General features: G+C 36.1%; 1 protein-coding gene across 2 annotated transcripts; it reads right to left on the bottom strand.

Moving 5' to 3' along the window:
• Positions 1–15,343: 15,343 nt before the first annotated feature.
• Positions 15,344–104,713, bottom strand: PLOD2 (procollagen-lysine,2-oxoglutarate 5-dioxygenase 2). Of its 2 annotated transcripts, XM_002924869.4 has the most exons (20): positions 104,137–104,711; positions 67,049–67,140; positions 63,547–63,683; positions 52,250–52,413; positions 49,571–49,683; positions 47,596–47,659; positions 46,252–46,349; positions 39,453–39,554; positions 36,344–36,469; positions 34,370–34,491; positions 31,062–31,166; positions 27,400–27,525; positions 25,054–25,195; positions 23,830–23,892; positions 22,738–22,851; positions 19,614–19,679; positions 18,447–18,551; positions 17,176–17,322; positions 16,941–17,066; positions 15,344–16,774 (listed from the first exon to the last, which is right to left on the bottom strand). In XM_002924869.4, the coding sequence occupies exons 1-20, from the start codon at positions 104,240–104,242 to the stop codon at positions 16,619–16,621; spliced, it is 2,274 nt and encodes a 757-aa protein (XP_002924915.1). In that variant the 5' UTR covers positions 104,243–104,711; the 3' UTR covers positions 15,344–16,618. The 2 variants fall into 2 exon arrangements, with proteins under 2 accessions (XP_002924915.1, XP_019661105.1); XM_019805546.2 differs by lacking the exon at positions 23,830–23,892 and having other exon boundaries at positions 104,137–104,713.
• Positions 104,714–116,581: the final 11,868 nt, after the last annotated feature.

The raw sequence follows: 116,581 nt of genomic DNA, 5'->3' as shown, positions 1-116,581 counted from the left end.
CTAAACGTATCAATAGCTACTTTAAAGATAAATAGTTTAAACATACTAATTAAAAGACAGAGTTGTCAGATAGAGAAGAGGGAAACAAATACATGTGGTCTATAAGAAACCCACTTTATGGGGCGCCTGGGTGGCACAGCAGTTCAGTGTCTGCCTTTGGCCCAGGGCGTGATCCTGGGGTCCTGGGATCGAGTCCCACATCAGGCTCCTCCACTATGAGCCTGCTTCTTCCTCTCCCACTCCCCCTGCTTGTGTTCTCTCTCTCACTGGCTGTCTCTGATCCTGTCAAAAAAATAAATAAAATCTTTAAAAAAAAAAAAAAAAGAAACCCACTTTAAATATAATGATATAAGACAAAAAAGGATGGCAAAAGCTATAATATACTAATATACTAATCAGAGGAAAACTGGAATGATTATATTATTATCAAAGTAAACTTCGAAGCCAGGAAAATGACCAGAAATAATGAGACATAACATCATGATAAAAGGGTCAGTACATTAGGAAACAACAATACTAAGTGTCTGCAACTAACAATTGAGCTTCAAAATACATGAAGCAACAATGGATATAACTGACAAAAGAAACATGTAAACCCACAATTGTACTTGGAGATTTCAACACTCCTTTCTCAGTAATGAATAGAATTAGTAGATAAAAAATCATAAGGCATAGAACTGAATGACACCATCAAACAATTGGACCAATAGAATACCCACCAATAGCAGAATACTCATTCTTTTCATGTGTACACGGAACATTCACCTTGAGACCACATCATGTGTCATAACACAAACCTTAACAGAGTCAAAAGAATGGTAATCATACAAATCATGTACTCTGACCATAAATGGATTATATACTTCCCACATAATATAGCTATCCCACTCTTAGCTATTACTCTAGAGAAATGTAAACTTGTGGTTATGCAAAACATGTACATAAATATTTATAGTTTTATTCATAGTCACCTAAACTAGAAACAACCCAAATGACCTTCAATAAGTAAATGGGTTAGAAAACTGTAATTCATCCATACAGTAGATTACTACTCAGCAATAAAAAGGAACTATTTATATACACAACACTATTGATGAATCCCAAAGGCATTACACTGAGGGAAAGAAGCCAATTTCCGAAAGTCGCACGCTGAATGATTCCACTTATATGACAATCTAGAAAAGGCAAAAAGTATGTGGAAGGAGGAGAGATTATTTGGTGTCAGTATTTTGAAGCAGGGGGAGNGATTATATACTTCCCACATAATATAGCTATCCCACTCTTAGCTATTACTCTAGAGAAATGTAAGCTTGTGGTTATGCAAAACATGTACATAAATATTTATAGTTTTATTCATAGTCACCTAAACTAGAAACAACCCAAATGACCTTCAATAAGTAAATGGGTTAGAAAACTGTAATTCATCCATACAGTAGATTACTACTCAGCAATAAAAAGGAACTATTTATATACACAACACTATTGATGAATCCCAAAGGCATTACACTGAGGGAAAGAAGCCAATTTCCGAAAGTCGCACGCTGAATGATTCCACTTATATGACAATCTAGAAAAGGCAAAAAGTATGTGGAAGGAGGAGAGATTATTTGGTGTCAGTATTTTGAAGCAGGGGGAGATTTTAAGTACAAAAGTGCAACTAGGGGCGCCTGGGTGGCACAGCGGTTAAGCGTCTGCCTTCGGCTCAGGGCGTGATCCTGGCGTTGTGGGATCGAGCCCCACATCAGGCTCCTCTNCGAAAGTCGCACGCTGAATGATTCCACTTATATGACAATCTAGAAAAGGCAAAAAGTATGTGGAAGGAGGAGAGATTATTTGGTGTCAGTATTTTGAAGCAGGGGGAGATTTTAAGTACAAAAAGTGCAACTAAAAGGAATTGTTTGGTGTGTTGCTGCTATTTTATATTCTGATTATGGTGGTGGTTACAGGAATTTACACATATGTTAAAATGTACAGAACTATACATCAAAACCAGAAAAGGTTAAAACAACAACAAACCTTTAAGTGAGTTGTCTAAGATTATGTGACTTTTATGTGGTGAGTCCGAAGAAAAAGCGAATGCATTTGCACTGGGCCCTCAAATATTTGTTGAAAGAAATGAATTGATAAATGAACCAGCACTCTACTGTCAAAATAGTGATTTGGGAATACAGTAATTCATTGTAAAAATTGAAATCACAATTTTTATTGTATCGAAATAGCGCTTTATACCTTTCAACAATCCTTCCTGCTTCAACAGTCTCTGCCATGTAACTTTGCAGTTTTTCTCCTAAAGGTTCCACGTATATTTCTCCAACCCTCAGTCTGGGTTCAGCTACGTGACTTGCTTTGGCAAAAGTATAAGGTCAAAGTGATGATGTGCCAGCTCAAAACCTAGACCCTGAAAGGCCTTCTGTGGTTTCCTTTTGCCCTCTTATGCTTCTATACATGCCATGAGGAACACATGCTGGGATTAGCCCACTAGGCCTGGGAGGGAAATAAGATATTTGTAGCGAAAATCCCATTAAACTGAGCCCAGGGGACTCACAGATCCATGAGTCTTTTGTGTGGCAAAGGCTAACTGCTATCTTTCTAAAGCACAAATTGGCCCCTAGTCCTGACAGGATGCCAGTCTTAGGGTAATAGCAATGAGAATCAAGATATCTGGGAAGGTATTCAGACAAAAAGAACAAGACAAATCCAGTTCTAGCAAATGGAGTGTATGATTTCTCCACAGGCTCAAAATAAAACTTGGTTAACAGATCTGAATGGAAAAAGTCAAAGGAAAATAAGCATCAATGTTAACTTGTTACTTGATCTATTTGGGGACCCCTGAAGCAGAGACAGGATTAGAATTGAGTTAAAATCAAGCAAGACTGAATCTCTAGGTGAAGGCCTAATAAATACAGGGATAGAAAAAGAAGAAAGAGAGAAAGAGAAAGAAAGAAAGAAAGAAAGAAAGAAAGAAAGAAAGAAAGAAAGAAAGAAAGAAAGAAAGAAAGAAAGAAAGAAAGAAAACAGATACTGGGTAGCTGGGGAGAGAGGAATGCCTTTATGGCCTTATAAAGAGGCCACTACATAGATAAGCACTATGTTTCTTCTTTTGACTTGGCCATCAAGGGCGCTTAATGATAAGTTTTATGTGCAATTACCGTAAACTTCTTACTACTTCCTACAAATGTTTTCTGACCTTTCGTATCTTCAATTTAATGGTATTAACACTATTCCTTTGGATAAAACCAAAACCCAAAACAAAACACTATTCCTTCGGACTATCTGTAATTCATTTTACAGATAGGTATGACAGATACTATAAATATCCACGTAGGATGCCTTAGCCTATGAACTAACGCCTTCAAAATTGTACACGTTGATCATCAATAATGTACTCAACATACCAAGAATAATGGGTGTTACTACCTGAGGGCTGCTCCTGGCCTTTTAAATAAAGGACTGATAACACTGACTTTTGTGAATTTCTCATTCACTACACTGCAATATTCAGGCGATCTTAACAACTTTGAAAAAAAAGATGCCTTTGCCAAATGCCTCAGAGATGCAAATTAAAGTAATTACAGTTGTTCTTCTTAACTCTTACTCAATACTGTGATTAATTTCAGATGTGCCAGACTGAAAGCTTTCTGCTGCCAAACTTTCTGAAAGAACGCTCCTTTTAACGGCTGAAAGATATCAAAAGTCAAAGGACTAAAAAGTAGTTTAATTTGGATATGCCTTACAACCCAGTGTTTTAAATAAAAAGAGAGCCAACTAGCATAGCATTAATGCTTGTTTTATTTGGAAAGACCTTGAATTTGGAAAACCATTCTTTTATCCCATGCTTACTGGGCCATGTCACTTGCTATTGATAATCACCCAAGTTTATTCATACTATGATGGCAGGATGCTTTTATATACAGTATAAATTATGTTGTGCAGAAATTCAATAGAATAAGAAATATTAAATTGAAATGAATTAATCTTTATGCTTTTTCCAAAATCCTTTCCAAATTTTTCTAAACACTTTATGGACATCAATAGCAATTTTAAATGTTGTAATTTAGTTGAAAATTGACCTTATAAAATTACATTTGGATATTCTGGGAATCCTATTATTAGAGGTAATTACACTGGAACAGAACAAAATCTGATATTTACATACAAATTAAAAAATCGCATTTACATACAAGTTGAGAGAAACCTCATTTAAGAGCAAAACACATTTTGTTACTTATTAGAATCACTGAAGCACTTTAAAAAAAATACCTGTATGTGGGCCTTCCCTCCAGAGATTCTGGTTTATTTCATTAGGGCCAGGACATTAGGCATCAGTATTTTTTATTTTATTTTTTAAAATTTATTTATTTATTATTTTTAAAGATTTTATTTATTAATTTGACGGAGAGAAACAGCCAGCAAGAGAGGGAACACAAGCAGGAGGAGTGGGAAAGGAAGAAGCAGGTACCTAGCAGAGGAACCTTATGTGGGGCTCGATCCCAGAACGCTGGGATCACGCCCTGAGCCGAAGGCAGACGCTTAACGACTGCGCCACCCAGGCGCCCCTAAATTTATTTATTTTGGAGAGAGACTGAGAGAGACAGAGAGAGTGGAGGAAAGAGGCAGAGGGAGAGAGAATCTCTTTCAGCAGATTCCCCGCTGAGTGCGGAACTGGATGCCAGGCTTGATCTCAGGGCCCTGAGATCATGCCCTGAGCTGAAATCAAGAGTCGGATACTTGAGCAATTGAGCCACTCAGGTGCCCCATGCCTCAGTATTTTTAAAAAGCTTCACCAGGTGATTTTAATTTGCAGCCTGGTTTGAAAACCACTTATCTGGTATTTTCTTTTAAGTCACTGTGGTATGAGCCCTATAAAAACTAATAACATCTTAGGTGTTCTTTCTAGAAGTACACTGACTAGACCAAAGGAGGGGATCAGGACCACTGCAATAGTCTATGCCCTACTCTGAAGACACACTGGAAGTGTGATGTTGACAAAGGAGAAAAAAGCAGGGAGTCACAGAGGACAGGATGATGAGATGGTTGCAAAAACCTAAAATGTTTACTTTGGAGAGCAGACTTAGGAAAATTACAATCCATTTGCATTGCTAACACATGGAAAAGACATTCAACTTAGTCTATGTTCCCCCAGAAAGCAGAACTAGAGCCAACAGGAAGAAGTTAAGAGGGTAACTTGTATCATCTCGATATATGGAAAATTCTGATAACAAAAGCATTTCAGGGGTTCCTGGGCTGCTCAGTCGTTAGGCAACTGCCTTTGGCTCAGGACGTGATCCCGGAGTCCTGGGATCGAGCCCCACATCAGGCTCCTCTGCTGGGAGNTCCTGGGCTGCTCAGTCGTTAGGCAACTGCCTTTGGCTCAGGACGTGATCCCGGAGTCCTGGGATCGAGCCCCACATCAGGCTCCTCTGCTGGGAGCCTGCTTCTTCCTCTCCCGCTCCCCCTGCCTATGTTCCCTCTCTCACTGGCCTGTCTCTCTGTCAAATAAATAAATAAAATCTTAAAAACAAAACAAAACAAAAAACAAAAGCATTTCATCCACAGATGAGCAACCTACAAAATCCTCAAGTAGAGGCCAAGTGATCTGTCATCAACATGGGAAGGAGGTTAACTAAATGACCTTTTCTTTCTCGTTGTATTAATAACCTGAGAGAACACCTTGAAGTTTCAGGAAATTTCTCAAACTGTGTTCTAGTGTTTTGGAAACAATTGACTGCGGGAACTTGGCTGGAACCAAGGCTGTCTATAATCGTGAACTATTTTTTTGTGCGACCACATGAGGTCCAACATGGCCGCCTTAGCCCTGGGTCAGGTCTCTGGATGTAGTAAGCTAGGGAGAAGTTGGTTATTTTTGTCTTCCAATATAGAAAGCTTGAGATTTCATTAGATTGCCATTTGAAGATTGATTAGACATTTTTCATTCACCACGGTTCCATTAATTAGCTGAAAATCCTCACGCAGTAAGCTAAGCATAGGTTGTAAGCATTGTGTGATGATAGAAATAACATCTTTGTTAAAGACAAATTATTTAATGACACTATCAAAGTACAGTAAGGCAAACTTTATTCAGGACCATTGCAATAGGTATAGGGACCACTGCAGTGGGAGGTTGCAATGAGGGGGAGAGATTGGGCTCAACATGGAACACAGCATGGGCAGTGGGAGTTTATACCTGAGGAGCGGGGTGGAGGTCAGCTGATGGAAAATTCCTAAGAGGCAACATCAGGGAAAGGGGAAATTCTGGCTATACCAACGTAACAGGATTCTTGCTGAAGGCAGGCCAGAGTGATCAAACGTCTGTGGACATATTGACAGATCATTCCAAGTGGAATATTAACACTTTGTAAAATCAGCAAGCCACACTGAGCATGAGGGAAGTCCAAAGCTGGTCATATAAGGACTAGTGGAGAATATGATATTTTAAGTGTGGAAAAGATATTATGGTGAGGCGAAGAGGGTGAAGGTGAGAGAGGGAATGTTGGTGATTACCACTTTAAATATTTGAAAGATAAGCTCATATTAAAAGGCACGTCTATAATTTCAGGTACCATCATGGGCATGTAACAATACCTAACAAACATTCACTAGGTGAAATTTTCAAGTATAGTCTGAATAATTATCAACCAAGGAAGCTTGAAAGGGATTTATTTAGGGTGGGAGGAGGGCAGAGATTGGACTACCTAGCTTTTAAGACTATTTCCAATCCTGAGATTCTATTGTCAGATGAGCAAATTTAAATCACCAAACCCTACAATAACTCTAGGTTTTTATTGTTGTAAAATCAATACATACCTCAATCCATCTTCTCCAAACAAAATATGTATCATTTTCTCAAACATGTGATTGGTTTTATTAGTCCAGTAAAAATAAGCTATCTTGAAAGCCTTGAAACCTTAACATATAAAACTTAATTTCTGTCTCACATGCATCTGTTGTGGGCCTGGCACCTGTTAAGGCAAGCTCCCTACCAAATAGTGACTCAGGACCCAGACATCTCAATATATATGCTTCAAGGGTCACTTCTGTGGGCTCTTAAATGGTTGGCTTTGGGAGTGATCCACATCACTTCTGCTCATAAGCCACTGGCCAAAAGCAGTCACATGGTTCCACCTGTGAGTGGGAAATCTGGGAGCATATGTATACGCTGTATAAAGCACATGAAACTGTCACAAAAGTAAACCATCATTGAAGATTTAGATTCTGGGCTACATGCATGTGAGAGTGGATACCAATTAATCATGTCACATAGACAAGTACATACACTTCTTGTCCTGTACTCATTTAAACCTCAAAAAGATAGTGTAACATTGGACTGAATATTTGCAAGAAAGTCTGTTGAAGTATGAAACTGAAAAACAGTGCACACAACATAGTTTCTAAAAATAATAGAATAATCTGACATCTTAAGGTCAAAACAAATGTCCCAAATTAGTAGATGTGACCTTTCTAATCCATGGCAAATTAGATGTGGGTTTATGTCCTTTGTCACATTCTTGTTTTGAAATATAATTAGATTGATTATAACTCCTAAATCTCATTGCTCTCTCCCAAGTCTCTACACACTTGAATTCACTATTGTTACATTTTAAATGTCTCAGATCTGCCAAATCCTTAACCAATTTTTAAAAATATTTCATTTATTTATTTGTCAGAGAGAGAGAGAGAGACAGAACACAAACAAGCAGGGGAAGTGCAGGTAGACAGAGAAGCAGGCTCCCTGCCGAGCAAGGAGGCTGGTGCTGGACTCAATCCCAGGGCTCTGGGATCATGACCTGAGCCGAAGGCAGAAGCTTAACCCCCTGAGTCACCCAGGCATCCCAATCCTTAACCAATTTTAAATAGTTAAAAATATCTCTTCCATATTTGTATAAAAATACTGCTCCCCAAGTCTGCTTTATTCAAACTATTAGTTATACGCATTCAAGAAGTTTCTAAGTTCTGGATTTTTCTGACATCTCCATCACAACTCTTCTAAACAATTCATTTTTTTGATCGGATTCATACAGGTCCATACTTCTGAAATTATGAAGTTTTAATTCCATTATTCATCACATTTCTAGGAGCACACTGAATAGATGTTAAAAAGGTGCTTGGTCAAAATCAACGAGCCACACCCAACAGCAGTGCAATGTGTAACCATGGTAACAATGGTAGTTCCAACGAAAATGCACATCAAGGCCACACTGTCCTTGAAGTTTCAAAATGCACTGTTTTCCACTTTCCTATTTTATATTTTTCAGTTTAAAGTGGGATGATAAAATACAGAGTTTTTAGTCACTATATAAGCATAATGCTTTTTAAGGCATTTTGCTGAAAACTGTTTTAAGATAGGTAAAACCAAACTCATGCAATTCAAAATACTTATTGAAAGTCTAATACACATATGGCAACTAAAGCAGTTACTCATAAATTGATCACTCCCTGTCTCAGTCCTTCAGCATAAAATGCTGAGAATAACAATATCAGTTTATTTTTACAACATTGTAGTATATATATCATTCTATCCAACTTGAGGCCACCTACATATCACTTTATTCAAGAACAAACTGTACAGTCTTTCTCAAGTCTTTACCTCATACAGCAAAACCAAAGTACACATTATTGGAAACAGATTTATTTTTATTTTTGGTCTATCTGTTAAATTCAAAACTCTTATTCCCTTCGGGGATCATTTTGATTCAAATACAATAAGATCTGACACAAAACCAACTCTCCATTACTTATTCACACATAAGTGCATACTATATGCCAGAATGTATGCTAGGGTCTGAAACAGAAAAGACTAAATAAGGCCCAATCCCTTTCTTCAAATTGCTTATGGCCTTATTGAGGAAAATGAAAGGTAAATAAACAATGCAATATGTTAAGTGCTCAGAAAAGCAGACCCAACTGGAGAGACAGTATAGGCAATTATTCCCTGTTTCAGTTGTCCACAGCTGTGTAACAAGCTAGACAGAACTCAGTGCCTTAAAACAGGGTTATCTATGTTTCTCATGGTTCTGTGGGTTGACCGGGCTTAACGGGTGGATTTTTCTTGGGAACTCACATGTGGTTGCAGCAGGAAGTCAACCCTGTAGACAACAGCCATCTGAAGATTCGACTGCGTTCATTATATCCAAATAATTCACTCACGTGGTGCCAAATCATACAGCAGCCCAGCTGTAGCTCGAGAGTGTTTGTACATGGCCTGTCCACGTGGCCCGGGCATTCCACAGAATGGCGCCTGGATTCTAGAGGGAGTGTCCTAAGAATGAATATTCCAAGACATCAAAGCCAGAAGGTCTCTCATGACTCACCTTGCAACATGCTAAGCTGCTTCACAGAACACCCACCCGGATTCAGCGTGGGAGGGAACAGGACAAAGGTAGGAATTCTGAGGTCATGGCTCATTGATGACCACCTCTGGAGACTTGCTATCACAGGAACCAAATCATGTAGGTTCCAGTAATACATATATGTGTTTTTTAAATTTCCTCTTTTCTTAGCTCACAGAAGATCAACAGGGAAGCTGTCTTGGGACAATGTGAAAATTAATAGAGTCACTCTAGAGTTAGGGGGGGAGCACCTGAATTCAGTCAAGCAGCCAGGGCACAGGGTGACCCAATGGAAGGAAAGGCAATTGAGAGGATGTGTGGTCGACATTTGAATACAGGAAAGCTGGAGTAAATTAGCACTATTTTAGTACACCTCCTGTCAACAACTATAGCAGGAACACATTTCGTTAATCCTCAAAAAGCCAAAACAGATTATTAACTTTCATAGTTTGTCCAAGTCACCTGATTTTTGTACTGTAGGAATCCTGTCCTCGTTGATGTACTTACTACCGCTTGGCTGATTATGAAGGAAAAAATCATTGTGATTTATCTTTGCCTACCATGAAGTTTTAAAAAATATATTTATTTTTACAATTAAACTCTCAGAAACTGTCCTAATGTAAGTTATTTTATCTACTCAAAACCAACTACTGTATCAGTTGTAGTTGAGTCTGACCACTTCTACATTGATTCTATCATTAGTCTAGCCCCATATTCCCTAGTGAACACAGATTAGCAGTTTACAAAGTAGGTTAAAGAATAGAAAACAGGGGCGCCTGGGTGGCACAGCGGTTAAGCGTCTGCCTTCGGCTCAGGGCGTGATCCCGGAGTTACAGGATCGAGCCCCACGTCAGGCTCCTCCGCTATGAGCCTGCTTCTTCCTCTCCCACTCCCCCTGCTTGTGTTCCCTCTCTCACTGGCTGTCTCTATCTCTGTCAAATAAATAAATAAAATCTTAAAAAAAAAAAAAAAAGAATAGAAAACAAATAGGGGCGCCTGGGTTAAGCGTACGCTTTTGGCTCAGGTCATGATTCCAGGGACCTGAGATCTAGCCCTGGCCTGGAGCCCCTGCCTGGAGCCCACCTGGAATCCCCAAGGTAATCTGCATCTCCCTCTGCCCCTCCCCCTCCTTCTCTCCCATCCCTTCCCCTGTTCATGCACACTCTCTCTCACACGTGCACTCACTTTCTGTCAAATAAATAAATAAAATCTTTTAAAAAATAGAAAACATTATTTCCTCAAAACTAACTGAAAATAACATTAGCTATCCCTTATTTCAGAATAAGGTATCTAATTCTTTCTTTTAAAATATTGTATCATGTTACCAAATAAATAAGAAATTCCCCCAAATCATCCAGTGTTATCATTTTTATCCATATTAGCCTTTAAGAAAAAATTTAAAAACATAAATTAAAAAAAAATTAAGGTTTCTGCTTTTTGTTTCAAATTTAGACCCTACTAGTTATCTACATTGACCACAAGATGGGGCTGTGATGTCACAATTTGGCAAGATTTATAAATTAAACTATGTAAACAGATGAAAATAATTTAGTAAAACAAAGTTTAATAAGATAATCTCATGTCTCAAATATGCATATATTTTCAATTACTCAATTATCTAATCACTAATGCTCAGCAAAAAAAAAAAAATCACATTGTAATTTGTCCATTTCTCACTTGGAAGTTATTGAGCTTTTTCAAATGCAAAATTCTCCTGTGTAGATGCAAACTTATATATAGCGATGTGATTTCCTTAAGGATTCTTTCTACCATTTCACACTGCATTTTTAAAAGTTACTGAACTTAAATCAGTGTTAAGAAAGTCTTTTAAAAATACTTCTTAAATTATCGTAAAATTAAGCACAGAGAAGTTCGTTCCTCATCACAAATCTACATGAAATTTTTCTCTCCTTTTTTATCCCTTAATTCCTTTTTTGTAATCTAATATAGTTGACCCTTGAACCACATGGTTTTAACTGCATGTATACACTTTGTGAGGTTTTTTCCCATACAGTACTGTAAATGTATTTTCTTCTCCTTAAGACTCTCTTAGTAACATTTTCTCTAGCTCACCTATTGTAAGGATACAGCACATAATACATATAACAAAAAGGATACGTTAGACTTTATATTATCAGTAAGGCTTCCAATCAACAGTAGGCTATTAATTTGGGGAGAGTCAAAAGTTACACATGTATTTTCCACTGTGTGGGGAATGTGGGTGGGAGGGTGGTCTAGGTGCCCATAACCTCTGCATTGTTCAAGGGCCAACTGTGTTTACTTTGGGGTAAGGATGATTTGAAAGAAACCGTATTTTTTTTGTTATTTATGGCATGCATGATGTTTCCATTTCATCTGTTAAAACTTCTTTAAGTTGATTACTTGTGTGTTTTGTATTGTTAAATAGGCCAAAATTCCTTTCTAATTTTCAAAAGATTACAAAGATTCAGATTTCTTAGTTAACCATTTTTCAGCAGAGACACAACAGCATGCCAAAATCATCAGTTACTTGATTTATTAAAGAAACAAACACCACCACCTCAAAAATCAGCAAAGAAGCTACTTTTCACATGAAGTGTTTTCTTTTCTTTCTTTCTTTCTTTCTTTCTTTCTTTCTTTTTTTTTAAGATTTTATTTATTTGAGAGAGAGAGAGCGTGTGAGCAAGCAAGAGGGCACAAGCAGGGGGAGCCGCAGAGGGAGAGGGAGAAGCAAACTCCCTGCTGAGCAGGGAGCCCTACAGTAAGGTCCCGGGACCCAGAGATCAAGACCAGAGGGGAAGGCAACGGCTTAACTGACTGAGCCACCCAGGTGCTCCCCACATGAATATATTTTAATCTATTTTAATATATTAACAATGATACAAAAATATAATTTAATTCTTAAAAAAAGCTGTCAGGAAAAGTTTAGATTTATAAAGTCCACACATCCCTAGCATGTATACTCATTTTTCCAATTTTTCTAATTCCTTTTATTAGAATAATTAAGCTGTATCGTACCTCGCATTTTAAAGCATGTCTACATGCAGTTTTCTACTCTTTTCACTACTTATTTGTATTTCTCTTCAAATTTCATCCAAATTTATTGCTATCATTAAAGAGTTTTATACATTTTCCTCATTTTTCACCCCAAGGGCTTTTTCTCAATACAGTGTTATTCTAAAAGAAGTCTGTAGCTTGCTATTCTGAAAGACCACAGATAAACAGTGCTGTTTGACAAAGGCTGCTTTCATGAAGTCTTAAAGACTTTAATTTTCCAAAATAGTCAACATCTAGTCAAAGAGGGCTATTTGCTGAGACTGACTCTCAATTGTGACTAAAAATTGTATTCAGCTTTTCCTACAACTTGAAGAGATCTGTTCAATAGACCACTCCATATTCCAGATGAATGACAGGCCCCCAAAATGTCATACAGGATGGACTGTAGGGCTTAACAAGCAGAGAAATTAATAAGTGCAGATGACAGACAAGAAAATAGGAGTGAAGGAATATATAAAGAGATTCTGTCATTAGGATGGACAGAATGGACTCAATTCATATGGTAACAGTTTTCCTTATTTTAATTCTGTAGAGGGGTATTTGATCTCTTCGGTAAGTTACCAAGACAAGTAAATTATTAGTGTTTTCCAAAAATGAAGCAGAATCAAGAAAATTAATATACTGGACTACTACTAAAGTATCTGTATTAAGGAAAAATACTCACAGGGATTCCTATGCGCATTCAGAATTAGGAAAAAAGCCACCAATATGAGCATTTAAAGCTCTCTGGAAATACAAGTACACACACACACACACACACACAAACATGTATCCATAAACACAAATAGTTACTATTGACATCAATATACTTCCATTTATTCAAATTACATTAGTTATGGGAATTCTCCCCTTTTCTTTCTACTCTTTTTTCTTTATATTAAACAATTAATACACAAATATATATATATCCACAGTAAAAGATTTCAGTTCCACAAAACAGTAAAAATAGCAATGATATGATCCAGCAATTCCATTTCTGGGAGTGTATCGAAAGAAAATCATTATCTCAAAAAGCAATCTGCATCCTTATGTTCACTGCAGCAGCATGATTTATAATAGCCAAGACATGGAAACAACCTAAGTGTTCACAGATGAATGAATGGATAAAGAAAATGTGGTATATATACAAGGGAGTATTATTCAATCTTTACAAGGAAGGAAATATTACCATTTGTGGCAGCATGGACAAGCCTTGAGGGCATTATGCTAAGTGAAATAAGTCAGACAAAGACAAAGACAAACACTGCATATCGCTTACATGTGCAATCTAAAAAAAATGAACTCACAGAAACAGGAGAACAGATTGGTAGTTGCCAGAGCTGAGTGTGCTTCAAGTGACAATTATCTCCATTCATCCAATCCTACCTATTTTCCATCTTTCCAATTTACTGATCTTCTTACGGTGATTTTTCACACTTTCCCTCACTAATTATGAATTGTTCTTTTTAAAAGTACATTTCCTGAAACCTGGGACAAGAGGGAAGATAGAAAATACTGTTGACTGCCTTGATCCAGTTTCTGAAAATACAGCATGAGATTAAAATAGTTACTATAGGTTGTCACGCATGTCAACCACAACTGAAAAGAACTAGGATCTAGCAGATGTCTTTCTTCTGAAGTGTATTACAAGGGACATTACACGTCTTGGACTCTGTTTTTATAACCACAGTCTGCTCTGATAGGCTGGCATCCATGACATACCAGTTGTTACATATTTAGAATACCATCTGAAGTATAGTAATGTAATTCAGAAATAATTAGTAACACGTCTCTTCAACAAAATTGATGGGCTATAGGAATTTACTTCGAGTATTAAGTGCCACCGAAGAAGAGAAAAGAGGTAGAACCCAACTTCCTTATTTCCTAAATCCATCTTCCAGTAATTATAATCTTGATCATCACTATCTCCTCAGTGCCTGGAAGAGTGCATGGCCCGCAGTAGGGACTTNAATAAAAAAAAATAAAAAAAAATAAAAAAATAGAATACCATCCCTGAAGTATAGTAATGTAATTCAGAAATAATTAGTAACACGTCTCTTCAACAAAATTGATGGGCTATAGGAATTTACTTCGAGTATTAAGTGCCACCGAAGAAGAGAAAAGAGGTAGAACCCAACTTCCTTATTTCCTAAATCCATCTTCCAGTAATTATAATCTTGATCATCACTATCTCCTCAGTGCCTGGAAGAGTGCATGGCCCGCAGTAGGGACTTGAAAACACCACTGAATACATAAATACAATGGAATATTACTCAGCCATCAGAAAGGCTGAATACCCACCACTTACATCGACATGGATGGAAGTGGAGGGGATTTATGCTAAGTGAAATAAGTCAAGCAGAGAAAGACAATTATCATATGGTTTCACTCATATGTGGAACATAAGAAATAGCACGGGGGACCATAAGGGAAGGGAGGGAAATCTGAAGGGGGGGAAATCAGTCTGTCCATGACAGACTCTGGACTCCAGGAAACAAACTTAGGGTTACAGAAGGGAGGGGGTAGGGGGATGTGGTAACCAGGTGATGGGTATTAAGGAGGGCACGTATTGTGATCAGCACTGGGTGTTATATGCAACTAATGAATCGTTGAACACTACATCAAAAACTAATGATGTACCAAATGCTGGCTAATTGAACACAATAAAAAAAAATCATTCCCCTAATAAATGTGATCTGAAGAGTCAATAAATAAATACACCACTGAATAGATAAATATATATTGAATAAATGTTTTGTCTCTATTTCTTCACTTGTAAAATAAATTAGATCAATCCCTAGTCATTATGAGATTGAAGATATTGCAATTCAATTCATAATTCAATAAGTAGAGATTTCATTAAGTTATAATGTCAGTAAATTCACCAATCAAAATGAAAAAAATCATAGCCTATTACATCCAGACATTCCTTTAGGATACTCCATCCATACATTCTCTTTTAAAGATAAATCACCAGTAATAAAGAGACCACCAGAAACTTATTTTAAATTATTTTATTTTTCATAATTTTCTAACACATGGTGTTAGAAAAATTTATTTTGGCACCATGACTTAGAACTTTTTTTCAAGTTTAACCTTTAAATTAAAAACAGTAGCTACAATGAGTATATTTAAACCTCACTCAGAGAAATGGTGAAAAATCAGGTCACAAATTTTTTTGTGCTGGGGAATTTTTAAAAATGGGACTAAGAAAAGGTAACAAAAAGAGTAGGAAGGATAAAATAGACTATGCTGGAAAGATAAAAAGGTAAATAACCTTCTCTAAAAAAGAATAAGGAGGGAGGCAAAGGGCAAAGAGAAGAAGAAAGGCTCACAAACTTTATTTTCCTGATATAAAATTCAAGTACTTAACAAAGTTTTTTAAAAATCATAAAATGCTACTACTAATCTCATGAAATTTTCTTTTTCCTCATTATTTTCCAGAATTAAAAATCAAAAGCCTGTTTTGACTTAAGGACACTTGCTGATCTTAAGTTGTTGATATTTGATATACTTTACAAAATGGAAAGGCTTGAAAACTTTCCTAAATCTAATACCTATTCAATATAATCCTCCTTGGAAAATTAATCTGAAGGAACATAGGGTTTGATTTCTAATACAAATGTAACAACAACAACAACAACAAAAAAACCCTGTCTAACAACCTAAACAAAAATGTTTACAATTGGCTCTAAACCTCAGTTGTATTCTGTACTAAGTTTCTTGAGGAGAAATATTTACTGTTCTTTGTATTCCTTCAGTAACTACTATAAAAGGCACCTTTATAGGTCATCAAAAAAGTACTTACACAATTAGTTGCATACAAATTCAGTTATAACTCCAGTTTTCCAATGTTTCAAAAATTGCCAATTTTCACTTATATTCATTTTGTTTACATGTTTATAAATAAAATTCTTCTCATGCTTTTTTAATAATAAAACATTATTAGTCTCTTGTCACTTGTACATTTATAGCTGAATATTTTATCAATTGAAACACAAATTCAGAAAATTGTCATTATTCTCAGAGACAATAAGGCATAGAAATAAATATTTGTTTTTACTTTTTCTTTCTTCTTCAATCTGTGTTTTAAGGCTCAGAGCAGACATTAAGAAATATCAAACAATTTTTTACAAAAAAGTTTTTCAAATGTTTGGCCCAAAGTGAAGTTGTTCTGTTGAAGTTATTTAAATATTCCTCTCATCTTCTCAAGCACAACTTCAAAGACATGTTCATCCATTCCAAAAGAAAATTCAATTCAATGAAAAGTAAATAACTTAGGGGTCTATAAATGACACTGCAATGTATCTCGTTCCATTTTTAACGGGAAGTCCTTCATGCAAATGTGTGAGTCTCCCTGGATGCATGAAGCTCCAGCCTTTTCTGGGTGATTCAATAGAGCAATTGTACCTTAGAAATTTGCATCCGCCTCCCTAAAAGAGATGGAACAAATAAGTGTATCAGCTTATATATTTAATTTTTAATCAGCAGGAAAATTCAAGTTATGCCATCTAACCAGAACCTAAAAAAATAAGGCAAAGGCCTTTTCATAAGGACATATTTCTTTTACAAGACGTAAAAAATCAAAGCCGTAATTACCTGAAAATCTTCTCCCACGTTATTGAGTGCAATGTTGATGGTAAATGTAGAAGCGTCGTGATGAGGGCGGAGAGAGCGCTGTCTTTCAGGGGAGTATTTTACTACAAAATTCAATAGTGCAAACCCCTAAAAAAGCAAAGTAAACCAATGGATTTGCTTATCAATAAAAACATAAAATAGCACATTTGTATAAAAACTAGTAGGAGGTAGACAGGGGGAATGGGAGGATAACTACCTTCGTATAATAACCTGCAAAGACCTTCAGCGTAACGGGTGCAATAAACTCCCGGATAAAATGAAGCCATACGTTCTCCAGATCAATTTGCTTCATGTGGATATCATCAGTTGGGACATTTTCATAACCACCAGATATACGGCTATCCTAGAAACAGCATTAATGATGTCATAAAGTGTGGTCCACATGCAATTCACATTTATATTACCTTAGAATTTTTTTCAACCACAAGATCACAATAGACAATAAAAATAACAGTTGTTCAATTATGGTGCACCATCTGCTTTAATTACAAAACTATCAAAATAACTTAGATAACATGGTGTTGCAAATATATCAATGATGAAGCAAAGCATTGCAAAGTCAGTAGACTCCCTTCTTACTTATTTAATATATATGTGAGGTCTGACTATAAAGTAAATAAAACGTATTTCCAAAGCCCTCCCATGCCTCCTAAAAAATTAGTTTTTTACAGTAACCCTTCAGGCAGTCTGAGCTACTTGATGGACAAAGATTCTGCTTGTCTGCCCTTTGTATCCCCTACCACTGAAAACAAGCTTTCCTTGCTATGTTCCCCACTTCAATTTTATGATACCCAAAGTCCTTCCATGATTGCTTTTTATTATTCTACAACCTGCTGACTTCAAGTTCTTCCTCAAACTTTGAACTTCTGTCTCCCTTGTCAGCTAACTAGCTGGGGTATGAAGTTGAGCAGAGACAGTAATATTCCAGAGTATTCCCCTGGAATTCCTTGTTAAAGAGCAGGCGTCTGTGGATTCTCAGAGGAAAAGAAACACATTGAACCACCAACAGCAATACTTCCTGCCAAGTCTTTGACACCGAATATAAATGCAAAACTGAATTACACCAATGGCATTCAAACAGATTCCTTCTTCCAATGTTTACACACACACAAAAAGCTTTGGCAGTCAACCAAATAAACTTTGTCTTGGTACTTTCACTATAGCTCACTGTGAAAATGCAGAGAATAAAAAGTGGCCCTGGAGAACACCAATACCACAGAATAAATAGACAAATATTACCTTACCATTCCAGCCTGGAGACACTGACTTTTAGAAACCATCCAGTGTAATTACATACATAAATGAGAACCTGAGGCCAGATAGATTAAATGCTACCAGAGTTCTCCTGACAGGCTTTTAGGTCTAGGAGTCAGAGATACATGACAAAAGAGATAAATCCCCTCTAAGTGACTAAATAATCTACCCCTGCTTCTAACCCACATTCACTTGTGTGAAGTTACCACTTACATGATGTTTCCCCCCAGACCACTGGCCGTAATGCTCCATTTCTTCCACCAATTCATCACAGGCTTTTTCAGAAAAGATAGGAAACCAAAAGACATCGGGACAAGGCTATAAAACAAGGCATCACCATTAAGAGAATAATAGTTTGTATCTTTTAAATAATAAATGGCATTTCAAAAATAACAGGATGGACTATTGAATATTCATCTCACTTAGATGCCTTTTTAAGAGGTTTGCTCAACATTACTGACATTACTGTTACAAATAATATAGCTTTTCTTTAATGCTAAGACTTTTTTCTTTTTTGCATTTTAACATCTGTAAAATCAAGATATATCTTAGACTCACATTTGACCAAGCAGCCACTGCTATGTAGTTGTAATACTACAGTGTATATATACGGCAAATTTTCATTCTGTCTTACCTGGTGTGTATGTAATATCTGTGTGTGTGCCTGTACATGCACGCATGGAGCTGGTGTTGCCCTTGAGTTGATCTGCTCTTTGAAATGTTTTCTAAATAATTTACGATTTGCCATTGAAATGAAAGTTATTATGTATACAGTATTCTATGACATATGATAACATCTATACCTTGATAAGTCTAAATTAGTTCTTCCAGTATGTATAAAATAAATAGTTTCTAAATGACTAGAAAACATTGTGTCCTAGTTTAATTGGCAGTATTCTTATTCTTTCTCATAGTACACAAAATAACAGAGCATCTCAGAATCAAAGATGCCTTACATTCTCTGAAATAAGCTATTAGCAACAGTTTGGAACACTAATCTAGAGTTCATTTAAAAAAAAAACACCTTTGAGAAGAGACTCTTTAAGTTCAATTTCTTTCAAAGATAAACTTACTGAATGTGCCTACACCAGAGATTTGCCAAAGGTTCCTTATTTTTCGTGGTTTGAAATAGCTACATTTGGAAGCATGCCAAAAAAGGGGCATGATCTTAAAATTATTGTTCAATTCCATGTTCTACATTTTTACAACTATATGACCCTTAAGGCTATAACATTTGTAATTAAGCTACATGATTTTTACCTAAAAGATGGTTTCTGCACTTTCACAACATCCTCTGCTAACGCAATATTGCAGTAATATTATTCCCTTCTGGAATGAGGCATAAGTACTCTACACATCATAGTAATTATTAATACAAACCTGTTCAACTATATTTTCAGTGAAAATCTTTGAATAATCACGGTTTATATACTTCTCTTTCCAGTCCTACCAAAAAAAAAAAAAATCAATTGCACAGATTAAAGCAAATACCTTTTTCCAAGTAATAGAAAATCCAAAGTATACGCATTTTAGAAATTGCTCAAGATATAAATGACTATGTGTACTGGACAAAAAAGGAATTTTCAGAAATCACAGTTTATGTTTTTAAACATAGTCTGATTCTGCATATGCTCACATAATTCTATGAAACATCAAATTTTTATTTATGAAGTTTTATACCTCAAGATTTTAAAATTTGAGTAATCTTACAGCAATTAGATTTATAGGCTGTATTCTATGCATATTCACAGGGATAGGTTAATATATGCCTAAAAGTTAATGATAAAAAACAAAATCCTACCAACAAATATTAGTAAAAATTAGCAAATTAATAAACTAGGGTCTTACCCATATATACTTTAATAGTGAATTACTCTAAAATAATTTTGATTTTTAAAAATTATTTCAAAATTTTCTCTTCACTTCAGTTTTTAATATGTAGCAAATAATGATCATGGGTTACTAACCCTTTCATTTCTTTTAATTACTAAAATTAAGGTATAGAACCAAACATTGAGAAATAGCTTCTCTTCATGCTAATTCAGGAACCTGATTCTTCTCTTTGACTAATCTCTGATACATGAACCACATACTAAGATATCTCAATTTTTGTCAACATAAGCTAAGGAATCCTTTTCCTGGGTCAAGTGTTTTATTTAAAAACCACATATTTAGAAGGTATATATGAAAATATGGAGTGATTTAGTATTAAAAAAGATATCTTCTTAAATGTATTTAGACATGTTTAACAAAAATTTTAATTTTCTCTTTACAAGCTACAAATATAGGGAGCCAGGAGGGAAGAACTGAGATACAGACTCAAAATAATTCCAAACAAAATACATTGCAGAAATATTTGTCTGAAATATATCTTTTGAGGTCAGATTTCAGAGAGGCCCTGATGATTTATATGCCATTCTCAGTTTTGCACATCTTTGCTTATATGTAGCTCAGATATTTTTGATATGGAAGAACCAAAGTTATCTTCAAATTATTCAATCAATTTCATTTATACATAGTATGTAAATGTAAGAATCAAATTACTGTATTATCTAATTAATCCCTTCAATGGTGATTATTCTCTGATTCCAAAATATGGTGGGAAATTAGAAAAAAAATATTCATCACATTTCAGAATCTTTAAGTATTTTTTTCTTATGCATCATTATTGATTTTTCAAAATAAAAGGAAAAAATCCCTGAGATCTTACAGTAAGGCATTAACTTCTCATCTTAGGCTACTCTTCAAATATCATTGAACCAACTGTGACTTTACTCATTTCTTAGAAATACTGGTAATGGGACAATCGTCAAATATTTTGCTATGGGACACTCCTCGGGAGGCATTATCGATCAGGCTAATTTACCAAAAACAAAACAAAGCCATGGAAAGAAAAGCAATTCCTACTTACTTCTGATGTTTTCATTTCATATTCTCCAAAGATATGAATTCTGACACAAATGTCTACAATTCAGGATATAATTTGGGACATCTTTTCAGGAACTAATATTACCCAAGAAATAAAATAATTCTATTCTTCAAAACAACCAAGACACTCAGTGCCAAAGAAAAATACGTAATTCCACCCTCACCAATGTAAAAAACCTCTTTTTAATTACACTTCTGTGAAAGATTAAGATATGCAGCTAAGATGAAATGAAAATACTTTTTTTCTTTTTAAAGATTTTATTTATTTATTTGACACAGAGAGAGAGACAGCCAACGAGAGAGGGAACACAAGCAGGGGGAGTGGGAGAGGAAGAAGCAGGCTCCCACTGGAGGAGCCTGATGTGGGACTCGATCCCAGAACGCTGGGATCATGCCCTGAGCTGAAGGCAGACGCTTAACGACTGAGCCACACAGCGCCCCAAAATGAAAATACTTTTAAAATACAAAAATGTGAAAAGACATTCTTTTTCTATCGAACAGTCTTCAGAGACCACTAAATTTACTATTCCTGGATGTCACCTACTCCTACAAAATAAAAGACAATTCTGATTAGGTGGATTGATTGTCTCTGTAATTTAAAACTTTTACTATTGACAAGGAGAAAACCATGAACAGTAGCATTACAGAGATGATTACTAGAGAGAGTATTTTCCCTTGAATAAATGTTCCAAATTGATTGAAGAAAATAGGCTCTCATAAAACAAACAAGGAATGAATTCCTGTATGATTCAAAAATTTAAGATATGAAATAATTTTAGAGTTATAAGGAAATAATTTCTTCAACTTCAGATTTTCTACATATGTTGAATCCACTTACTCTGAAATCTTCTCTGGCTGTCTTTGGTGTACATTCACAAAATTGTTATAAAAAAATAAATAAAATGAGAAAATAATATGTATTTTCCTAAACCAACTTCTTGAGTTCTCTGCTTGAAAATCAAAACGTAATATTGTCATATGTGAGCTACTTATAAACAGTTTTTCCGAAATTACAATTAAAATTTTTATGATGTTTTTGAATATATAAAATAGAAATATTGAGAAAAATCATAGTAACTGATAATTCCTTTCCCCACACCTAATATATGTCTTAATTTAAAAAAATTTTGGGGCGCCTGGGTGGCATAGCGGTTAAGCGTTTGCCTTTGGCTCAGGGCGTGATCCCGCCGTTATGGGATCGAGCCCCACATCAGGCTCCTCCGCTGTGAGCCTGCTTCTTCCTCTCCCACTCCCCCTGCTTGTGTTCCCTCTCTCGCTGTCTGTCTCTATCTCTGTCGAATAAATAAATAAAATCTTTAAAAAACAAAAAAATTTCTTGGTCAAGAAATATAATTAATTGTGTCTTTTAAAAAATAATATAATTTAAAATATTAAAATACATAATTCAAAATATTTTTAAAAGACACAATTAATTATATTTCTTAAGCTGTTTTTTAAACTTTAAACTTTTTTAAAGCCTCTTACCACATTTTCATATTATTAACCCAACTGATTTACATCCATTTAGAGTTATAGGAAAAGAAGAAATACATGAAGTTGAGTATGAAATACCTACCACAGGATTTTCAAAAATCTGCCAGAGGTCATTGTTATAATGGGAAGTATTGTAATTAGCAGTTGATAAAAGTCTTCCAAATTCATGTCTATTAGAAATGTACATAAACACGCCCTATGTGCCAAAAAATAACAGTATTAATCTTGGAGGAAAATACAAGAAAATAAACTTAACTATAGGAAAAATATATAGGAGATATTAATTTCAACTTTTATATCTCATTCCTGAACATGCATTTTTATTTTTCATATAAAACATGCATGATTTAAAATAAAAGAAATAAAATTTTTATTAATTATGAATTCAGACACCACACAAAACTAATTGATAGCACTGACACTCAACTGAAAAAAAGAAGAGGAAGAATGACTGTTTTTGTCCCTTTCTCAATGATCCTAGATGTAGACATCGGGGGAAAAAATTCCTGTTTGAAAGCAGAAATATTTTTGAGACACCAAAGTGCAATGAATTGTACCTCTTTTGGCTTCTTTCCCTTTCAAAGAAAATGTCACATTTTTAAACAAGAATTCAAATGTTAATATTATTTCATCAGACTATGTCATTCTTTTTATTGTCCTGATGTTTAAAAACTGAACATAGAAATTACTTATTCATTAAAGGCAGCTAAAGAAAACCAAACCAAATAAATGTGGCAAACACCACTATGGTAAGTTTGTTTCTTTTTGAACCTGTTTCAATGGTAAAGGGTTAGTTTTTAATTAATTTAAAAAAATAATGAAGAGTAACCCAATCTCATTTTAGTCAAGACGTACTTTATACTTACTCCTACTTTTTCTCTCCCTTAAAAAAAAAACTAGAAAAACTAGTGAAAGTGATTTGGGTTTAACCCTCTCATTCGTCAACCACAAAATGTAAATTGGCCCAAAGAACTAAGAGTTGAGTATTACATAATGCCCACCCCCAAAACACAAAACATACACACGCATACACAAATTAAGAACCAATGAATACCAACATTTTACCGTGCTAAATGGAAAGAAGATTCTTAAAGAAACTTTACTGGTAGGCAATATACCATATCTAGTATTAATTAAAGAAACAAAAACAAATAAAAATAAATAAAAATAACACCTTTGGGGGGCTGAGCATTTGGAATGTTTCCGGAGTAGGGGAGTCTTTTTCCCTTTGTAAAGTCTAAAATGAAGAGAAGCATTGGGTAAGTTGACCAGCACACCCACACTCTCTCACGTATTCTTAGGTAAATAACATTAGCAGCCCTTGCTTGATCAGAAGCTGACATTCTGAAATGTCCTTCACAGACAACATGCATAACAAGCAAAGCTTATAGCGCACACAAAGAAACAACTCCAGCCCTTTCTTTTTTTTTTTTTTTTGTCAAACATAAATCCAAGCTCATTCCTTAGTAGAATTTTCATTAGACACAAAATTAAGACAAAGGAAAAAAATGTGTAAGAGAGGCCATTCCAGGATGCGCTGTTGAGTCAAATTAGCAGAACATGAGCACAAATTACAATCACAGGTACTGAGATACTCAATGTAACAATGCACAGATGTTTGTGGGAAAACAAATATACTCAAACAACACATGCCTTATTAAACTAGAAAAAAAATACTTGCCAACTTTTCTGATTTTTCCCAAATCACATTTGCTTATATAAATTTGAGTAAAATAATCCAATCATTTCTAAAATAGAAAACTATATAAACATGTTGTAAAACATTTACACATTTTGAAAAACAGACTATTTTCTACAATCATTGAAGTTTTATAAGGAAAGTACACTTGTAGAATAGCAATGTATTATTACTTTTCACACAGATGAGATACACTGCATATCACAATCCCTCTCTCAGTTTAGTGGTAAGGAACTGCTTTGAGAAGAGTGCAGTTTATAATGATAAAGAGAATAACGGGCATTGATTTCAGAACAAAAGTGTGTTCTTCTTAAATGTGTAAATGATTATTCACCCAGGCTTTATCTAATTAATTTTAATTAGGTCAGTTTTCCACTATAAAATTTCAAATGGAAGTGAAGATGAATTCTTAAAAATGCAAAGCTGATTTGTAACAAATCCATGTTTATGATCGAAATTTTTCTGTTGCTTATGAATTAGCCTAAGCATGGAAACTAGCATTTTCCAAACGATTTCTACAGATAAACATTCACAAATTATTCTCCATAACTGCTCCTAATTTTTCAATACAGAACCAAAAAAATTGGCTAGTACTTACAAATTAGAAAGAAAAGTGGCATCAAAACACAACGACACATCAACTGGTAAAGCAAGCCATTTTATAAGAACATCCAAGCAAGCCATCATTGTATACCCTACCATTTCTCTAGCATTTCGGCACAGAGCCATATCAGGATCCAATTTATCACGGACAAAATAGTTCCTTTCATTCATCTCTGATCGAAGTGTCTTTCCCTTAATTAAGTACACATTAGCCATGTATGGAACATTCCATATCCCTCTGAAAGTAAAGACAAGACATTCCAAAATACCACAAATAAAAAATATTCAAAGGTTTATTTTTATATTTTCAAAACAAATACCTTGTATGTTTTTAAATTTTGTATATATAAATTATTGAATCAAATTACATGCAAATGCAAACACATGTAACATATACACACACATCTGACATGACTTGCTACACAGTACATTTTTATGCAATGAATCACTATCTCCCTACATAAACTTCATTTTAGGGTTGATATCTGTTTAACATTTTCGCTGTGATCCTTCACTTCATTATTATAGATAGAGTATAATATTCTATTGTACAGAAAGAGTTTCCATTTAGGATTAAGCAGTTTGATGGCAAAAATAAATCACGTACAACCTGTGGTATACTACAACTAGCTCACACTGCCTCCCCAGAGCACTTAGCTATACTCAGTGACTTCACATTGGAAGCTCGAAATCAGCCATGGCAGAAACATTTACACCACAGAAATTGGCAAACACTACAAATCAGGACATCCCTCAACCCCAAGATCCAGTTGTTAGACCTTTACCAGCACACCACTGAGTATGGCAAAAATTCTCCTAAAATATATTGTCTTGAAATTCACTAAGCCATCTCAAATTTCTTGAGAAAGAGAAGATATGAAAGAAATAGAGCTAGAAGTACATGAGGGTTGGGAGATACTCTATTTTGTCCTTAATTCTTCCCCACATTTGTCTTTTCACTCTGAACATGACTCATTTCCTAAGAATAGCGAGTAAGGTTTCACCTAAAGGCATACGCTTGTTGCTTTTAGAGAACAGAAGGAAAGATTTTGACCAAGGAATTGTAGATATTAAAAGGAATATGATTTCAGTTTGTTTTGCTAGATGAACCTCAAGGGAAATAGCCATAAAGGATATACAATGTATCATCTGAATTCAGAAATTCCTCACTGGCAGAGTATGCAGTTGTCTCAGTTTTGAAGAAACACACACACACACACACATACCCGTGTGCATATATGTCATAAGATGTCATTCCTTCATGTAGCTTTTGGACATGAAGTGCATTTTTGTATTAACTAGATCAAAAACCTCTTCCATACTCTTTTCCTCATACCTTCAACAACAGTGACAGGAGGCTGTACAAAATACCACCATGCCTAAAGCATGAAACATTAATTCTATATCCTACTTCTGTGAACCCTTATTTCTATTATACCCACAGACAATATCAGGCATTTGGTCTATACAAATCATCCCAGAGACAAAAAAAATACTTTGAAACAACAGAATATGATCTGAACAGTGTTCTCAGCTATCGTGCTTCATAACTGCAACTAACAAGAGCTTTTATTGTATTTATCATTCAAATTTTCTATTACTATTTTCACAAATAAAACATCTTTTTAATACTCAACTGTTCAAGAAAAAGTGTGTGGGGTTTTTATTTTGAATTTAAGGGCACATATCTTTAGTCATGAAGGAAGTTTTCCCTTTTTAATGGAGCTGATGTAGCTGAAAAATTAGGCAAAGCTTTTAACATCTCAGTCACTCTAGTTCATCATGTATATGAAGAAAAAGGATAACATTCTATTCTATTACTACCTTAGCAAAAAAACACTATTTGAATTCTGATTTTTTTTTTTTAGTCTAAAAAATATCAACTGTTGTCTCTGAGACAAATATCAATCACGCATATACTTTGTAGCAAGTATATTCTTTTCAAACGCTGGAAACGGAAATCAGATATTGGTGAAGAAATTGATCTTTAAAGCAGAATATTAGCTATTTTACACAGAAAACTCTTCAGCAGGAAATGCTGGAAGGTAAATAATTGCCTTTAATATTGATTTTGTTTGTTCACTTGTAAATTTTAAAAGATATCAAAACAACTTTCATCCTGGCTAAATTAGCTAAACTAAATTCCTTATCTAAACGTTGAACTAAATAATACTAGTCTTCTGACAACCATCTCATGGCTACTCCCACCTACCATGTAGGATCTCTTAGTATTTTCCACAACAGTTAAGTTTGTTCCTGTGAAGATTTAGAACTTCAAAGACAGATTTTTGTAATATTATTGTACACTAGTATTTCAGGATCCCAAGTGGTCTCCAGGTTTTCAGATTTCCACAAATCATGAAGAAAAGAGAAAGAAAAACTCAGGTAATGTTAACTAGACCACATTTTGAGATTGTGGCATTTTACATTAAAAGAACTTACACTCTATTCCCTTGAACAATATCCACATAATCTTCAGATCTAGCATAGTATCCATCAGGACTCAAGGCTCCCCAGAAGTTGGACCACAGCTTTCCATGACGAGTTACGAGAGGAGCAATGATCTTTCTAAAGACAGCATGAGAGAAAAATAAATCCAAGGAATTATTTATTCTTAAATTACCATAGAATTATGCATTTTGGGCTTATCATGACACATACAACACTAATGTTCATTTAACACCCATGTAGTGAGTTCAAAAAACCAAAAGTAAAATAAAAGAGAAACAGGAATTTCTTCCCACTTTTTCTTAAATAAGCATACTGCTGATTTCAATGTTTCTCAAAAAGAGTAACAAAAAAGGCAAAGTAATTGAAAATGCTAATAAAGTATAAAAATGACTTTTAAAAGTACCTTACTTATATCCAAATAAGTCAAGCTCCCTTAATTATTTAATTATTGTATTTCAGAAATTATACAAAATGAAATCAAATATTTCCGTTGTCATTGAGAAGACATAATAAGTATTCAATAAATATTTGTTGAATAAAAATATGAATAAAGATGAGCTGAGATATCTGTAAATAGGCCAGTTTTCCTAAAGTTAAGTCCTGAATTACTTTAAAGTATGTTTCCTTTTTTTTTTTTTTCTTTAACTTTTAAAATGGGTTGTGCTAGTCCTGGCAACACTGGACATTCTTCTGGCCCTTCAACTATTTAAAATACAAAATAGAGGATAATTGCCATAGCACTCTGTCTGACTACCTACCAGGAAAGTAGTCCTTTTGAGACAAGCACAGGTTACAAACTCAAATATGTCAGATTTTTTCTTAGGAAAATCTAATTTATAACATGTCAACACTTTCCAAATGAGGTAATTCTGAAGTTCCTCTAGAATTACTTTAAAAATGAAGTGAATTACAGTGGTGTCAATTTCTAAGAAAAGCTCACCCAACTCTTCCATGAGGAAGTTTATGAACCAGGTATTCACCACAAAAAAACCTATTTCACAACACTCCAGTCCTGTGAAGACCAGGTGTGCCCTTTCCCTTACCTACAGAAAAGTGAAACATAGTCTGTAAATGCACATCATTCAAAATAGTGATTTTGATTTAGTTTTTCTGGTTCCTATTAAATGGAAATGTTAACCAGAAACACTTAAATTTTGTTTTGTTTAGAATATCTACAATATTAGAAATGATAATATAAATTAGAATGTATATATTTTGTTAATTTAAGGAATAATTCAATGGTGATAACTGATAAGATCAAATATATAATAGAAATAAAAATCTTGTAATTTATAATCCCAGCTGCCTTCCAAAGAAGGTTGGGCAAAGAAATGGAAATCAAAATCCATCTTCAGTATGCCTCAATGTTTTTGAGTAGTGAAATACAGTAAGTCCCCTTATCCATGGTTTCTACTTTCCATGGTTTCAATTACCCAGGGTCAACCATGGTCCAGGAGCAGATGATTCTTCCGATGAATAATCAGATCAATAGTAGCCTAAGTCACGCTGCCTGCGTCACTCACCTCACTTCATCTCCTCACATCGGCATTTTATCACCTCACATCATCACAAGAAGGGTGAGTACAAAACAGAAAGATACTTTGAGAGAGAGATTGTATCTACATAAATTTTATTACAGTATATTGTTATAACTGTTCTATTTTATTATTGTTGTTAATCTCTTCCTGTGAGCAATTTATAAATTAAACTCTATCACAGGTCTGTTAAGTATAGGAAAGAAACATAATGTACATAGGGTTTGGAATTATCTGTGGTTTCAGGCCTCCACTGGAGGTCTTGGAATGTATCCCCTGTGGATAAGGGGGAACTACTTTATCAGGATAGCAGCTGGGGGATGATGAATTATACTACATTACTGAAGGAGTAAAATCTGGAGTAAGGCAGTAAATAGCAGAGATGGGAAAAGACAGAAAAGAGAGTTGATGAAATGCTGGAAAGCTATATGCCCTAAGATGTAATCATCCCTTGTCCCTCTAGCCTTCAGTCAAGTCTACTAAATCTCACAAAATTTTTGGTATATGTAAATTCTTTATGAAAACTACATGCTCAGATACAGAAGCAAGAACCATAAGTATCAGATGAACCTAAACCTTTGATCAATAACAGAAATTTATGGAATTGGAGAAATATCCTGAGTTTTACTAGCCCTTGAAGGGCAATGGCCCCAGATGGCAGGTGAGTTAATTATGAGGGAATTTTATTTTTTACAAGGTTTAAAACATTTGATTAACATTAAAGGGGATATGTGTTAAATACATAGTATGAATTCATTAAATAGTTCACTGTAGGAATAAGTACCTGCAAAAAAGTATCATATAATAAAAACATAAATATTATCTAAAAAATGTACATTCCATTATATTGAATTTAAATCAAATTAAGAGTCGATTAACATTGCACATTTAAGAAAATATTACTGAATTCCACTAGGTTATAAGAGTTACAAATTGCAATTCTATCCCATATCTCTAAGGTAGACTGCTTTTCTTTGCCTAATGATCAAAACGTTATTCATATGTTTTGAAAAGTTACTTGCAATTTATAGATAGACAGTGGGGCTGTATATACAGATTAATACTAAGAGGTCTTAGATTTTGAAGTAATAACTGAATTATCAAATTGGCAAATCATATTACATATAGAGGAGGTTAATATAGCATAACAGATTTCTCATATATATTTTACTCAGCAAAATAAAAACAGTAATTCTAACATTTCACTGCTAACCATACTATTTGCTAAGAGAAATAATTGCATTAATATATGTAAACATACTTAAAAACAATACCTGGCACTTAATAAACATTCATTAAAGTTGGGCTATTAGTAGGAGGCTTAATAAACTACTAGTAGCAATAATATAATATAATAAATAATGATTAATATCATTATAAGCTGGTATAGATGATGTCTTTTTCACACTTCAATTCCATTAAATAAAAACAGGTACTACCGAGTAATAATTATTACAAAGTTCAGTACTAAATAAAATCACAGATCTCTGAAATTTTTTTCAAATTCTAAGATCTCTTGTTTGCAATAACTTTTTAGGTCATAAGTTTTATGAAATTCTACTTTAAAAGTATCTACAGAAAATTTAAAAATTCCAAATCTCACAGATATGTCATAATTTCATTTTGCTTTAAACAGAAAAATAGGTCAAATATAATTGATAAACATTGCATTTGTGATTGTAACTAATATTAAATACTTCTAATTTTCATCAGGTTGTTTTCTATTTAACTCCTTTAAAAGAAAACTAATCAGAATTGAAAGTTTATAAGCCTAGAAAATAACTTCATATAAGTTCCCTCAATTCATGAAACAGATTTGAAAGCATAGTGTGTCCACAAGGACATAGAAAATGATTATCATTTTAAAAATAAATTGAGGGGCGCCTGGGTGGCACAGCGGTTAAGCGTCTGCCTTCGGCTCAGGGCGTGATCCTGGCGTTATGGGATCGAGCCCCACATCAGGCTCCTCCACTATGAGCCTGCTTCTTCCTCTCCCACTCCCCCTGCTTGTGTTCCCTCTCTCGCTGGCTGTCTCTATCTCTGTCAAATAAATAAATAAAATCTTTAAAAATAAATAAATAAATAAAAAATAAATTGATAACGAATCTTATGTAGTACCTGTTTTGTTCAATCAAAATTTTTAAGGTCCTTGGATTTGTCAAAACAACATCTGCATCCATACTAAAATAATAATCACAGTTTTCATCCTGACGGCAAAAATCCCTAACATTGAAAAAGAAATAAGAATTAGATAAAATAAATACTTGCTCGTTAAAAATTGTCAACATAAAGCATATATATAGATAAAATAAAGTTTCTCTAACATATTTTTCTAATCCAATAGTAAGACAATATCCAAAGGGATAAATATTGTCTTAAATTTCAAAATGGTCAGTTTATCAACATAGATATTCATATGGAGACCAACACTAAAAATTTTAGGTCAAGTGAAATACGTTTTCAAGCCACTAAAAAGTTTAAGGCATAGAATACCCAGCAAGAATGGCAATTTAGAATGTAGTACTTAGACCTCTCTGAAAGGGAACTATAATTTATCTCAATGTATTTATCAACAACTTTTCTTCACAAATCAAAATGCTTTTTGCACACGTATACACACGCACCATGCAAAATCTTGCTTATCCAACAACTCAGTTCTATGTGAGTCTTGGAGATACAAATGTATAATTCTTTAGGTATTAATACTTTTTAAACCTGATTTGCGTGGAATTCTTTCTAAGAAATGTACCCCCTGTTTCTTATCAGGGGTCATGGACTATGACGTATGTTTCTCTTGGTAGAGTCTGTAGCCTTATCATCAGGAACAACAAGCTATGAACTACTTGTTATACATGAGATGCTTCCAAGTATTATGGTTTCTACATTTGGGGCTCTCTCCTTTTGAGCTCCCCTCCCTCACGGCTTATCCTAATTATCACTCTCCACTATTGTCAGTATGTATCCCATTTGTTTCTAAGCAACTGTCATATAGGACAGCAGACAGGAAACTTTGCTGAAATTGTGCAAAAAATTACAGAAAAGTTTTTAAAAGTTTTGTAATTATATATGATGACAGATGGTAACTAAACTTATTTTGGTGATCCTTTGACCAAAATATACAAATATACAAAGTATACAAATACTGAATCATTATGTTGTACAGCTAAAGCTAATATGTTATATATGAATTATACCTCAATTAAATACATAAGATAAAATAAAATGAAAATAAAATAGCCAAAATTATTTTGGAATAAAAACCAAAGAAATTACACTACTTGATTTCAAGATTAATATAAATCCCTTGTAATAAAATGTGGCATTGATCTAAGACCAACGAAACAGAGTAGAGAGTTCACAATCACTCATAAATATTCAGTCAATTGATTTTTGGCCAAAGCCAAGTCAAGTACATAGGAAAAGAAAAGCCCTAAAATAAAAAGGACTGTTGAAACAACTGGAATTCCATTTGCAAAGAATAAAATTTGACTCCTACTTCACTCCAAACACAAAAATGTATTCAGGATGAATTGTAGATTGAAACAACTTAAACATAAATGCTAGAACAATAAAGCTTATAAAAGAAAAATTCCAAAGGATGTTTTCATGACATTGGAATAAGAAAGATTTCTTAAATAGAAAATAAACTCAAAAAGCACAAAGCATAAAAGAAAAAAAAGAGAAATGGAAATTTATTGAAATTCAAATTTCTTCTCATCAAAAGACAGGATTAAAAAAGTAAAAAACCAAGCCACACAATGGAACAAATATTCACAAAACATCTCACACACACACACACACACACACACACACACACACACACCCTTTGTATACAGATTATATAATGAACTCCTGCAAATAAGCAACAAGAAAGACGACCCAATGTAAACAAAAATGCATGAAAGATTTAAATAGATACTCCACAAATCAATACATACAAATGGCCAATCAACACACAAATAGGAAATTCCTTGTCAGGGAATTAAATTACAATCACAGTAAGATATTTTTGATACCTGATAAAGTAGCTAAAATAAAAAAGATGGGCAATATCAACTGCTGACAAATCTGGAGCTGTGAGAGGTATGAACTACCTTGCTGTCAGGAGTGTACAATGGTATAACAGTTTAGAGGACTATTTAGCAGTTTCTTATAAAGTTAAACATACATTTACTCTAACCCTACACCCTAGTTAGTCTAATCCTGGCTATTTTCCTAAAATACACTGAAGCAAAATATGTACACACACACACACACACACACACACACACACACACACATATACTTCTAATAAGGAATCTTCATCAGCAATCTTATTCAAATGGCTCCAAACTGGACATGATCTATCAATAAGAAATCCATTTGTGGTATATTCATATGATAGAGTATTAGTCAGTGATGAAAGGAATGAATTGCTGATAACTGCACTGACATGAGTGAATGAGAATACGTTGTACTGAGCCAAAGAAGCCAGACACAACAGACTATATTAAAAAAAAAAAAATTTGAGAAAATAAGTTCCAAATGTGGATCCAAGGTATTCTCCAATGAATAAATTAAACTGTTAATTTTGTCTTTCTGAGGCCTGTTTTCCTGCCTATGCCTTTATTCCCACACCAGGCACCACCCAGGAACCCTGAGCTTCCACAACACCAGAGAACACCTCCTGAAGAGAAGTCACATGATTTATTCACCTTTTTTCTTAGCAGCTCTTAACTCACTGCTAGCATATTCAATTAACATTCACTGAAAAATGATTGTTTTTATTATTACCAGGGTTTCACTAGTAATCTGTCTAAAGTATTAAAGGGGCTAAAAAAAGGGCCTAAAACTTTCTTCTGAGGGTTATAGTTTTATCTAGACCAGTAGGTCACTAGAAAGTAGGAATAACCTTTACACCCCACAATCTGAAACATACATTTCACCACACATAATCTTCAGATAGTAAACGTTTAAATCACTGCTACATCAGTCATACTATTCACTTGTCTGAGTATTTTTTTAATTTCTTATTTTAAGTAATCTCTACTCCCAACGTGAGGTTCAAACTCATGAGCCAGAGATCCAAGAGTCATGTGCTCTTCTGACTGAGCCAGCCAGGCATCTCTGAGAATTTTTTAGAATTTTGATCTGCAGTTCAATTAATAGTTTGATTAAATATGTTGACTCTTAGCCATTTCTCTCTCTCTCTATATATATATGTAATTTCCATTGCCCTTTACATGTAAATACATACAAACATAGATATAGTCTAACAGGAGAGGTGTGTGTTCATGTGCACGCACACACACACACACACACACACACACACACACACACACACACAATTGAGACACCCGAGTTTAGGATACTAATTTTGAAGAAAAGTTGTTTTTCTTTAAATTTCTTTAGTAGAAATTACTTAATTTAAATAGATTAAAACATACATTCCCATATTTCTGGCTTCGGCTTGACTTAGATTTTCTTCTGGTCCTACTATTTTTATAGTACTGATTTCACGTTTAGCTTTATCAAAAAATACTTTGATGTCCTTTTCATGATAAACTTCCTGTAACATATTTTAAAAACAGAAAATTAGTGCGAAAATGACAACAGGATGACTGAAGTGTTCATAGGTATTCATATGCAGGGATGGCATCGTATTTGAAGTTGTGAATTCCACAAGTCATGTATTCCCTCAATTACAGATGAAATGATAACCTATATCACACACATTATATATAAATATTACCTGAATATCACACGAAGAATCTAAAATAGATACATATCAATACCTTTTAAATAGAAGATAGTACAAAATTCTTCTAACATCTACTCCTAGACAGGTCCTTGAAGAAATATTTACATCCTGGGTGCTACAAAATGTTTCTGACTTGAAGGAAAAATGGCTTGTGGCCTGAGAATCTCAGACACGTGCTTTAAAATATCCATAAAAATGTCTATTAAACCTAATAGATATTAATCTAAGTTATAAATACAATCATATTTTATAAAATAAGTATTATAATACTCTTTGAAGCCAGAGAGAAAAATGAAGGGTCATATATCAAATTGTACTTTTACAAAAAGAAGTTAAGGTTTAACAAAACTTTATTGATAAGGAAATATAATAGGAAAATCATGAACATAAAAGTCATTACTATGATTAACTGTGCTAAAATTTACATAAGATTATGGGTCTCCAACATTAGAGCATTTCAGAATTTTTGTGTATTGAGATTCTCTAAGCTTTTCACAGCTTGTTAAAACTATTTATAGCATAAAAACTACGTAGAGTTAATTTTATATAAAAAAGAGAAGACAAAATACCCTCTCATCAAGGAAGTCCTATGAAAGGAGGAAGACGTAAATAAACAACACAATATATAAAAACAAAACACTTCATTGTAAATAAATATATTGCAATGCATTTTAGAAAGCAAATGCTCAATGATTCACCCTTTTAAACTTATTTTAGCTGGTTTTCTGCAAATTTAAAATATTCTCTGGGGGGCGCCTGGGTGGCACAGCGGTTAAGCTTCTGCCTTCGGCTCAGGGCGTGATCCCGGCGTTATGGGATCGAGCCCCACATCAGGCTCCTCCGCTATGAGCCTGCTTCTTCCTCTCCCACTCCCCCTGCTTGTGTTCCCTCTCTCGCTGGCTGTCTCTATCTGTCAAATAAATAAATAAATCTTTAAAAAAAAAAAATATTCTCTGGAAAAGGCAAATGATAAGCTGACATGTACATTAGGAAGAAAGAACAATGTTAAACAAAAAGCATTAGGACAAAAGAGAGAAAATGCATACTTCATATCTATTGTGTTTTTCTAAAAGATGTTAAGTGTCAATTGATTTAACAGGAAAGAGACAAGTAAATGGGAAAATACTAAGGAAAAATGTTCTTAAGTCTAGATTATATGTGGGAGGTTCTGCTTATTTTTGGAGGAAATGACGGTATCAAAATCCTTTGCAAAAGAGCATGCCATTTTGTGATTAATCAAAACAATACTATATCTGGAAGCTATTTCAAGTTCTGATGTCACAGTATTAGCTTAAGCTGCAAACAATTTAATGACGAGTTCCATCAAAGAAGGTACTAGAACTAACCCAAAGGCAAAGAATATGAGGACCTTTGACATTTCTTCACTCATATATTAAGTTGAGCCATACGAAAATAGCTGATATTTCACCACTTTGGATCTACAAAGTTAAGTTTCATGTGGCTCATTCCAATATTGTGATATTAGTTTCCAGACTCTAAAACCCTTAGGTTCTAAATAAACAGGGCAGTAATTACCTCCAAAATTCCCCTCTGTATTTAGCTCAATGGATTATTTTAGACATAAACAAGTAATGGCAAATAGTTCCAAAGAAGATCAAAAACAATTTTCACATAAAATATACATTTCTCAAATACTTACTTTGTTATGAATAAAGAGTTTAAGCGCTTCTTTTGGGTAATCCAGTGTCAACAATATATCCAGAAATCGAGGTAAGAAAGGGGTTGGTTGTTCAATAAAGACTCCTATTGTTACATTTGGATGGACCTTTGTTTTATGGCAAACATAAAAGCAAATTATTATTAATGTGGATGTACTCTAAATTCTATTTAAGTCTTAATCAATACAATGTAAAACGTATTAGGAATATCAGTTCAACATAATCTGCTAAATTTCAGTTGCCCCATGGCAATTCTCTAACACTTAAAATACATTCCTATGGCCCCCATCAAAGTGATTTACCCAATCACATCTTGGCATTATGACTTAAGTTTGAGGAGGAAACTTACTATCATATTTATTACATGAATGTAATAAAGGAAATTGCCTACTCTATCATTCAATGCTTCCTTTATGATAGTCTTTAAAGAGATCTCCTTCAGATTTGAATCTACTTTGTCATCTTCATCTAGGAAGTCAGAATGCTAATTGTGTTTCCCTTTTGGTTTCCATGGCTTGGAAGTGCATCGTTTAATTTGTAGCTCAGATAAAGCAATCATGGAGGTCTTGAGCCTTTATTTTTATCCTTGAGTATTTCCTTTAATCTCCTTTTATGGACAGTTACTTTATTTTACTTCCTTATTATATATAAGAAAACTATTTTCTTTCACTAATGAAGTTTAACTTGTTCAATCTATTTCTATGTATTTTTAAAAATCCTTTTCGGGTAGGTTTTAGAGGATCGTTTATCTTTCATTAATTGCATGAGAACTTTTGAAATAGTCATCATATTTGTCAGTCCTTGTGATGAGCAACATTTAGGACAAGGAGTGAAAGGTTTCTGGCTTGAAAAATTTACAAATGGTTGGGGAAGAAAGAAACGTAAGTAAATGACCATGAAATAGAGTTATTACCAAAACTATATGAAAGGTCTTGTTGTAGTGCCTTTTTAAAACATGTCTTAAAGTCTGAATTTAACATTAAAGATTTTTATAAGTATCATAAATGTTAAGTGCTGAATTAGGTACCTCCTCCCCTATCTTTTCACACGTGATGCCTCACACATTTTTTTATCTAGATCATAACTTAATATTTGTTTACATTGACGTATACCTTATATACTGTTGTACTTCCTTATCAATGTATTCACTCACCCAAATATTTATTACTGAATAAGAAAATAAAAACAACCAAAGACAAAATATCCACCCTCTAGGAGTTCTCAATTTAATAAGGGAAATAAGTAAAAAGTTGATCACAACTCTCCCTTATTAAATGAAATAATACATTTCATTTCCATTTCATAATAACTTAGAAGTTACTTTTTATTCCAAATTTACACATGAGGAAAATGGGATTTAGAGAAATTAAGCAACTCAGAACACATAATTAGTAGGTAAAGAACTGGGTTTCAAAGTGCTACCTTTTCATTCTCCATCTAAGTTCATTTTATATACTACTGATAATACAACAGTTAACATAAATTGAAGGCTTAGCACTGCATATATATATAATTCATACATATAAAATATTACATATATATATATACACACACACATATATGTATGAAGTCTCATTTAACCCTCCCTTTCTTTATAAGAAAGAAACTTGCCTATGGACCACAATTAAGAATATGGTAGGCCTGAGATCTTAACTACCCACATCATTTTAATTTTCATATCTCTACTGCATAATAACGAAACAATTTTCAAGTAAATATTTTTCTGTCTTTGCACCAGAAAGTTTACGTAAAAGAAGAGCGAACAGATAAAAAGCATTAACCCCTCCTCCAAAGGACAACACTACTCTCTGCAAAAAAGATCAGGATGAATTTTTAAACATCATGGTGCTGCTTCATTCAAAAATATTCTGGCACTCTTTCTGGATAGGAAATATTCAGTTTCCTATTTGAGAGACCAGCCAAAAAGTCTTATTTTCAAGAAAAGTAAGGCACTATTCAGAAGCTCCTAAATGTGCACAAGTTACTCTTTGTCCTTCTTTCAGACAGTGATAAGCATAGAAACTATTTAATTCAGGAGCTTCGGCTCTTTACAGTGAGAGTGTTTTATATTTGCATGGATCCAGGAGTTACCAAGATATACAACTGGGAATTTTATTTTTGCTTATATTGGTTCTACCTATCTGGCATGCTGTAAATACTCAATAAGCCTATGATGAATGAAGGAAAGAATCAGCCTTAATGACAAAATCATCCCTAGAATCCAACTGTTCATACATATAATAACAGTCTTCCAAGTTACAAGAGCAATTTTTTGGAAGAAAAATGTTACTATAAGATATCCTAAAAATTCTCTGGTTGATGACAGAAGGATGCATCAAAATGTTCTACAGGTAAATATTATTTCTAATTGCTCCTTTATCGTCAAGGTATAAAAGATAAAACTACAGCTACAATTCTCCATGAAATATACATAAAAGTAGCACTGTGCCTGTCATATAATATGTACATGACATCGAAGCAAAACTGCAATGGTGAGAATACAGGGTCTAGAATCAGATTGCCTAAATTCAAATCCTACCTCCAATGCCTAAAAAAATTGGGTGCTCTTAAGCAAAATTACTTAATTTGTATGTACCTCAGTCTTTCATTTATAAAACCAATAGTACTAGCTACTTAAGAGATTTTGTGAAGTTTAATTGAGTTATTTTATGTAAAATACTTAAAATAAGGTCCTTAGTTATATAATCTTATTATTTTTAAAATCATCAAATTTGAAAATCAGGCACAGGTAATACTAGTCAATACAAATGCTAGCTTTTTTTCCTCAATGCTTTGACTAAGTTAGCAGACTAAAATAAAACAAAAGCATCCAGTCATAACAAGCTATTAAGTATTAACAACTAAGTCCCTTTTATTGGGATCAATTACTAGCCAGTTTTACTTTCAAAACGGTTCAGAAACACACAAATCTAGCAATTTTCTGAGACATCACGTTTTAGCTTTATAAATCCATTATCTACCATTATCACCAAAACTATAAAATAACGTGGTTTTTTTTTGAAAAATCACTGCATTTCATGACACTGTGCTTTTTATTTCTACATTTCACACATAGTCAATTCCACTCACATCTACTGTAGATAAGTCAATTGTATCCAAATCACAAAGAGTGCAGCCATTATCCTGCGTCCATGCATTCGGTACATAGTTTCCAAAATAATTCAGGAGAATCTAGTAAATGAAGGAAAACTGTGTTAAGAAAAGTAAGCCTTTCCCACCAATGTGCTTTCATTCTATAAACATCTAGCTTCAAAGCAGGTTTTCTGCATTGGGTATATTCCTTAATAATTCTACTAATATTTAGCACCCAGAGGTATACACTGAACTAAGTTCTCTCCAGACAATGAATCATAAAATCAGGGCAAACTTTGTCTAGAAAGTCCAAAAAATGACTATTAATCACAAAGGTCATTTTATTTCCGTACGTAAGAAATAATATCAGATGAGACAAAATTAAAGAAATATGTCAAATAATAAAACACAGAGTTTTAATTGAGCTAATGAGACTTAGCAAAAACACCACTAATAAGAGCAATCATGTGAATAGTAATTTAGTAATAAGATAAATATGTTCAAAGGCCTGGTACAGACACCCACAGTGAATGGGGCAGTGCCAGGGTAACCTCTTGCCAACCATCGCCACACAAAACAGGTATTATATTTACATACCTTATCACCAAAGAACACTAAACTCTTCCAGGAAACTATGCTACGTACTATAAACTAGGCTTCTGGGCAGTGGTTCAGGGGCACTGACTTCAGGAAAAGAAGATTGCAGATTAAAACATATGTAGAACTAGGTCCTAATTACTGCCACCCTACAAATCCTATTAACAATAAACTGAAGTACAATATTGTTTCCCCATCCACCCCTTTCAGATCACTCAGAGCATCTCCTTTGTAATTTATCTCCCCCTCTCCTCAGGCGTCCATTGGCCATCATTTCTTCTGTAAAATCTGAATCCCTTGTGTGTGTTTTGGGTGGAGAAGAAAATGAGGGAAGGTAGACAGAGGACAGCCATAAACACTAAAATATGAGCCCTCAAACAAATCTTGAGTGTTCCTAGAGTGTAAACATTTTAGGGAAAATTCTGATTTACTTTTTTAAAAAATCAGCATAATTTTCTATGCAGTTTTAATACCTGTAGTGGTATGAACATTTGTAGCTTTTAAATTTTTATGCTTTTATTTCTTTTCAAAAACTATTTCACCTCAAGATAGTGAAGCTGCAGGAAACTAGGTTTAGCTGTGATTTTATATCACTGTGCAAAGGAAAAAACTAAAATACTACTATGCTTGTATAATCATTAATTTTTCATTAGAAAGGTGAGATGAACTCAAAAGAAAAAAGTGTCAATATATTAAATATGATGGTCAAAAATGTATAGAAGTGCCAACTGGATTTTTCTAGCTTCCTAAGACCCTAAAAGATCTTCCAGTACCGAATAGATGAGGTAATTAGTCTAGTACCATTTTACCAGATTCCTCTCAAATATTTGGGATGCCATCCAAATATTTCCATTGTACTAAAACTGAAACAAATGTTGAAACAGTACAGTATTCATTACAATGGGAAAATCTATGTGTAATCTGTGGAGTACGATCACAGGACATGGAAAAGCAACTCATTCACGTCTCTTTTGAACTACATGATAATTCAGGAAACAAATTACAAGGCAGGAAATATGTACTTATGAAATTCATTAATGACAGTTCAAAGGTCAATGTGGTCATTTTAATGTGCCTCTATAGTAAAAACAAAAAAAAAATTGCTATTGTCAAATTACAAATGCAAACATTAATCATTCATATTCTATACAATAATATGGCTTTGAAGGAAGAAAATAGATTCATGTGAAAATGGATCCTGTACTAAGCATTATTTCTAAAAGGAATTTTAAAACATTTTTTTAAAGGCTGGTAGGAAATATAATCTGTTTAAAATATCCTGGGAAAGAGTGTTTTTTTAAAGGAAGAAAAAAAAAAACCTCAAATAGTTGGCCATATCTAAAATTCCCAACAATGTATAAAGACTGGCACTTTCCTCATCTCAGAAATCTCATAAAAATTAAATATTTATCTCATGAATTATTGATCAGTCTATTAGAACCCTTATGTGAATATGAAAATGATCAATATCTTTTAAAAGTTAGAGCATAAAAGGTATTACTTTTAGTTTTCAGAATTAAGACTTTATTTTTAACCTTTCCACTCTCTACTTTTTACCTCAATTTAATTTTCATAGATAATTAAGATATTTTAAAAGCATTACTTTTGACTGGAAATTACTTTTTCTCTTTTGGATCTCTCACTACAGAGGGAGAAGTTATCCATCACCCCCACCCTCCCTTACATCTGTTTTCTTCATTAAAATCTGCAGACATTTATGCTGGCAGCTTTGGAAAGTTCAGGAAACTGTTTATGTAGTTAGGCTGCTCCAGGCAGTCCCCGGCTACTAGGTGGTAGTACTTTCCTGATCCTTCTTGCACAATTATCAAACCCTTTCCAGGAATGATGTCATTTCATTGGCAGAGAAACTTTTCCAACCGATCTCTCCTTTTCCTTTTTCTTTTCTTTTTTCTCTCTTTCTCTCTCTCTCCCTCTCTCTTCCAAATCATCCAATTATTCAAGGTCATAGTGACCAAGTATGTACAAAACTAACATCCTTATTTTTATTACAAATCAAATTAGTTTCAGAAATGCTTGTTTTCATGTGCAAATTAGGTGATTTGACCTTCTGTTCAATTTTAGCCTCTATAAAAACACCACCAATTTCATGATTACCTTAACATGTATATTACCTGATATTTAAAAGAAAAGGTTAGGTATTAAAGTAAGCATCTTATGATGTGTTACTAACAATAAATGAGCTTCAAGCATAAAAAGTAAAGCTTCAGCCAGAAATCACAGTTTCTGTCTAAAAACTTATTTATATCAGATTGTATGTATCTAGCCACGTATGAAAATAATTATGTAGATAACATATTTTAAATAAAATGTCACTTAAAAAACACAAAATTGTTTACACATCATTATGAAAACAAATGAAAAGTATAATGCTCATAGATATAGACTGAAAGGACATAAAAACTGAAAGCAATCATGAACAAAACAACATCAAAGGTTAGTGGGATTATAAGTGATTTTTTAAGTCACTTACAATTTAAAAATTATTAATTTTTAATTATAATTTAAAAGTTATTTTTATTAATAGCATGAAATTTAGAGAAAGTAACTAATTAACTTTAATAACTTTGGTCCATAAACACATTAAAAACAATTTATCATTTACAGATTATGTATAATTTTTAAATGAAAAAATGGCTTAAATATTATCAGTTAGGTCAATATTATGGTTCAAAGCCACTGACATTATAATTGCCCCTTACTAAATAAAATAATAAGGAAAATTAACTTAAAAAATTCATACAGAATATTCTTTTGTCTTTCATGATGGCTAAAAAAAACCAAAGTTTGTATCTAGAGAATAATCTGCTTTCTTTCCCCACTAGCCTGGACACAGGGGAAAATGGGATATATTCATGTGGCTCTAACTTTAACATAATATTATTAAATAAGGAATTAGCATAAATTAAATGCTTATTTACATAATCTTTTCTCAAATGTTTATGTTATAACAAGTATAATTTTTATAATAAAAAAACTTACTTCATTTTGCTGCCCAATAGAATCCCAAGAATAGATAAGACAGGATCATGTCAGAGAAAGTATAATAGGATCATCACACTGCTTGAAATGCCAGAAACTGTGATAGTCCAAACTGAGAATGTTTCCTAGAAGACCTAGATCAGGTCTTTTTAAATGCCCTGAGGATTAGGGCTCCTTTTCTTACAAGAAGTCCTAAATTAGTCACTATGTAAAACTCCAGGCAGCATTATACTGGGAATTGGGAAGGCACTGGCGATGACACTGCAATCACTGAACATCAGGCCTTACCCACAACAGCTGAATTCTCAGGGCTAAGCCTCCTTTTTAAAGACATTTACATTTTTTAAAAATAAAAACAATAATTTTAATGAATGAATTCAGAATATTTTTCTTTGGAAAAAAAATCAATCAATAGGTAAACTTAACTTTAAAATCCAGGAAAAAGCACAAAATTACAAAATTAGCATTGGTAATGAGAATGAACCATAATAAAGAGGAAATTAAGATAATCATTGTTTCAACTTTATGGAAATATATTTTAAAGCGTGAATAAAGTGCATGATTATCTAGGAAAATATAAGATACTAGAAAAAGGGCAAGAATGAGGAGATTAAAACAATGAATTTACATTTGATTTAAAAAATTACCAAGAAGAAACAGCACCCTATTTAGTTATAGGAGATGTCTGGTTGCACAAAAGCCCTTGCCTAACTGGTACTAATGGTCTCAGACAGAGGGCTAAAACAGACACTGTGCGCGTGCATGCTTGTGCACAAACACACGCACACACACACATACTGTAAAGTGCTTCATAGACAAATCTGTCCATCTATCTGCTTATGGATAGCTACAGGATCCACCTCAATTTTATGACTTTTTGTCCTGCCAAAAAATAATCTGTCTTACCACTCCCAAGAATAATGCTAGGTCATCAGATTGTTTCTAAACTCGGACATTTTTTGAAAGGCTAATATATGCCAGACATGTGCTGGACCCTGGGGAAAAAAAAGTAAATGGGACAGATATGATTTCTATAACTCCTAGGCTAAAGGTCCAGTAAGAGAGACCCAAAAAACAAGTAAATTCCATCCCTGTCCAGAGTGTGGCAATACATACTGTGATGGAAGAAGTTCCAAATAATATAAAAGCATGCAGGAAACATGAGGAGTAAAGACCAAGCTAACACCTAAAAGGTGAAGATTTAGTAGGTGAGTAGAGCAAGTGGGAGTTGGGGGCAGAGGATTCCAAAGTGAGTGAAATGGAGGCACAGAAGACTTGTAGAAAGAGGAAAAACGAAATGTGCAAAATTCAAATTAATTCAGCATGGTAGGAGTTGAGGGAGAGGAAGAGGGAGAGAATGAGTGAGTATGAGAAATGTCTGTGTGGATATTGTAGGGTCAGGAGTGGAGGAGTGGATGGGATGGTGGACTGGTGATCATTAAACCAGGAGTGAAATTTTAAAAAGTGCCTTAAAGGCCAGTCGAGAATTTGGATCTTCACCCTGAAGTCCACAGAAGTTGTTATACAGGTGAGTGACATGACCGGGCTTTCTGCTTCAGCAAAATGCCCTAGTTCCAGGCTCCTGGTTGGTGACTGTGAGGGGTGGTAGGGTGCAGGTGGCATGAACTAAGAAATCTGTCATTGGCACTGAGAAAATCAGACAACCCCCCATGGACGGGAGTCAGAAAAAATAGCTTTTGGATTGGGAGTGGGAAAGCAATTAGAGCCAAAACAAAACCTAGTTTCCAATTAACCGAATGGATGAAAGAGGAGACAGAGCTGAAGGTCTTGAGTGACAGGGCTCATATGATACACAATTACATCTACCAATTGGGTATTCAGACCTGGAGGTCAAGGAAGATACAGGAGCAAGGACTTGGAAATCATCAACATTAGGATAGGATTTGCTGACATAGCAATGAAGCAAATTAACCAAGAATTTTTGTAGAAGAGAAAAGAAACTTTGCCGGTTCTTTATCTTTGGGTAAAGTAAAAATCAGGGCTGAAGAGGATGTCACAACAGACGTCAGCAGGAGCATTTCCTGGGGCGGTGGGAAGAGGGACTGAGGAGAAGGTAGTTTGTCTCTACTTTAGAGTGTGGCTGTAAAGGGGGCGGGGGAAACAGGCAGGTTGGAAGGCAAGGGGATTGAGGACGATATTTTAGTTTGTGCTGCCTCAGTTTTGTTTTAAGATGTGAAAGACTAGAGGGTCTTTAAGATGTTTATGAATATGAGAGAATAGAGAGGGAAAACTGATCCAAGATAGAGAAAGGAGTGCACCCAGCAAGCTGGCTTTGTAGGAGGGCTGGAATGGGACAAAAAGCAAGGTGGAAAGATTCATGAGCGGAGAAGAGGAATCTACTTCTTCCAATTTGATGGTGGAAAAGCTGCCGGTATGGGCTTTCATTTGCATTTCTTCCCATCCATACAGCTTTTATTGGAATTCCAGACTACTCAGTCCTCTGAAACAGCAGACGACAACTCCCCACCCTCTCTTCCCACAGTGCAGATCTGTTAATCTCTTTTCCAGGTGCTTAGAGTAAACTAGGCATCCCAGTATCTCAGAACACTGCTTTAAGCAGTTTTCATGAGATAGATAGATGATTGATAGATGATAGATAGATAGATATCAAACTTATCTATGAATTTTTCACTCGATAACATTTTCAGCAAGCTCAATTATATATATTTGAAAAGCATCCGAAATTTCATTAGCCACATTAAGTCTTTGTCAATTATAACCCAGCAAACTTCACGTAAGTGTAAGAATCTTCCAGCCATATAGTTACACCTCAATCTCAACGGTTGTTATGTGAGAAAATGGTGACTTACAGACCTGCACATTTCCTATTCAGAGAGGACATCCTGTATGAGGGAAATATGGCTCATTCTCACGTTCACTGTTCTTATTAAACACAAAGTGAAATGTGTTACAAACAGAATGGAAAGGTATCACTTTGCTTAGGAAACATCACCAGTTTGATGAATCTGAAGGAAACCACATAATCTATGGTATAAAAGATGAAGCCAGTAGATTACTAGCACCAAATAGAGCCTCTTAAAGACACTAAAAAAAAAAAAGGAGGAGGAGAAGGTGAAGGGGGGGTGAAGGAGAAGGAAGAGAAGATGACATTCTATATATTGCTCTCAAGTCTATCTCCAAGAAATAAAGAAACAGGGAAAAAGTCACTGTGACTCACCTTAGTGGGTCCATTTCCATTAACTGCCACTGGTAATGTTTCATAAAATACATTCTTAGCTCTGGCTTTGCCATTTTCAAATTTCAAAACAACTTCATCTGGGTTAAAAAGAAAAAAAAAGATTTTAGTAATTTAAAATGTGTGGGTATTCATATACACATACATATGCATACATTTATCTATATCTTCTGGTTGTTATAAAATTTCCCACAAATGCCATTCCACGTGCCACCACACTTTTACAAATTTTGCCTACACTACATCAGAGAGCACCTCAATCACTCCAACCTGGCACCAGTGAACTGAAGTGCTAAGCCAATGAGGTGTCTGGCAGAAGGAAAGCATCTTTGCAATCTTGCCTCCAAGGACTCTTGATATTAATGGGTTCCAGGATGGACTAAATTATTGTCTGAATTGATTCAACTGTGAAATGAGATCCTTGCCGGCCTTTCAAAGTTATTATGATGATAATAACAATATAACAATATAAATATGGCGAATAGAACACTGCCAGACATAAGCAAGGTCTCCACAATCGGCCATCATTGAGAGCATTGCCGGTTCTTGAAAATCAGGTTTAATGCCAATTCCAGGAATACACAAGTCAGGTGGGAGCAGAAACAGCTGGGTGTTTTTGTTCTTGTTTTCCAGTTCCCTTCCTCACATTTCCTAAGTGCTCCAAACTAAATGCTTTCATCCTGAGAAACTTTTTAGGGTATGAACTGCCTTAAAGAATTGGACTGAATTGCAATGTATTTTTAATGTTTAAAGTATTAATGTGTTAATGAATTAATGTATTTTTATTTTTAATTCATTAATTAATTGATGTATTAGTATATTTTTGCCAAGACATACGTCTATCTAGGAAAACACACACAGGCATACATGCATATGCACACACATACACACACACAAACACACACACACACACACACACACACACACAGAGTATATGTGCTTGGTTACCAGTTACCTTCAGCTAGGTAAAGTACTCTAATACTCATACTCCTGAGTAATTCACAATATAAAGAACTTATACTGAAAAATGTGTAATAATAAGGTATAATTAATTTAAATGTATCTACAGTCTCCAGATGGTGAGACACTAAATTCTAAATTACCTAAAGCTAGCTTATCTTTTTTTGCACTAGTCCTAGGACATGATTTTAAGTAAATGCATTTCACTATATCAAGCTAAGCTCAAGTCCATTATTTTTTGAAAGTTGTGATATCTATACAGTAAACCTTAATCATAGCCCCAAAATAGATATGATAAAGGACAGGCAGTTGAAAACACAGGTGTTCATTTGTATACATGAGCAATTCAGTATTTAGGAAGCATACCTACAGCTCCATTTAAAGTCTGGAAAATTTTGCATTTGTGATCCAATGTGATGTTAATAGCTTCCTAAAAATGAGAATACAGACACCATTGAAAATGACAACAAATATGCAAACAGCACTATCATGTTAATATAGTTTATTCTTTTGTAGAATTTAAAGATCCTATTTGTAAATTATTATAGCAATGTTCTTCAGAAAGACAAAAAGACTGTAATTTTATAGTTGATTGAATTAAAGGATAAAGGGAATGGTAAAGTATTCATGGTATTCTCCAAGTATTTCCACTTCCCTACCTTATGACAAATTCTGACCAGTTCATTTTTAGCAGAGGTGAAATTATTTTGCTTCTAACCTGGAGCATGGAGCTTCCAGTGTGAGACCCCAAGTGTGCTCTCTCTCTGGCACAACTGCTAAGGTCTAAGATGGCTGCTCCATCAGTCAGGGTCCCAAGTGATGACAATAAGCAGAAACCCTCTGCTGACCTACAATGGACACGTAGCAAGAGAAACAGGCCTCTGTTGTGTTACGCTGTTGAGGCTGGGGTTGTTATTGCAGCATAAACCCCAATCCGACTGCTACAATGGGTATGTAATTAATCAACATAATCATAAAGATTAATCTGCTTTACAAACTTTATGATTCTCAATGCATCAGTTTTTCTGCTACATTTCTCTGTCATAATAATATTCCTCAAATTGACTTTGTATATTGTTAGAGATTGAATGTTTGTGTCCCCTCAAAATTCATATGAAGCCCTAGCCCACAATGTGATGGTATTTGGAGACAGGGCCTCTGGGGGGGTAATTAGGGTTAAACTGAAGTCATGAGAGTGGTGTCCAATGCATTTCTATTGTTTAAGCCAACCAGTCTATGGTATTTTGTTATGATAAACCAAACAGACTAGGACACATGCTAACCAGTAAAATCTTATGCTGCCAGAGAATCCTTTTTTTTATTAAGTTCAATTAGCCAACATATAATACATCATTAGTTTCTGACATAGTGTTCGACTCATTAATTGTGTATAACACCCAGTGCTCAACACAACACGTGCCCTCCTTAATACCCATCACCCAGTTAGGCTATCCCATCCCCCTAACCCCTCCCCTCCACAACCCTCAGTTTGTTTCCCAGAGTCCAGAGGCTTGAAAGAATCTTAAAGAGGATTTACACAACTAAAAACATTACGATCTCAGCAGTGAGAAAGCATGATGCTGCATGGGCTAGCACTCATGCCAACAGTAGATTTCTCCTCCTAGATGAAAGAGCAAGTCCTCAGGCTTGCTGTGTTAGGCACATAAGAGCGAAAGCAAAAAATGGAGATGAAGAAAAACGAACATTTTAAGAATAAAGTTTCTTAAGTATTAAATATCTAATGAAAATATTTAGATGACTGAAATATTTATCTAAGGAACAGAAACAGAGTTGCAAACTCACTGTAAAATATACTTTAAAAAACTTGTTTCCAATAACAGCACCCACAAATTATACAATGCAGTACATTTTAGAATATATCAGTTCTAAACTATCTCAGTTAGATAGAGTGAATTTATGAAACATGAACTTACATTACGTAAATATACTAAAAATATTCTCAAATTAGAGAACTTTTGTTTTACTTTTCTCCAAAGTTTCATTTAAATCAATCTCAGGAATGTTCTCTCGAGGGCCAATAACACAGCTATTGTTCCCTACATTCCCCCCTTAATAATAGAACTCAGATTTTCAGTAGGATGCTTCTGCGTGAAATAAAGGCCAACATTTTCTTTGCATATTGTGCATAGCCACATAAATGTGTTTGGGTCAAAGAAAAGTAAGAGAATTTTTTTTTTCTAGAAAGATTACTTAAAGAGAGTTGATACAACTGAGATGGCCCTTTATTTACTATTCTGCCTAGACTATGGGTACAGTGGCTGGAGTTCCTGTAGCTGTCTTAAACAAGGAGGTTATATTGAAAATGGGAGCTATTCCATACCCTCTTCAGTGGATCAATGTAAATTTTGGTGTAAAATAGCTGATCATCATCATTATCCTGGAGATTCCACTGTTGAACTATCTGGTTGATATTTGGAGCATAACCAATAAATCCTGCAATATAATAGAGATTAGAGAATTTAGTAGTCAAAGACCAAAACTTGTATCTATTAATTCCATTGACCAGTTGCACAGAGTTGTAAAGCCAGTAGGCCTAACCCTTAGGTTGGAAATTTTACAGCTCACCATGAAAGAAATGTTATTGACCGTCCTTTGTTTTATATATAAACTATGACAGAGTGAGTTTTTACCACCAACTACAAACCAGAGACTCTTTTCGAATAAACAACATTCGCAAAATTAATTGACACAAGAGAGGGAATAATGTTCTCCAAGTCTCCTAAGGGAAAAATTTATTAGGAAAAGAACAGAATAAGACAGAAGAATTTTCTTCCTGACCTTCTAAAATGCTCTTTCTTGGATCCTTTGGAGAGGATTCACTGTTTCTGGAAAAAAAAAAATCTCTACTACCGTGGTTTTAATGTCAGTGCCAGTGATGCTAACAAAATCAAAGGAATGTTGGAAATGTCACTGACTGCAAACATCTCAAAGAAATTCTATATCTAGGACATTTTGGGAATTTTTCCTTTCCTTGAACTAGTCATTATTGTACCTGCTAAACCATTTTCTGGGCAGATTTTGTGTGTCACAGTTTGGAGAAAGGAAGTCTAAAATTGGATTGTTCCCCTTGGCCTTCAAGCATAAGCATTAAATTTGCCAATAACAGTTGTCTATAAAAGACACGGACAACAAGATCATTTTTCCCCTTTTTGAATCTTCCTCTGCATTTCAGAAATGCAGCCAAGCTGCTATGTTTCATTGACATGCAATACTTTTAAAAAGGGACCAATGTTACTCCTGTGAATTGAAAGTAAACCTAATTTTTTACCCTCAAAATTAAAATTTCCTCATAGGAATAAAAGAATGAAAAGAAATAAGTCCGGGAATATTACTGTTATCTAGAGAAAACAAGACAAAATGAAAACATGCATAAACCAATCACTGGTTGCTCATTTTTGTAATTTTCATCAAATTAAAAAAATCCTAAAACACTGAAAAATAGTGCATTTTTAATTCTTATGACCCATCTACTGTGATGAAAAATACATCCAAGTAGTGACACATGCCATTTTCCAACGGCTTATATTGCTGTTTTTCAAAAATTATCTTTATCCTTTTTAGAAATCTACTTCAAAAATGAAAAGAAATTCCATCTATTTTCAAAGTATGTGAGATATATTTCATATGATTCATATTTTTTATTAAACTGCCATATTATTTCAAACTAATAAAGTTTATAACATTCTGAAATTTTCCTGATTAGGAAACATGCTTTCTTTCCATGATAAATTTTTTAAACTAAATGATCTAACCATAAACAAAACTCTTGTCCCTGAAATAAGTCTCAACATACCATTCATGAAATTACATAAACTTTTATTGAATATATTTAGATTTCCTAGCATCACTTTAATTACTATGACTATAGAAAGCACAAGAATCATGTTTTGATGTCCTTATATGATCTCTTTTCCACTTAAAAGCACCTTTTCCTTACCTAAACTAGCTCACAAAGGCACTCACTTGCTAGTCTGCTGCTGCTTCCACGGCACTGTATCTGTCTGAAATTTAAATTCCTGAATAGATGTATCACCATCTAGATGAATTCATATATGATATTTTACTACATATATCATGTTTAAAAAAATTAATAAATGTAAAATAAAACTTCTCCCAGTGGTCCATAGCTACATGGTTTTTAAACTATCTAGGACTTCAGGTAAGTTAAAAGCTAGCCATGTGTTACTGAGAACCTGGCAGTTTGGAGTAGGAGTGCCACCAATCCATAGCTGAGGGTTCAGACAGAGATGTCAAGAATGGGCAACAATCTTAGGGAGAAGCTTCATCAGTGCATAAACTGTAAATCTAAGAGGAAAAGATGACTAAGGCGATGAGTTTGGAGTGACCAATCTGAGGAAACCTAGGTTCTGACTTGAATATGGAAGTGAAATCTAAAGGCGGTAGATAGACTGGGAGAAGAATAAAATGGTTAAAGCAAATGCAGCACTTTATACCCAGACACGCAATGCTGAAATTTTTGACTAGTGATTTCAAGACAAATCACTCATTTACTCTGATATACTTAACATATAGATAAAATTAAGTAATACCTATTTTTTATAGCCACATGATTATAGCTTGCACTTTTTCCTAAGTAAGGGAACTTACTAAACCCATTATCCTATAGCCAGAAAATTCTCAATGCAACTATAATCAGAAGACCCAAATCCATGTTATTTTTCCTTGAACAACTGAATGTCTTTAGGAGAAGTCACTTGTATTGGGGGAGCAGGGATTTTCCCACTTACAATCTGTAAATAATAAGATTTACACTGCTTAGTTTTGTTAGGAGTACCATATGATATGGAGAAAATCTTTCGTCAACTAAAAAAACACACCATGGATTCTACACTGATATAATTTTTTTCATAGTAATAAGAAGATAATTGTTATTTAAAGCTTCACGTCTACAGTTATGTATACCAGAAAAAGGTTGTTTCATCAATCTTTATAATTTTCCGTGACTAGCATTAAACTTCTCTGCCAGTATCTTACCCACCTCCCGAATTCAGGTAGCGTTTCCCAATGTGCACAATGGGATACTTGTCTGCTAGTCTTTTATCTGGCCACAGAATTCCATCTGCTGCAAACACCACTTTGTGGTTTGACTTTTGGAACTTTTTTAGAACTTCTTCTGGACCACCAGCAAATATGACATTAAAGCTGTTTAATGAGGGGGGGAAAAAGAAGTTTTAAAACACACTTGTCAGAATTTAGGCACATAAACCAAGAAATAGTCACTAATAAAGTTAGAATTTAGAATCCAACCTAAGATTAATACCAACTATTTACAGAATACGCCAAACAATTCTCCCTCAAGTTAAACTATATGGATTGTACTAAATTATTCATGTTTACATTACATTGGCAAATGAAGTCCAAATAAAGACAACTTTTTTAGTACTAGTTTTAGTATCCCCCCCAATCAAAATGCTACACCAGTGATGAAAGGTTAAAAAGTCAATAACTCGCTATATAACTTAATAATATAGACATAGTCATTGAGAGAAGCTGCCATTATAACTGCCCAATGTTTCAATGTAATTTGTACCCATCCATTATAATTTCTGAGGATTTCATTATCTTCGATGAAGTGTGTTCGACTACTAAATGTCACCTATATAAATTTATATTTGAACCACTATTTAGCCTAATACCTTAAAATTAAAGTGCTGAGACAAGTGCATCTTTTTAAAGCTCAATGAATTTGAAAAAAATGTCTGAGAGTTGACACTATAATTTAATGTCTATGGTTTCACTGATTTTTCTAGAGACATTATTGCTCATTGTTCATTCACAGAATGACAATGACTTAACAAAACAGGAAGTGTATAAGCCACTACCTGATATGCTTCCACTCTGCAATAAATTCTTTATTCTCATTACAACTACACATTCTTTTGCATCCTTTTTTTTTTCCATATCAGAGTACCTCAAGACCAAAAGTTTCTAAAGATAATTTAATTCATTGACCTAACATCCAGGTAGCAAACAATAAGAACAAACTAATGTTCACAAACTCAGCACCAAGTCTTCCTAACAGCCGATCGTCCGGAGGCACTGCTGGGATATGCGAGTGGAGGAGTAAGGAGACTGTTCCACGGGACTTTCCCAGCCAGACTTGCTCTCAAAGAGCTTATTACTATGCCAGGATAGTAGTAATGCATCAGGCAAGGTTTAACAACTTTCTATACATGAATTATTTTATCAAAATAAAACACACTATTGCTCATCTCTATAAAAGTAAAATCCCCATGAAGTTTTAAAAATTCCTTGAGCAAGAGTAGTGTAAGTTTATACTTGTGGCAGAGATGCTAACTGACCCCCACATACATTCCCTAGCCTTTATTTAAATAATGGAACCCCCCTGTGTTAACTGGGCACATGGCCGTCCTGCTAAAGACTACTATTCTGAAGCTCCATGTGGCCACATGAGAGGTGTGACCAGTAGAATGTGAGCAGAACTGGTGTCTGTAATCTCCAGGTCCTGTAGTTTAAAAAGGAAGTTGCTCACCCTCTGCTCCTTCCCTGTCTTTCTTTCCCTTTCATGGTGAACTGCACTTTACAAGTAAAAAACACTTGACATATACCCACCCTCACCATATAGTCCACTTCTGAATCTTAAAGCAAAACTAAGAGAGTTAAATATTACTAACGGGCAACTAAATTTAATAATTGCACCCAGCCAATTTTTTTAAAAAGTAAAAATAAGGTTGGGATCAGAAAGATAGACTATTTCTTTTCATTTTTTATTGTTCTAGAGGATTTAAATTTTATGATTTGTGTTTTCTTCAGTTACAGAAAATACTACCTCAAAGTTAAAATATATTTATATATACACGTTGGTACATAGCTTTTTCTTTCTTCCAGAATCAATTGGCAAGCTTCTGTTAATATTATTAAGAACATATTCATAAAGGGACTCGGGCATACAATCTGAAGTCCGCTAGCTGGGTTTCTGTCAACTCTGCCACATGCTGAGTAACCTTAAACCAATTACTAAAACTCTTTATGCTTCTGTTTCTTTATGTAGAAACTGGGGGAGGGAAGCACCTATCTCATCAAGTTATTGAAAAAAATAAAAAATTAAGAACAATACATGGCACATTATAAGCATTCAATGAAGTTAAAAATTAACATTATTGTTAATAGAAGACGCTGCAGTAATGGGAGAGGCAGGAGGAAAGCTCACTTTTAAGTTTATACCAATCTGTAGTTTAAAATAATTTTATTTTTATATACACATATGTGTTAAGATAAATTTCAAATCAGAATAAATGTGTTCTGACTAAAACCCCAAACTAACTTTTCCCTGTTGATTTAAAAAACTGAGTTAATCTGGGGCGCCTGGGTGGCACAGCAGTTAAGCATCTGCCTTTGGCTCAGGGCGTGATCCCGGCGTTGTGGGATCGAGCCCCACATCAGGCTCCTCCGCTATGAGCCTGCTTCTTCCTCTCCCACTCCCCCTGCTTGTGTTCCCTCTCTCGCTGGCTGTCTCTATCTCTGTCGAATAAATAAATAAAATCTTTTTTAAAAAACTGAATTAATCTGACTACACAAAATAATATTTATAAAAATATATCCATTTCCTCTTTTTCTTATAAACAAGTACAACTTAGCTCCTCAGTATGACCACTTTAAATTTCTGCCTCCTAAGATAACCCTGTCTTTTCTAACAGGGGTACTTTCCTGAAGACTACCAGTTGTTGATATATTCTTTTTAATATTAAAGATTAAGAACGGAGACTAGTGTCGTGGGTAATTGAGCCATGAGAGGCAGGGAAATAAATCAAACTTTCTGAGACAGAGACTGCCCTGCAAGTTGCAGAAGAACCCAATATGTTGTCTGGAGATGAAAAAAAGGGCTTATTATGTCAGAGACTGAGGCCAACTAACTCAGAAATTTTGCAGGCAGTGTTGTGTCTTTAAAGGTATAAATGCACATTTGGAAAGTGAGTATTTTCTGTCTTTATAACCCTAGTGAAGGATACAGTATCCACACTGTATGCCTCAAACAATCAGCAAAAGCTAGTAGCTTGAAATGGAGGATTTGTAGCAACTTTTATTTTTGTGATTTAGTAGTTTATAAGCATGCATTACCTTTATAACAAAAAACAATTATTTTAAAGCAAAACGTAAAGGCAAAAATTATGTTCACATAATTCAAGTAAAAATTTGAATAAAAACTTAAGGTTGCTAAAACTTTCCCATTGTATTTTAGTGGCATTGTCATTTCTGTGTTTAAGTACTTTAGAAAAATTCTCGAAATTGATTTAAAACTTTTCAAAGGGAAGAAAGTTTTTCTACTTAAAATTACTTTGGCCACAAAGACCCAAATAATCAAATTTTTTAAAAATGCACAAGGGTCACAAAAATAATTCTCATAGGAATTTGGTCCATTTAAATATGAAGAATAAAACAAAATTTTCCATATTTAACTCTGGTAAATATTCCTGGGTCCTGCAAAAATCATAAGGTCCCACCTTATGTGGTCATATTGAGTTCTCTAACAGACATGTCAGCGTTCTATCTCCAACAGGTCATTCAAACTTTTACAAGCGTTTGTCCTTCTGTGTTCCCTGTTTCTGTGGCACCATCAACCACCCAGTCACCCAAGTTGAAAATCTTTCTTCCAGCCTTGCCTCCTCCGTTTCTACAGTCTCTTTCATCAAATATTTCACCAAATCCTATTGATTCCATCTACTTAATCTATTTAGCATTCAAATCCTCTTCACTCTTTCTAGAAGACACTGGACTAGATTAATTCAAAAACCCTACAAGCCCCCACATTACCTATCTCCACCCCACTTCTGGTAAGGATTGTCTAATAAACTCTCCTAAAAACCATTCCAGTCCCCAGACTGGATCAGTGGTTCTCAACTAGGTCGAAAGCAGGACTCTACAAATATTTACTATTTAGCCTTTAACAGAAAATACTTTTGGCTTTGAGGGCAATATGGTCTTCATTGCAAGGACACAATTCTGCTGTTGTGATGCAAAGGCAGCCAGCAGCAATGAACATAGCTGTGTTCCAATAAAACTATTTATAAAAACAAGAAGTAGGCTAGACCATGGTTTACCAATTCCCAACCTTGGAATAAAGTCTAAATTAATCAGCATCACAATAATAACTTTCCATGAAGTAGCCTGTTCTGAAACCAAACTGAATTATTTGATCTGTCATCTGTGTTTACTCATAATGTTCCATCTGCTTAGCACATCTTTTCCCAATTGGCTCCACACCATTCACTCTCAAGGCCCATTTTAAATCTCACCTCTTCTAAAAACTTCTAGCGGATCAGCCTACATAGAAAAGATCATTTCCTTCCTTTTAACTCCCATAGCTCTTTTCATTTCCCCTTTTAAGAAACACTTTATTTCTTGCTCTTCATGCTAGGAATGCCTATTTTATACTAGACTGCCTGTTCTTCCTTCATCGGCCAGATCCACATCTTTATTCATCTGTGTATTCCCCTCACCTTGTATTTTGAAGATAGTCAATAAATATTTGTTGAACAAATGAATGAATAAATAAATGAATGAATGCGTCATCCCCAGTCTTAACAAGAAGCAAAAGCTACTGGGAAGCCAGAAAAGAAAGCAACAGAAGTGTTCCCTAATTTTAATTGTTCCTCCCCAAACCAACAATTTCTTCATCATCACTGACACAAATTTAAGCCAAAAGTTATAATCATCCCAACTATTAGCAGCTAGTGTTTAAAAGCTTAAAGTCTAATGAAACTGAAGCACACAAGTAGCAATATCACACCTGATATTTCTGTCTTTAATCATGTCCTCATCTTACATACATATCTATATTTCTATAGATAACACCGCAAACCAATTCTATGAAACCACTCTCCCCTCCCCCTGAAGAAAAAGCAGTTAAAACTGTCAACAAGGGGACACCTGGCTGGCTCAGTCAGTAGAGCATGCGACTCTTGATCTCAGGGTTATGATTCGAATCCCACACTGGGTGTGGAGCCTACTTAAAAAGAATAAATAAATATTTTTTAAACAACGTTGACGCAGTCGAACTTGCAAAATAAATTACAATAAAATCATAATATAAAATGATAGATATATTCCTGTAAGAATTTTGAAGGAAGTTGTAGGAATTAGCTCTTCAAAGGTGGGTACTACTTTAAAACTAAATATTACTGGGAGGCTTTTTCCTCCAAACGGTATAGACTTTCATTTCCTGTACAGAATTCTTACTGAGGCTGGGTAGAGATAGGAGTCAATGAGGACACTGCCACGCTGTAGAGTCATTTTCTCCAGACCTTTTCTGAGTGGCTAGTGCTGTAGTAAGACCTAACAAAGAAGGCAGCCAAGGCGGGAATGGTGGCAAGACGTCAAACTGCGCAAGCCGCTAGCTATTGATGAGGCCAAGAGTCACCACCACTGGTTGACTGGTTGTTTCTGGGTCAGTCTCCGTATTGGGAAAATAAATAGTCAAAAGGTGTTTAATTAAATGAAGATTTCCCTCTACTTTGAAATAATAGTTAAGTTTATCTCTGCAACACGAGAACTTTTAAATCTGACCCATATTTAGTATACAGTATTCAGTAAATCAATGAGGGAATCAAAAACAACTTTTAAAAATCCCCCAAATTTATTATTATTCAACTACGACATGCCAGATACAAGATATACAGAGCTATGGCTAGAAAAACATAACCAGGGGGCAAGATTTCTGTCCCACTCAGACCTTTCTCCCGACTCCAGTTCCAACCACAGGGGGCCAGCACCATATTTTACACAACAGATACTTAATACATGTTTACTCAAAAGAACAAACTTCAAGGAGTAGGCAATCTGGTTTGGGAAAAAAATTATATATATATACATATATACGTTATATATTTGTACACACACATGTATTTGTACACACACACACACCCAGAGTCGCGCAAATTAATGCCATACAAGAGTATCATATATCAATCTACAGATAGATAAATAAATAGATAATATATAAACATATATATGTATAAACCCAATGCTTCTTTTGTATACTTCTTTGTATATTACTTCCTCATTCCAACCATACCCACAAATATACTCAGTATTAACAAGAACATTTGAACAATTTGAAAAAAACAAAAGTCACTCATTTCCTACATAATTCCTAAACATATTTCAGACTATTCTGGATGAGCCAGAAAGCAGTGCAATATATTTAAGTGACAGCTAATGACTTCAATCTTTCCTTCAAAAAAGGAAAAAAGTGAAAAGAGCAATACTGAAACTAAGAACTCTGATGTATTTTGGCTTCCTTCATACTAATATAATGAAATGTTGTCCCTTGCTAATGACTAGGTTCTTTGTGTCTGCACACTTAAATTGTCATCACTGCCAGGAAGGAGGAGTCCATCAAATAAATCTGCCATAGTTGGTCAAAATTATACCCATCATTCTTGAAAAGCTTTGCTTTCAGAAAATTTGTATTCTGTCTCCTGTATAAACTATGTAAGACAATATAAAATGCAGGCATACTGGGTACGTAACCTGAACTATGGTATAAAATATTTATTTCATGGAATACAATAGATTGGATCTGGTCATCTATAAAATGAATACATATAATTTATATTTATGACAACAATAAAATCATAAAAATATTTTTATAAGCAATTACCAAAATGATCCAATAAAACATAATCTTTGACAGTTTTCTAAAAGTAAATGATTCTAAAGAGATTATACTAACATGCGAATTTTTTTAACATCCAAGCTTTTTTGAAGACGTGTTATGTCTTTCAAATTAGGTCTGTTCAGTTTTATTTGTAAAATTAGTATAATATGAGAATTCCCTGAATGTGGGATCTATGTTTATCTTTTTTTTGTAGTGTTAAGTTTAATGCCTAGATCACAGTTTGTGCTCAAGACATGTGTACTAAATGTAAAGTGAAAAATCTGTCCACTAATCTCACTTTCTCAGCAAAATAATATTTAGTTAGGAGTCAAAAAAAGAAAAACTGGCCTACATCTGGAAGATCAGAAGCCTCATTTTCATGGCTTCTGATAATCAAAATTCATTTTCCTAATGAATATTTCTTCTATGAAAATATCTACCCAAGAATTTTGGTAGATAGAGACACCTCAGTTCATTTAGAACTTTGAGATTTAGAAAATCTGGATGCTTTCCTGCCTTTATAACTCATTTATTTCTCTAAATGAATGAAGAAAATCAATCTTTAAAAAGTTACAGGGAGCCTGGGTGGTACAGTTGGTTAAGTGCTGACTCTTGCTTTTGGCTCAGGGTTGTGGTATCGAGTCCCACACTGGGCTCCACACTCAGTGGGGATTCTGCTTGGGGCTGTCTCTCCCTCTGTTCCTCCCCTAACCATTCTCTAAAACAAATAAGTAAACCTTTAAAAAAATTAAAAACAGTCTCAAAACATCCACCATATTTCTCCTCTTGTAAGATCTATTTCTTGCTCTTTTAATGCAAGTTTCTGTTACCTAATATTTATTGATAACTTGTGCTATTTACCCAGACAATATTTAAATCAGGTACATCCCCCAGCTTCACTGTCTAGAAATAAGGATAATTAGAATCCAACATTATAAGCAAATGGAAGATAGCAATATATAAGTGGTAAACATATATATTAACAGAAAAGATTTGTATGACTAAGATTATCCCTGTGTTTTTCAACCAGTGTTACTTATCTTTGATCAATGTCCCAGACCAGAGCCAACTAGAAAACTACTTATAATAATGGCTTTACTTTATATTCATTTTAATTCTATATCAACTTTTGTATTGTAACATTGACTACCATTCTAGTTTTTTTAAGTTCAGTCTTCCTTACTGCTCAAATAGCAAGAGCTTATAAACCGCAAAGTCAATTCCTTTATCTTTCCTCAAAGTCATATAGTTAATCATATTTAAACAAATACTTAAATGAACTGAGGAGTCTCTATCTACCAAAATCCTTGGGTAGATATTTTCATAGAAGAAATATTCCCTTTTGGTGAGGCCAATAACCACCACCAAATACGTCTTTTAAATATTTCGCATATCGGGAGTCTTTCAAAATGTAGCACATCTGCATTCTGATTAATGGCTTTATATTCAACATCACCAAAAAAGTGGAAATTTCTGCTCAGTCCAAATTCAATCTCAAATAATTATACCAACTTTATTTCTAATTACTTTTCTCCTAAAGAATTTTCGGAAGTCTCAAAGAAAAAGAATGAAAGAAATAACCAATGTTTTTATTAGACATTAATCTAATACCCAAAAAAAGTATTCCACCACATGCTTATTTTGGGGTCTGGACTCTGCTGGTTTAAAATTTACTGTATCTAGGGGCGCCTGGGTGGCACAGCGGTTGAGCGTCTGCCTTCGGCTCAGGGCGTGATCCTGGCGTTATGGGATCGAGCCCCACATCAGGCTCCTCTGCTGTGAGCCTGCTTCTTCCTCTCCCACTCCCCCTGCTTGTGTTCCCTCTCTCGCTGGCTGTCTCTATCTCTGTCAAATAAATAAATAAAATCTTTAAAAAAATAAATAAATAAAAATAAAATTTACTGTATCTAGTACAGAACAAGCTTGTGGAGATATTCAATTTATATCTAATTTACTCATAATAAAACACTTTGTTACATATTGGCCTATACATTATTCTAAAAAAAGAAAAAGAACACCTTGTTTACTATATACTAATAATTAGATCTGACCATCTGTCTTTAATGTAACTAAAGTAAAAGAAATACGTAATTTACAAGGTAATTCTAAAAGTAATGGCATGTTCCTTGTAATAAAACTCAGAGTGCTCAGTTACCTTGATTAAGGTGAATTATAAAATCATTATGGAATAATTTTTCTCCTTAAGGGATTATGCATCTACCAAGTTATAGTATTTGTCCTCAAAATCTTTATGAGCCAATTCCAAAAGAACTCACACTCCTCCATTACAAGTCATCAAATTCATTATAATTATTGGTAGTTGCTCTAACCAAGGAGAGATGGTCAGCTATACAAAACATCTAAATTATATTCACATACACACACACACATATACACACAACAGTATGAAATAACTTGAAAAAAGTTTGTGGTACTTTCTCACATGAACAGCTTCAGTTTTCATTTTAAGAACCCAAACCCTTGCCAAATATTTGTTTATATCTAAATTAAATATGATAAATCTTACCCTAGAGAGTACATTTACAAACATCTAGTCTCTCATTTTACATGTTCATCCAAAAGACAGTTTAGAATATACATTCCCATTGAAGCAATGTTACAAAATTGCTTCCAAATTAATTCACAAAAACCTACCTAAATGAGTACAAGGAATTATTTGGAGGTATTAGAAATGTTCTAAAGGGCACCTGGGTGGCTCAGTTGGTTAAGCATCAACTCTCGATTTTGGCTCAGGTCATAATCTCAGGGTTGTGAGATCAAGCCCTGCACTGGGCTTTGTGCTGGGTACGGAGCCTGCTTTAGATTCTCTGTCTCAGGGTGCCTGGGTGGCCTGGGTGGCTCAGTTGGTTAAGAGTCTGCCTTCAGCTCAGGTCACAATCTCGGTGTCCTGGAAGTGAGCCCTGCATTAGGCTCGGTGCTCAGTGGGGAGCCTGCTTCTCCCTCTCCCTCTGCTGCTCCCCCTGCTTGTGCTCTTTCACTCACTCTCTCTCTCTCTCTCTCGAATAAATATATAAAATCTTTTAGACTTTTATTTAGAGACACAGCCAGCAAGAGAGGGAACACAAGCAGGGGGAGTGGGAGAGGAAGAAGCAGGCTCCCAGTGGAGGAGCCCGATGTGGGGCTTGATCCCAGAACGCCGGGATCACGCCCTGAGCTAAAGGCAGATGCCTAACGACTGAGCCACCCAGGTGCCCCAATAAATAAAATCTTAAATTAAAAAAAAAAAGACTCTCTTTTCCTCTCCCTCTGCCCCTTCTCCCTCTCAAATAAATAAGTCCTACTGTTGTCTTTTTTGTCAAGCTGGATCTTAACATATAATCTAAATAAACAAAGCAGTTTTTAGATATCTCAAAGTGTCCATTTTCTTAAGAGAAACAACTGGCGTCTTATTAAATCAGTTTCTCCCAAGGCTAAATCTTAGATTGGGGGGTGGGGTGGGAGGAGGTGGAATGGGGCAGGAGAGTAAAGGTAGAGGTTAAGAGTTTCTTCTGAAAACACGAAAGGAGGTTTGGGTGTCTGAAACCATTACTGGCACATATGTGGTAACTTTCACAAAGAGAATTTGCCTCAAAGTCAAAATCAAAATGTACATGTGGCAAGTTCAAGCTGACCAAAATGGTTGTTTGACGTCCACGGTAATTTTAAACCAAAACATACTCAATACTTAATCTGAACTCTTTTTCAAGGATAAAAAATATATAATAATAGATTCTGCAGAAAAATTCCTGGTACATAAGCTGACAACAGTTATCCCACATTTCATGTTGCAAGAACAGGTTAGCTATAAGCAGAACTTTCTTTCCTGGGAGACAGTAGGGAAATTCTAAAGAAGCAAGTATACAGACCCTCTCAACGTTTATGGTTAATGGCATTAGGACTTCATTATGCCTATTTTCATTTCAAAATTTATGCCTTTCTTATTTATATATCTCCATAAAAAGCATTACTCTTACTTTTATCTGCAGTAATTATGGTTTTGGATTTTCAAACTGAGGGAGAGATATAAATAAACTTTCCTAAGTTACAGTGGAAAATGCATGGGGATTTGAAATGAGCAATCAATGACAAAAAAATAAAAATAAAAAGACAGAAAAAAGTGGAAGAAAGAAGGTAGCAATCACTAATGACTCATGAACACTTGACATTATAAAAACCTGTAGAAAGAAGGTAAAGAAGGACAGTGGACACTCGAAATCAAGTAGAAGGAAAGTAAAGCAATATACAAAAAGATATTCATACATTGGAAAGGCTTTTCTTTTTTAAAAATAGGCTTTCTGATTTATAACTTTTCATGATCTGTTTCCTTCTGCTTGATGAGGAATCACTGAGTTACTCTCCTCAACAGAAAAGCTCAACATGATCTTTCTTCCACCTCAAGTTAGGATTAAAACATGAATTTCATAAAAATGCTAGCTCATACCATGTTTTCTCATTGTTACCTACAGTAACTCATCAGATTCAATCCATCACATAATTACGTCAGACCATGGTTGTATAATTATGAGTAAAATCTAGTTTTTAAAACAATAATTCCTTGTGAATAAAATAATTTAATATATAATCTGCAAACATGAATTTTGACACTTTTCACAAATAATTTAATGTAAACTTAAAAATCCATAGATTATTTCTCTTACCATTCAGTAAACAAAATAACCAAATCCTCTTGATTGGCATAATGTTCCATGACTTCTTTCATTAATCTCACTTTCTGGCCCCCTCCAATACTATTAATTCCATCACCACCTCTCCACTCTTCTCCTTGACCAAGGACCTATAAATGAAATCAACATTTATCACTGAGAAAAACTCAAGTTATGACAGTATCATAAAAGCTAGAAGTCATCAGCAACTTATTGTATAGTATGACATAGTATCCACTCTTTAAACATTTCACCAAATCACTAAACCACAATGCTACAGAGAAAAACATTTGATGTGTAAGTCAGGTCATGATTCTTCAATGTTATCCACCCCACAAAATGCCATTCCAAGTTTACCATTTCAAAAATAGACTCTAATTAAGGAGATCAAGGGGTCTGGGGGGCACAGACAATATTTCTCATATCTTATTTCTTTTTGTTCAGATAAAATGAAAAAGAAAATACAGAAACTTTCCATAACACTTTTCAATCTGGCAGGAAATCTATATGATGAACACTGAAAGCTCAGTCACTCCTGGACAGAGCCCTTTGGTGATTTTCCTACTGAACCAAATGGGTTGTTCAAGGAAAGACAGAGGGCATTAGGTCAAATGTCACCTTCTTTACCTTATAAATCTTAAAATTGCATTACCCTCAAAAGCTTAATAATAATTTATCAATGCAAGAAATTGCCTAAGCACAATTAATCAAAGCTAAACTTGTAGCTATTCTCCTCCCTGTTTGCCTTAGGCTCAGCAGTTGCCTCCCACATTGGAAGTGCTTGGTAACACTGGACTGCTTCCATAGTTTGGTGATTGTAAATAATGCTGCTATAAACATAGAGGAGCATGTATCCCTTGAATTAGTGCTTTTGTATTTTGGGGGTAAAAATCCAATAGTGCAATTACTGGGTCATAGGGTAGTTCTGGTTTTAACTTTTTGAGGAACCTCCATACTGTCTTCCACAGCAGTTGCACCAGTTTGCATTCCCACTAATAATGCAAGAGGGTTCCTTTTTCTCCAAATCTTTGTCAACACTTCCTGTTCCTTGTGTTTTTGATTTTTGCCATTCTGACAGGTGTGATGTGATACCTCATTGTAGTTTTGATTTGCATTTCCCTGATAATGAGTGATGTTGAGCATCTTTTCATGTGTCTCTAGGCCATTTGCATGCCTTCTTCAGAGAAATGTCTGTTCATGTCTTCTGCCTATTTTTTAAATTGGATTATTTGGGTTTTGGGTATTGAGTTGTATCAGTTCTTTATATATTTTGCATATCAACCCTGTATCGGATATATCATTTGCAAATATCTTCTCCCCCTCAGTAGGTTGCCTTTTAGTTGTGTTGCTTATTGGAAAATGAATACTATTAGCTCCAACATCACTAAACACTTAACTAAATATAAACCTGGCTGGCAAAGCCCATGGAGCTCCTAGCCTCAGATCTCTAGTTATTACTTTATCACCACCTCTATTGCAGGTTGGGGATAAACGCTACCAAGAAAACTCAAAACGGATGTGGATCTAGATTCATATTGGGGCTAGTCTAGGAGAATTATTAGTCTAGTAGAATTATTAGTTTTTGCCTTAAAAACTGGACTCCTCTGGCCCTGTGATTTGTTATACTTCCACTCCAAAACCATTCTGGATTTCTCCAATATTACAGTAATACCAGACCTAGCCACATCCAAGAGCCTACTCTGTGCAGGGCACCATGCTAAGCTCTATTCTCTATTTTCATGCCACTCCATCAGTGTGTCAAACTTTAGTATGCATCAGAATCACATAGAGGGTCTGTTAAAACACAGACTGCATTGGGATGCCTGGGTGGCACAGTCTTTTAGGTGTCTGACTCTTGGTTTCAGCTCAGGTCATGATCTCAGGGTCATGGGATTGAGCCCCTCATCAGGTTCTGCTTGAGATTCTCCCTGTGCTCCTCCCACTTGTGCTCTCTCTCTCCCTCTCTCAAATAAATTAAAAAAATATATAGGGTCCTACTCTGTCAGGCAGGGTCCTATTGCCAGAGTTTGTGATTTAGTAGGTCTGATGTCAGGCTTGAGAATCTCCTTTCTAACAATTCCCTAGATGATGCTGATGCTGGTGGTCTGGGGTCCACACTTTAAGAACTGTTGCATTTCATAATTGGGAAGACAGCAAGAGTCACTCAAATGGGCTGGGTCCAAGACCAGACATTTCATAGCTACACACCCTGGGGCAAGATTTCCTTAACTAGAAACAAAGTAATATCTAACATATATGGTTTCAACAGCATACAATAATATATAAAGTTCTGAACAGCTTCACATATAAGGAACATCCCACACTCTCCCCAGTCCAAACTCTAAAGAACCCCCCTTACTGGATGTCAGCATTATTCAGTATTATTTTACCCTGATTTCTCTGTTACTTCCATATGCCTCCTATCAGTACATACTACTATATTTTTCCTCTATCCTAACCAACTTCTAACATATTTCTCATTTATCTTGCATTAAACATCTGGTTGTTAACACTATATCTCTTTTCCAGCAGAGCTTAGCTTCCTCAATAGCTGTTCTATATTAACATCTGTAGCTAGTCCCCCAGGGGTTATGTAAGTGAATACCACCTTCCTTCTACATTACATACAGAAGAGCTCAGTTTTTCCCTAAGCAAAACAATCTTCTCCTCTTTTTTTTTTTTTTAAGTTTTTTCTTGTTCATTTGGTTGGTTTTGGGATTTTTGGGGGGGAAGGGGTTTGTAAATGTGTTCAGTTTGTTTGTTGGTTTGTTTGTTTATTTTCCTACTTGGGATACCTCTCCATCCACCTCTTATTTGTGGAAAAGACTTGGTTGACAGATCCTCATTTCTATTAAAAAAATAAATAACTAAATAAAAAAAGCAGGCCTTTTACACTCAGTTTACCAGTTCTACCAAAGTCTCCAGGTTTCCTCTGATCATTTATCAATGAGATATTCCCCTGGAGGTCAGTCTTCTAAAAAGCCTTTTTATACTCATAACATTCCCAAATTCCTCTAAAACAAACAACAGGAAGAGCAACTCTCAATAACGGGACAGAAAAGGTACTCCCCTCACCATCATGTTTCCAATTCTCTGTAAACAAAGAAACAGACTATGACAGATACACCCATTACAGAAAAAAATTATTCAAAGTAAGTGAAAAACATTACTGTCAAATCTGTTATGCTGTGCTCGTATATGACCCCTCAAAAGAAACATAAATATATATAAATTGATTTTTCTGTGTTTTTATAGAACGTGTTTATACAAAGCATTAGCAAATATGAAGAAATTATTGTCTAAGAGGCAGAGTATTAAAAGGTCAAAATGTACCCTTGAAACAATTACCTATATATACAAACTCAGTAACTATGCAACCAAATTTCAACTTCCTTGTGTGGATTGCAGATTGTGGTGGTGGTATTGTCATTGTTATGAAAAACTGTACTTTAGTCACATATTCTAACATCTCCATGAATTAAAAGATATACTGTACCTTCACAGTATAATTGAAGTATTTGGCAGACTGCATAAATCGATGGAATCCATCACTTTCCTTTGTTGCTACAGTTATGACTAATAATTTATCTGCAAAGACAGAAGGGACCAACATAAGATGGTTTACCAAGAGGTTAAATGCTCCCACTTTACAACCCACAACAGTGATTAGAGTCCTCACTAAACCTATGTGCCAACCTCCTGTTAATCTTTGTAATGAAGTGTTAAAAGCCACAGCAACATTTATATCACTGTCAGTGCTTCATTTTTTTTTTTTAACAAATAAAGGAACCAAAATCAGCACGGCTCTAGTAAATAGTTTTTTTAGTCACCATTTTATAATGGATGATTATTTTCTATCCAACATAAAACCACTACTTAGTAGAAGGAGGTAGATTTAAGGAATCATCTCAAAATATCTGTAGAAGCTATTGACGAGAATCTTTATCAGGAAAAGGCATGTTGAAAAATGCATAAAGGAAACAAGTACATTAGCAGATATCAAAAGGGCTGGGACATTTCTTTTAACCATAGGACACAGAAGGACCCGTGGACTAAGAAAGCAAAAGTTAACATCTTTTCAACATTCTAGGTACTGAGCTGTATTGTTTGATTCTCACTTGCCTGTTACAATAACAAAAAAACCCACAAACTCATAAATGTCTGCTAAGCAATAAGCAATTATTGGTAATAGCATTAATGTATTATAGAATTTGATTAGAAATAATTTATATAAATCAATGTAATTTTCCATCAAAGTTTTAAAATAAATAAAACAATAAAATATATAGGTGCAATACACATGAAGAAATAACAGATTCAAACATTTATTAGTCAACCAAAAAGGAAAAACATTTCCATAGAGATAAATATCAACATTCTTTGTTGGTTTTTTTTTTCTGGAAAAAGGTATATCTCACATAATTTTCACCATAATGAGAAATAAATATTCAAGGAAAAATAAGTTATTTCATAAAGTTGTCAGGCCCCAAATCAATATATTTTAAGAGTACTTTTTCAATTAACTATTCTTTTTTAAAAAACAAAATTTCATTTGTAAAGTTTCAAACAAGGCTTAGCTGATTGAGAAAATGTGACATATTACCATTCACAATAAATTCTGAAAGAGAATACCAAATTTTTATAAATATTTTATACATAAATCATAAGAATTATCTACAAGCTTAGATTTTGATTAGATGGATTTCGACACTTACTACTTTCAGTATAAAATTAACAGCAAGGATTTCAACATCTTTAATAGGAAAACTAATGTTGGCCAGACCACTGAGTAGACAGAAACGTTACCTAATCCAATGACTCACAAAATTAAAAATGTGTGGTCTGACTATGTCTGGCAATCTTATGCCAAATAAGGACCCCTGTTGTTCTACTATTGTTGCTAATTACAAAAAAACAAAACAAAACAAATAATGAATTAGCAATTTTGTTAAAGAAAGTATGTTTAATAGCATTACATATAAACATCTGTTTCCTTTTACCTGTTATTCAGTATCACTACTATGATGAGAAATAAATCTTACTCAATTGGGGGCAATAAAAGAAGAAAGTGTTGACATGTACCGCTCATAAGTTTTCACCAGTCAATTCAAGAGTCTAACTTGGTCACCATTTTTGAAGTATCCTTGTCAAAACTTTAACCTAAATTTGACACATACTTGATTTCACAACTGACCTAAAGAATCAGTGGCAAAAAGGAAAAAGAATGGAAGGGAAACTGATATAGTATATTATCAGAATTAAGATACAATTCGACCAAATGTAAACCATGGAGTTTAGTTGGGTCCTGATTTGAAAAACTAACTGCAGAAAGGTATTTTTGAGAAAATTATGGAAAATTGAACACTAATTGGATACTTGTGGATATAGGAAATTACTGTTAAGTTTTTATTGTGATAATGGCATTGATTTTTTAGAGTCCTTATAATTTAGAAACACATATTTAAGTATTTACCCAATGAAATAATATACAGTATTTACAGCTTCTTTTAAAACTGTCTGAGCTTGAGAGGAGGCAGTGAAGGAGGAGGCTAGAGATTAAACAAGACTGGCCATAAGTGATGACTGTTAAAACTGGATTCCTTTTGTATATGTTTGGAAAATCCTACAATTCAAAGATAATTCAACTCTATGCACAATCCCCAATCTTCCAATCAGAAAAATTACACAAACATATTCAATATAAAACTTTTAACAGTCTAAATTAGTAAAAAAGAAGGATGAAATAGCAGAAACATTCTAACTAAAAAAAACTGTAATTTAAACACCTACCATTAGTACTTCACTCAATCCACCCACCACAACCAAAATGATAATGTGAGATGATGGAGGAAGGAAATGGACTTGAATAAGAGGTACCTATCAACCATTACCAAAACCAATCTATAATGGTGTCAAAGAAAAGGCAAATGGAAGCTTAACTGTGACAAAATGTAACCTCTATTGCCACTGTCTGGCCTTATTATAAAATAGAGTAATAGTATGTATGAGCAAGAAACATGTAATTCCTCTATAAAATGTGGTAGATTAAAACCACCATTTATCAATAAAAATTCACACCATGGCAAAAAACAAAAACTTTTGTAATCATCTTTACAGTCTCCCCAAATGCCTATCATTATAGTAAGATTTAATAAATCCTAAAGTGGTTACATATATAGCTCTCTATAAAAATTCAGATGAATATCAGAATTTCTCAAAAAAACCAAGAAGTCAATTTATCTAGAAAGGCCAAAAATATGCTATATTCTTTCTTACTAATACAGTTCTGGGGGCAGGAGAAATGCATTGTTAAAGAGGCATTCTTCTTTCTCCAAATAGTTGTTGCAATAAGAGCAGAATTTATCAATATTTAGTGCTGACCTAATTTTTCTTTTCAAAAGCAAACCACGGGTTTAAAATAGAAAGTTTTGTGTTGATATACCATCTCCAGACGCTAAAGCAGCACATAAAATTCATCTGAAATTCATTGTCTTAATGACAGTCATCACATTAAGTAACAGCATTAGCCCAGCTGCCTTTGATCTTACGACGGTAGGATAAATTTATCTTTCCAAGAAACTTTCTCCACACAAAGTCACACCAGTCCTCAATTTTAAATTTGCAGATATCAAGAAAAAAATTTCTAAAACAGGAACTATGAGTATACTATTCTCACTATTCTAACACATTTTATGACCAGATATGTCCTTTTTCTATAAAGATCAGTGACTCTCAACTTTCTACTGAAGGAACATATCCTACCTTCTTAGTAGTGGTTAGCATAGTGCAGGGGCTAGCAAACTGTCACAGTAAAAGACCAAAAAGTAAATATCTTAGGCTTTGTGGACCACATATAATCTCTGTCGTGATTCTTCTTTATATTTTTAATTTTCTGGCTGTCTTTACAAAACGGTAGGTCAGATTTGGCCTAAGAGTCATAGTTTGCCACTGGGGTTGGCCAAATGAATCTGAAGACAAATACCTGGGTTCAAATCCCAGCTCTACCATTTATTTGTTAGAAATTGGTCAGCTACGTGTGTCACCGTCTATGTCTCATCTATAATATATGTGTAGTAGCACCTGCCTGATAGGTTTGTTGTGTAAATTAAATTAGTTAATATATACAAAGTGGCTGACACACTATAAAGTCTACATATATCTACATAGATAGTATCTTCTTATTTCTACTCAACAAATGCATGGATAAGGTAGGCTATAGTTGTGCCAATCTCAGCAGGTTATAACTCTATCTCTTTCTCTACCAGAGTTACACATACTCAAGAATCTGATATCTCTTCCAACTCTCAAGATTTTATGATGCTAGTAATGATTGAAACACACACATACAAACCCAACCTATGTAAAAACAGTTCACCTTGAAGATATTTATTCAAATAACTTAGCAAGAAAATGCAGATATGCCTTCTCAAATGTTTACATTTCTCTCCATCTCCAAGCAAGCCATAACACTAACTCCAATTATGGTCATCACTAGCCCAGGCTTCGGCAATAGTCTCCTAAACCTACTTAACCCACTCCAATCATAGCTCTACAAAGCAGCCAACGTGATCTTTTCAAAACATGTAGATCTCCCATTATGTTGTTCCACTGCTAAACACCCTTAAATAACTTTCCATTGCTCTTAGGATGGTGCCCGAGCTCTATTACCTAAATGTGGTCCTTGACAGTGGTCCTCTCCACTGTCATCCATTACTGCTCCCTCCTTTCTTCTCTCTGCTCCAACTGCCCTGGCTTTTTTTGACTCTCCAACAACACCTGCTCCTTCCCATCCAAAGAGAAGAGCCTATACAACATCGTTATCTAATTCCCCTCCTGACCTCTTGATGCAGTCACTGCCTATTGAAATTTCAGATTCTTACAATAAGCCACTTCCTTAGCGAGACTGTCCCTGACTACCTCTCTTTCAGGGCACTTACCACAAGTTGTATATTAATAGTCACAATTATTATTTGAGATTAAAGTCTCTCCCCCCAGCCAGACTATAAATGTCTTACGGGGTATCTTTTTCTCAACAGTACACCTCTGAGGGATATCAGTGTTTAGCATACAGTAGACTCTTAATAAACGTTTGTTCAATGAGTAGATTCAGGGACAAGTAATGCTATGCTTCAAGTGAATGTGTATATAAAATAGTTTGTTCTCAACAAAATCCCTACGCCATTAGTTTTATTATCTCCAACTCAGAAATGAAGAAAGTTAAGGTTTAAATAAGTTAAACAATTTTATTAAAATCACCCAACATGTTACTAGCAAAGCCAGGAATAGAACTTCAGTTATTTTTCAAAGTCCATTTCTTTCCAACATTTCACATGGACTTACTTGCTAGTGAGAAGTTAAGAGACTAGGCACAAACTTTGAGCTTAACTACATGTGTAGAAAAGAGAGAACATAGCAAGCCTGAAACTTCAATCCTTAGAAAGACCTGCGTGCAGGGTTGATCCTTGGTTGCCATCTAGAAAATTGGATTTGGGGAGGGTTCCCACCATTCCCAATAAGAATGGTTCATTGTGCCTGAAATGTAGAAACAATGTACTTATGCTGAACAGCTGCTTTCCTTCTAGGAGCCTGGAATTTCGTTACAGAGATTGCCTATATGACCAGCCCCCACTAAAAACCTTGGGCACTGAGTCTTTATGAGTTTTCCTAACAAATAACATTTCACATGTGTTGTCACAGTTAGTTGCTAGGGGAATTAAGCAAATCCTGTGTGACTCCGCTGGGAAAGGACTGTTGGAAGCTGCATCTGATTTCCCTGGATTGGCTCATGTGCCTTTTTCCTTTGCTGATTTTGCTTAATATCCTTTCAATATAAGAAATCACAACAATAAGTATGACTTATATGCTAAATCCTCTTAGTCCTCCTAATGAATCCCTGAATCTGGGGATGGATAGCCTTGAGGATGCCAGATCCAACATGCTTCTAGTTACAAGCAGAAAGTCTTCATCTAAAAAAGACATTATGGGCCTAATTAGTTATGTGTCTGATAAAGCACTAGGTATTAGGTTCAGGGCTCAAAGGCCACACTAGAGAGATTTAAAGACTCCAGACTCCAGAGAATTATTTGGTACATAGGGCAATCACACTCTGCTCCTCTGCTGAGAGTCATTTTATTTTATTATTTCTTTTAAAGATTTGTTTATTTGACAGGGCTAGAGAGGGCACAGGTGGTGGGGGAGGGAGTTGGGGGGGATGGGGCAGAGGGAGAGGGAGAAGCAGGCTCCCTGCTGCTGACTGAGCAGGGAGCCCAGTGTAGGTCTCAGTTCAAGGACCCTGGGGTCATGACCTGAGCCAAAGGCAGAGCCTTAACCCCCTGAGACACCCAGATGCCCCAGAGTCATTTTATTTTAATGTAAATTATGACTCATAAATACTGTAACAAAGTCCACTTCTTTTACAGAGGAAGAAACCAAGACCTAAAGAGAAAACAACACATGTCCAGGATCCTGCAACTCAGTGGTAACCAATCTAGGACTAGAACTCAAGACTCTCAATTACTAAAAACATGGTTTTCCTACGTCCTATTGAACAATTTTGTTGCTTTCTAAAGTACTGAGTCACCCAAACACTATGACAATTAAACCAAAGCCACAACGTGTAGGTAGCAAGAAAACAAATTGTGTTTTGTGGAATTGTGGGAAAAAATTCAAAACAAAGATTCCTCAAGAACAACTAATGTCAAAAATGTCAACAAAGAAAAAAACCTAAAAAGGATAGGTCAAAGACATCAAAGGATTCCTTAGGATTTTTGTAGGAAAGGGGGGAGAAAAGGGTACACTTAAAAAAAATAAAAATAAACTTTCAACCACTAATGCTACGTAGGGAACAGCTTTCAGATGGATGCCCAAGCTTCCACAGCCCACTCTGGACAATGCACAGATATACAGCAAATCAGAAGATGTGCCGTGAGGAAGTAGGAGGAAGGATAGTATGTAGGGTGACCAATCACCCCAGTCTGCCCAGGACTACAGAGGTTCCCAAAGCACAGAAATTTCAGTTTTAAAACTTGGAAAGTCCTGGGGTGACTGGGTAGCTCAGTATGTTAAGCGTCTGCTTTCAGCTCAAGTCATGATCCCAGCGTCCTTTGAATCGAGCCCCACCTCTGGCTCTCTTCTCAGCAGGGAGCCTGCTTCTCCCTTTGACTGCCATTCCCCCTGCTGTGCTCTCCCTCTCTCTCCTGCCAAATAAATAAATAAAATCTTTTTTTAAAAAAACCCACACAATTTTAAAAAAAAAACCAACTTGGAACATCCTGAGCAAATCAGGACAATTTGATCCCTTTAGCAGTATGTGCGGAGGGATTAGAGAAGGTGAATATTGCCAGTTATGTATAAAAGACTGAATGACAAATGGTCCAGGAGGCAAATGGTAGGAGGGCATTAAGTTAAGGATAAACACTTCTAGAACCAGAAGTTCAACCAACACCAGATATCAAGTAAAGCAGACAGATTAAGACCACCTGAGGCCTTAGGCACCTAAAAGGTCAAAGTGGACAAAGACCACTCCTCTCCCTCATAAGTATTTCAAACCATCATATGCATTTTTAGACTTTTTTTTTTCAAATAAGAAATTGTACATACACTAAAATTAAAATCACCTTTTTAAAAAAGGTTTTCTGATTTTATTTTTGGGGGCCCATGTTTCCTGATGGTATGTATGTATATACCCATGTTTAGTTTATGAAAGACAAATTTCAAGATACAGTCAAAAGAGATATTTAATATTATGCCCAAGAATTCCTAGCAGCTAGTTGCTTTTGCAGTGCTATGAAAGGTTAAAGGCATTTAAGAATAGCATTCAAAGAGATAATTATATTGCAAAAAACATCAAAGTTAGTGTATCTGTAGTCAGTAAAACTTGGATAACTATTAGGATAACACTGGAATTTCAGAATGAGGTGAAATTTTTAGTATAAAAATTGTGGGCCCCTCTATAACCATACTAATCATAGCAACCATTGAGAAAATTATGAAAAACCTTGATATAAATATACATATTTAATAAACTTAAATAAATTTATATTTAAATAAATGTATTTTCACCTAATCACAAAAGCATTCACATACTTTAGAAAAACATTAATATGAACAATATAATCTATTCAAACTGTGTAAAAAAAAAAAAAGAACAAACTTTATTCAGAACTCCAGTTCAATAACTCTCTTTGGTAATAATCCCACCATCCTTCGCAATAACTATCCATGACCTAAATTTTAAGAACTCAACCTAAAGGTGATAGATAAGAAGAAAATTAAAGGAGACCACTCCTCTACAACCATCTCCATCCCCTTCCAGAAACATGAAGATAAAAATGCAAGGACCCGATGCAGCCAAAAACTGTACACTGAGTTCCAACAAATTGTTTCTGGAGTTTAGAAGGGGAAACTAAAGTTTAAACACCAAGAATGATCACAGTAAGGGGGGCTTCAATCAGGGTAAGTAAAACATGACTTTAAAAAATGAAAGAATAAAAAGTGCCCTAAAAGCTTTACCCAAATATAAACTCAAGAATGAGCCAATATGTGAGACAACTGGCCAAAACAAACAAAAAAGCTACCTTGACAAGAGAGGTGATGATCCCTCTGTAATCAGTGCAGCCCATGCACGGAAAATTATGAGATGTTTGGCATGCTACACTGAGGAAAATTTTGACAAACATAGAGTTTGACCAGCATGATTAAAGTTCTGACAATTATTTCATATAGTGAATAGTTGAGGGATTGAGAATTTTTCTGCCTGAAAAAAAGATTCAACACCTCCCTACCTCATCACATTTGAGAAAAAAAAAAAAATAGTGTTCCTTTATCTTATTTTAAAGAAGATAACTGGCTGGGGAAGAATTAATGGAGAGAAGGCAGATTTTATATCAATATTGTCTTAGTCCATTCAGACTGGTATAACAAAATATCATAGATTTGGTAGCCTATGAAAAACAGAAATTAATTTCTCACGGTTCTAGAGGCTGAAAGTCCAGGATTACCCCACGAGCATGGTGACAGCACACTTCCTAGTTCACAGCCAGCATCTTCTCCCTGTGTCCTCAACACGGTGAAAGGGGCCGAGGTCTCTTTGGAGGCTCTTTTATAAGAGCACTAACCGTATTCATGAGGTCTCTACCTTCGTGACTTAAGCACCTCCCAAAGACCCCAGCTTCTAATACCATCACCTTTGGGAACTAAGTTTTTGACATATGAATATGGGGTGGGGGGACACAAACATTCAGACCATAGCAAATACAAAGTATGATTAAAAGCATCCAGGATGAATGGACTGTCTTGGTAGACCAGTGTTTCCCATCGTTATAAACATTAATACAAAGAGGATAGGTCCATTTTCCAGGATTTATGACTTGGAGGGCACACTTGATCCATTTAAAATATGAAATTTATACCTTGGTTATAATTTTAATGTCAAACGGAAAAGGCGTTGCCCCCTTCACAGACAGAACAGATTTTAATCTGTAGAATTCCAGGGGTTCAAAGGTTACAGCAACCTCCAAAATAGAAAGATGTACCAATAATGAGAACCTCCGTTGAGTGGGCTGGGGTAACCCATCTGCTAGCCAAATGCTTTAGCAGAGACTATAAACTGCCTGCCAAAAATCTGGTCCCAAGGCTATGTAGTTTGTTCAAACAAATTTGATTTATTGCTGTTTATTCCGTATTTTACATAGGCACTAAAAATATTTCCCAGACTCATAAGCAAAGGGCATTAATAGTAAAGTTAACAATCAGTACAAAACAGCAGAGGCTGAAATAACATATTCCTGCTAATTCAACTATAAATGAAAAGAAGAGTTGTCGTTGGGCAGAGTCCAACTTGAGATGGACTTGTGGCTAAGCAAGCCACGCTCTGAGAGAAAGCTGTAAGGATGAATTGTCTGAACGAAAATGGCCTTACTCCTCCATCATGGAGAAACAAAAATCATTATGAAGTCTGCCTACCCTAAAGGAATAAAAATAAATGAATGTGGGATGCAAAATTAAAAGCATACCTGATAAAGTACAGAGTGGCTGAAATGGAAACAAGAAAACAAGTCGTAACTTTCATTCCTCATCTTAAAGTATAAACATTTGCTGCTTCTACTCCACATTGCCATGAACACATTGTAAATACATTTTTGCGAAGAGGGTATTTTCCATTGTGTCCATCTTGCACTAAATGAGTACATTTAATCTGAGCAGCAGCCAACCCCCACACTGTCTGGAAAGTTTTATGGCATCTATTTTGGCAGCTCAGAATCCTCCCCCAACAACTTGCTAGTTCTCCACATTGTTCAGCAAATTGAACTTGCCATATAAGAGATTACGAGAAAATTGAATCTGTATATTTGATACTTGGGGAGTGTAAAATTACATGTAGATGATCTGATTTCTACAACTATGGATACCTTCTTCTAGGGAATTACGCTAAGACTCCAAAAAAAAAAAAACACCATGAATTTTATTATTAAATTTGTGTTGTAAACTGTCATAAACTTTCATCTTTATGTAAGAGAAATGTCCTATTTTTTGGGAAGTATGTCCCGGAAAAGGTAAGAAACATTCTAGCATTCACTGTGCCAAGTTAGAGATTTAAAAAATACGTTTATATATACAGATGACTGATTTTTCCTTCCCCAGCCACTCAAATTAGTAATTTACTTCTTTGAATTAGGTGATAAAGTAGGAAGTGATATTCCCTCCCAGATCTCTAGCTGACTTTCCCCCAGGAGATACCAATAACGTTGTTCTTATGGATGCTTCAAAAGATGTCAATATATATCCTACACTCCAATTTTGCATATTTTAATTTTTTTTAATTCAATTTATTTAAAAATTTTTTAAAAAGCAAAAAAAGTTCACCCATTTTTCCTTCCCCTCTCCCATCTCTGACTTCCGGCAAACACCAATCTGTTCTCCATATCTACGAGTTTGGTTTATATATATTTTAGATTCCACACATAAAATTGATCGCATGATATTTGTCTTTCTCTGTCTTATTTCACTTAGCATAATGCCTTCGTGGTCCATTCATGTTGTCACAAATGGCAATATTCATTCTTTTTTATGGCTGAGTAAGATTCCATTATATGTATGATTCCATTATATATATGTACTGCATTTCAGTTCAGGTTCCATTATATGTAAGATTCCATTATATATATGTACTGCATTTCTTTACCGTTGATGGACACTTAGGCTGTTTTCAGATCTCAGTATTGTAAATAATGCTACAATGGTCATGGGGGTGCATATGTAACTTTGGAATTAGTGTTTTCATCTTCTTCAAATACCCAGAAATGGAATCGCTGGGTCATAAGGTACTTCTATTTTTAATTTTTTGAGGAATCTCCATACTGCTTTCCACAGTGGCTGGACCAATTTATATTCCCACCAAGAGTACACAAGGGGTTCCCCTAGTGTTATTGTTTATCTTTTTGACAATTGCCATTCTAACAAGTGTGTGGTGATCCCATTGCGGTTTTGATCTTCCTTTCCCTGATAACTAACCATGTTGGCTATCCTTTTATGTGTCTGTCGGCCATCTGTATTTCTTCTTTGGAAAATGTCTATTCAGACCTTCGGCCAATTTTTTAAATTCAAACTGTTTTGTTGTTGTTGCTGTTGTTGTTGAGTTGTATGAGTTTTTATATATTTTGGATATTACCCCCTTATCAGAAGTATGGTTTGCAAATATTTTTTTCCCATTCAGTAGATCGCCTTTTCATTTTGATGATAGTTTCCTTTGCTGTGAAGAAGCTTTCTAGTTTGATGTAGTACAACACATTTACTGTTTTTGGTGCTTTTCTTTTTCTTTTTGTGTATTTTATTGTTGTTTTTGATGCTTTTGCTTTTGGGTTCAGGTTCAAAAACTCATTGCCAAGACCAGTGTCAGGGAGTTTATCACCCGTATTTTCTTCTAGGAGTTTTATAGCTCAGGTCTCACATTCAAGTCTTTAACCCATTTTGAGTCAACTTTTGTATATAGTGTAAGATACTGGTCCAGCTTTATTCTTTTGAATGTGGCCGTCCAGTTTTCCCAACACAATTGATTGAAGAGACTGTCCTTCCCTCATTGCATATTCTTGGCTCCTTTATGATAAATTAATTGATCACATATGAGTTTATTTCTGGGTTTTCTGTTCTGGTCCACTGATCTATGTGTCTGTTTTCGTGTCAATATCATACTATTTTAATTATGATAGCTTTGTAATATAGTTTGAAATCATGGTGCGTGATGCCTCTAGCCTTGTTCTTCTTTCTCAAGTTTGCTTTGACTATTCAGGGTCTTTTATGGTTCCACACAAATTCTAGGATTGTTTGTTCTTTTTCTGTGAAAAATGCCTTTGTAATTTTGATAAACATTGCATTAAATTTGCAGATTGCTGTGAGTAGTATGGACATTTTAGCAATATTAATTCTTCCAATTCATGAGCAGAGAATATCTTTCCACTTATTTATGTGTTCTTCAATTTGTTTCATTGCCTTATAGTTTACAATGTATTGGTCTTTCACTTCCTTAGTTAAATTTATTCCTAGGTATAGGGGCGCCTGGGTGGCACAGTGGTTAAGCATCTGCCTTCAGCTCAGGGCATGATCCTGGTGTTGTGGGATCGAGCCCCACATCATCCTCTGCTATGAGCCTGCTTCCTCTCCCACTCCCCCTGCTTGTGTTCCCTCTATCGCTGGCTGTCTCTATCTCTGTCAAATAAATAAATAAAATCTTAAAAAAAAAAATTATTCCTAGGTATTTTTATTATTTTTCATGCAACTGCAAGTGGGATTGTTTTCTTAATTTCTCTGATAGTTCATTAGAGTATAGAAACACAATAGAATTTTGCATACTGATTCTATGTCTACCACTTTACTAAATTCATTTATTAGTTCCAATAGTTTTTTGATGAAATCTTGATTTTCTACATATAATACCATGTCATTAGTCAAAAACAATGAAGCTTCCAAGAGAACTGGGTTCAAAGAGCCTCCAGGTTGATAAACACTGAGATTAAGGGAGAATGGCACTCCTGGAGAGGGCACGGAAGTTCTGTGCCCTCTCCCCATACCTTGCCTTATGTATCTCCTCCATCTGGATGTTGATAACGTATACTTTACTATGATACGTATACTTTACTATGTCGTTTCTAGTATAAGTATGTAAGTGTTTCCCTGAATTCTGTGAGCTTCTCTAGCAAATTAAAAGAACCTAAGGAAGAGTTCATCGGAACCTCCAGTCTATAGCCATTTGGTCAGAAGCTCATGTAACTTTGCAACTGGTGTCCGAAGTAGGGGGTGGGAGGCAGTCTTATAGGACTGAGCCCTTAACCCATGAAATCTGATGCTATCTCCAGAATAGATGGTGTCAGAATTGAGTTGGGTTCTCAGACACCCAGTTGAGTTCTCAGACACCCAGTTGGTGTCTGAGAATTCCTAGGTATTATTGGGGGAAGCCACCCCCACAGGCATTGAGTCCAGAAACCTAAAAAGATAGAGCTAACCCAATTTTACATTTAAATATGTTGCCCTAAATTAAATAGACTATAAATGGCAAGACCTAGATTTGAACCCAGACAGCCTGGCTCAAAGTCTGTGCTCATAACTGCTATACAATACTGTATCCCATAATCAGACTGAAGTTTAACAGGATTACTCTGGTTGCTATGACTGAAAGAAGTCAAGAATAAAACCAGGAAGCCTGATTGGGAGAGTGTTTACAATAATAATCTAGGGTAGAGGCCCTGGTGATATGGATCAAGGCGTAGCAGTAAAGAAGATAAAAAGTGATCAGTTTGTATATGTTTTCAAGGTAGATTAAACAAAACTGACTCATAGATTAAATGTGAGGTTTGAGAAAAAGGAGTGAAGAACTCCAGATTGTTTAAGAAGACTAACTTTAAAAGATTAGCCTGCTGTGTGGGTAAAATGGTAAGAAAATGTTTAAATTAAAAGTATTTACTGTGCCCTTCTAGATAATAAAAATATCTAAATGCCATATTCCCTATCCTGAAGGGGAAACAGTCCCTATAACTTCCCTATAACTTCTTTCTGTCATTTGTTTGCTTCTGGAGGAGTTATAGACACCAATTATTAGACAACCTAAGTGTAAATTAAGTGTTTTATTATAATGCATATAACGGGATAATGACTGAGCTCATCCTAAAATGTGAAGCTTTTCTGTACTTCATAATATTTTATTTAGATTTTTATTGGTTTTAGGCAGAAATCAATATGCAGAGATTTTCTTTTTAAAAAAAAACCACTACTTTAAAATAAGCAAGGCATAGTTGCACATTCCTGTATAAATGTCATCACTTTGAGTCGTTAGTAAGAAATGCGTTACAAGGACTAGAACACATACATTGAAAAGGAGCTGGGGAAAAGAAATATCAGCTGTTGGCAAAGAGCATTGCTGGAGGATGGTCACTGTGAAAAAGGTGATCTCTCCCAAACTCTCTTTTCCTGTCTCTTGTACAATCATATTCTATTAATACATAGCTGCAGCACATTAGAAATGAATGGTTCAACTGGTTCTTCAAAAAGAACAAAAACATAGCAAGGCATTACATAGTCACAAACAAGATGCACGTTTAAAACAGATGTTTATAAAATAGCTCTCTTTTGAGTGCAGTCTAATCTCAGCAGTATCAATCCATTTAGGACAGGATGTCTCTCGGGTACTGGGTCAAGTTGTATCTGAATGAGTCAGCATTTCAGTCAGAGAATGTGTGTAACAGGAATGAAGATCCCCTGGTTGGACAGCTCAGCCAGTGTCACACGGGACCTACCGATGTGAGGAATCCCCCAAAATCCAAACTCTAAAGAGTAAAACAAAGAGATAGTCCCACTGCTGAAAGGGTTCCTGACATTACTCATCAGAGAACGTCTCCCCAGTGAAGTCTGATTTCACTGTGACCTAGAAGCAGGGGTAAGCATTTAGTATTTCTTAGCATTGAAGACCTCTCCAGCACTCCTCACTTGCTCTTAATTCTGGAATTTCTCAAAGTAGAGAAAACTCACAGTGATTTCATAAATTGGTATATCGTTTATATCAGAGATTCTGGATTAAACTATACTATTTATGTGTCATTTTCCAGAAATATACAATATGGCTTAAAATAAGAATAGAAAATATTTTCTCAAAGTCACAAATTACTCTGTTAACATTTTTAATCACTGAGCAGTCCAGTCAGTTAAACCATATAGCCTTTGATCTCTTCTAAACACTTACCATTCTATAAAATACTCTAATTAAGCAGAAAACACCAAATATTATCTCTTCCTGATGTTTCATGATTATTTCTCATGATATCTACCCATGATACAGTAATTCCCCCAAAACACATCTAGTTCTATACACTCTTTATCCCTATAATAAGTTTTTCACATGATATTTCTTACCTTTAACTTCTTGGTCTCCATTTTGATGTCTGAATGTCAGTCTGCCCGCTGCTATCAACAACACAATGTTTTTCCAGTTACTGCCCCCTTGTAATTTTCATAACATATTATGTACTGAGAGGTAGAAAATTCATTTATTCATACTATATACTAAATAAAGTAAATAAATGGTTTTCCTATCTTCAATTATCAGTAATATAAAGAGACAGCTAGCTGTTTAGATTATGTCCAAAAAGAAAAGTACAAAGTTAACTATATTAGAATTAAAATTTCACTATTTCACAATGTTTTATCAAGTGATCACTACCACATGAAGTCTTTAGAGATGTATCTTGGAACTTACTTAAACTGTATAAACTCCCCAAACGCAGTTACAAAATAATATCTAACATTAGGAAGGTTCTAGTTTTTATTGAAAAAAAAGTCATGCTGACCTAAAACACTCTCGGGCTGAAGCAGTGAAAAATATCTCAGGTTCCCGTGGTATTTGGTGAAAATTTGTGTTGCTTCGATAATTATTAGAATGGCATGGAAAAAATTCAAAAACTCCTTCGGGGAAAAAATGTACAACCATACACGCACACATCCTACCTAAAAACTCCCCTGCCAAAATAAAACAAGTAGCATTTGAAGAGAGGAGAACCCTCAGACATAAACTCCATCCTCTTCTTCCGTTAGGAGAGTAATTTTAGACCTGGTATGCATAACACAAACACTTAAGGAGATTAAACAAACAAACAATACTGATGCCCCAACCTACCTTGGACCAATTAATCATTCAGTATCTCTGGATTATTCTTATTTCCCTTTTCAGAGAGGTAGATCACTGTGGTCAGAGAAACCCTCATTCACCAAAGGAATACTGCACAGGCAGGGGCACTTGGAAATTTCAGCCTGTGATCAGGGAAAAGAGCCCCAGCCAATGCAGAACTTTACATTCCTGAACTACATTTTTAGACCTTGACAGCACTCTACCTTTGAGCCTTGCAAGTAATCATCAATGGCTTTCATCTTCATTCTTTCAACAAATAGTTATTGATGGTTCTCTGTGAACCAGGCCCTGTGTGCTAAATGTTAGAGATACAAGCAAACACCAGAATTTAAGACAATGTAAACTTTAAGAGCTGTGTTCCCAATTCCTAGTTGACACATAGTAGGCACTCAGTAAATATTCTTGGAAGAATCAATTGTTGCCTTCATGGATTTTACAATATAATAGGGAGTGCAGTGGCAGACAGTAAGAAAATAATTGCATAACTAAGTACAAGTGGACATTTTGGTAAATGTAAGGATGAATTCAAAGCAATAATGAGAGGAGAGGGATGCCTGGGGAACCTGGGTGGCTCAGTTGGTTAAGCATCTGCCTTCTGCTCAGGTCATGATCCCAGGGTCCTGCGATCAAGCCCTGAATCAGATTCCCTGATCAGCGGCGAGTCTGCTTCTCCCTCTGCCTGCTGCTCCCTCTTCTCTCTCTGACTGACAAATAAATAAATAAAATCTTTAAAAAAAAAATGAGAGGAGGGGCGCCTGGGTGGCACAGAGGTTAAGCGTCTGCCTTCGGCTCAGGGCGTGATCCCGGCGTTCTGGTATCAAGCCCCACATCAGGCTCCTCTGCTGGAGGCCTGCTTCTTCCTCTCCCACTCCCCCTGCTTGTGTTCCCTCTCTCGCTGGCTGTCTCTATCTCTGTCGAATAAATAAATAAAATCTTTAAAAAAAAAATGAGAGGAGAGATTTTAATAAAGGAAATGTTTTAAATTGGGGGATTAGGGAAGAACTCTCAGGAATTCACACTGAAGCTGAGACCTGGAAGAAAGATGGGTTAAGGTGAAAAAATGTACTGTTTGTATAGGGAGTGGAACTGAATATAATCTAGCAATTTTGACATTGCAGGGGTGCCCTCTTTAAAAGCCAGCTATTTCAGATTTTTTCATCTCTGTTTCTAGAGGGTTAGAGGAGTTGTAACAACGTCTCTTACTGTATCATTTACCAAATGTTCCTGTTGGAAAAGCCATTACCAAGTTACAACTTAACAGAATAAAAAAAAAAAAATCCTGTTGAAAGTAACTATAAATAAATCACAACTAAAGCTACTATCTGCTATTTAATTTCCTTCATTAAAAGAAACTAATTTTTTTCTAAACAAATTTTTGTCACCTAATCAATGTGTATGGTATTTTCTTTTTCTCAGTAAATAGAAAATTATGTAATATAACAAGTTTCCTTGTTTGATTCAATTAGCAAAAAAGTTTACCATCAACTTCAGTGTCCAGCTATATCAAACTCTTCCCTCCAGATATTTCTCTCTACTGTTTTTTCTCCTCTCTTGGCTTATTCATTTTCAGTGTCTTTTTCTAGTTTCTATCCCTCCGTCTCCTTCAGAAAACTAACAGTGGCACATATCAGAAGCACTGGGGACCTTTTTCTAACTACAGGGTAGCTGCATGTTTTATGCAAAGGATAGTCAGTGAAAATACCGCAAAATCCAAACCTCTCCTACTACACTATTAATTTTCTCATTGATCTAAATGGAAAGCAGGGGAGGGGGGTGCTTTCCAGGTATATACATCTCCTTTAAACATATTAAGCATGATAAATAACAAACAATAAAAGTTGAATTCAAATAAAGCTTTTTAGTTAATACATTGCATCAAATTAAAAGAGAAAGGCAATATCAGCACATTCCAATCTCCAGTCAAATCAAATGCACTGATGCCTTGGTGCAAACCACAGCTGACTCAGGGACTGCAGCAGCACTGACTGATCTTACAGTCATGAAGCCAGAGCCTCCCCCGATTTGTTCCTATCTTCCTTGCTTTGGTTATATGACATTTCTATAAACTTAAAAATCTGCTTCAAGCTGCTCTGTAATTTTTCAGCACTTTAACTATCATTTTTGCAGAGGCTCCCTTCCAAACTCACAGTTCAATGAATCATAGCAGCTGTTTTGGCCTTCTTCCTGGAGTTTAACACTCTGACTTCCGTTGCAAAATGTCTGTTGTAGGGAGTTTGTTTTTCAGTTCCAGCGCTTTACCAAATAAACATTTGGATAACAACATTATAGACACAAAACAGACTGTAAATTTTAATAACTGCGATTATTAAAATAACTGTATAAAATAGTTACCAAAATCTCAAGGAAGTTCCAATCCACAAATCTCACAAAAGTGAGAAATAAGAATGGCAGCTAGACTATATTACTGACGTAAATTTAGGCAAATTTAAACTTTTCTTCTAGTTTTACTGAGAAATAATTGACATACATCATTGTGTGTGTTTAAGGTGTACAGCATGATGGTTAGATGGACATATACAGCAGTGTCGTCCCCCTCTCCCTCCCACTTACTGGTGGGCGATATGTTCCAACACTCCCAATAGGTGCCTGAACCTGGGGACAAATTTAAACTTCTAACATGCGAAACTTTGACTCCTCTCTATCTGCAAATTCTATCAGCACTATAGAATCCAGCCTTACTTAACCACCATCTCTGTGAGTGGTCTAAATNAGTGCCTGAACCTGGGGACAAATTTAAACTTCTAACATGCGAAACTTTGACTCCTCTCTTCTGCTCACATTCCCCATCCAATCTATCTGCAAATTCTATCAGCACTATAGAATCCAGCCTTACTTAACCACCATCTCTGTGAGTGGTCTAAATTTGGGCACCATCATCTCTTCCCTGGACTACTGAAATGGCTTCCAGAAGGATCTCCCTGCATTTATCCCTGCCCACTTCAGCCTATTCCTTACACCGTCCCTAGAATGACGCATCTATAACTCTGTCAGCTGAGGGCTTCAGTGTATAACTGAGCAGTTGTACTCCACATAGCCACCCAGCAAAGTGGCTTGTTCTCAATAAAACACAAACTCCTTACCATAGTCTCCAAGTCCCTAAGTGATCCAGTCGTGTCATTCTGAGCTCCTCTTCTACCACTAGCCCCTACCTGCCCCTGCTGCAGGCACATGGGAAAACCTGCTGTTCCAGGGACACATAAGGCACATTCTAAGGCATTGGTACTTGTGACTCCTGCTGCCTATAATGTTCTTCTCCCAGCAACAATTCCTCCCTTCATGTCTGTTCAAATGTAACCAATATGAAAAGTTCTCTCTGAAAACAGTACCTAAAATGGCACTGCCAGCCTCAGCACTCTTGGCCCTCATCCCATTTTATTCTCCTTCGTGATACTTATATCTACCTAGTACATCTGTTTATTGTCCTTTCCTATTCCACTAGAATGTATACTTCATTGATATGAAGATGCAATTCACAGAAAAAAATAGCAGGGACAAAAAAATGTTTTTATTTTGACAAGTAAAGAAAGAAATCGTTATAAATTTAAGAACCAAACCCTTATTTCCCATAAAAACTAGAAGAAAATCTTTTAAAAGTAATGCTACTGAGAATTCCATACAACAGACCTTTAGGTACCTGCTGGTAGAGATAACAATCCATATAACCTCTGAAAGCAACTTGATAATATGCAACAAGAGATAAAAGAGTTCATATCCTTTGATTACAAAATTTTGTTTCTTGGATCTGTCTTATAAAAATGGAAACCAAAACACGTTTTCAGGAATATCCCTACAATGTTATTTCTGTTACTACAAAACAGAAAAAAAGCCATATATCCAATAATAGAATAATAGTTATACAAATTATGGCAAAACCCCACAACAGATATCAAAATGTTACTTAAAAATCATGACTTGAACATGACTTATTTTAAGTCATAAGAAAATACTTACGATGTAGTGTTTTGTGAATATGGTAGAATGTAAAATTATCTCTTTACGCTTTTCAATATGTGTATGTATCCTGATTTTATAAAGAAAACATGAAGAAATGTGAACCAAAAAAGGGAAAAAACCATCAAAATGTTTTATATTGTTTACTAATGATAGTGGGATTATGGACAAATTTAATTTATTCTTCTTAAATGTCTTCATTTTCATTTATATGCATTTATTTTCATTGTAACCAAAATAAAATTCTTAAATGATATTATACCATCTTCATGAAGTCTGTTGTATCTTAGTGCTTAACATGTCTTAGAAAAGATGTGTCACTTTTTACTAGTTTTCAGAATGATTTTCAGATGAAAAACATGTTTAGAAAGGGCTAAACTAACTGCTTACTGGGCACATGCCATCAAAACAAATCCAGATTCACCAAAGACTTATTTTTATCTTCTCCAAAATGAAAGCAAAAGTTTTTGAGATTTATCATTTTAAACACATGTACAAAAAACCAAAAAGCTGAAATTTCCATGGCAGCATATTAAACCTGTATTAGCATTTATTAATCTAACTCATCCATTTCCAACCTAGTTTTGTTTATTTGTTCATTTTAACATTGAAGTGTATGTACTTATCATCTGGAGTTGTCAAAAATTATCAAAAATAAGCAAAACAAATAATTTTAAAATAAATAAATGCCATGTGTAGTTGGCGAAGAGCTTAGAGCCTAGAGAAGTAAAATGAAGTACTGTATGTCCCAACTCCAAATTCTGAGGAAGCCCAACATTCTAATAATGCAAGATACTCCTGTACATTTGCTCAGCAGAAGTTTCAGCCACACACTTATTTATAGTTTCTGCTATGGGCAAAGAAACTACAAAAGTTAAAACAAAAAATTACGTGAAAACCAAACTTTCAAATAAAAATCATTGTGAAGTATAGTTATGGTGATCCAAAAGTTTTCTCTTGTACTTTTGCTTTCATGAATACTTAAGAAGTGAAGTCAAATTAAATCCTTTCTTCCTAAATGAGCCAGAATTTTTTCTGTTATCTCTTGACCTTCTCAAATTCCAGAAGCCTTAAATAAGCCCCAGTTGTTTCATCTCAGAAAAGTGACTTTAGTCAGCTAAGTAATTACTGAAGACTAATAGGGTGTTGTGTGAGATGAAAGCACTAGAAAATAAGAAAATGAATGAATAGCTAAGAGTCAAATAAACACTATAAAATTGTAATTAGAGATAAGTTGCACTACACTGTCCTCCACATTAAGTTATGATCCACTGGCCTAAAAAAAAAAAAAAAAAAAAAAAAAANAAAAAAAAAAGAGGATAAGTAGAGATAAATTTCTATTACTTACTGCCTCTATTGTATAGTTTTATTTCATTTTCCTCATGACTTTCTTCAGCAGTTGTTTTTGAAACTTGAGAAAGTATTCAAAAATCTTAGAATTTTATAATACTTTCATGTTAGTAAGTACAGCATGTGTTTTATGTAATGCTGACCCCATTCTTGCATCCCCACTGTCAAAAAGACGTAAAATTCTGAAATTATTGAATGATTCTTCAACCTTCAAGAACAATTACTGAAAAAAGTCATACAAACATAAATGTTAAAGCTATATTTCTCCAACTCCATTGGAGCTAAACCTCTAGATGAAAATTATGCCCCATGTTTCAGATTCATGTCTATAAGATGTGGAAGACAGATGGTCTTCTCCCCATGACTTCTGGCTGTTTCTACGGGGAAGCATGTTTCAACATGATGTGGAGTTTCTACATTAGTGTTCCAGTCTTCCATTTTGTGTAGGAAGAAAGAAGAAAGGGAGAAAAAGGAGGAGACAGGGAGAGAGACACACAGACAGACCTGCTGCAGAGGCACAGTTGAATTCTGCTTTCTAGAGTCTAGTCACCAGCTTCATAGGAGTAAGGAGTCAGTGGACACAGCTTCCTGATCCCTGAATTATATTTACAGCAGCATATTCATAATTCAACAGACCTACCCCTTAACTGTAATCAAGGGAGTAACTTCCTACTTTGGACAGCTGCTTTGCTGTTCTAGTTGTCAAGGCTGAAGGCTCAGCCTAAAGCCTGTCCTTCCAGCCTTTCCCACAATTGTGTAAGCCCATACCTACTTATGTTAAATCCCTTTCTGCTCCAAATATTTAAAATGACTTCCCTTTTCTGAATGGTACTGTGACAGACATAGGTGCCTACTCCTCTCGGTAGTTGTGACTGAGGTGAGCCATGGGCTACCAGACCCCTCTGTAGGATCCACAGACAAAGAAACTTCCAGAGGCTTGCAGTTAAGTTGTAAAACACAGTAATTCAGGGACGCCTGGGTGGCTCAGTCAGTTAAGCGTCTGCCTTCAGCTCAGGTCATGATCCCAGGGTCCTTGCTCAGCAGGAAGCCTGCTTCCCCCTCTGCCTGCTGCTCCCCTGGTTGTGCTCTCTCTCTATGACAAATAAATAAAATCTTTAAAACAAAACAAACAAACAAACAAAAAAAACCCAGCAATTCACAGTCTTGGTACCCACAATAAGAGATACTATCTCTGTCCTCCTGCAGGTAAATCCAGCTGAGAATATGAAGTTAATTCACATGAAAAGGCTGAGAATAACATATTAAATACCTAATTAAGTAAGAGATTATATATTAGCATGGGGGGAGGACAAAGAACCAGGAGACACCTTGAATATATCACTTAATACCTATAGATTCAGTTTCTTGGACTAGAGAAGCAGGAAGATAGTAAGGGGAAATATTAAAATCAGTCATCTTTAAGAAAGTTTCCAGTTTTTGGAGAACACTGTGATAAGGTGACATCAAAGACAGCTTCATGAATGGGAAAGATGGAGGTCTTAAAAAGGACAAGTGGGATTCTGACAGTGGGAGGGAACTAGAAAAACAGCTATGACTTAAGAAAGGTAAAAAAGCATATCTTGGCTGGACAGTGAGGAGTCCAGTATGAATACAGAGTGAAAATTGGGAAATAATAAATATATCTGAAAATAGGGAAGGCACTGGAAGCTTCTGAACAGGACAGTGAAGTTAGAAATTAGAAACATTTGGGGCCAGCTAATTCTTTCTTGTGGGGGCTGTGCTGGGCACTGTAGGATGTCTGAGCAGCATCCCTGGCCTCCACCCACAGAATGCCAGTGGCACCCTCCACTCATGACAGTCAAAAATGTCTCCAAACATTACCAAGATCCCCTGGGCTGGGGGCAAAATCACTCCTGGTTAAGAGCTACTGGACTCCAGAAAGATTAGTATGGAAAGATGAGGTAAAAGTAATAATTTAAGAAGAACTTATAACTATCCCCTTCTGTGATGTATGCCCAGACCAGGAGCTGCAAACACACATTAGTGAAGAGGCCAGGTGGGAGCTGTGGTGAACACACGTGCACAAGCACCATCCCCAAGGAGAGCACTCCTCAGCATCAGCCAGCTGTTGTTGCCATGGGAAGGCAAATCCAGGCTTCCAGGTCTTTCTTCCCCACCTCCTCTTCCAAGAGAAATAAATACCAGACTTTTAAGTAAAAATTTCCTGATTTAAAAAATACAGGACTTAGTTCAAGTTTTCTGGAAAGCTATAAACAGGCTGGGTTTAACCCTCAAGCTACCCAAGATCTGCAGCCTGGACTAGAGCGGTGATAGCTGGGAGGGTGCTTAGGAGGAGAAATTAATGGATCCTGATCAAACAAACCCACTGTAAAAAGGCAGTTTTGAGAAAAGGTGGAAAAGTGAACTTGAATAAACATTGGATGACATGAAGGGATTACTACTGAGTGTGATAATGGTATTAAGATTATGTTAAAAAAAAAAAGACTCATCTGTTTGAGACATTTAATTATATGTTATATATAGATAAGCTTTCCATTATAGGTGAAACAAAAAAAATAGAGAAAATAATGAAGGGAATTCAACATATTTGAATATCAAGAATAAATCAGAGGAATGAGGAAAAGCGACTTCAAAGATTTGAATCTGAGTAAATAAAGAACATCACCAAAGAGACTGCACCACTAAATTTATTATTTATTTTCTTTGGGTTCCCCTGGAAAAAGTTGTCTTTACATCTTAACTTGTTAAAATGTATTTTCTAGAATTTATTGACAGCCTATACTTTTTTCCCATTACCAATCAGAATATAAGAATTAATTCTATACATTAAGTCTAGGTTCCACTTTAGAACAATGTTAATCAGAATTCTGTTTAAAATAATAACATTAGTTAGCAGCCCTTACTGGGCAATTTCTGTTCCCAGACCCTGCGCTAATAAGCCTTTTACTGGCATTATCACATTTAATCCCCAAATCAGATTACCCTAGGCAACAATTATCATTATAAAGAAACTATGATGCAGAGAGTTTAAGTAACTTATTCCATGGATAATCAGCAAATGCACATAGAAAGGAGATTTAAATTCAGGCTGTCTGATTCCAAAACCCTATCCCCTTCACCATTACCCTACACTGTCTCCCACAGGGCATCTTTCATAATTAGCAGGCAAGCAGTTTATTAGCATCTGGCCTTAAAATAAATCACGTATCCCCGCGACCCAGGTAAGCCCATACATATCTTTAATTCACAATTAGAGGTGTCCAACCCCCTTCCTATATGGTAAACCCTTTTTGGCTGTATCTAGAAAGCAAACATTCGCTTCTGTACTGCTTACTGTTTGAAGAGCAAAGGAGCATTTCCCTCAAATTCTTAGTATCATATTCAAGATGAAAGTGGGACCAATACAGCTTTTCAGATAATTCAAAGCACAAGAGACTTGTACCTCAGTTTACCAGAAATAACAAGAAATGTGAGGCACCCTCTTTCACCATGAACATGGCCATGGTTGGCTTCACAGAGTTACAGTATCTATTTTCCTGAACTTCTGCTGATCCCCAAGGCAACCAAATGGGATGAATCCAGTACTGCACACCATCCCTAGTGCGTGTCCCATTAGGGTCCATGAATGCAGGACTGCAGGCTAGGGGTCAGGGCATGGCAAGAACGGCTGAGATATACAATTTATTATGGTTAATATGAAATGCTATACCATCAACTAGCATAATCCAAATAAACAAATCCCAAAGTATGAAAATATGCAAACCAGATTTCTGCTTGGTGCATATCCAATTTTACATAAGCAAAATTCCCTTTTGCCAGCATTTGGGGCAGTGGTTTCTAGTTCAGAATTTTTTTAATTACTTGTCTGAACACATTCAAATCACGTATTTTATAATTTTCTAACATGCTTACAAGCAATTTCACCTCCCTTTCTCCACTTACCTTCTACCTTCCACCACTTCTTCACGCTGACTAGGATTCATTCTCAAAAGGATTTTCTACAATTCAAATATCTTGAAACTAATTCAAGTGTGGGTTACTCCGACACTTACGAAAAATTCATTATCTTGCATCTACAAAGAATTTAAATCCAGTTATAGAAAAGAAGCTGTAACTATCAATTATAGTCATTTCTTAAGGTTATGTGTTTGGTTTAAAGTACACTGCTTAGTTTATCTTTTACCTTAACCTGAAAAATCTTACGTATCCACTCATCCATAAACCATAGCCCATGATGGTGCTGCTGATACTGGTGCAAGAGAGCCATTCAGTGACTTGGTATGGAGAGGAGGGGCTTGGCTGTTTAGGATTTTACACCATATGAAAAAACCATATGCTTACATTTGTGGGATATAAAAATACCAACCACTTTATATTAAATAATAATACAAAGGTTAGCTTATCAGTTTTTAAAATAGATTTTCTTTAACCTTACCTACTCTATAGGAAAAACATCTGCTAATGCTTACTTGCTTATTCAAAAAATCACAGTTAATCTCCAAAAACAACATCCAGGCTAAATGGTTCTGTGATTTTTGGTAATCTTACACTTGAAAAAGCAACAACTGTATATATTTTCAAAATTAAGCCACCCTCTTCCTTCTCCAATTGTTTTATTTGAACTGCTTCCTTCAATTTCCATAAAATCCCTCTGCAAACAGTAGGGGGAAAGGTCAAGAAAAGAGAAAAAGCACTGGGCACCACCATCTCCTCCAAAGATTGGGTCTAAGACAATACCACTCACAAGATATGTTCCATTCTAGAGGTGCAAACATATGTAGAATAAATGCTACTGTGACAATGATTGAGCAGTATATCAAAGAAAATTCCAGATCAAAAGGCATTCCAACTTTCTACTCCATTCTTAAGGCTTAACAGTAATCTCCCTGGCTAGAGACACATGCATACACACAGAGACAGATACTCAAACAAATACTTTTCTCCCATAAACTGATTTTCTTTTTATTTACCATGTTTCTAGTTTACTGAATACAATCATATTTTAAAGATATGTAGTGAATCTAAAAATTAGGTGATTTGAAAATTGTTTCAGGAACAATTTGGAAGAGGGCCTCTAATTTTTAAACAGCACTTTTCATTAAAAAAACTTTTTCTAATTTTAAAGAGTTACCAGCATCATTTCTGTTAACCAGTAGCACTTAAACAGTCAAGACTGAAGCAGATGAATATAAAGTTATTTTTTAAAACAGGAAGAGTATATGATTCCTTTCAGAAGATGGAAAATATCTTCATATAAACACCAGACTTTTTTTCTCTCAAATTAAAGCACTTGGTATATTTTTAAATGTAAATTTAATTCCAGTTATTCTTAGATTTATGTTCTTACCTCTAAATCAAAAGTTAATTAGGAAAAAAAAGCAATATCAAGGTCTGTTCAACTCCTGAAAGAATAACTAGAATATTAAAATACAAAACAACTTTCTATCTATGCTTCCTTGGGCAAAACAAATGTATTAATAGTAAGTTCCCTTCAGGCCTGTTTTCTGATTCCTGTAGCCTTTGTCTCTACTCCAAATGCTGACACTTAGGATTCAAGAGACATCAAATAACAGAGCTATAAAGATCATAAATTACAAGGGAAGTCTGGAGAAGCAAGGTAATTGGCTCAAGGTTGGTGAATAGAAGGGTTAGAACTTAGATCAAGGTTTCCTGATGACCACGTCAGTGCTCTTCCCCATAAGCCAGGTGGTTCACCTTAAGAGCTTCTTTGATTTGTTCAGTTTTATATATGCATTATTTCTCCTGCAAGAATCAGAATTTCAGTGTGGAGCAAGAACTGAGCCTGGTGTGTTTTTTGTCTGTGTTGTTTTGTTTTTCTATTTTTCCTTCACGTAAGGCAACACAGAACACAGACTAGTCATTGAGTAAATACTCGAATTAAATTTTGAAATATTAATTGTCATATTCAGAGTATTACACAATGGGAATTGTTCATAGCATAAATTTGTATCTAGGAAGTTACAATATGTAAGTTACCTCTATAAAAATGTATTCTGGGAGAACTTTTAAAGTTTAGTTAATTAATTAAAGATAGATTTATTAAAGTATGTAGACTCATTAAAGAAAATGTAAATTGCTACTCAAAACGAAGAATTAGAGCAATACCAACAGAGTTACAGGTAAAAAAATGCATAAAAACTTTCATTCACAGAAGAAAATAGATTGCCTAATGGCTAGGATTATGTTCATATGTCCCACAAAACTTTATAGATATCAGGTCCACCTATGTCTACAGAAAACACAGTCACGTTTCTCCTCTACTATTCACACACAATACTTCTGATACCAGATGTGTAGATTTTTTCCCCACACTGGCCAATTTTCCCATACCAGCTGAGTGTCCGGTAATTCAATTCAATTCAACCAGAATTAGCACAGACCCTACATGTTAAGGGCTCAGTCCCAACCACACATAGATGGCCCCAGGTTACCCACAACTTCTGTCTGACTTGACTACAAATCTGAAGTTTCCAAACTTCCTCCTCCGGTTTGATAATTTACTAGAGCAGCCCATGGAACCCGGGAAAACAGTTTACTATTGCAGGTTTACTACAAAGGATATTTTAGAAGATGCAAATGAACAGCCATATGAAGAGATAAATAGGATGAGATCTGAAAGGATCCCACGTGTCCCCACCAATTCGGGGTATACCACCCTCATTGCACATAGATGCAATCACCAACCCAGAAGCTCTCCAAACCCCATATTTTAAGTCTTTTTATAGGCATAATCAATTATTAACTTATTTTCTAACCCCTCTTCCTCTTCAGAAAATGAGGTTTAGGGCTGATAATTCAAGCTGCTGCTGCTTCTTCTTCTTTTTTTAAGATTTATTTATTTTAGAGAGGACACAGGGGAAGGATCAAAGGGAGAAGGAGAGAGAGAATCTCAAGCAGACTCCCGCTGAGGACAGAGCCCACGCGGGGCTCGATCTCATGACCCCAAGATCACAATCTGAGCCGAAATCAAGAGTCTTAACTGACTGAGCCACCCAGGCACCCCTGAAAGCTTCAAGCTTCTAATCATGCCTTGATCTTTCTGGTGATCAACCCCCCTTCAAGGCCCATGAAGAGTCACCTCATTAGAACAAAAGATGCTCTTTTCACCCAGGGCATTCTAAGGAATTTAGTAGTTTTCTGACAGATGCTTCTATCACTCAAAAATCACAAGGGTTTTAGAAGCTCTGTGTCAGGAACCAGGGTCAAAGACCAAATATTAATAGGAACCAGGGACAGAGACCAAAATATATATTTCTTATTATTTCACAACCTATTAACACTTATAGACTAATAAAGTCTGTGATTTTTATGGACTCCAACCCTGGAGAAGAAAGAGCTGTCTGTGTAAAAGAACGCGGTAAGAAGTAGAAATGGGATCAAAGAGTGGAGAAAGAAAAGCTGAGCAAGGACACAGAACCTAGGAACCCCAAAAATATGCCAGGTATGTAGGTCTCTAACTATACTTAAGTCAGAGTAGAGTAAGAACTCTGAGTCTCTACTTTGTAAGTCTGTTCATTTCTTTGCTTTGGTGGTTTTCCAGTTTGGAGTTTTGTTTTGTTTTGCCCTTGGTTACCTAGTAAAGTCACTGTTTAAAAAATTCCAACCCTGTTTAAACTAAACTAAGAAGAAAAGGAGAATTGTCCTTCTCTAGATGTGGCCGACAAGAATTTCAGAGGGTCTGGACAAGCAGAGCACTCTGGTCACAGTGGTGGTGCCAGCTGGAGGCCAGGAAAGACCTTGCATGGCTAGAGCAGGAGAGGGGGGACTTCTGAAGACAAGGGGCCTCAGAGCTGCTTGGGCATGACTGGAAAATCCCAGCAAAGGACTAGTTTGCTCACTGCATAACAGCTCTGTGAGACTTCCCTAGATGATTGAATTAGGAAGGTCATTTTAGTCTGCCTGCAAAATGTTTGCCAGCTTCTTTTTGTTCTTTTTTTTTTTTTTTTAAGAAATGATTTAAATTCTATATTTGCTGATTTTTTTTTTTTTTTTTTTTGATGTTGAAATAGCTGCTGGTGTTGATCATCCTGACAGAACCAGGAAGACAAGGATTAAATGTTTAAAGAACCGGTCAGAGAATGTATTTAAAATATCTCAAAGTAACTGGCTTCCTTCTTAGCACTCTGTATAGTACCTATAAGTAATTAGCACCCTAAGGCCCCATGAAAGCTGTGGCTTCAAACTAGTCACCGGTCAATAACAGAGCCTTGCTAATGAGACAATGGCTCTGTGCCGAGACTCTGCAGCCACTGAAATTAAAAAGTAGAGCTTCTGATGAGAGACTATGGACTCTGAGAAACAAACTGAGGGCTTCAGAGGGGAGGGGGGTGGGGGAATGGGATAGACCGGTGATGGGTAGTAAGGAGGGCACGTATTGCATGGTGCACTGGGTGTTATACGCAACTAATGAATCATCGAACTTTACGTTGGAAACCGGGGATGTACTGTATGCTGACTAACATAATATAATAAAAAAAAATTTAAAAAAAAAAAAAAGTAGAGCTTCTGGAGTTTCTCCTGAACAATGCCCAGAATCGGGAATCCGAAGCTTCCAAGATTGCAGGTACTTGTACTCACTTCCGTGCGGGCAGGAGGGTGAAGCTGTGTGGCATGACGCTTGCTCAACTTAGTGTACCTGAGGGTCTGGGACTGACTGCGGATGGTGGTGAAAGAGATAAAAATTGCATGTGCTTTACAGTTCCTTCATGCGTAAGACTCTTTACCTTGTCGTGTCCACAGCATAAAGAAGCAGAACGACATTAGCGTTTAAATCAGAGGAAAACCCTCTCTCTTTCTCTTTGGAAGGAACTTTAAAACAGATTAACAGTAACTAGAAAATAAACAGGAGAATTCCTTTTACAAGTTTGAGAATTTAATCCTAAAGAAAATGCACAGATGACCAGTAAATGTAATACACACTGGGATGTCTTAAGCACCCAAAATAAGGAAAGCAATTACTAAAATCAACATAACAATCTAACAAATGAGATTTACAAACTGACCCATTTTAGAAACTAAAACATATTTGTTAGAAACACTTTTCCTGACCATTCCCCTCATTTGGCCCCTCACTTTAACTGTATGTTCACCAAAACGCTTATTAGTACTGAAAGTTTTACACTGTATATTTGTATACTTATTATAGAGTATATGTAAAGAACATATTTTTGCATTTTCTTTGAATTGTATTAAAATTAAAATGTGGTGGGGTTTTTTCCCCTTTATAGTGAAGACTTTGATTATAAACACAGTAATTCTTCAGAAATATGAGCCTTCAGCCTGAAGGGAAAAGATACTCAGATGTAGTGGGCCCTGCCAGTCCGTCTTAATAATGACTGGAGTGCTCCCACCACTCAGCAACATGCATAGAAACTGGCTGATACTCCCTTGTAGGAAGAATAAAATTCAAAAAGAACAGTTAAAAAAAATATTTCAGTGTTAATCTTAAATAAAGCAAAGCAAAGACTGTCTACTACTCACTGTTTAAAGCTTTTCCCTTGTTAGACAACATTAAATTCTAAACCTATACAAACTAAACTTTAAACCAAATTTCTTGTAGAAGAGAAATAGTAAACAAAGTATATTTCTGTACTAACAAATTAAGTTTTTTCTTACTTAATCACATCTCATTTAAGATATATATTTAAGAGGCGCCTGCATGGCTCAGTCAGTTAAGCGTCTGCCTTTGGCTCAGGTCATGATCCCAGGGTCCTGGGATCCAGCCCCACATCTGGTTCCTTGCTCAGCAGGGAGCCTGCTTCTGCCTCTCCCTCTGTCTACCACTCTGCCTACTTGTGCTCCCTCTCTCTGTCAAATAAATAATCTTTTTTTTTAAAGTTATAAATTTAAGAAGGGAGAAGACAGATATTTCAATAGGAGTAAAAAATTATTGCTATTTTCCCAAAACTGCTACAGTATACTACTAATACAATTTAAGGCCTGAAAAATACTTGAGTCAATTCAGCAACTAAGTATATAAACGCACTACCCTGAATTAGTTTTTTTTTAATAAAGAGATTTCTATTTAAAAATTAAGTAAAATTATTAACAGAAGTCGATTTCCCTCTTTTAACATACAAAAGAAAATATATAATAGAAATCTTTCCTCTGTGTATAAAAATAACATACCTCCACTCTTTGACTTTTGTTTTAAAATAAAGTTATCCTGAGTTGGAGATATTGCGAGTTATTTTTTAATTATAAACAACAGTTTTTGAAGGGGCATCCTTTTTTTTTTAAGATTTTATTTATTTATTTACTTACTTACTTATTTGAGAGAAAGAGCAAGAAAGCACAAGCAGGGAGAGCAGCAGAGGGAGAAGGAGAAGCAGGCTCCTCACTGAGCAGGGAGCCCATGTGGGGCTTGATCCCAGGACCCTGGGATCATGACCTGAGCCGAAGGCCGATGCTTAACTAACTGAGCCACCCAGGCGCCCCATGAAGGGGCATTTTTATGACATGGTTAATAGGGTAATAATGAATTCTGTATTGCTAGACCATCCTAATAGCATTTCTAAACACAGGTTGTAACACATAAGCCGTAAGGTAGTAAGCAGTATAATGATAACAAATTATCACACACTGTCTATAATGCTACTACTTAGGATGACTATTTCTGGCTAACTACAATCTCGGTAGCTCTAAAAAGTAGTTCTGTTATTTAAGTTTAATTTAGTGAGGCAAGCATACCTCTGCAAATGCAAACTAGTAAAATGTAAAAGAGAAATATCTGTCACTTTAAAAGCCACCAATTTCTCAGTTTAGCCTAATTCATACCAATTGTTGAAGAAAAATAAAAGTACTCACTGATAAATGTGCTAATCATTTCCTCCCAGGAACTGAGCCACAAATTCATAACCAAGTTTCTAGACCAAATTCTGGAACACCCACAAGCTATGAAGAAGAAACATGCATCTCCTTTCCAATCAGTCATCAGTGTTTTATTCCTTTCTGATCATGAGTACACTCTTCACACCACAGCACATGTCTAGCTAGCATCAAGTGCCATGTTTAAAAAGATGCAACAGAGAAGATGTATCTCTGAATTAAAAACACCATAGAAATCACTGGAAAGTCTAAAATGAAAAACAGACTGTTCAAATGCCCGGAATCAGCTGCTACTGTCCAGAATCCAGCTCCTTCCAAGAGAGCAGCAGCTCTCCATGAGCCACGCTTAAATGGAATGTCATCTCTTAAGGCAAGGATCCATAAGGTTTTTCTGTACAGGGCCAGATAGTAAATAATCTATACTTTGTAAGCCATACAATCTTTATGGCAACTACAGGACTCTGCCTTGGCGCACCAAAGCAGCCACAAACAATATGTAAATAAATAAATATGGCTGTCTGCCAATAAAACTTTGTGGACCCTGGCTACTGAATTGCATGTAACTGTCACAGGTCACGACATACTACTTTTTATTTGATATTTTTCAACCATTTAAAAATGTAAAACCTATTGTTAACTCACCAGCCATACAAAAGCAGATAGCTATGGCCTGCCAGATTTGGCCCATGGGCCACCGTTTGCCGCCCTGGGCTAGGGTCCAGTTTTCCTTCAGCCTGTGCCAATCCCTTTCCCCTCCATTTACACAAACCTACAAATATGTGCTTTCCTTTTAGCAAAGCATTCCTTTTGCTTCTTTAGGTCTCTGATGTCTAGTCTCTATTTATTTCCCATAGGTCCCAAAAGTCCAACAGAACAATTAGGATATCAGGAAAGACATGGAGCACAGCCTGGAGAAAAGGACACAAGCCCCACCTGCATTGCTTTCCAGCTATGAGATCTTCTGCAAGCTACATAACCATTCCAAATCTCCACTTCACCATCCATAAAATTTAAAAAAGAAATAAAAATCACGGTATCCAATCACCTGAGAGTATTTCTGAAGGTGTGACTTTCTATTGAGTAAGGCAGGTAGAGCAGAAAAATAGAATCTGTAGAAAAGAGGTGCCAAACCACAGTTCAGAAACAAGGCCTTGCCAGATATTTCATTGATAAATTGCTAGATCATAGTAGTGTATGGGTAGAGAAAGGAAGTTCAGTGAATTTAGTTAAAATCCTGGGAAAATGAGCATCCAGCAATCTCACTGACTGCATGCCACTTTTCAAAATTCCACAAGTGGGCCAGACACCCAACAAATATACATTGAGAACCTTTGTGTTAGAACAGGGAAGATACTGTGAGGAGCACAAAATGAATAACTTAGTCCCTCACTTCAAAGAATCTACACTTTATTAAACATAAAAATCTATGATACAAAGCATTTATGATCTATATAAACCAGCTGCATGAAAAAGTTAGAAAGTGAGCCAAACAAAAGACAGTAAGGGGTGGGGCACCTGGGTGGCTCAGTCTGTTGAGCATGGACTCTTGGTTTCAGCTCAGGTGGATATCTCAGGGTCCTGAGAGCGAACCCCTTTGTCACTGGGCTCAACACTCTGCAGGGAGTCTGCTGAGATTCTTCCCCTCTCTCTCCCTTCTCCCCTGCTCCCCCCCCCAAATAAACAAATCTTAAAAAAAAAAAAAAAAAAAAAAAAAAAGATAGTAGGGAAGAATGTCCTAGGAGCTAGACTTAACAATGAATAGAATTTCAAGAACAGACAGACACAGAAATTTGAGAGTACTGTACATGTATGTATCTAGAATTGTAGGGTATGTAGATTATCAATTCTACTAGATTGTTCTCCAAAAATGATGTGCTTCTATCAACAGTCTGCAGGTTCCTATCCTTACAACAGTTGTTATGATCAGAGTTTATTTTTAAAATGCTTTAGTCAACGTGATGGGTAGAAAAGGGTATCTCAATTTAGCTTTCATTTCCTATCCTCACATTCTCCATAGGTGTTTCATAGATCCCTGTTTATATTATGAAATAAAAGGCATAATCTGCTTAAGCATGATGAGAAGTTCTGTGCGGCTGAAGCCCAGGACACACAAAGTACACAGAGGACAAGCCTCTCTCTCTCTCCCTTCCCAACGTTTCTCCAGGACCTTGGTCTTTCCCTCTCCACCCCAAAAATTGCCAGTTTGCATCAGGAGATGGGACAAACCTTTCCTTTCCTCCCTGAATGTGCCAGAGTAAATTAAAGAGTTCATAAATGAACATAGTTGAAAAATACTGGTCTTGACAGAAACATCTGAAACCATTTCCTCCATTTTTGCCCAAAACTTGGTTTCTGCCCAATTTAGATCATGGAATAGTCAAGGTACTTCGGAAAACCCACAGAAATTTTGATCCAAGCCTGGAGACCTGGTTGTAAATATGGGGTGGAAATACATCCACTCTTCTCCCCCTCTCATCCAGAAGGCAAAAGAGTATAGGAAAGATAAATCAGGGTTTTAACCTGATTTGTGGATGTTCCTTAGGAGGGTTTTGCCTCAAAAGCTCCCACAGGGATAAAATTTTAAGGGAAAATTCCTATAAATAATTCTAGGAGAAAATAATTGTTCTTAATCAAAATCTTAGATTCTTTCCATGCTAAAAACAGAGTGGCAACCAATAGGAATGAACATAGTACACAGCAAAAACCTCAGGAGGTATAACTAAAAGCAGTATTCTCAACTCTAGTCAACACACAGCATCAAAGAAAGCTCGGAAAAAACATATTCCAAAACTTGATTAATGTGATTCAAACAGCACATACCCTACTACAGTGGAAAAACGGAAAATCACTATAAACATTTGCTTTCAAAAAGGAGTTGCTAGTATCGTTCCGGTAACACTATAATGCCACATTGCCTCAGATACACATCGATTTTTCTAATCCAGGGGTTTTCAACCCTGGGCAATTCTGCCCTTCAGGAGACATTTTAACATTTTTCATTTTGAGACCTTTTTCGTTCTCACACATGGAGGAGGGTGCTACTGGTATCTAGAGGTCAGGAGCCAAGGATGTTGCTAAACATAACACAATGCACTGGACGGCCCCCCTCTGATAAATAATTATCTGGCTCAAAATGTCAGCTGGGCCAAGAAAGCCTGGTCTAATCTATTTCTTCATGGCTAACTGGGACATAGTGACAAATACAGGCGGATAGAAATGATAAGTACTTTTCTTAAAGACCTCCTATTAAGTGAAACAAGTTAAGAGTTCTGAAGTTCACTTGACAGATGGATAAATAAAATCTCTAATTTAAAAATTTTCAGTTGCGCTATTTTAGGGAGAAAATGGAACATAGTACATGACTGGCCGTGTTATTGAGCAGTGTATCATCCATATTTATCAGCTCATCACATTTACCTACACAAAAGTTCATAATCCAAACTGGCTACTGCTGCCTCCATGTAATACAAATTAATATGTTCCTGCATTTAGGCGCTAACTGAATTCCCCATGCCTACCCACCAAGATCAACCAGACCTCAGATTTCAGCAGTGGGTTTTACATGGTCAGTTTCTGAGGAAAACATTCATATCTAAAATTCCCCTTCCTTTATGTTACAATCCATTAAAACTTTACTGTCCAGCTCCATGATACTTAAAAGCCAGAGTGGGAAAGCAAGATGATTTTGATTGTAAACCTAAAGGAACACAAAGAGATGTATTCTATAAAAATAAGGGGGTGTGGTAATGCACTGAAATAAAATATACAGAGGCTGAAGAGGTCCCTCTAAAATAGCAAAGCCCTTTGAGGTTATTTTATTTCCCAGTAAGCTTTCTTTGGGTGTTTCAACAAAGAAAGTCATTTTTCTGTTGGTTTTTTTTTAATGTCTCCATTTCCATGTTTGCTGAAGGCATTTACTAGTCTACTTTCTAGGTGTTATACTAAAAGAAAATTTTAAAGTTATGAAAAAATTCATTTCAAATTTAAAGGAACCACACAGGGTTCAGAAATCCATTGTGAAACCAACACATTTATCTAGGAGAAAGAAAAGCATCATGTAACTGACAAAAATCCGTCTACAAGCTAACAAAGCAAGTACTGCTTGGCAGGAATGTAGAAGATGGGCAATTGAGCCCACTGAAGCCTTCTGAAACACTTAAAGATGAAGACAAAACTACTGCTTAGATGGACTAGCTGGGTTCTACACCAAATGTCATCTTCTGACTGTAAACCTGAAATAGAAATTTGTCCTTGTGCTTAAAGTTCAAGAAGAAAAACGCCCTATTTACTTCAAAAAAAAAAAAAAAGGACAAAATGACCCTGATTTAAAAAAAGAAACAGTACAGCACCAGGATATTTAAGTGCGAGATCTAATTTCAGAGAGTTGAGCATAGAGTCAGAGCACAAAAGTGGAAAACTCCAAGGATATCTCCTGTGCAGCAAATGGCACCAAAGTATGTTTTGGCAAACATGTGGTGAAACTCTTTAATCTTGGGAAATGTAAAAAGTTTTGTTTTACAAGAACTTGACTGGACTCTTCGCTGCAGTTCCGGCTTCTGAAAACAAGAAATGGCACCAGTCTTAAGAAAAGGGTGGCTAAGGGGAGATGTGTGTCCACAGCTTCCCCTCCAAATCCCCAAGGAGGAAAGCAGCCGCCTGGAGGTATTGGGTAGCCAGGCAGCCTTACTGAAAACAACCAAGGTTTTGAGCGTTGTTTTTGGCAAAAGGTAGAGGTGTTACCGGCTGCTTCCTGGGGCGCTGGAAGGAATGTGTCACCATCAATCAGAAAATACACTGAGCCCCGTGTTTAGGTCACAGAGGGACTACTGCCTCTTCCAACACGAATAAATCATGCCAAATCCAGCAAAGGAGGAGAAAGGAGAGTTGCCCGAAAGGTGTTGGCGCCCAGTGACCTGCAAGACGAAAAGGAAACCCCAGCTTGTGCTGAAGAAAACTTCGTGCGCTCACAGGTTACGGTGAACTCCAAGAACCGACGAGGGCGGGGGCTCCCACACTCCCCGGGGACCTGCGCCTCCCGAGGGCAGTTCTGGGGAAGACCTCAGCGGTCCTGAGGAGGCGGAACAGTCACTCACCTCGGTGGTCCTGGCGGAGGACAGGCTCCCACCGACTCATCTCTGCACTCCTGGGGAGGGACGGGCGCTCCATCTACTCACCTGGCAAGCCCCGCGCGAAGGGCCAGCGGATGAATGAACTGCCCACCCGGCCGAGCCTCCCGGGACACGGGCAAACAGCGGAGGGCTCACCTGTGGGGATGCTGGAAGGCTTCTCCGAGTCTGCCCCCAGGCAGGGATTCCAGAGCTGGAAGACAAGCGCCAGCAGCAGCAGCGGCTTCACGACGCAGCACCCCATCTTCGGCCTCTGGAGAGCCCGCGCCGGCTCCGGCACCCCCACCGCCCAGCAGCGGCGCACTTCTCGCGAGAGCGGGGGGACCCCGGTCCGCCCGGGGCGACGACTGCGGGCGGGAGCCGCCCGGCCGAGTGCGCGCAAAGGACCGGCAGCGGGCAGCTGGAGCGGCGGGAGGGCGGCCGAAATGAGGCGGGCGCTGAGTCGCGGAGGAGCGGGCGCCCCCCGGCGCTGCGGGCAAGTTATAGGCTCCCCGAGGGGGAGGCGACAGGGCGGGCCGCACCCCGGCTATTGGCCGCCAGCTGACCCGCCGCGCCGGTGCGGTCGCCTCCGCTCGCCTTCCCCGGCCCCACGTCTGGGATTGTTTGCTCAACGCCGGCCTATTTAAGGAGCTGTCTGCGGCTACGTGTAGAGGCTCACGCAGGGCTTCTGGCTGGAACAGGGGAGCGAGTACTTAAGTTTGGGAGTGGGCCGGGGAGAGTGGGGAGGAGCCGCGGGGAGTCCGGCGGGCGGGCGGTGCTCCCCTCCCCTTCTTCTCTGCTGCCTCGGCACCCGGAGCTTCCCAGTAGCCTCAGAGGGTGTGAATTTGCTCTTCTCTGGATTTGGAGACTCTCTAATCAGAAGTGACTACAAATTCTCAGCAATCTTCGCCGATGAGACCTCGCCAGACTCTTAAGTCATGGAAATGGATCGACCCCCTACCCTCAACCCTTACTCAGGGGGCAAGTTTCTAAACTCTGTAGAAGGAAGGCCCTGCTTTTATTTTACCCTGTAAAACGAAATTTTTTATTGTCCAGTGAACATTTCTTCCTCCTCCGCCTGTGCCAGGAGAGCCATAGACTCTCTCCAGTAATGGCTTGTAAATCCTGCGGAATTGGAGTCCAGCATGTGGTCTACGGCCATACCACCCTGAACGCGCCCGATCTCGTCTGGAGTCCAGCATGTGTAACCTGGGGCTGTGCCTTACAAGATCTTCCTTCAGTCCACATGGAAAATTACTCCCAGAGTTGTCTGAGCGATCTCTCAGGTCCCTGGCACGTCCTCCCCTGCTTCCAGTTTTGACTCATGTCTAAGCAAATTCCCTTTTTCTGTATTACATCGCATCGCATTTTAGGTAGCCCAGTATTTAATCTGTTGGGATGAGCAGGGGTAAAAAGTACAAGTGTGACAATTTTGCTTCATATATTTCAAGACATGAGCTATCTTAGAGAAAAAGAATCAGACTGATAATACGGTGGTATTCTGTAATCTTCTGCCTCTATTTCCCTAAAATGGAAAAAAAAATAATTTGAGCCAATGCTTTTTCCAACTCTGAGCCTTAGAAGTTAAAACAAAAAATTATTGAAAAATATACCCCGTTATGATCCCATTTTGTCTAAAATTAGCATGATATCTAGATAAGATGAGTAATAAATGGTTGCATTTAAAACAGGTGGAAAAACCTGCAAAGAAATGTTGCCTGGGTGTGACATTTTAGAAAATCATTTCCTGTGCCCAGAACTAAGCCAGTTGTTACTGTTTTGAAAGTTGGGTCTCAGGATTTTAAGAGGAAAATTGGAGAAAGTTCAGAGAAGAGTAACAAATAATTAAAGAAATGGAAAGAATGACCTGTGAGAAGAATGAAATAGGTTTATTTAGCCTGAAGAAGAAAAAGCTAAGGGATGGATTCCTTAATAACATCCTTCGGCGTGTGGCCAGCACCACTCCATAAAATTAGGCAGAAAACAAACAACATCAGTTTTCTGAGTCTGAGGACTCTGAAAGGAATAGCTGCTGGTCTTTTGGCCAAATCTAAGTCTCCAGAATTCCAGAACCTGTCAACTGCACCTGAACTCTGCCAAACTTCTTGAATTGGACTTCTTGCTTCCCTGGTTGTCCAGCATCTTCAAGAATTCACCCGCTCAGAGGCTACCTTTCTGCCCTGTCACTCCCCCTTTTGTCTCTATACACACTTAGAGCCTCTCCATATCACAAGTATGTATTTCAATTGCAATCACTGCAGATTACTATGAAATTTCTCCTCTATTGAGGAGTCACAAGGTTAGGACTGTAAGACTGTATAAAGCAAGTGTTTCTTCGGGATTTTCACATAGCCAGGCACATTTATCGCGTCTACAAGAGCCCCAATTCTGAAACCAAATCCTTCCTGCCTTCTTATATTTCCAGCTGTCTGCTGAACATTTCTGCTTGGACATTCCACTGGCACAAACCCCAAATGTCTTTTTAACTCATCAAATCCAGATCCCATTCACAGCTTCCTCAACTCTGTTAATGATACTTCTGCCCTCTAACTCACAGAGCCTTGGACATTTTCTGGTCTCCTCTCCCACCCCTGCAACACACAGAACTCAGTTCCAAATCCTGTCATTTTTTCCCTTGACATTTTTTCTCCATCTATTCCTTTCCATTCTCACTGCCACCTCACTAATGCACTCCTGAGTATATCCTAACTGTGCTGCCTGAATGTTTTCTAACTGTAGACCTTTCCTGCCCCCAGTATAATACCACTACGTGCCACAGCTAGATTCATCATACTCAGATATGCTTTCGATTACTCAAAGATTTCATAAAGAACTTGGAAACAGTCCAAATCCCTTCATGTAGAATTTAAATTATTTTACTATCAAGCCTAGTCACCTCTCCCTATACCTGTACACAACCAATATGGCTTGCTTTATTATCTCCCAAAGCAAGCCAAAGACTTTGTCATTTTTATTCTGTAGAGTTTGGGTAAAAATCACTGTCTTCGTTTGAGTTTTTCTAGAGGCCAACCCTGAGCCAATATCCAAGGGTCAACAGTTTGTTGGGAGTGTCAATGAAAGGGCGGAGTTGAGGATGAAGTGACACAGGAAAGAGAATTTAGTCAATAATGGGTGCATTATTAAATCGACAACAAAAATTGAATAGAGTTCAACCTCACAAAACTGCTGCACTCACCCTTCAGAAATATCCTGGCCAAAGGGCAAGAGAAAGGGGGTATATATATCCCAACACTCATTAGTCATTAAGAGCTGAGGGGCACTTATTAACTCTTGGGCATTCATCCTGCTTATGCTCATAGGCACAGCAGACTCCCAGTAATGATGCAGCTCGTGGCCATAAGTCAGCTTGGCATATTCAGAAATGGTGAAAAGCCTTGGGGAGAAATGAGAGGAGCACTAACAGCACCTGCTCAGCCACCATGCCTCTGTTCATGTTGTCCCTCCATCTAAAAAGCTCCTCTCCAAACCTCTCCTTTCATTGGGCTAACTTTTGTCAGGCTCAGGAACTGCCTCTTATAGGAAGCCCAACTTTGGTGCCTCAGCCTACCTCAGGCTGGGTTAGGTATCCCTATTCCAGGCTTTCTAACTCCTTAAACGAAACTCTGTCATTAGTGACAGTTTTTTTGTTTTTGTTTTTTTTATTAAACTGTTTTTTGAGGGCAGGATCCAGTTGTTTTTCATCACTGCATACTAAGTAACTGGCACATAGTAACATGTAGTCATTCATTCATTCATTCATTCACTCAGAAAATATTGTGCACCTACTCTGTCTAGGCACCGTACTAGATGCTGGTAAAACAAATTTATCAGTGAAAAAGCAAACATCCCGATGCATTTGCTCTTAAAATAAAGAAAGAGATAATAAAACATATAATAAGTGGTAGAGAGAAAATAAATCAGGAAAGGTAATAGGAAGGACCAAGGCGGAGAGGGTATGCGGAAACTTGGAATAGGAAGTCTTAGAAAGGCCTCACCGAGAAGATGATGCTTGAGCAAAGACCTAAAAGTGGTGAGGGAAAGAGCATCATTGTGCTGGGTGGGAAAACTGTGTTCTGGAAAGAAGACACAAGGAGTTTAAAGATTCTGAGGCTAGCACATATCTGGAGTGGTAAAAGAAGATAGCAATGAACAGACCAGTGGGAGAGGTGACAAGGAGGGTAAAGGTAAGCAGACAGTGTGAAATCAGTCATAGAATCTGGTAACATCTTTGGCCTTAAGGACATTATACATAAGCCACTTACATCTAAAATAGTCAAACTCATAGAAACTAAGAATAGAATGGTGGTTGCTGGGGGCTGGGGGAGGGGGAAAAGGGGAGCTGCTAATCAGTGGGTGTAAAATTTAAGTTATGCAAGATGAATATGTTCTAGAGATCTACTGAACAACATTGCATCCATAGATAACAATAATCTCCTGTACATTTAAAAATCTCATGGTCAGTGTTCTCAGCACAAGTGAAAAAGGAGAGAGAGAATGTCATCAGATGGTTATACACATAGTAGTGACATGGTCTGGTGTAGGGTTCGAGAAGGCTCACAGAATCCAGATGCGTGGTTCGACTAAGGAACGTGGGAAAATGAAATACAAAGCCTGGAGACCAATTTGGAAGCTAATGCAGTGGTCCAGGAGATGACGGGGCTTTTAGCCTGGTTGGTAGCAATAAAAGCAAGTCAGCTTCTAAATAGATTTTGATTGTAGAGCCAACAAAATTTGATGGTTGAAATGTAGGTGTGAGAGAAAAAAAAGAGACAAGGATATTTATTCAATGAATATTTGTTGAATGAATGTGAAGTCAAACCTTGGGAAGACATGAAATAGGCTTGGGGGTAGAGAGGAAGGGAGAGGTTAAATGAAATAGATGAGAAGGAAAAACAACCAGACAGCCAAGAGCTGAAACTTGGAGAAGACGAATGCTTTGAAGGGAAGAGGAGGAGTTAGCAAAGGAGACTGATAAAGTCTGAGAAATAGCAAAAATTCTGCAAAAGAGAGACTTGGGAAATAGGAAGAAAGCCTGGGAAAAGGTCAGTGCTTTTAGCACTACGGACATGACTTTAAGCTCAAAAGCTTAGATGGGAGCAGAAGCCACAATGGATGTAACATGCACTGGAGATGAGGGCATGGAGGACACGGCAGCAGAACTCTCAGGGTGTTACCCTAGTCTAAATCAGCCTCCCTGCAGTGGTCAGGGGCGGCCTTTCTAAATTTAGGGAGAGCAAGTTGCCACCAAGCTGAAGGTACCTTCTACAAACGAGAGCCTCATAGCACACTCTGTGGGCCCCAGCCATCTTCTTTTTAAATTCTTTCTGCTGCAATTTGAGGGAAAGGATTTCCAAAGAGACTTTTTCAAGAGTTGGCTATCCAGACAAGACCAGTATGAGAAAATAAACACATGCTTAACATATGGTAAGCAAAAGAGCTTTCTTCACCCAACAAAAACATTTATGTATCATAGGAGAGATGTGCATGGGCTGTTTTCTGAAGTTTTTTTACACCTCTGGTTTCTTTTTGTCTTGGGGGAAAGATAGAAGCCCTTTATAAATTCCAGGTCCCATTCAGCACTTCCAGCCACTTTTTAAACCTTCATTATATGATTTAGGCATCTCAGCATGACTATATACAGTCTCCCCTAGGTAGATAAGAACTGTGAAACCCTCATACCTAGCAAAATGATGTCAGACATAAAGCTAACCTCAGCCAGATTCGAAGTAAGAAGAGCAGGCCAGGATAGCAAAGAGAGCCAGAGAGCACACAAGTACTCCAAAGATGATCCTAACAGATGTTTTGTGACTATTCACACTCATTGGGACAGAGCTGTCTGGGCCATGAGTCACCTTACAAGGTCAGCAGAAGAAATGTGTGGCTTCTGCATTCAGTATTCCAAACAATTTACCAAAGTTCCATACCAAAGCTATGACATCTTTGCTGACATGGGTGACACCAGAATGACATTAATTCTAATTAACCACAATATAGTGTCAAAATTTTCTTATTCAGACAGTAGTTTCTAATGATTTCTTATGGTAGCTTTTCTGGCCCCTCGTTCTCCTGGACCTGCTTCTTCTCCTGGACCTGCTTCTTCTCAGGACCATTTAACTCCTTTCTGTGGAAACATCTCTACCTAGACACGCGTTTGCCCTGAAGCTAACAGGGCTTAAGCAAAATGCCCTCACTTACGAGAGCCTCTGGGCATAGGGAGTGTCTGGGAATCGTATAATATGCTGTGTTGAGAAGGAAGCAAGGTTGTAATCAGGAACAGTTACTGAAACAGCATTTCACAGAAACTGCCAAAGGAGATCTTAGGAAAAAATTGAGACCTGAACCCCAAGGATTCCACCAATTGTTAGGTTTACTCTTCTTATCCTAAATAAGTACTCACTCTTTACCTTATTCTATATTTGTAACTCTATGGTCTTTTTCTTCTTAATAATGCCTAAAATGGTATCAATTTTAAACCTTTGATTTATTCCTTGTCCTACCCTTAAATCTAGACCCAATTCTTTCCATAAGTATTGAGAATATAAGGAATCTATAATCAATAAATTCCTGAGTCAACTCTGATCTTAAACGATGCCCAGTTTCCAAAAATGACATTGTCACCTTATTCCTGTATGACTGAGCTCTTCTTTGCATGCCTTAGCTCAAGTATTTAGCTATTATCTTGGATCCCTGTCCGATAGCCTGGTTCATCTCAGACCCAGAGCTTTCCTTGTCTCATAAATCTCCAGAGAATGGTGTTCCTCAGCTTCGCCAACCTCTGAAACTCCTCAAGGCCTCCTGCTTGCACTATCTTATCACCTGTGGTTGGGTGCTTCCTAAGTGCTCTGCCCCATGACTGGCTGCTCTGATTCTGAACATCCCTGTTCTGGCAGAGCTGATTAAGGCAGAACTGAACTTAACATACATTGATTATGAGAGGTTGATTCAGCCAGAATACTATGAGTAAAATGATTGTATTATAATTTCACTTGGTGAGATCTCCAACGATGTTAATTGGAAGTGAAGCATAGCCTAGCTAAGAAATATGTAGATCCATTATGCAATAAAAGAGATATAAGTAACTCTAATATTAAATGTTATAAAAAGAACAGAGAGAATAAAATCATAGACTATTATAAAGCTTTGGCCCCAGGGAAATGGATATTATTTAAAAATACGCCATGAAAATACTAGTACTATTTTTAATTTGTCATTCTTAAAATCTGGAAAATGAATTTTGTGACATATGTTAAAGGAAATATTTTTGCAATAGAACTGAAAGGTAGAAGGGTTTACTCTAAAGGGTGTGCCAATAGAGAAAAGCATGGCATTGGTCAGCATGCCATGCCATGTCCATTCTGAATGCAGCACCCAGAATTATACATGTTGTCTTCTTTAGATTATTTTCCATTACAGGTTTCCAAGAGAAATGGTTTGCGTCAGATGTAATTTTCTGTATTACAGACACAGATCACAATTCACAGAGCACCTTCATACCTTTGAAGATAGTTGTAATGATCATGCAGCCCACTTGCTGACTGCTTGTGAGCGTCTTTGTATCATATGTGAAACGTTCAGTGAACTCCCTGCAGGCATCATATTTTGCAAAGTTCTCTGACATTATCTCTGACACCGCTCTGGTATCTGAAGGTAGCCATTTGGTGACTGCCCTCTAATTTATCTTTACCTTCAATCACAGTGTTTTTCTTAATTACTGCTCTCATATTACTTTGTTAATGTGTGGCCCTCATTTTTTCTCCCCAGCTATTAATATGATTCTTAAAAAACCACAATTTTAACTTAAAGTGGAAACACTACTTAGATGCAAAGGATTATCAGTTTTTAAAAAAAATGTTTCAGGTATAGGCTATAAAAGCCAAATAATCATGTAAAGAAGAAGTTCTTAAAAAAGAATATTTTTTCTTAAAAATTTAAAAATCTCTTAAAGTGAAAAATATTACCAAATCAGTTACATAAATGCCAACCTTTGAATTTTTCAGTTTTTCAATAATTATTATTTATTGCCTAAATCAAAACAAATAAATGTTACAATTAGTATCCACACAGCAAAATTGCCCCAAATCAATCACAAAAGTGGAAAATTCCTTTTTCTCTTTATTCCACCCATGTTTTCCTTAAAGTAGGTGCACAGTTGTTCATTATACAGTCAACAAATAGTTACTATGCAGGCATCATATGCCAGGAACTACTTTGTCCTCAGGATTTTCAAAATTAGACAGTTCTCTCACTTTGAATATATTCATACATGTTGAAATCACTGGGTGAAATAGCAAATTAAATCATATTATGCATTTCTTTAGTCTATAGTATACCTAAATAAAATTTTATTAGAGGGAAAAAATGTTCTGAATTTTGGATAACAGAATATTGGGGATAGACCTTCATGTCCCAGATAAAATAATAATTTGAATTATCCCTCAAGGTAATTATTATTTGTCATTTCTTGTTCATAAGGATAAGACTAGCATTTGTTGTTTACTGATTTTGGAATATAGTGAAATAATGAAGAAATGTTATGTTCTTTCATGTCTTTTTGTTGTTATCTATGTCAATTCTCAGTTTTAAAGTATACATTGAAGGTATTTCAGCAATGGCGATATGGCATTACATTTACCTCAAATCTTCGACTCAGGTCAACCTGGGTCCCAATGCTAATTCTACCACTTAATACCTGTGAAATCTTGACCTAGCTTCTTGACCTCTTGAACTGGTTGAAATTAAAGAAAATCTACTCTTGCACAAACAACGGTGTCCAGAAGCAGGGAGGTCCTCAGGCCTAGCGTGTCAGGTCTCTGGCTCTGTCTCTGATGCTCTTGGCCTCCCCTACCCTTGCTCTAGACTGGTAAGAACATGTGTGCCAGAGTTCTAGGCATCACATCGGCATGAAGATACCCTGAAAAAGAAAAGGAACTGCCATTCTTCATGTCTTTGCCCAGCAACTGCCCCCAAAAAACATGTCAAAACACTTCCCCTGGTGTCATTAGCCAGAATTAGGTCACATAGTCATTACTAAACCAATCATGGTGGGGGAAAGGGATCGCCACTCACATTTAGCTGGTCGGGATCTTTCCCTAGAAACGTGGATAGGGTCACCTTTCTCTGAGTCACATGGGAGGGAGGGGTTTTTTTTGGAAACTTAAACAAAATTAAGGTTCCATTAGGAAGAATGGAACATTCTTGGTTCCATAATGGCCAACATAGCCCATTATCTGTTTTTTGGCTGGCTACCAATTAAGTTGAGGATTCAGTACTTTGCTTTCTTTCTCTTACACACACACTCCTTCTCCAAACTTCCCAAAATGTGTCATGATTTTAGTTAGATTACTCTCTAAATTTGCACAATTACGGTTGTGTAAATAATATTCATTGTTAAGGTAAGTAATTTTCTATGATTTCATTTCCTTTCTTGTATATTTTCTGTTTTTCCTTGGGTTAATAATTACATTTTTAAAAATTTAACTGTCATGTGGGGCCTGGATGACTCAGTTGGTTACACATCAGACTCTTTTTCAGCTCAGGTCATGACCCCAGGGCCATGGCATCCAGCCCCACAGCAGGCTCTGTGCTCAGTGGGGAGTCTGTTTGAGGATTCTCTCCTCTCCGTCTCCCTCTGCCCCTCCTCCCTCCTTATATTCATCTAATGTGGGTCCCTGAATCCAGGCCCTCTTTTCCATATTCTGCAGACAATAAATCTCCAGATACTGGTAGGGGAAGGAAGGAGGAAGTCAAAGAAAGAATAGTGTTCTGGCTGTGCAGATGGGACAGGGGATCTGAGGCTTACAGACTTTCTATACAAACGTTTAACCAAGTCTCTTGTTTGTACCACTCCATCTTGCATTCCAAGGTATTCGGCAGTTCCAAATTATGAGCCTTTTCTCCAGCAAGAACTGTTTTGTTTCTCGTCTGCAGGCACCAGGTTTCAGCTTTCTCCACTCTGCTAAGAGAGTTGCTAGGGATCTATCCGCTTTACACATTCCCATAATTTACTGGCATCACTTCCTCTCATCCTACTCATATTACCTTTTGGGTTTACCCCTTCATTTGTATTCCTTCCCTTACATTTTAGCTGGATTTTTGGAGAAAGTAGAAATGCATGTGTTTAATCTGCTATATTTAACTAGGTATCTGTTTAACTACATTAAGCCTCAATTTTGCCATCAATTAAATGAGAATGTTAACAGTACCTATCTCATGGTATGGGTGATGAATTAAAGTAGCAAAGTATTAAAATTGTTAGTACATTGCCTAACACATAATAAGCAGCAACTTAATATTTATTATTATTATAGTTATAAAACATATACATATAACATTTATATGCAACAAATAATGCATAAGAAAATATGTTCAATTCTATTTTATATTAAAAATTCCATAAGAATAGAAATGTCGGCTTTTCTATTTATTGATTACTACATATTTTTCTAATTACATTAAATTGAATTTTTCAAACTTGCATTCAAGAGCCTACTAATTAAACAAGGAAAACATCTCTGTAGTTACAATCATGCATTTCACAGATGCAGACATGTAGGCCTAGTGGGCTGAAATCATCAAAATGGAAGCCTAGAGAACCCATTGTCATTAGTACATATTGATGACCTCCTGTCCCCCATCCCAGCAAATAATTATCTCTTTGTTGTGGTTATAAATAATGTTATTTTTGTAATAATTTCCTATGGGCAAACTATTGGTGTGAATAAGATGATTTAGGAGAAAGGGGGGTGAATGAGACTTAGAAATGGATTTATAAATATTTCTAATATTTCTAATTATCAGACTTTTCATTTATCAAAACCTGAGGGACTTCCACAGTGTTGCCTGATAGAAATCTTCATTACTACATGCTACATAAAGTCCAAGTGATCAACATATTAGTGGTCTATTCTTTAAAAACTGTATCATCAGGATGGACCTAGTCACTAAGAATAAATTTAATGGTTTCTGGACATTCTGTAAAAAAAGGAAGCAGCTAATCATTTTATTACTAAAGGGCCTCCCTGGTCCATGCTGCTGCAAGTAGCCCCTCCTTCTCTGCCCTGCTGACATTTCGCCTGTATCCTTCATCACACTTGCCATCTCAGACTATATTTACTTCCTCGCACATGGGTTGTATTTTCCTCCGAAGCAGGGCTGTACCTGATTCATGTTCATATTCCCCAAAGCCTTGAAAATTGCAGGCATGCCATAAATATCTGATGAATGAATGAGTGCCTTTACTATTTTCCCCCTTTCTGTCATATATAAAGACCCAATTCATTGTTTTCCTCTTCTAATCAGTATTTCAGTAATTGATATATACTTATTTTACTTATATACTGAGATTAATAAAGCAGGATATTGACTCCTCTTACGTAATTGTATACAGCCCCCACTCTATAAACTATTATAGTTGTACTTCCCTGTTTTTAATTGCTTCACCCTTTTGCATACCTACATTTCCACTTCTCCACTTCTTTTTGATTCAGATGTTGGAAAGCTGGTGTTCAGCTTACCACCATGTGCTATGAGTTTGGGAAGAGTGACTATTGAAATTGTACCTTTTCAGTCCAATGAGGGATGTTCAATTGAGCCATAATGTTTTTTTCCTATTAAATTCTAAAGTTTCATCATAAATGAAAAATAATGTTAGTTTGCTCTTATATTGTGACTTATTATGAATTTTATCAGACTTTGTGTGAAACTGGCATTTAAAAATATTTAAAAACAAGTGTGATGTATTATCAGGTTTGAAATAATAATAATATGTGAAAAGAACAAAATGTTTTCCATAGGAGTACTGCTCCCATCAGAAGTCAAAAGGAAAACAAGAGGCAACTTACAGACAACATAAGAAAACTGTAACTGGTTGATAAAACCTTTTCTGATTTTTTTATTGTAATTTTTTTTTTTGAGAGAGAGAGAGTGTGAGGGGGGTGCAGCAGCGGGTAAAAAGAGAGAGAGGGAGAGAGAAAAAATCTTCAGCAGTCTCCATGCTGGGCACGGAGTCTGGCATGCTCAATCTTAGGACCCTGAGATCATGACCTAAGCAGAAATTGAGTCATACACTTAATTAACTGAGCCACCCAGGTGCCCCAAAACCTTTTCTGATTTTAATAAAATATATTTATTAGTATTTTGTAAAGTCAGTCAATCTAGACTATACATCACTAATAACATGATGTCACATTAATTTCTTCAGAAAATATTCATTTTTATATCAACTGTTTACTATAAAATATTTGTCATTTCTCCAAGGTGTTTAATTATGGAATTTTTAAAAGACAATAAGTGTTCTGAGGTACTAAATAAAGCTTAATTTGAGGCTATGTAAATTTGTTTAAACATATGCTTGCTTTCCTGCTGTGTAGACAAGTAGGTCTTGGTGTAACTCTACCGAACTTTATATTATCATCTAATTAACTGCAATCATAGGCCTAGAAATCCCCAAAAATCAGTACAGTATAGTCTATTGGATGAAATTTGAAATAATAAAACATATTTGAAGAAATAATTTTTTTAAAGATTTTATTTATTTATTTGACAGAGATAGAGACAGCCAGCGAGAGAGGGAACACAAGCAGGGGGAGTGGGAGAGGAAGAAGCA

Source organism: Ailuropoda melanoleuca, chromosome 6 (genome assembly GCF_002007445.2).
Source record: "Ailuropoda melanoleuca isolate Jingjing chromosome 6, ASM200744v2, whole genome shotgun sequence".
NCBI lineage: Eukaryota > Metazoa > Chordata > Mammalia > Carnivora > Ursidae > Ailuropoda > Ailuropoda melanoleuca.
Note: the sequence above shows the minus strand (reverse complement) of the source record. Positions and strands in the feature narration are given on the sequence as shown.

Coding starts and splice junctions, on each gene's coding strand:
- PLOD2 (XM_002924869.4), bottom strand. CDS start 104,242: ATGGGGTGCTGCGTCGTGAAGCCGCTGCTGCTGCTGGCGCTTGTCTTC. Junction 46,350..47,595: donor GACTTTAAATGGAGCTGTAG/GTATGCTTCCTA, acceptor TTTTTAACCCAG/ATGAAGTTGTTTTGAAATTT. Junction 18,552..19,613: donor CTGAAAATATAGTTGAACAG/GTTTGTATTAAT, acceptor CTTGTTTTATAG/CCTTGTCCCGATGTCTTTTG.